Raw genomic sequence first — 142836 nt, 5'->3', positions numbered from 1 at the left:
CACTGTTGTGGCCTCTCCCGTTGCGGAGCACAGGCTCCGGACGCGCAGGCTCAGCGGCCATGGCCCACGGGCCCAGCCGCTCCGCGGCATGTGGGATCTTCCCGGACCCGGGCACGAACCCGTGTCCCTTGCATCGGCAGGCGGACTCCCAACCACTGCGCCACCAGGGAAGCCCTGCTTCCTTCTTTTTAACAAGCATCAGCTGCATTCCTACTGTGGCCTCTCGCCGAGCTAGGGTTGTGCATGACAGCACTAAGAATGCACATGGACAGAGAGCTCACTATGTGCTAGGCACAGTCCTAAGAACTTCACATGCATTGTCTAAGTCCGTAGGACAACCCTGCATAAGGCACAGTCTCTTCTAACGCCCATTTTACAGATGGGGCTCAGAGGCTAAATGACTTGCTAAGGTCGGAAGAATCAGAGCTGGGATTTGGACCTAACTAGGTTGATCCAAAAACCTTTGCTTCTTACCCACTCAGTGAGTAAAAAAACCAGGCACATGTTATCAGGCCGTTAAAAGACAGTGTGACCGCCCAGGCAGAGCGAAAGCCCAGGGCAGGAGCAGCTAACCTCTAGGACAGCAGTTGTAAACTCAGCGGAGAGCACAGGAGCTGGAAAGTGAGGCAGGCAGGGTCAGGAGGAGTCAGGATGGCACAGACTCTGGCAAAGCGGCGAGGCTCTGCCCGTTTTGGTGGGGCAGCATCTATGGATTACTTCTAATGGTTGCCCTCCAGGGATGAGAGCTATGTATTGCTAGGGATCCAGATTTCTATGTGAAATCTCCCAATGTTTAAATGCTACCAATCTCAAAAATAAAAAAAAAAGAAAAAAAGAAAAAGAAAAGAAAAAGCAACAACTCTGTGAGAACCCAAGAAAGCATGTCACAGAGGGTTGGAATTAAAAGAGACTGGGGGGCTTCCCTGGTGGCGCAGTGGTTGAGAGTCCGCCTGCCGATGCAGGGGACACGGGTTCGTGCCCCGGTCCGGGAAGATTCCACATGCCGCGGAGAGGCTGGGCCCGTGAGCCATGGCCACTGAGCCTGCGTGTCTGGAGCCTGTGCTCCGCAACGGGAGAGGCCACAGCAGAGAGAGGCCCGCGTACCGCAAAAAAAAAAAAAGAGACTGGGAATTTCATTGTGTCCGACACTTTTGTTTTCTATATGGGGAAACTGAGGCCCTGGGAGGGTCCAGAGCCAGGTTAGGCAACATGTCCTAGGCAGGTTGTCTCTTTTCTCTGCACCCCATCTGGGAGGCTGCAGAGGGGTCCTTAGGCTCCACCCTGTGACCCTGGTTAACTGGCTCTATTCAGCGTTCTTTTTTTTTTTTTTTGCGGGGCATGTGGGATCTTAGTTCCCCAGCCAGGGATTGAACCCACACCCCCTGCAGTGGAAGCACGGAATCTTAACCACTGGACCACCAGGGAAGTCCCCGGTTAACTGGGTCTAAAGCATTGAAACTCTAGGACTGAGGGGCTGGGGCTGAGCTGGGTGTATATGTCCTCTTAATCCTATGACACCCCCCATGTCAGCCCCCAAGGCATGCACTCACATACTCTCCTCTTAAGCCTTCAGGGCCCTGTGGTCGATTCCTTGGGCAGCAGAAGTTATTAAAGACTCTGCCCGAGGGCTTCCCTGGTGGCGCAGTGGTTGGGAGTCCCCCTGCCGATGCAGGGGACGCGGGTTCGTGCCCCGGTCCGGGAGGATCCCATATGCCGCGGAGCGGCTGGGCCCGTGAGCCATGGCCGCTGAGCCTGCGTGTCCGGAGCCTGTGCTCCGCAATGGGAGAGGCCGCAACAGTGAGAGGCCCGTGTACCGCAAAAAAAAAAAAAAAAAAGACTCTGCCCCCGTGATTCTGGCACAGAAAATTACAAACCCACCGGCTGGGGTGGGGAGATACAGTTTTAATTTGAAAAAAAAGGAAAAAGCACCCATGCTGTGGTCCTGGAGTCTGGGGGATGGGGATGCTCATGGCGGGGGCATGTCCTCTGGGACGTGCAGCGTTGCTGCTGGGGCTTCGTGTTGCTCAGTAAAATCAGTGAGCAGCTTTCGCCCAGACAGACGCGGCCGGGGGAGGGGGGCTGCTTCTCTATTCCAGTCCCCCCTCCCAGTCCCTGGGGGCTCTCTGCCTCTCTCCCGCTGACTAGCACATCCTGCTGGGCCTTGGCGCTCACCTAGTTCCCTGCCACCTCCTCGCTCCAGGACCCCCTCCCACCCTCTGCAGTCTCTGCCCCTCCCCCATCGACCACCTCCTTTCCCTTCTCCCAGCCCTCGCGTCTCACCTGGTTCTCTCTTTTTTTTTTTTTTTTTTTTTTTGTGGTACGCGGGCCTCTCACCGCTGCAGCCTCTCCCGCTGCGGAGCACAGGCTCCGGACGCGCAGGCCCAGCGGCCATGGCTCACGGGCCCAGCTGCTCCGTGGCATATGGGATCCTCCCGGACCTGGGCACGAACCCGCGCCCCCTGCATCGGCAGGCGGACTCCCAACCACTGCGACACCAGGAAAGCCCACCCTGGTTCTCTTTTGAACAAGTACTATTGTTTGGGCTAATCACAAAAGTCATACCTGTGCGTTGCACTCCATGCGCCCCCAATCCAAGCAACACACAGGAAAATCAGTCCCCCTGTAAGTCCTCCCCACCCCCCAACCGAGAGCTACAGGTCCCTCCAGACTTGTTTTCTGTGCCAAAAATATTTTTTCAGCTTGGGCTGTTATTACATACACTGTTTTGTAAGCAGCCTTCTTTGCTTAGCTGTGTACGGCAGACATCTCTTCATGCCAATAAATATAGATCGACAACGTGCTTTTTAATTGCTGCATAGGATTCCATTGTCCAGCTGGAGCCTTGACTCAAGTGAGGGCTCCATATTGATGGACATCTAGGCAACTTCTCTCTTTTCCTCTTGAGCCCCTTCCTGCTTCTACGGCGGCGCGGCGTCTCCCCCACCCCTCCTCTTCCTCTTTCACTCTCCCCTCCTCTCCTGCCTTCATCCCCAGCATCTGGCCCTCCCCATTCCCTCCAAGCCTTCGGCCCCCTGTGGAGGGGTTGGGGGTCACTGGTGTTTAACACCCACTCCCCCCCCGCCCCATGTCAGACATGTGCCATCTCATTAGTGAGCCTGTCCCCTCAAGTGAGGCAGGCAGGAGCCACAGTGGCAGCGAGAGGCCTAATTGAATGTAACTAATTATTCACTCCTTTAAATGGGCCTGGGAGGGACAGAATTACTCACTCTGAACTGGGGAGACAGGGAACTGGCCGGCTGGCTGGCAAACAAATCCTGGGGCCTGTGGAGCCAGCTCTCCTTGGAATACTAATTAGGCAGGAGTGCTGGGATCAAATCAGGAACCCAGCTGCCTCTCCCGTCCCCCTCCCATCCGGGAAGCCGGGGATCCGGAGGTGAAACAAATACCGCAAGTGAATCTAATTGCAGGCCCGATCCATCCTGGACCCTGGAAGGGTTACTATGGGGGCTCGGGGCTGGGGGACATGAAATGCTGAGCCTTCGGCCCTCGAGGAAGGCAGGGGGCTAGAGTTTCATGTGGGGAGAGGCAGGAGGGCCCAGCAGCGCCTGGAGGGATGTGCCGGGGTGAAGGTGGACAGCAAGAAACCTCAGTCCCACCTGGAGCTGTGGGGAGCCAGCTGGCTCCCAGGAGGGTCCCCTTTGCTCCCAGGCTACCAGGGCCAGACCGTGTGCTAAAGACCACAATCCTCACGGCAGCCCTCCTGGGTGGCAGCTGAGGAACACGGAGGCTGGGAGAGGGGAAGTGAGTGATTCATCCCAGATCAGAGCCAGCGGGGCCCAAGCTGGGGCTCAGCCCTCTTTAGCTACCAAGCTTGAGTTCCTAACACTGAGAATGACCCAAACCTCATTCCAGACAAATTAAAATGTCTGTGGGCTGGGGGTGGGATGGTAATAGTTCAGGCGTCGGTATTTTTTTAAGAGCTTCTCAGTGATTCAAAGATTCTACCAGGACTGAAAACCACTCACCCTGTGAGTGTCTGCTCTGGGTGGTAGGGGGATGTGAAGGAAGAAGACCTGAATGTGGCCCTGGGCGGCCCTATTCTGGGCAGTTCCTGCAGGTCAGAGGTGAGGCTATGGGGAGATGCAGAAAGGAGAGTGAAGGGGTGTGTGTGTGTGTGTGTGTGTGTGTGTGTGTGTGTGTGTGTGTGTGTGTGTGTGTGTGTGTAGTCATCATGATTCTTCCATTAATGTGCCAGGCACTTCTCACACATGATCTCATTTGAGCCTCACCACAACCCTTTGAGGGCGTATAGTTATCCTTACAGCTGAACGAAGTGAGGCTCAGAAAGGTTGAGTAAGTGGCCCAAGGAAACACAGCACAGCAGGTATCCCGCATCCCGTGCTCCTTTCTCTTATGTGGCTTTGATTCTGCTATTGCATTTGGGATCTCTTCTCTAGCAGGTGTTAGTGTGGGTGAGCTACTATTCTCTCTCTGTGTGTATGCTTGTTAGATGTGTGTGTATGAGTGAGCTTTTCCCTCCCAAATGGGGCTAGCTGTTCACGAGCCTCCCACTCCCGCCCAGCACAAAGCCTCCTGCTGACCAGTGAGAGGAAGGAGAGGGCACAGCCCCTGCTTCTTGTCCCCTTTCCCCCCAGCCAGCTCCAGTGCCCAATCAGGAGACAGCCTCCCCTCGCGGCTGGGGGCTGGTGAGGGGCAGGGGAAGGTGGGTCATCCTGCCAGCCAAGTGACAATCAGCCTTGTGTGGAACAAATGTGGAGAGAAAACCCTCAATAGTTCTAGGGCAGGGAAATTCCCCCTTCCGGGCTTCCCTGGTGGTGCAGTGGTTGAGAATCTTCCTGCTAATGCAGGGGACACGGGTTCGAGCCCTGGTCTGGGAAGATCCCACATGCCACAGAGCAACTGGGCCCGTGAGCCACAGTTACTGAGCCTGCGCGTCTGGAGCCTGTGCTCCGCAACAAGAGAGGCCGCGATAGTGAGAGGCCCCCGCTCGCCGCAACTGGAGAAAGCCCTCGCACAGAAACGAAGACCCAACACAGCCAAAAAAATAAATAAATAAACAAATGTGGGGTTTAAAAAAAAAAGAAAAGAATTTAAAATTAATCAATACAATCATAAATAGCATGTAGGTCAAATAAGAAAGCATAATTAAAATTAGAAAAATATTTTTTAAAAATTCCCCCTTCCCCATGAATGTGCCGCCCCCTCTCCTGCCCCCAGCGAGGGTGGCAAGGAGAGATGGATGATAGCCAGGCACACTCACTCCTCTCCATCCACCCTCTCTAAGTGCAGGGGACTTCATGGGGGCTTCATAGCGGGGCCGTACATTTATGAGCCCAACCCAGATTCCCCAGTCACCTCACTGGCCGATCCATCTTTCTGGAGTCAGGGATGAAATGAAATTATCGTGAAATAAATCTACAGATGATGAAGGCTCTGGTAGGGTGGAGGCAGCAAGGGTGCGAGGGACAGAGGAAGCTGAGGCTCAGGTGGGAGGGCCGTGGCCACCCCCGCTTGGCTGAGACCCAGAGAGGGGATCCTCCTGACTTTCCTTCCCATTGAGGTCTTTGGCTGGGGTGGGGCAGCTCTGTTCCATCTCTGCTTCCAACTCTCTTTTGAAGCCCCTTGCCCAGCAAGACTCTTACCCACGAGACTGGATGCAGGACCCTACCGCTATGAGGCCCTGAGTCACTGGTACTTCCAGACTCCCAGAGTCAGAGAGATAGGCAGGGCAACCTGAAGAGGGCAGCTGGACTGGCGGAGGGGTTGGGTCCAGGGAGAGGGGTGGAGGCAACAGAATCAGGGCCAGGATCATGGTCCTGGGTGACGCTCCACATCTTCAGTTGTCCACCTGTAATCGTATGCAGGGACCAATGAGAAGGGCCCTCGGAAGACCAGGTCCTTGGAGGCCTCCTGCTGTGCCAGGTGTTAACTCTTTAATTTCTGGGAATGAGGAGAGAGTCAGGGAAGGCATCAGTGCTGAGGGGGACTGCTTGGCGAGCTTGGGGCAGCACCTAGTTACCAATATGTTGGGCAGTACAGTTGACCCTTGAACAATGTGGGGCTTGGGAGCGGCCACCCTCTATGCAGTGGAAAATCCATGTGTAACTAGAGTTGGCCTTCCATACTCACGATTCCGCATCCAACGATTCAACCAGTCTCAGATCGTGTAGTACCATAGTATGCATTGATTGAAAACAAATCTGCGTATCAGCGGACCTATGCGGTTCAAACCCGTGTTGTTCAAGGGTCAAGTGTGGTTCAGTATGTTCGCATCCCCTATAGCAGGATGGTGTGTTCCAGCTGAATGCCAGCCTTGGAGCAGGGCAAGGGTTTGAGGCAACAGCTCCCCAAAGCCCCGTGCCCCCTCTCTCTCCCCCGTGGCTGGCAGTGTCTGGGTCCCCTCCCCAAAGACCCTGCATGACCGCTGGCCTTTAGGCCACTGAGCCAGGGGATGAGCCCAGGGCTGAAGGTCACGCAGGGACTCATCAAGTCCAGACTGCCGGAGCCTTCCTGCCTCCACCCACCCGCACCTCAGCCAGCTCTCAGGGGATTCCCCCCTGCAGCCTGAGCGTTGAGCTGGAAGGGGACGCAGCCAGCTGGCTGGGATGCGACCATCCGGCCTCCTGAGCAAGGCCAGCTCTTGCCATGGGAAACAGTGAGAGTCAAGGCTCTGCAGCAGTCACTGGGCAGGATGCGCCATCCCCTGCTCTCCCTCACCTTGGCCTGGGACTCCCCTCCACCTCCTCTTCCCAGGAAGGGGCACAGTGACTCTGGGGGATGGTAAAGTCCAGACAGCCCGACCATCGTTTCGGGCTGGGTGGGGGCCCTGGTGTGTGAGCGCAGCCCTGGGGCCGCAGGGCGGGGGTGGAACCAGACGCAGCTGGCTCTGGCCATGAGATTTGTGCTGTTATCTATGCTCGCTCAGGCTGAGGGCCTTGGGCAGTAACTAACCTATCCAAGGAGGTAAGAAGTGGGGAGGGGCCTGCAAGCAGAGGGGTAGCGGGAGCTGAAACACAGGCTGGAGTGGATGGAGCACCTGCTGGCGTTTGTGTGTGTGTGTGGGTCCCTGGGGGGTTTGTGCCTGTTTGTCTCCCAAGGTGTGTATGTGTTTTCCTGGCTTATGTGGATGTCCTTTTTTTTTTTTTTTTTTTTAAACATTTTTATTGGAGTATAATTGCTTTACAGTGGTGTGTTAGTTTCTGCTTTATAACAAAGTGACTCAGCTATACATATACCTATATCCCCATATCCCCTCCCTCTTGCAACTCCATCCCTCCCACCCTCCCTATCCCATCCCTCTACGTGGTCACAAAGCACCGAGCGGATCTCCCTGTGCTCTGCGGCTGCTTCCCACTAACTGTCTGTTTTACACTTGGTAGTGTATATATGTCCATGCCACCCTCTCACTTTGTCCTGGATGTCCTTTTAAAATGCGTGCGTGAGTGCTTTGCTTCCCGCTCATGTGTTGATATTCCCTTTTGTGTGTGTGTGTACGTGTGTGTGTACACAAGCACACACTCCCAGTGGTTTTGTCTGTACGTGACCCAGTCATACCCCAGCCCCCTCAGCAGCCTGCAGGTCCAGACACAGCCTAAGAGACAGAGCCAGGGGGGCAGGGCGCCCAGAGGGCGGTCTGGGGAGAGCTGGGCCCTGGAGGTGGCCCTGGCCTGGCAGGGAACAAAGGGGCAATCAGTTGAGAGGCCACGAGAGTGCTGGCTGATTGAGGAAGAGGAATTAGTGAGGAGCCGCCCAGGGCCCTGCAGGGGGGCAGGCGTGGGGGGCCTGGCACCCTGATTAGGGAGCAGGCTTCACCTGAGCCGCAGGCAGCCCGGGGTGGGCGGTGGGTTGGGGGGAGCCCAGGTATGAGCCAGGGACAGACCACAGCAGGGCCTAAGCTGAGGACCTGGACTGATGACCGGGGTCCCGGGGATGGCAAGACAGACTATAAAGAACAGATGTCACCATGACCCTAGCAGCTCCCACCTACCCAGAGCTCTCGGTGGGCCTGGCAATGGACCAGGCATCTGTCAATCAATCCTCACAACATGGAGGCAGGTTCAATCATCAGCCAGGTTCCTGAATGAGGAAACTGGTGCTCAGAGCCGTGAGGGAATGCACAGCTACTAATCCAGGTTGGCTTGATCTCAGAGCCCTCCTGTTACCTTTATGCCACCATCCATGACAGTCCCCAGCCCTCTGCTGTATCACCAGTGGGGAGAAGTTATAGGGAGACAGATTGTAGGGACGGAAAAAGAGGGATTTCTGATCCAACCTGACCAGCAAAGCAGACTGACCTGTGAGGTGGTGAAACTCCCATCGCTGGAGGTATGCAAGGAATGGCTCACTGACGAAGGGCTTCCTTGAGGGATAGGAGGTTGGGTTCCATTTCCTCCATCACTGTAGTATGGACTTGAGTCAGAGCCCCTAGGTTGTAATCCTCACTGTGTGGCCCTGGGCACCTTGCTAGCCCTCTCTGTGCTTCAGTTTTCTCATCTGTGAAATGGAGGGGTTAAATTCTAACACTGTGTGTTAGGAGTGTGGCAGAGTGGGAAAGGATGGGGGTGTGGGGGTGGGGATCAGAGAGAGCTGCGGGAAAGGAGGGCCTTAAGATGAACAGAAAGTAAGGTGGAAATGCAGGGGTTGGTTCTGAGGCTTTTGAGGGGTTAGGCTCAGGTGACGTCACCTGAAGATCCCTAGGCTCCTCCGCTTCAGACCAGACCTCATGTCTCTTTTCAGGGCCGTTACTCCTCCCTCCCTCCCTGCTTTTTCCTGCCCAGTTTCTCCTCCTTTATTCCATTCTCCATCCCCATTAATTTGACCATGTCACCCCCTCATCCACAGCCTTCGATGACTCCCCTTTGCCCACGGAAGTGATTCTCCAAGTGCGCCAGGAGAACCCAGGGAGTTGGGGGATAATCTTAGGTGGTGCATGATCTTGGGTTCCTTTGAGACTTCCCAGTTTTCTTTCAATGCCAAGGAGGACATCTCCGTTGTTGGTGGTTTGTCTCTCACACCTTCTACCAAAGGGAGATCAGGCTCAGACTCAGCCATCAGCAAGCAATTGCCTCTGTTCGAACTCAATATCACCGATGTGTTTTCGAACTAGGTTTCTCCAACCATTTCCTTCTTCTCAAAACGCCTCTCCTCTTGGTCCCTCAACTGCACGCTTTCTTCTTTGTATCCACTTCACTGGCTGCTTCTCCCCAGTGTCCTGGATTGTCCTCTGGGGCTGGGCCTCTAAAGCTCATGTACCATCAGGCCCCTTCTTGTCTGGGGCTCTATCCAGTCCTGTGGACTTCAACACCACCAGTGAGTCCCAAATACTTCTCTTCAGACTCAGAGAAATGTCCAGCTGCCTTCTCGACATCACCACTCAGATGTCCATCTCTACCTAAAAGTCCAAAATGGAGCTCTAGTTACCCCACACCTCTGCCTCCCCTCTTGCCTGCCCTGTTGCAGGAGATGCTTAAACCTCTAGGGGTTTATCCTTGGTTCCTGTCTCTTTCTCACCTGCCACACCCATTCCATCAGCTATACCCGTCAACTTTACCTGCAAAACATATTCTGGGGCTTCCCTGGTGGCGCAGTGGTTGAGAGTCTGCCTGCCGATGCAGGGGACACGGGTTCGTGCCCTGGTCCGGGAGGATCCCACATGCCACTGAGCGGCTGGGCCCATGAGCCATGGCCACTGAGCCTGCACGCCCGGAGCCTGTGCTCCGCAACGGGAGAGGCCACAACAGTGAGAGGCCCGCGCACCGAAAAAAAAAAAAAAACATATTCTGAAACAGCCACTTGCCTCTATGGCTTCTTGCCCTGGCCCAAGCCATGCCCATCCCTCACCTGCATGTTACAGTCATCTCCTCACTGGTCCTGCTGCTTCCACCTTGCACCCCTACAATCCACCTCACAGCAGCCGGAAAGGCTTTTAAAAACATTAATCAGATGATGTCACTCCACTGCTTAAGAGTCTCAAAGGGAATTCCCTTATGCTTAAAAAATCCAAGCTCTTTGCTCTGGTTTACAAGGACCCATGTAACTGGGATCCTTTTCTGTTTGTTTCTCCCTCTTCATCCCCCTGTGACTCTCCCCCCTGCCCACTCTGTTCTGGTCACACGGAGCTCAGTTCCACCTTATTCTCTCTGTCCGGGATCCTCTCAACCTTGATCTTTGCAGGCTCAGTGACTTCTCTTCCTTTAGCTGTCCACTTGAGGGTCACCTCCTCAGAGAGGACTTCCCTGACCATCCAATAGCCAGGTTACCCCCAGACGGGACCACATCTGCCTCTTCAAGCACAGCAGGACATGGCATTTTTATCTGTTTCCTTTGTTTGGTTTTTGCTTTTCCCTATATACTTATAAACCAAGAACTTTAGTTAGTGAAATGTTCAGTAGGAACTTTAGTGGGAACCTGTCTGGTTCATTGCTGTATCCCCAAAGCCAAGAATGGTGCCTGGGTCATTGGAGATGATTATTAAGTATTTGTTTCTTGAATTAATGAATTATATATGTTTTTACAATCACCTTTGATTTATGACAGCTCTCACTGGTTTTTCTGCTTTAGATAGTGATATAAACTTTCCTTTTAAGAATAAAGCCAAAAAAGATCTTATAAGAGACTTGTATCTAGAATATTTAAAGAACTCTTACAACTCAACAATAAAAAGACAACACAATTACAAATGCGCAAGGGATTTGAATAGACATTTCTCCAAAGGTGACATACATATGGCCCATAAGTACATGAAAAAGATGCTTAACATCATTAGTCATTAGGGAAATGCAAATTAAAACCACAATGAGATGCCATTTCAAACCCATTAGAATTTAGCTGCTAGAATGGCTAAAATGAAAAAGACAGACCATCTTTGCAAGTGTTATTTAGCAAAGATGTGGAGAAACTGGAATGTTCATATATTGCTGGTGGGATTGTACAATGGTACAGCCACTTTGGAAATAGTTGGGGTTATCATATAGCCCGGCAATTCCATTCCTATGTATATACCCAAGAGAATCGAAAACATACATCCACACAAGAACTTGTATGTGAGTGTTGACAGTGGCATTATTCAAAATAGCCAAAAAATAGACACAATTCTGATGTCCAACTGATGAATGTGGTATATCTATACAATGGAATATTATTTAGCAATAAAAAGGAAGGAAGTACTGCTACATGTTACAACGTGGATGGATCTTATCACCAGTTTGCTAATTGAAAAAAGCCAGTCACAAAGGTCACATCACATATTGCATGATTCCATTCATCTGAAATGTCCAGAATAGGCAAATCCATAGAAACAGAAAATAGATTAGTGGTTGCCAGGAGTTCTGGGGGGAGGGGAAATGGGAAATGACTGATAATAGGTGGTGAAAATGCTCAGAAATTAGATAGTGGTGATGGTTGTACTACCGTGAATGTGCTAAAAACCACTGAATTGTATACTTTAAAATGGCGGATTTTATGTTATGTGAATTATATCTTGATAAAGCCATTATTGAAAAATACAGTAAAAAAAAGTGATCATCGAAAGAAAAAAGCCAACAGTTGTACAGAAACACATGGACCTCTGGCAAAAACCATGGAAGAGGAACGTGAGTAATTAGAAGTTGGCTTATGGGCTTACAAGGATAAAGTCTAGACATCGTAGTTTAACACTCAAGGCTTAACGCCAGCTTCGTACACTGCTCTTCTCCTGAATCTGGCCACACTGGGCTGCTCTCTGTCTCTGAAGCTCTTGGGACTCTTTCACGCTGCCTTGTCTTTGCAAATCTTGGCTCATGACTGGGATGTCTTTCTCCTTTTTTCTGCCTGGTTTATTTCGGTCCAGTCAATAGCCGTGGGATTGCTAGGTGCTGAGGCATGTGCAAGGCACTGTGCTTGGTGCTGGCGACACAGTGCAGAAGAGCAAGGAAGACACAGCCTGGGCCCTGAGCGGGCTCCCGGGCAGGATGAGGGAGATGGATGAATACCTGGCAACAGCCAAGCTGGAAGAAGAATCTGGGATTCAGGGAGTGCTGGGGCTGCAGAAATACAGTGGAAGAAACTAACGCGGCCTGAGAGACCCAGAGGGGACAGAGGGGACGTTTCAGCTGTGCACCTTAGCTAGGCAAAGAATTGGGGTAAGGGTGTGGCAGGTAGAGGGAACAGACTAGGTGAAAACCTCAGGACAGAGCACAGCAGGTTGGAGAAGTCATCAGAAGGTGGACATGGCTGGAATGTAGACTGAGAGGCGGGGAGAGGCAAGAAATGGTCTTAGAGGGAAAGTGATCAGGTGACTGGTGCTCAGGGCCCTTGTTGGCCATGCCAAGGACTCTGGATTTCTAATGCCAGAGCTCAGTTAGATTCCAAAGAACATTATGCTTATTTTTTCTTCAAATCTCTGGTCACCCCTGGCATTATACATCCATCCGATTATTGCCTGCTCCCCCTACTAGAAAGGACACGAACTTTGTGCTGTTGACTGCTGTGTACTCAACAGCCAGAACAGCTCCATAAATACTTATCAAATGTATGGATTTATGTGCCTGTCTCCTCTGCTTAATAGTTACTTAAAGTCAGGGAATGGTTGGATTCATCACTGTGTCCTCAAGACCCAGCACAGAGCTTGGCACACACATGCTGCTTAATAAATATCTAGAGAATAAGTGAATGAATGAATGTCTTCTCCAATGGGCTGCAAATTCCTGAAGGGACCGGGACTGCCCGTTTTATGTCCCCAGTGCCTGACACGTTGCCTGGCAGAGAGCAGACACTCAGTAAAGATTTGTTGCACTAATCAAGAGTCTCCTCTGGAAGCGGTCCTTGGCAGGCCTGCGGTGGGAGGTCAAACCTGCACACCTTCCATGATACTAGCTTCCAGGCAGGCAGGCAGGGGAGATCCCCAGCTGTCAGAGCGCGTCAGGACCTGGGGCCACAGGTCTTGCAGACAGGATCAGCCTGGATGTGCCGGGTAGCTGGGAGACCAGGAGCATCAAGGAGAGTTTCCTGAGGGTCAGAGGCCCTGCCCCCTCTCTGGCGACTGACAGGCAGCTCCACTAGTGAGGTGTGAGTGCAGCTGGGGGTGGTGCGGTGGTGGTGGTGGTGGCATGGGACAGATGGTGGGAGACAAGGAAACCCCCATGTTCTCTTCCATCTGTTACGTTTAATTGACTTCCCGCAGAAAGAAAAGAATAAACCAGTTGCAAGGATGAAATTGCTAATTAAAAGACCCTCTGATTAGATAGACAAACATTTACCAATTATGCCTAACCCTGTCTGTCCCTCTTGTGTCTGCAAACTCCCCCATCAGTACCATGGCTGCATGACACCCAGCTGGTGGCTCTTCCACCAATCGCTCTCCTGGGGCTCAGACTGGCTACGGGTGAAACAGGGTAGGAGAGAGGCAAATACTGGCAAATAGTCATTCAACAAACAATCACAATGCCTATTGCATGTTCAGGCTCAGTGCTGGGCCTCAGGGAGCCGGATCAGGGTTTCCACACACAGTTCTTCAGGTTATGTGCTGCACAAAGGTTCATCCCCGGGAGAGTGGGGCTCCACTTGTCAACCTGAGACCCCTAGTGGCAGAAGAAGATTTTTCTTTCTTTTTTTTTTTTTTGCACAGTGGGCCATTAGCTTGACAAGCCATGTTCAGGGGATCATGCCTGCTTTTTTCTAATCCACACAGAATGGACTAGTGACAGCTCTATAGAGATAAATATAATTCAGTTCCTGATCCAAGGGCTCTTGGGATAGCGGGGGAGAAAAATATACATATGATGAGTCATTTAAAATTTACCGAGAAAAAAACCATTTATTAAGCACCTAATGTTTGCCAAGCACTGTGTTAAGTGCTGGGGGAGAGATGCACATTTCCTGCCCTCCAGGAGTCCAGTCTATTTGGAAGAGATAGATACACAAACCTGGGTCTGCCCTTCCAGTTTTCTTTTCCTTCCTTCATTCCAAATAATCTTTAGGAATACCTGGGAGATGAGTCATAGCTCTGGACTCACACAGCCTGCATTCAGATCTTGGCTCTCCCTTGTCCTGGCTGTGTGACTTTGGGCAAGTTGCCTCACCTCTCTGTGCCTCAGGTTTCCTCTCTGTAAGTTGGAGATAATAATGGTAGCAGCATCTTGGGGTTATTATAGTGATTAAATGAGTTAATGCATGTAACTCATGTCTGACACACAGTTAAGTGCAATAAAGGTGAGCTGTTGTTATTATTTTTTGAGTCCTATTGTGTGTCCCTTGGGAACACAGAGCTGTACCAGTCCAGTTTCCTCTCCCCTTAGAACTCACAGTGTGGCACACACACAGGGTGGCACACACACAGAGAAACCCATTAACATACACAAGCTCACATACACTTGGGCTGTGCTGAAAGGAAGTTGTGATAGCAGGGTGTGGTTTTAGAATGAATGAGTCTTAGCTTAGAAGTCAGATGAGTTGAGGTTGCCTTACACCCAGGCTGGGGAAAATGGAATGATTGCCTGGTGAGGTCGTGAGCTCTCCATCACTGGAGGAATGCCAGTGTGTGAGGTTGCCACAGAGAAGATCCCAGCTGTGGGAGAAAGGCAGGTCAATTCCATCAGGCAGACACTGGTTTTGGGGTGTGACAGCCCCCTCCTGGGACAGTGGGATAAGTTTTCCAGGACCAGGGAATTCCCTGGCGGTCCAGTGGTTTGGACTCGGCTCTTTCACTGCTGGGGCCTGCGTTCGATCCCTGGTTGGGGAACTAAGATCCTGCAAGCTGTGCGGCGTGGCCAAATTAAAAAAAAAAAAAAAAAAAGAAAGGAAAGAAATACTAAAGTTTTCCAGGACCAGCTGGGCAGGCCTGGAAGCCTGACACTGGGCAATGCCCTGGGAGCCCATTCCACTAACAAAGGGATGGCCAAGCTTCCCTAAAAATGTCCATCCATTCCCTGGGGCACAGCCCTGAATGGGGGGACCACAGACAGAGGCAGAAAAGTGGCAACATTCAGCTCCTTAGGAGGCCCAAGCTGGGGTGGAAGAGAGTTGGGATGGCTCAGTCCTGAAGAGGTGACTTGAAAACCCACTCTGCTGTGTGACCACTGCCTACTTCCCATCTCAGTTTCCCCACCTATAAAATGGGAAGAGAATGGACCATATAAATATCAGCATCCAACCCTTGTTTCCCTTCTCCCATTCCCAAATTACAGACAACACATATTAAGTGCTCACCAGCCATGCGCTGGGCTAAGCCTATTGCATGCAGCATCTCATTTAAATTTCACAACAACCCAGGAGGCAGGCACTATTATCGTTATGCCCACTTCACAGATGAAGAAACTGAGAAGTAAAGGAAGTTGTCCAAGTTCACCCAGCATGGAAATGACAGAGTAAGGTCTCAAATTCAGGCCTGGCTGACACTGGGACCTGGGACATCAGTAACCTTGTCCTCCTGCCTGCCCGTTCTGCTCGGCTCCCCAGCATGGCCACCACCCTGTGCCACATCCTGGGAACACTCCTCCCCTCCCCGTCCCCCTGCTGGGCTCATACCATGAAAGCCCCATGCGGAGCCTTCTACTCTAGAGGGATATATATTATCTAAATTTGATAAGACAACTTAATTTCACTCCGTGTCTGTTACCAGCGATAAAACCAGGAGACTTTTATGACCCAGCATCCTCGGCAAGATTGTCAGGAACTTATTATACAAGGTCTAACTGGATTTCTCTCTGCAGATGGCTGGGAGCCATAGGCTGGAACACAATTTGGCATCACGTTTGGGGGAATAAATGCAAAATGCTTGTTCCAGAGGCTTAGATAAGGAAGCAGGCCTCTGAGCTCCCCAAGAATTGGATCTGCCTTTCCCAGGCCCCGAAGGGTGATTTGGGGAGGATTTACCCTGTTGGCGGGGGAGGAGATGATGGGTTTTCTCTCCCCCTCATCCCTTGATCCTCTTCACCCAGGGAAGGAATGTGGAGGCGCCTGAGTCTTGGGGTTCAGAACAGACGTTTCTGGAGAGTGAGAAGTTCAGGGCAGAGATGGGGGTAAGGGGGGGGATATGAATGGGTAATGGACGGTGAGACCAAAAATCTGAGGATTGTGTGCGCTGATAGAGGGTAAACGATGAGCCACAGGATGGGGAACTGGGTGGGGCTTCACTTGCTGCCCGGGGATCCCCCCAAGACTCATTCCTTCCTCATGCCCTGGGATGCCTGTCTCCTTCCTCAACACACCTCCAGAGCTGGTGTGGACCCTCACACACAGGGCTCCTAAACAGACTGCATCCCTCAGATGTGAAGTTCACACACTTGGGCTCGAAGATACCCCAATATTTTAAGGTTCACTCTCAGCATATCCCACATTCAGAGCTCACTTCAAAATGTGATATCTCCTAGACTTGGGCTCACAGACAGACTTGGAGTTCAGCTCAGTGGTAACACCAAATGCTGATGTACAGCCTCCTAAACCTGGAACTTCACAACCAGGGCCAGCCCCAAGTTCAGAGTTAACTCCCTATACCGACCTCCCCCAAATATGGGTTCAGCACAACCCCAGATTTAGACACCTCCTTGAACTAGACTCTAACCCTTAGCTTGGGCATCCCCAGCCTTGGGCTGCCACCAGAATCCAAGGGATCACCCTCAGATTCAGGCGTCACCCCCAAACTAGCTCACACCAAACCTTGAGGTCACCTTAGGCTCTGGCTCTCCCAGTGCCCACCCAGGGCACTGTTTCACTGGCAATGACTTAGGAAGCAATGACCTGGGAAGTTTCAGGTCTGCCCTGGCCCTTTCTACTGGCCAGGGAGGCAGCCGAGCTATTTTCATCTGTCACTCAGCCCCTGATGCCTCATTTATCTCCCTTTCAGTGGACTTGGGACGCCATTAAGGAAAGTGTTTTCAGCCCTCTCCTGCCTCCTCTTCCATCTAGAATCCCCATCCTAGCTGGGCCTTTCACCTCCCAGTTTTTGGAGGGAAGAGGGTAACATTTATTAAGCATCTTCTGTGTACCAGGGCCTGGCATGACAGTGGTCTCATGGAACACTCGCCATAACCTTTTGAGCTAGATTTTTTTTTTTTTTTTTTTTAATTTTGGCTGCGTTGGGTCTCCGTCGCTGCGCACGGGCTTTCTCTAGTTGCGGTGAGCGGGGGCTACTCTCCCTTGTGGTGCGCGGGCTTCTCATTGTGGTGGCTTCTCTTGTTGCGGAGCACGGGCTCTAGGCGCGCGGGCTTCAGTAGTTGTGGCTCGCAGGCTCTAGAGCGCAGTGAACTAGATTTTTATTATGCCTATTCTGCTGATGAAGATACAGGGGCACAGAGAAGTTAAGTCACTTGTCCAAAGATACACAGCCCTGAAGGGTGGGAACTCTGTCTCTGCCAAAGTCCTGCCCCAGAACTTGTAAGAGAGCTTGGGAGTGCCCTCAGGCTTTGGGGAATTGGGGGTGGGGTGCTGTTGCCTATGTAGAAGACACGGTGGGGGGATTGCTGTTGCTGCTGAGCCTAAGTTTGTATTGTTTCCACATCGGCAAAACAAATTATTTCCAGTAGACAGGAGGATGGTGGGGAACACGGAGTGGAGGACACTGCAGCGAGATCAAGGGCACTGGTTGCCAGAGCCAGTCACTGTGGGGTGGTGGTGGCAGGAGCTGGCCTTTGCCAGGAGACAGTGATGAATGGGTTGGGTCCCCGCTGCGAGGTGCTGAAGGGCAGAGACCCAGTTCCTGTGTCTGTGTGTGTGTGTGTGTGTGTGTGTCAGGGGTCAGAAATCACTGCCCCCCTGGGACTACCCCACCTTGAGTGAAGGTCAGGAAGTCCATGGCACCTCTGGAATACTAATGACCTCTGGCAGGCCCTGCAGGATGCAGAGGACAGGCTGGAACCCACCTGTGTCCCCTCCTCAACTCTGCTGGTTCCTAAAGCAGGATCCAGAGTGGGTCTGAGGCTTGGACCAGGATCTGGGGCTGAACAAGAGCCTGGCTGCAGTGGGGAGCACATGGCTGTTGGAACCAGGCTGTACCACTTCCCAGCTGGGTGACCTGGAGCAAATCATTTCACCTCTCTGAGCCTCAGTTAAACAGGTGCAATGATGCTGATCTGCGGGGTGGTGAGGGTTGGAATGTACACGTGCTAAGGGCTCATTCAGGAAATGGTGTTTTATATTATAAAGGGGTTACCATGCCAGCACTCTAACAGTCTGGCCCTGAAAATTGCCTCCGAGGGGGATAGAGATGGAACCCAAATCCCTCAGCTGACAGTGGCTTTTTTAAAAACAGAAACAAGTAATAAAATCCTCAAAGGATTTTCCCTCTTGGCTCTGAAAAAAAAAACTAATATCTTCATTTCCATCCGCCCCCCCCCCTTTTTTTTTTGCGGTACGCGGGCCTCTCACTGATGTGGGCTCTCCCGTTGCGGAGCACAGGCTCCGGACACGCAGGCTCAGTGGCCATGGCTCACGGGCCCAGCCGCTCCGCGGCATGTGGGATCTTCCCGGACCGGGGCACGAACCCGTGTCCCCTGCATCGGCAGGCGGACTCCTAACCACTGCGCCACCAGGGAAGCCCCCATCCCCCCCCTTTAAGCTAATTTGTGGTAAATTAAAACGGGGAACTCATGGTGGCCGGCATTTTAATTAGCTCTTGTCTGGCATCCTCGCTAGGATTCCCTGATTAGCCCCTTCCAGTAAATCCTTTTAGCTGAGTTTCTGCCCTGGGCAGGGCCTGGGACAGGCAGGGCCACCCAGGGCCCAGGTGACTTCCCATGCCACGAAGAAGGCTTCAAGCTGGTGCCCTGGATGCCCCAGAGGCTTTGGGGTCAGAGTGACCCAGGTTCTAATTTTGGCTCCGCCCCCCTGATGGGTGACCTGTGCAAAGGACTTGCAGGCTGCACCTGTGTCCTCATCTGGGAATGAGACTCACCTGGATGACTTTACCCGGCACAGAGAGACCATCAACACATGGTGTTTCCTTCTTCAGCCCACCTCCAAGATGGGCGGCCGTGGGGTGGGGGCTTTCACAGGGCCGGAAGAAGGGCCACCCCACCCTGCCTCTAAGCCCCAAGGGCAGAGCGTTCTCCTGGCTCCATCAGCCCTGCAGCCACTGGTTAAAAAGACAGTTCAGGACTTCCCTGGTGGCGCAGTGGTTAAGAATCTGCCTGCCAATGCAGGAGACACGGGTTCGATCCCTGGTCTGGGAAGATCCCACATGCCATGGAGCAACTAAGCCCACGAGCCACAACTACCGAGCCCGCATGCCACAACTACTGAAGCCCACGTGCCTAGCACCCGTACTCCACAACAGGAGAAGCCACCACAATGAGAAGCCCAGCCACCACAACAAAGAATGGCCCCTGCTCGCCACAACTAGAGAAAGCTGCGCACAGCAACGAAGAACCAACGCAGCCAAAAATAAATTTTTTTTAAAAATCACTGCTTTTCCCACTTTCAGGGATTCGGGAAATAATAATAATAATAGTAATAATAATGGTATGTTTCTTGAGTGCTTACTTCCTTTCAGACCTTCTTTTGTCCTTATGAAACTCAAGGAGGAAGGGACTATTATTATCTTCGCATTTTGTGGATGAAGAAACCAAGGCTCAGAGAGGTTAACTTCCCACACAGCTAGTTTAAGTGGTAGAGGCAGAATTAGAATTCAGGCATTTTGCGCCCCCCCCCCCCGCCCCGTAGCTTCCTCAACCAGCCTCAGTTCCCCAGTTTTGGAGTAAAGTGTGTTTCCCCAGCCCTGGGTTTCAGGGGGCGTCCCTCCAGGGCTCAGATCATAGCCCCCTGGCCTGGCAAGCAGGTGACCAGGTGGTTGAGAGGAATCCCCAGCACCTCGGCGCCCGTACTCTCCCACCCCCCAGGCCCAGCCCCGGGTGGGGCTCCCTCCTCTGCCCCGCAGGCCGCCCCCCGAAATCAGTGCTAATCAGACCCAGATAATGACTCAGCCCATGGGGAGGTGAGCACAGTGGTGCTAGGAGGGTTCCAGCCCCGGCTTACTCAGTGGGTTGCTGGTACAATGCTCTCTCTTCCTTCCCAGGTCCGGGTTTCCCTGGCTACGCTCAGGTGTAGGTGAAGGCAGTAGGTCTTTAACTCTGAAATACAAGACCCGCCCAGTTCAAAGAAAGCTTTGATGGTTGCATAGCTCCTGACCAGAGGTGTGGGCTCTGCCCAGCTGCCTAGTTTAAAACCGGGCCCTGCCCTGATCTGCTGGGATAACTCATTTAACCTGCTCAACTCTCACTTTCCCCATCGTTAAATGGGGATAAACTTAAAGTACTGATATCTGATTTAAATGATTGTTATGAGAGAGAGCCCCAAATCCTAACCACTAGACCACTGGCGAAAAATGATTGTTGAGAGGATTCAATATGGTACCCGGAACAGTTCCTGAAATATTATAAGCGCTCAATAAATGGCAGCTATGGTTAGGGAGCATTTTCCTTGCATTATCTCATTGAATTCTCAGAACAACTTGGTGAGGGAGGCGTTATTACAGATGGGGAAACTGAGACTCAGAAATAAGAAACCCCTTCGCTTGGGGGAGCTGGCATCCACTCACTCTGAGCATTCGCTGGGCACTTACCATGCTCCACGTCCATGGCTGAAACAGACAGACGCTCCCACCTTCCTGGGGCTCATGCTCCAGCAATTTGAATCCCCCCACCCTGGCTTTCCCTGGGAGGGACACCTCCCCGCCCTCTTGCAGTAGCTGGGGAGGAAATCAGGGAGGGGGTCCCAACTAATGGATATCCTTGGGGTTTGGGTGTTTAATGATCCCCCTCCTCCTCGTAACCATCTTGTGTAAATTTCTTTTATAATTACACTGAAAGCTATCAAACTAGCTCATTTAATTTATTTGCAAAAATAAATAGATAGGGCTTCCCTGGTGGCGCAGTGGTTGGGAGTCCGCCTGCCGATGCAGGGGACACGGGTTCGTGCCCCGGTCCGGGAAGATCCCACATGCCGCGGAGCGGCTGGGTCCGTGAGCCATGGCCGCTGAGCCTGCGCGTCCGGAGCCTGTGCTCCGCAACGGGAGAGGCCACAACAGTGAGAGGCCCGCGTACCGCAAAAAAATAAATAAATAAAAATAAAAATAAATAGATAAGGTGGCCCTAGGTACTGGCATAAATATTTCAGGCAGAACAGTCTGGGGCTGCCGCTTGTGCAAGCCCGATGGGCCGCAGTACACACTTCATAAGTACATATTTATTGGACCTGGCTGCCCTGCTCCCCAGAAGCAGAGGCAAAGATTCTGCTGACTCAGCCAGAAGGAGAGGAAAGTGATTGGGGCCACGGTGGTAATGTGGAGGAGGGGCGGGGGAACAGAGGGAAAATATGCTGGGTAATTAATTATCCATCTTTGTACATCCATAACTTTTTATTAACCAAATATGCAAATACTGCCTATCTGCTGCCTTTGCCTGGGCCTGCCGTGGGGATGACTGTTAATTTGCCGCTGGACCCGTGGGGAGGAGGCCCGTTCGGAAAGTGGGCCAGGGCTAGGCCAGCCTCTCTTCTCTCCCTCATTTGCCATGGCTTCCCTGGTCCACTGGGCCCAGCATCATTACTCCGATTTGCTTGCACAAGGCCAGTGGATTGCGCCTTCTTCATATCACCCCTCGGCGATTCTTCCTTTCTTCCCTGCTACCAGGGCTGGGGGTCAGGTGCAGGCTCTCTTGTTTTGGCTTCTGTCTACTTCTTCAGCCTCATTTCTTGTCCTTTTCCCTCTTGGCTAGTATGCTTCAGCCGTACTGGCCTCCAACCAAACCCACTCCACCTCAGGACCTTTGCACTAGCTGTTTCTCTGCCTGGAATGCTGTGTTCCCATGGCCAGCTCTTTCTTGTCATTCAGGTTTAAGGTCAATGTGGCTTATGTGGTCACTTTTGCTTTTATGCTACTTTGCTTTATGATTATTATTCATAGCACCTATCACCTTAGTAATTTTCATTTTTTATTTATTAGTTTTGTAAGTTTATTATATTCTCCCAGTAGAATGTGACTTCCAAGAGAGAATAGCCTTGTGTTATTGATGGCCGTATCTCCAGTGCCTAGAACCGTATATATACTTGGCCCTTGCTAAATATTCATGACCTGAATGAATGAATAAAGCAAGGAAGAACCTCCTCACGCCTCTCCTTGCCCCCAGCCATCCTCTTCCATTCTCCACACCACTCAAGATAGTCTTTTTAAAACAAAAATCTCAGGGCTTCCCTGGTGGCGCAGTGGTTAAGAATCCACCTGCAAATGCAGGGGACACGGGTTCGAGCCCTGGTTTGGGGAGATCCCACATGCTGCAGAGCAACTAAGTCCGTGCACCACAACTACTGAGCCCGTGTGCCATACTACTGAAGCCCATGCACCTAGAGCCTGTGCTCCACAACAAGAAGCCTGCGCACCGCAGCGAAGAGTAGCCCCCGCTTGCCGCAACTAAAGAAAAGTCCTCGTGCGGCAATGAAGACCCAACACAGCCAAAAATAAATAAATAAATAAAAATTTAAAAAAAATCAGTAGCCCTGAAAAAATTAAAAAAAAATCTTATCGTGGACACCATTCCATGGCTCCCTAGTTCTTTAGAATAATATCCAAGCTCCGTTACCTGCCCCTTTACACCCTGGTCTCTGTTTACCTCTCCAGCTCCTGCTTTCCCAGCCCAGCCCCCTCCTCTTCTTCCCATACACGCATTGGCTTTCACGCAAAGCACCAGTCTTCCACGTAAGCCTTGGCACAAATTGTTCCAGCTGCCAGATTCTTTTCCATACCCCTCTTTGCTTAGCCAACTCCATCTTGATCTTTTTTTAATTAATTAATCAATGAATTTATGGCTGCGTTGGGTCTTCGTTGCTGCGCACGGGCTTTCTCTAGTTGCGGTGAGAGGGGGCTACTCTTCTTTGTGGTGCGCAGGCTTCTCATCGCGGTGGCTTCTCTTGTTGTGGAGCATGGGCTCTAAGCGTGCGGGCTTCAGTAGTTGCAGCACACAGGCTCAGCAGTTGTGGCTTGCGGGTTCTAGAGCACAGGCTCAGTAGTCGTGGCGCGTGGACTCAGTTGCTCTGGGGCATGTGGGATCTTCCCGGACCAGGGCTCAAACCCGTGTCCCCTGCATTGGCAGGCAGATTCTTAACCACTGTGCCACCAGGGAAGCCCTCCATCTTGTCTTTTGCTTCTCAGATCAGGGATCACCTCCTTCAGGAAGGCTTCCTACTTAATCTGCTCTACCCTCCTAGGCTGCTGTACCTTTCATCTCACCCTCTTACTTTTCTGCTTCTCTCTCTAGATGGAGAGCTTCAGGAGGGCAGGGATGGTGTCTCATTTCTCATCTGTCAGGCAACAATTGTGGAGCTGGGATATTAACCGGATTCTGGATTTAGAACAAGGATTCTGGACCCAGCCTTCCTAGATTCATATCCCAGCTCCCCGATTTACTGGCTGCACTGGATACCCACTAAGATGGCCTCCGATGGGGTTGTGGCATCTGGTATTTATGCCTTTGTGGAGTACCTTCCTGTTGAGTGTGGGCTGGGCCTAGTGACTTGCTTCTAATAGATACAATATAGCAGAAGTGATGGAATGTCACCTTTGAGAGTAGGTAATAAAAGGATGAAGGCTTCCATCTTGGGCACCCTATCTTGCTCACTCTCTATGAGGGAAGACAGCTGCCATGTTATGAATTGCCCTATGGTCTATGGAGAGACCCACATGGCAAGGAACTAATACCTCCAGTAAGTAGCAGTGAGGACCTGGGGCACCCAGGTAAACTGTGCCTGTGGAGTCCCGACCTACAGAAACTGTGAGATAATAAATGTTTATTGTTTTAAGCTGTTAAGTTTGGGGCTAATTTGTTACACAGCGATAGATAACTAAATACTGACTAGGTGGTCATGGGCAAGACCTTTCTGTGTCTCAGTTTCTATATCTGTAAAATGGGGATAATAATCACCCTCATCTTGCAGGGTTGTTGTGGGGATTAAATGAGTGACTTAGAACAGTGACTGGCATATAGTGAGTGCTGTGTAAGTGTATCTATTATCATATTCTCAGCACTTTGGAGGTGCTTAATAAACATTGAACAGGGACAGACATGGTAAGAATAATAGTTCTTGTTTATTGTTCTCTGGGCTTGAAGTTCTAGCTTCTCAAGATGGTGTTCAAGGCCTTTTGTAATCCCTTAGACTCCTGCCAGCCTCATGGCCGTGGTGCTGTTCACTGTGTTCAGCTTCCTGCATCTAATCTCATCGTTACAACACACCTGTGAAGTAGGGACTGTCTTACAAATGTGGAGCTTGGGTTCAGAGAGGTTAAGTAACTTGCCCAAGGTCACACAGCCAGAACAAGCTTAAATTAAGTTTTGAATTCAGGAATGTCTGGCTTCGGGTTCAGCTTATCTGTATGGCCTCAGTGCCTCCCACAGGCCTGGCATAAAGTGGGAAGTGGGTACATGGTCACTGAACTGCCTGCCTGCCTGCCTGCCTGCCTGGATGAATATTGCCCCTTCCTCCACCTCGCATTTGTCAGGTAAAAAAGCAACAGAAAAGCTCACCCTGGCCAAGAGACTTTGGAAGCAGTGTTTAACCCAGAGGATTGACTCACCAATGAGGCCCTGGGGCATCAGCCCAGCGACCCTGCTCAGTGGCTCCCTTTAATAAAGGAGGAGAACGCAGTGGGAGCCAGCAGGGAGAGCTGCCCATTAGCCCTAATTAGCAGTCCGTCTGGAGAAAAGCTTGGGCTGAAATTAAGATGCTGTCATTGGGTCCCAGCTGGGTCGTAGCAGAGTGGCAGCTGCAACATTTCCAGAGCCTGAGCTTGAAACACTCAGCTGGGAAGGCCTCTCTGACTCCACCTGTAGCCAGTGGCCCCTGTGAGGCAGCCAAACCCTCTCCCAGCGAGACGATGATCCCTGAGAGCCCCTCATGACTCAGAGCACTCGCAAAGCCTCCACTGCCTTGGTTATCTCCGTGGGTCCTTCCACAGTCCAGGGAGATGGCACCTCTATACCCATTTTGCAGGAAGAAACAGAGAACTTGAGAGTTTTAATGGTGTGCCCAAGGCCACAGAGCTGGAAGTGGCAGAGTTTAGGGGGCTCCTGGGACAGTGCCCTGAGTCCAAGGCCAGGGGTAGGAAGGGGAAATCCTGACTAGGGCTTGGGTGGGGGGAATCACCAGGAGGACAGGGGACAGTGCCTGGGCTCCAAGTCACTATCTTTCACTCCATCCCCTCCTCCCATCTCAGGGCAGGGCAGAGGTCCCGGTGCCACCCCCTTTGGGGGAAGAGACAAGTTATGTAAAAGAGGTGGGCTGGGTTTGGGGGTGAAGTAGGGTGAAAAAGCAGGAAAACCAAGTGGCAGGAAGGATCCAGCCTGCCTTCAAATCTCCACTTCCTCTTTGAAGGTGCTGAGAATAAACCAGGATTTAAAATCAAACTAAAAAAAAAATAAAAATCACAAAATCCCTAAAGCTGCTTTCCAAGAAATCAATGGCAGTGATTTGTGTAGCAGATGTGCTGTGGGAAAGCCCTGCCCGACAGTGGGCGGGGCTGCATGGTGGGAGGTGGGCCAGGAGGTACCTGGAACCAAGGGGGCCCCAACCTGGGTTGCCAATGTTGTTTTTCATAATAATAACAGGCAGCATGTTGAGGGCTTGGAATGAATGCGCGTGGAATATATGGCAGGCAGACTGAGCATTCCCTATCCTGGAATGGCCCTCTGGGAGGTACTGGGCGGCCAGCTCTGCCAGCGGTCATGGCTGTTTCTACACAAAACTGGCATCTCCAGAGAGGCTGAGCTGGTCCCACAGCCTGCACACCTCGGCCTCCCTGCCCACCCGCTGCCGGGCTGAGCTGAGAGTAACTGGCTCCCCAGCCGGCAGGCAGCTACGGATGTTTTTATGGGCAGGTTGCAGGTAATGAGCTTTCCCTCCAGGACCTGGGGACATTCCAGAAAATTGTATTCAGGTTGGAGAGTGGGAGGGGGAGAGGAAGGCCAGGAGGTGAGAGGTTCTTCCTACCTCTGTCCATCTGCATCCCTGCCCCCAGCCCCATAGCAAAGGAGGGAATCAGGTGAAGCCACCATGGGGGGCCCAGAACCACTAGGGGTGGGGCAGCAGGCAGGCTTGTCTTCTCTCTCGGGATTACTTTGTGCTGATCTCTGGTCTTGGAGGCTGATTGCCTGGGGTTACAGACGGCACCGACAGTGCTGCCAAGGTCATCCTTTCTTTCTTCCAAGCATGTATCCACCGTCCATCCGTCCATCCGTCCATCCGTCCATCCGTCCACCCACCCACCCATCTATCCTTTTATCTACCCACCCAGTCATCCATGCAACAGGTAGTTATGGAGCACTCTCCTTGGCTAGGCAGTGGGGTAAGGTCCCGAGGATAGGGTGGTAGGGGGTGAACAGGATAACGAAGCTCCTGTCCTTCCTAAGAACATTCACCCACTTACTCCTGTCTTCAAAGGATGTTTACTGAGTTCCTACTATGCGCCTGGCACTGTGGCTAGTGGAGATACGGTGATGACCAAAAAGGATACAATCCCTGTGCATCAATGAGGATGCCAGCCAAAGGCTTTGGGGATGGATACTGATGGGGACTCCTGAGAATACAGGCGATGGACCTGCAAGGGCCCTGGTGATGAACATCGACGGCGCCCCAGAGTCATCACTGGTGAGCACTGATGGTATCCTCTGGGTGTTGATGCTAAGCACTGATGTACTCCCAAGGATACTGGTAATGGGCATGCATGGTACTCCTTTGGCATCTGGGGTGGGCACTGCTGCTGAGCACTAGTCATTCTCTCAGTGACATCAGTGATGGCATGGGGAGGACCCAGTCTTTGCTTCTCCTGGGATCTCATTCAGTCTCCTTTTCCCCAATTAATTAAAGTTCCTGCCGGCAGACAGAGCCCAGGATGACCCTGCAGCTTGCAGTGTGATGTGATGGTAGCCTGCTCATGGCCTCCCCCCAGCTGCGGAGCCAGCCCCCCAGTTAGTGGCCTATTGATCCCCTTGCCAGGGATTCTCTCTGTGGTTAGAATGTCATTTTCCACCAAAACCCCCTCTTTCTTGCAATTACTGAGAATTACTTATGAAGAGAGAGAGAGAGTGTGTGTGTATTGATTACCACCCCTGAGAAGCTCGGGGGTCATTTAGAGTAGATTAGCTTAACTTTCCTTTGCCTTTTGGGAAGTTGGACTGCAAGTTATTTAAGGAGATTAATCAGCTCATCAGAGAACCAGACCGTCTCCTTACTTCTTCTATCTTTTCTTGGACTAGCTGGGACCATGTCATTTTTACCCTGCCTTCAAAATATCTGTTGTCCACCACTCCGCCTGTATTTTTACCACAACTGCCCAGGTCGCTTAAGCAGGGGCCTCTGCTGGCTCCTCTTTAGGGTACAGGTAGGCACATGGCTGGCTGCCGTTAGTTTACTCGGATAGACTTGTTGCCCCGAGCCCAGTCTGAGCAAAACCTCAGAGAAGGCTGGACCACCCCAGGCCAGTCTCCCCCATCCAATCATCCAAGTCCTGGCTCAATGTAGCTGTCACATAGGAAGGACTCAAACCTTCCATCCACCCAAAGGCAGTGGCTTCCAGAGGCTTTTCTGCGAGGCTTGCTCATTGATTCTGCAGATGTCAATCCCACCCATCCAGTCCTCTGAGTCTCTAGGTGCAGCTCAGACCTGTTCCTCCCTTCCAGGAAGCTGTCCCAGACTGTGCCATCCTTCTGGGAACACTCATTCTGCTTAGAGAGGCAGAGAAGGGATGCAAGAGGAGAGAAAGAAAGCAGAGAGAGGAAGGGGAGGAGAAGGGAAAGAAGAGACAGGGAAAGGCAGTGAGAGGGGCTGGGGAGGATTCAGCATCTGCCTGACTCCACGACACATAAGTTCACCACGCGCAGGTGGGAAAAGGGCAAGTTCTGGAGCCAGACAGACTGGGGTTCAAATCTCAGCTCCAGCCTTTCCTGGCTGTGTGACTTCGGGCAAGTCACTTCACCTCTCTGAGCTTCGGGTCCATCATCATTCAAATGGGATGATGACAGTTCCTACCTCACAAGGTTGTTACGGTTGCAAATGAGGTCATGCATGTAACGTGCTTAGAACACAGCCTGGTGCTTAGTAGGTGCTCTACTGATGACAGGTAGCTATCGCCAGGTCACACTTGATGGGGGGATTCCCGGCAGACCCTCTGTGAAGACGTGCTGGATGGTCTGGAACCTCGTCTCTGCCTTGGGAACCTCCATTCCTCCTCCCATCCCCCTGTCCCCAGGTAGATGCAGATGGGGCAGCCAGTGACCTGGGGTCTCTGGGAGGAGGGGCCGGGAGTCAGCTCCTGGGGTCTGGGCTGGAAAGCAGCTCCTTGGCGGAACACGGCAGGCCCTTGCTGCCCCGTCTCTGCCATTTCTCTCCTCTTCCAGGAAAAAAGTTTGAAGTTGAATGGGTCCCGAGGTGGAATATTTTCCAAATGTCAGTGCAATCTGTAGTACATGACAGCTAGATGCGATCATCACAGTGCCGGGCTCTGAATGTCAGCTCACCGGTCATGATGGAGTGAGAAACAGCGGTTGACAGGTGGGGGCTTCGCTCCCCCTTTCATGGGAAATCAGAGGGACACGCTGTGGGCCAGTGAGGGCTTTGTGTGTTTTGTGTGTGTGTGCACGCATGTGTACACCTACTCCTGTGTTTCCGTGCTGTGTACCTTCTTTTTTTTTTTTTTTTTTTGGCCACACCGCGTGGCATGTGGGATCTTAGTTCCCCCACCAGGGACCGAACCCGTGTCCCCTGCAATGGAAGTGTGGAGTCTTAACTACTGGACTGCCAGGGAAGTCCCTGTGTTGTGTACCTTCTTACTGTCACTGTGTTTCGGTGTGCACATGCTCAGACCCCAGGAGGGTGTTCGCTGAGCACCCATGGAGATCTGTGTATGGCTGTGTATACATGTCCTCCAACTCAAGGTATCACCCTATGTCTATATGTTCACACGCATTAGTAGAACTTTTGCAACGATGTACACACATTCACACCACCGATCAGGAGACCGTGTGTCTTTGTAGATACAGACACCATCTATCTCACCGTGGCTTAATATCTGTTGTGTAATCTATCCTCCTATGCTTCTATGTGTGGTTGTGTGTGTGTATGCAATTGTGTGTTTCTGTGTATACGTGATTGTGTGTGTGGTGTATACAGTCTCAAGACTTCAGCATGCATGTGTGTGTGTGTGTGTGTGTGCGCGTGTGCGCGCGTGCGTCTAGGTTAGTAAATCCCATCTCAACTACAAAGGTGGATGGGGAAACCAGAGTGGGGAGGGGACTCTCTGCCTCGCTGCCTCCATGGTGGGGCATTTTGATCGCTGCCTGCTCTGTGGAGACTGCGATTGGCTGGGCAGGAGGGGGATTAAATTGCTTCCAATTACCAGGGAGTGGGTGGTGAGCTGTGAGGCCAGAGGGATGGTGTGTGCATGCCAGGCTCTGCCAACCACAGTAGGATTAAACAGTCCTGTGTGTGCAGACAGCCCTTGTGTGGGTGTGTGCACGGGAAAGCCTTTGTCCGTATGTTTTGTGTCTGTGTGTGGCTATAATGGCCTGTAAGAATGCACAGGCAGGTCTGCATCGTGTAGTATTGGGAGGCCATAGATATGTCTCTGTGCGTCCATCGATGTGGCGGTCACTGTCCCTGTGTGGGTCTGCTAGCACGCATCTGGAAGATGTGCGTGAGTTGTGGTTTCTGTGTGTCCCCGTGGCTGTGCACATGAGTATATACGCGTGTGATTCTTTGTGTGTGAGGGTTCTGCCTGACTGTCTCTGTGTGTGTGCCTTCATGTGTGTGGGAGGGTCTCAGGGGTTTTCTCTGAGTAGAGAGTCTGTGAGTATGTGTATATATGTGTATGTTTGTGTGTGTGTGTGGTTAAATGTGAAGTTCTGAGTGAATAGACCAGTAAGAAAGAAGAAGAAGGGAGAAAAGTATGCCCCATTCCAGCTTGTGGTCAGGGTCCCAAGGCCTCCTCCCTCAGTCTGTACAAGCTTCCACCAAAGGGTGGAAGTCCCACATAGCCCCAGTTAAAGAGCCCAGTGAGCCTGGTGTCTCTGGTGATGGCTGGTGCTGAGCCTGGCATGGGGGATGAATTGTGTCCCCCTAAAATTCATATGTTGAAGTCCTAAACCGCAGTACTTCAGAATGTGTCCTTATTTGGAAATAGGGTGATTGCAGATGTGATTAGCTAAGACGAGGTCATCCTGGAGTCGGGTGGACCCCTAATCCAATATGATTAGTATCCTTATAAAAAGGGGAAATTTGGGCAGGGAGACAGACATGCATAGAGGGGAGAAGACAGCCATCTACGAGCCAAGGAGAGAGGTCTCCCTCTCACGGATCCTTCCCTCACATAGCCTCACATACATGGGCCTCACCTAGGCCCACATACCCACATGCTAGGAACCAACCCTGTTGGCACCTGCATTTCTGACATCCATCCCCAGCACTGTGAAATAATAAATTTCCGTTGTTTAAACCACCCAGCTTCTAGCGCTTTGTTACAGCAGCCCTAGCAAACAGATCTGGGGATATGAAGCGTTAAAAGCGCTTCTCCTGGGACGTCCCTGGTGGTCCAGTGGCTAAGAGTTTGTGCTCCCAACTCAGGGGGGCCCCCGGTTCGATCCCTGGTCAGGGGACTAGATCCCACATGCCACAACTAAGAGATCGCATGCCACAACTAAAGATCCCACATGCCGCAGGGAAGATCCCACACACGGCACCAAAGATCCCGCGTGCCACAACTAAGACCTGGCACAACCAAATAAATAAATAAATATATCTTTTTAAAAAAGCGCTTCTCCTAGCTCTTCTGTTTCCTGCAGACCCATTTCACAGGCGCCCGTGCTGTAATCAGCAGGCTACCCCACATCTTCGCTCTGCCCGGTGGAATCCACTAGGCTCCCTCTGGTGTTAAGCACACTGCCCTCAAGGCCTCAGGTCATCAGCCCCTCCTCTGGACTAGATAACCTCACTTCTGTCCCTTTCCCAATCCCTCCCTTGTTCCCAGATCTCAGCTTCATCCAAACTCTCCTGGCAAGGCTGGGCTTTATCACCTTTCCGAGAGCAAGCACATCTTTTTCTCCCCATTTTCCCCCTCTCCCCATGTGGCTCTGTGCTCTGCATACAGCAGGTGCCCACTAAAGGTCTCAGTGAGGGGCCCCAGGGTTTCAGCCTCTTTCTCAGCTTGGAGTAGGAAAGAGGACTCATCCCCACCGCTCCTTCACCCAAGCCAAGCCCCCGCGTCTGTGTCCTGCTCTTACCAGGGCTGAGCTAGGCGCTGGTCTGGGTCACTTGGTCCTCCAAACAACCCCATGAGGTAGGTACTATTTTTAGCCCCATTTTCCAAAGGGGAAACTGAATCAAAGGGAGGAGAAATAAGTGGTCTAAGACGACACCTTAATTTTTTTTTAATTTATTTTAATTTATTTATTTTTGGCTGCATTGGGTCCTCGTTGCTGTGTGCGGGCTTTCTCTAGTTGTGGCGAGCGGGGGGTTGCTCAGCAGTTGTGGCACAGGGGCTTAGCTGCTCCGCAGCATGTGGGATCCTCCCGGGCCAGGGCTTGAACCCGTGTCTCCTGCATTGGCAGGCAGACTCCTAACCACTGCGCCACTGGGGAAGTCCCGACACCTTAGTTCTTGAATGTTAGATCAGGAAGGGACTTTGGAACCAGTTAGGTCATCCCTCTCACCTGCTCCCATTTTACAGCTGGAGAAACTGACGTCCAAGTGACTCCTCTCCCTCCACCTGCCTCTGATGTTTCCTCAGAGTTCACCCTTGACCCTCTGATCACTCTACCCTCTCCTGCTCTTACGACTTGAGCGGTTCTGGGGATGAGGGTGACAGCAGAGCTCTTGTGAGCCCCTCCTCTTGCCCAAGCTCCAGTCCTGAATTTCCACATCTTGAGCACATGGCCTGCAGGCCCCTCAAATCAACATGTCCCAAGCCAAACTGACTTTCCGTGATCCCTGATCCAAGGCATCTCCTGGGTTCCCTGGTCCATTACTAGCTTCTCTGTCCTTGTCACTCAAGCCTGAAGCCTTTGACCCGCTCTACCCTCCATCCCTACATCCAGTCAAACGCCGACTCCCGCTGGGTCTTGCTCTTAAATGCTTCTCAAATCCACTGTTGCTGACCCAGTTTAAGCCTCAACTTCTCTGTCTGAGATTCCTGTATTAGCTTCTTGTATCAGCTTAGAATCAAGCTTGGCTGCTTGGGACAGAAAACTAAAATAACAGTAACTTCAGCAAGTTGGAAGTTTTTTTTTTCTCTCATGTAAACAAACCAAGTGTGGATGTGGGCAGTTCAGGGCTGGTACAGTGGCTCCATGAGGTTAAAAGGAACCAGGTCTCCTTCTAGTTCACTCTTTGGCATCCATAGGGTCAGTGTGTCTTCACGGCCCAAGGTGGCTGCTTGAGTGCTAGCCATCTCAGCTATGTTCAGCTAGCAGAAAGGAGAAAGGAGCAGGAAAAAGAGGCTAAAGGCATGAGTCAACAGTCTTTTAAGGAGGTGTTGCCAGAAGCTGCCACTGAACAATTCTGCTTAGATTGTGTTGACTATGACTCAGTCCATGCAGTACATAGTTGTGAGGGAGACGGGGAAATGCGGTCCTTGTGATAGAGGGCCATGTGCCCAGATGAAAACTGGGGGTTTTCTGATTAAAGAAGAAGGTGAGAATGTGAGCTCCTCATCTCTTCACTGGTCTCGTTCTCTTCTCTCACCCTCTACTCTACCCTGGACAGAGCAAGCTAGGGCGATCCTCCTAAAATGCAAATCCATACACAGTGTTGACAGATTTGGCAAATAAAAAGACAGGATTCTCAGTTAAATGTGAATTTCAGATAAACAATGATACATGTTTTATTATAAGTATGGCCTGTGTAATATTTAGGACATACTGATACTAAGACAACTATTTGTTATTTATCTGAAATTCAAATACCACTGGGCACCCTGTAGTTTATCTGTCAACCCTTTCCATACACCTTCCATGGTTCTCCATTGATCTTGGGAAAAGGCCCAAGCCCTTTGGAAGGGTTTACTGGGCCCTTTACAATCTGTCCTCCAACTGACCTGTCCAGGCCCAGTGTTTCCTGGATAAGCCTGGCACTACTACCACGTCTCCCAGCCTTCAAGTCTTTGCTTAAGTTGTTTCATCAGCCTGGAATGCCCTTCTCTATCTGAGAAGCCTCATGCATCCAGGAGGGACCATGGCCTCTGTATCTCTGCATTCCTGGGACGTGGTAGGAGGGAGAAATTATTTGATAAATGAAATGACAAGGGGCTTCCCTGGTGGCGCAGTGGTTGAGAGTCCACCTGCCGATGCAGGGAACACGGGTTCATGCCCCGGTCCGGGAAGATCCCACATGCCGCAGAACGGCTGGGCCCGTGAGCCATGGCCGCTGAGCCTGCGTGTCCGGAGCCTGTGCTCCACAATGGAAGAGGCCACAACAGTGAGGGGCCCGCGTACCGGAAAAAAAAAAAAAAAAAAAAAAAAAAAAAAGATGTGGGCACATGATGCTAAACCAAAAAAAAAGATAAGACCAAGGCTACCTAGCAAATGAGGGGCAAGTTTGCAGCGGCCACCTGGACTCATGACCCCCTCCCAGTGCTCTCTGCACCCAGCTGGCTCATGTGGGCCCAACGCTGGGATCTCTGTCTCCGGGGCCTTCATTTTCCACAAGCCCACGTCGGAGCGCAATGTCCCCAGCACACAGGGGGTTAAGCCAGCCTTGGAGACGGGAGCTGGAGCCCATGGAGTCCTTTCTGACAATAAAGCTAATGAATCCCTCCTTGCCGTTTTCCCTCGCACAATAACATTTAATCATCGTTTGCGCAGCAGATGAGAAGTTTGCGGCAGATGCAGTTCTGCATGAGTGGCGATCTCTGTGAGTGGGCACCATTCCTGCTGTCCCCAGCGCACCTGACAATCTGGGGCTGGGACATGCTGCTTCCCAGAGAGGGTGTGTGTGCTCCCACGTGCCAGGGCGCTGACCCCACACACGTGTGGGGGACGGGCTTCGGAGGCACGTGTCTGTCTGTGTGCATGCTTGGGTGTGGAGTTAGACACACGTGGCATGGCCTTGGGTGAACCATGGTGGGCCAGCCTGAAGGCGCATGTGAACAGAGGTGGTTAGGTACCGGAGCACAGGTGGTGTGAAAGTGGAGGTACACACACGTAGGCAGGCAGACGTGCGGGGGTATATACTGTTGCATGTGTGTGTGTCCTTGGTGTAGATCCAAGCACTTGCTGGAGGATGCCTGTGTGTTTAGATGCTTGTGAGTGATTGTGTATCTTACGTACACACAGACCTATGTGCTCACACGTGCATACACATCTCTGGGCATCATGCAGTTGAATTTAGATTGTAACCAACAGTTCCCGAGGCTATGTACGCATGTTTTCCCGTGCATGCATACAAATGTGCATTTGCATTATGAATGCACGCACGGAGCTATGAGTTCATGTGACCAGGCACATGTGAGGGGATACGCATATGGGTACCTTGTACCTGCCTGGGAGTGTCTGGAGATACACATATGTTCATGAATGTGTATATGTGCATGCCTGAATGAGGAAATGTGTTGGCTCCTGGAAGGGTAACAGTGGACACACACGTACATGCATGTAAGAGAACACAGCTATGGAAGGCTGTGTACAAGTTTTGTGTACAAGTGTCAGTGCCTACGTGAGAGTGTGCCTCTAGTACGTGCATAGAGTGCGGGCACGTGACCACATTTGCAGACCTGCAGGGGTATGCTCTATGTGCATGGCTGCGAGCATGCGTGTGTCTGCAACGCGCACCCAACTAGCAACATGTCTGAAGGTACACACGTGCCTGCGTTGTGTGGTGGCGTGAGTATGTGGGCGTGCTCGTACCCCCTTGTGCACGCACTGAAGCGTGAACCCTCTTGCCTCCGAGTGAGGGCTGACAGGGTTACATTTTCCAGAGGCTCAGCGGCCAGTGACAGAGCTGGCCTGAGAGCGCTGGCTGGCAGGAGGTAAGTGGAGCTGCTGATTCGTGACCCGGGGGGTGGGCAGTCCTGACGGCTGGCTGACAGATGCAGCGCTTGGCCGCCCCGTGACAGCAGCCAGCTCTCTGAGCCGCCTGAAGCAGGAGGTGGGAGGTTAGTGCTTGACCTGTGTGCTCGGCGCTGCCTTCCCACTTCTCCGGTGCGTGCCCACAGCCACGTGCAGACACACACATGTTGGGACATACCAGAGACGCAGACCCGGGCTTGGACTCCACCTTGCTGCCCAGCCCTGCCATCTGTCTCCAGTGCCTCCCCTTCTCACCACCTGCTTCTCGCCCCTCCCCTCCCCACACTCTCCCAGAAACTCCACTCAGAATCCGAGCTGCCCCGGTTCCGCTCAGAATTGTGGTGGGGTGCGTGTGAAATGGTCCCGGCCCTTATAAGCTCTGTATCCCAGAGCTAGCCCCTCCCCAGTTGTGAGCCCTGGGTTCCTCATCTATAAAACGGGGCTAATGATGCACCTGTTTAAAATTAAACAAGGCCACTTAAATAAAGCGCTAAACACAGTAAACAAAGAGTCCACCCTGCATGGGTTTTACCTGTATTAGTAATAATTACATACAGGGCTTAGAACAGTGCCTGGCATGCGGCAAGCGCCATGTATGGGTGCTGTCATCATCCTTACTATCATCATTGTCATTGTCATTAATATCCCTGGTTCTAAAACTCTTGGCCAGGGCTTCCCTGGTGTCGCAGTGGTTGGGAGTCCGCCTGCTGATGCAGGGGACACGGGTTCGTGCCCCGGTCCGGGAGGATCCCATATGCCGTGGAGCGGCTAGGCCCGTGAACCATGGCCACTGAGCCTGCGTGTCCGGAGCCTGTGCTCCGCAACGGGAGAGAGGCCACAACAGTGAGAGGCCCGCGTACCGCAAAAAAAAAAACAAAAAACTCTTGGCCAATTATATATCAATTCTTGCTCATGACCCTGACTGCTCTTTTATCCCGTGCTGACAACAGTGATGGAGATGATGACAATATAAGGGAAATTATTTTCTTTTCATTTTCTCAGATGCCTTGAAAGGGGGGCAGACACGGGAAAGGGAAAGGGAAGGCTCTTTGTTTTCTGAGCTCCATGATAGAGTCGGGTGTGCCCAATTAGGGCCTAGAGCTGGGGTGGCTGTGCGCTCTGTGTAACACAGGGAGAGGAAATGGAGCTCGTGGGGGAAATTGGTGGCAACCAATGAAGGCGATGGTTAAAGTCTGTGTACGCCACAACCAGGCCCTTGTCTGTGACCCCAAACCATCAGAAAAGTGTACAAAGCTCACGAAATGCTTGGCATTAGTGGACACCTTGTGGAACCCAGAGAAGGGGCCGGACTCATGTATTTCACTCCTGGGTTGGCTCAGGGCCCAGTGGAGGAAGCAAATGCAGGTGCAGGAGCTGGAAGCAGAGGGGATTAAGGGAACGTGATCAATCCCTCCATCCCCACCCCAGTATTAGCAGAAATCTCGGGGAGGCTTGAGGACTCCCACAGGCTGTAGAATGTGGCGGTGAGTGAAGTTCTCCCAGGGCACAGACGGGGACACCAGATACTCCCAGGCCACATGTCCAGTGCTTCCTGTGTGCCAGGCACTGTGAGTGCTGCAGACAGCGTAGGTTCTGGGGGCCAGAGCGCTCCCATTAAATCTTGGCATCTCCACGCATTAGCTGTTTGATCTTGGCAAGTTACTTAACCTCTCTGTGCCTCACTTTCTGACCTGTAAAATGAGGGCTACCTCGCTGGGCTGGTGAGGGATTAAAAGAGTTAATTCACGTGAAGTGCTTAGAGCAGTGCCTGGCGTGTGGGAAATGCTCGGTAAGCGTCAGTGGTTATTTCTGCATTTTATCCTCACTGCAACCCTATGGAGTAGGTGTTGTAGTGGGTGCACTTTTTGGATAAGAAAACAGAGGCACAGAGAGGGTAACACACTTGTCCGAAGTCACACAGCTGGAAAACGGAAGAGCCAGAGGCTCAGAAGGTGACTCTGGATGAATAATGTTTTTTATTTCTGTAAGCTCTTTAACCCTGTGTGACCTTGAGAAAGTCATTCCCCATGTATGGGGTTTGGACAAGATGTTCAGGGGTTTTTGTGACTCTGTATTTGTTCGTCCCTCTGGACACATAACCTGCCTGTAATCTCCTTCTCGGCAGGGTCAGAGTCTGTCAAGGCAACGGGCATATGTGGAAGGAACAGAGACTTGGAATCAGAGGTCCTGTGTTATCCCACCTCTGTCCCCTACCAGCTGGGTGAACTTGAGCCCGTCACTTTACTCCTCTGGGTCTGGGTCTCAGTTTCCCTCTCTACAATGGAGATGGCAATAACCAACCTGAGAATAGTTGGAATTCTGTACATGAGAGCTGGGCACACATGGGTGAGAGAGGGGATCACACATCACCCCAGTGGGCCCCACATTACAATACCCATTCATATCATGAGCTACAGGAACCGTGGGTTAAGGCTCCTATATGGATGAGGGTCCTGATATGTCCCCACTTGGGCTAACCACACTAACCCCCATCCCTCAGTGGACTTTAGGAGACATGGTCAAGTTGAACAAAGCATCCTTTCTTAGCCTGGCCTTAAAGGTCTTTGCGCAACCCACCTCCAACCAGCCTTCCCTGCTCACATCTCACTATTCCTCCTCCCAGTGGTCCAGCTCTGGGGACCACACACCACTCCTGAAGCTGCCACATGCTTCCTGCGGCGCCCCTGCCCCCAGCCTTTGAGGATGCTCTTCTTTCTGCCTGGAATGTCTTGCTTGCTTGGCCATCTCGTACATCTCATACTCATTCTTCAAGATCCAGTTGGAGTCACCTCCGCTGGAAATTATTCAATCTTTCTTCGGTGTTTCCAGGATCTTTTTCTGTTAATTCTGCTACAACTCTTACCCAATGCATTGTTATTGGCTGCTTCTGGCCCCCTGCGTCCTGCCCCCACTCAGGTTGGAAGTTACTGGAAGGCAGGAACTACTCATGCTCTGTGTAACCTTGCACGGGTTACTACTCTCTGAACCTCAGTTTCCTCACCTGTGAACTGGGGCAAGGCACTCAGGACATAATGACTACCTCCAGATCTGTCACACTGGACCTTGGCAAATGTGGAGGGAATGAATGAATGCTCCCTGGGAGGGTAAAAGAATAAGGCAAATGAGCATTTATTTATTGAGCACTTTCAATGTGGCAGGAAGGCACTGGGATCGGAGCTTAACATTCTTTATCTCCTTTAAGCCTCTTAACATCTTTTAAGGTAGGGGCTATCATTAGCCCCATTTTACAGATGAGGAAACTGAGGCTTCAGCAGTTGAGAACCTTGATGAAGGATGCTCACCTAGCAGGAGCTGGAATTCACAGCCAATCAATGTAGAATGAATTAATCACTTGGGTGTGGGGTAGGAGGACAAATGACCTATATCTTATAATCAAATGGTTTCAGAGCCGGAGGCTCTTAGAGGTGACTTAGCCCTGGGGTTCTTAACTTGGGTCCATGGATGGGGAAACTGCTGGGTTCCCAGAACAAACAGATAAGGTCCCCATCACACTCAGTGGCTTCTGACCCTTCCATCTCCCATCAACCCTCTCACTTCATCCAAGTCCTGGAGCTGCCCACCTTGTCCTCTCTTGGTATGCAGGTGTCCTATTCCAGTGTCGCCTGAGACACTGGAAGGCTCTTCAATTTCTGGGAACGTCCCTATCCCCGACTCAGAGCAAGAGCAACACTTCCTTGGAGATGTTGGGAAAAGGGGGAGAGAACCCAGATCTGGGAGGCAGACACGCTGGGCTTCTAATAACAACAAAGATAATAACAGTATCAAAGGCTAACATTTATTGAACACCTACTATGTGCCAGGCACTGTCCTAACCACTTGACACATATGGAGCCTTTTTATCCTCAAGACTCTTCGAGGTAGGTTCTGCTATTTGCCTCGTTTGACACAGGAGGAAACTGAGGCCCAGAGAAGAGAGGTAACTTGCCCAAGGCCAGGTAGCCGGTAAGTGCTGTGGCTCCACGGTACACTGGCAAGGTGTCCTTGGACAGGTCCCAGCCACTTCTCTGGGTGGCTTTCTCCAACTGTTACCTGCAGGGCCCCACCTCGAGGTTTGTGTGATGACGAAGATGGTCTTTGTACAGGCCCAGCACACAGTAGGCGCTTAGTAAATGAACAGCCCTTCTTTCTTCTTAACTCTGATGGGGTATTCCGGGGGGAGCACTTCTGCAGCATCCTCCCCCCCAGCTTCTCCCCTAAGCCAGGAGGGATCCACACCACCCTCTCGCCCTGTCTAACCCCAGAGCCACGCAGTGCCCGTTCTCGCTGCAGTTTTAATGATGTTGGTCATAATTCCCGCACTTCTGGGCAAAAGCTGCCCAACCCACCCCCGCCCCCCAGGGGAGGGATGCCGTCGGGGAGTCCGCTGCCCGAACAAGGTCCCCCTCCCGTCCGGCCGCCCTGGGAGGGTTGGGGGAAGGGGGTGAGCAGGGGACGTGCTTTGTCCTGGGGTCCAGCTGGGTCCTGGGCTGCAGGGAGGGCGGGCTAGGAGGCCGGGGCCTCGCCTTCTGGGCGGTGGCCGGCGTAGAGGGCGGCCAGGGGCCGGAAGCGGGGACCCCAGCTGCTGAGATAGGCAAAGTCCTGCTCGGAGCCCGATGAGCCGCTGTGCAGCGAGCTGAGCGAGGCGGCGGGCGAGTCCGCGCCCTCGAAGGCGTAGGTCTGGAAGGCGTCGTAGGGCGGCACCGACAGGTCCCCGTCCGCCAGCGCCACCTTGCGGCTGATGAAGTCCCTGAACACCGAGAAGTCCGGCTCGGGGCTCGGCGGCCCCTGCGGCAGCGAGTGGCGCTCCGAAGGCAGGCAGGCCTGCGGGGGGCTCCCCGCGCCCCCGCCCGGGCCCACTCCGCCGCTGCCGTCGCCGCCGCCCTTGAGCTCGCCGAAGTCGTAGAGGCTTCGCAGCGCCGACATGTCGTAGGCTTCGGTGTCCTGCTCGCCGCCCCCCTCGTCGTTGTATTTGATGACGTTGTCCCGCATGTCCTCGTCCTCGTCCGAGCTCAGGTGGCTCTTGTGGTGGCGCCTGAGGGTGAGGATCAGCAACACCAGCACTGCGCAGGAGATAGAAGGGGGCGCGTGAGGGCAGAGCCCCACCCAGGGCAGTCGGGGACCACCCTTCCCCTCCTCCCCAGCAGAGCTGGCTCAGCCTAAATGCTCATGCAAATTTCCTAGATTTCTGTGCAACAATACCTTTCTCACAGTCAGACCGTAGCTGGCTATCTGGATAGGTAGTGAGCTGCCCATCTTGGGAGGTGTGCAAATCAAGCCTATGCCACCACTGGGGGTGGGGTGGGGACAGAGAGCAGTGTTAAGAGGGTTCATGGGTGTTGAGGGCTGGACCCAAACTCTGAGGTCTCCATCCTTAACTCTATGAAAAGATACATGCCCCTGAGGTCTCTGGGTGCTGGGGTGGGGGGGGCGATGGGAATGGGGCAGCTGAGGTCTGGGGGGAGTGAAATGTCCTTGACCCTGACCTCTCTTTCACCCTTGCCCTCCTCTGTCCACTCCAGAAGCCCTGATCACCCTATTTGCCCTTTGGGTCTGTGGTCCAGATATCTCCTGCAGGAGCCCTTCCCTGAGAGCTCAAGGCCGGGTTCAGGATATCACCTCCAAGCTCCCCTGATGAGGGGTTCCTCTCTATCACCCTGGTTCGGACCCTGGACCAGCATCAGCATCTCCTGGGAACTTGTTAGAAATGCAAATTCTCAGGTCCTGTCCTAGATCTACTGGGTGGGGCCCAGCAGTCTGTTTCAATAAGGCCTGCAGGTAATGCCCAGGCAGCTCAGGTTTGAAAGTCACTGCTCATTCATAGCACAGACCCTGCCATGTTAACATGTCAGTCTCACCCCACCTCAAAATACACACTGTGGGCTTCCCTGGTGGCGCAGTGGTTGAGAGTCCACCTGCCGATGCAGGGGACACGGGTTTGTGCCCCAGTCCAGGAAGATCCCACATGCAGCGGAGCGGCTGGGCCCGTGAGCCATGGCTGCTGGGCCTGCGCGTCCGGAGCCTGTGCTCCGCAACGGGAGAGGTCACAACAGTGAGAGGCCCGCGTACCGCAAAAAAAAAATACACACTGTGAACTGCCCTCCAGGACCTGGGGAACGTTCCCCTAGAGTGGTGCCTGGCATGCAGTAAGCAAGAGAACCATGCTTGTTGAATGAAAGACTGAATGAAGAATTGGATGGAGACCTGGGTGATGCAAGGATGAGCAGATTTTTTTTGGTTTTCTTCACTTGCCTTCTAGGACTCTGCAACTCTTCCTCCTCCCACCTCACTGATAACTCCTTCTCGACCTTATAAGCAAGCTTCTCTTCTCCTCTCCTCTCTGACTTCTTAACATCAGATGTCCCAGGACTCAGTCCTTGGTCTTTTTTCCACACCCCCTCTCTTGTTGCTTTCCTTGTCTCGTGGCTTTAAATTCCATTTAGAGGCTGCCGACTCCCATATTGCAGCCTCCAGCCTGGACTTCTCCCCTGAAGTCTAGATTGTACATCCAGTTTCCTCTCCAGCAAGTCCTCGGGGTTGACCAGGAGAATCGCAAACTTAATGTGTCCAAATCTGAAAGAATAATCTTTCCCCCTTTCCACCCTCAGTCTCCCAGTCTCAGCAATGGCAACCCCAACTTTCCAGTTACTCAGGGCTTTTTGTCTCTTTCATTCACTGATGAATCCCAGTGCCTAGAATAATTTAGCACATGGGTGGGGGTACTCACTGGATGGATAAATTAGGAACCGATGAGCAAATGAGAGAATTAAATGGATAGGTGGGTGGATGGATGGACAGACATGTGTTGGGTATCCTATCAGGCACTGGATTCTTCTTGCAGATCCAAACAGCTCAGGCCAGGCCAGTGGCCAGGACCAGCTGTGAGGGCCATGGGGCAGGGTGCTGGCTCACGACCTAACAAGGTGGATCATGACAGGGAAGGAGGTGGGATCTAGGGACAGGTTGGGAGGGAGGAAAGGTGTCAGGAGAGAAGTGGGAAAGATGGATGGACAGCTTCTGAAGCTGGAGGCCAGGAGCTGCGGAGGGGGATGCCCGTGAGAGCAGATGGTGGGGAGCGCGGGCGGCAGGAGACAGATGTGCCAGGCCTGATCAGTGATTCCGCCCGTCACCTTTAGAGCACTGATGTGCACTTTCTTCGTTCGTGGGCAATTAGGCAGAAATTTGTTTGCACTGCCTTGGAAAATGAAACCGCTGTAAAGTGCATCCTCTGGAAAAAGGGTTTCTGAGCCATGGGCTGGGGAGCGGAGAGGAGGGGCTGCCTACCAGCTAGGAGGGGCCTGCCCAGGACCTCTGCAGGTCCCAGGGGTGGGTGGTGAGGCGTGGGAGGCAGCTGAATCTCCCAGGGAACTGAGCAAACCTGGGATCTGCCATCTGGCCCTTCCTTGAGCTCCTCCAGCTCTGGCTGTTCCGTGAAGTCCAGTAGTCAGGACTGAGGTGAGGCCTCTCTGCTTTAACAGGGAGAGGTGGCATTGTGGCCACCTGAATCCAGTTTAGCTCCTGAAAATTGCCCTCTTTCCTGGGGACACTCTGGGGGCGTTCAACTGGCTGCTGGTGGAACTGATACCCGAGTAGATTTTGCCCCCTCCCCAAGTGTCTTAAGATTTTACTCCAGCTGCCCCAAAGTTTTGCCCCCAGTTTAGATTCCTAGCAGGTAGGGTAGTTAAAGGAGCAGGGAACACAGGGTGAAAAGACCTGATTTCAAGTCAGAATATTAACTGGGTCCCCTTTTGCAAGCCACTTAACGACTCTGAGCCTCAGTTTTGTCATCTCAAAAATGGGGATGATACATCTGGCTGAGGGGTTGTGAGGTTCACAAGAGCCCTTTTTTTACTGAAAGTACTACATAAAGACTAACATAGGACAATAGACATGAGAGAATTTTAAAAAACAGGCTTGGTTTTTAAAAATTAGGGAGCCTTTGGGCCATGTAGAGGGTTGGCCAGCATGAACTTAGTCTCAGCTGGGGGCTGACACCTTCTGGAGTTGGTGGTAGGGCTGCTCTGTACTTAGGAGACTTCTCGTAGGAGCTGCAGGTTAGAACCTGGACATCAATCAAGCCAGCCCTTCCTAGGATGGGGAGGGAAAGTGAGACCCCCATGGGGGCATCTCAGGCAGGAAATCCAGGGCCCAAGGATGGGGGCCAGTCGGGCAGGGGGGTTGGCTCTTGGTGGACTTACCGACCAGGATGAGGACACAGACCAAGAGGGCGATGAGGGCTCCGGGGCTGAGGGAGGTGGCCACGACAAAGGCCGTGGTGTTGCAGGACTGGATGGCGCCGGAGCTGTCGCAGCCACAGATGCGGATGGTGAGCGTCCCCGTGCTGCTCAGCGTGGGCGGCCCACTGTCCACCACCAGGATGGGCAGGAAGAACACGTCCTGCTCCTGCCGGTTGAAGCCCATGTGCTGCGTGTGCACCGCGGCTGTATTGTCTGCTTCGAAGAAACGGAGTGGTGTGTGATTTGGGTTCGGCCTCCCCCGTCCCAGCCACCTCCCAATTCCACCTCGGGATTTGCCTCACTTTGCCCCCAGCTACTGTCTCCCAGCTGACCCATGGGTCTATTCCCTGATCTCCTAAAATTCTGTTACCGGCTCTCCCCAAATTCTGCCCCCAGCTGCCTGAAGGTCCTGTCCCCAGCCATAGAGCCCTCAGTTCTGTCCTTAGCTGTCCTAAGCTTCTATTCCCAGCTGTCTCAAAATTCTGTTTTCAGCTATTCCAAGATTTTGTCCCCGGTGGTGCCAAGGTCCTGTCCCTGGCTATATCAAAATTTTGTTTTTTTTGCCTTTTGTCTCAACAGCCTTTTTTTCTTTCAGATTCAACCCCAGCTGTCCAATGCATCCTGATCCTGGGGTCCTGTGGTCCTTGGGTTGTGGCTTCCTGGGCACTGACAAGTTCTGGGTCATCAGAGAAGACTGGGAACACGGGCTGGCACCTGCCTTTGGCTGAGGCGTCTTTCTGTCAGGAGTCTCTTTAAGAGCTGAGCCTGGAGGGCTGGGGGCATGCCCCTTGGGGCCTGATGAGGACGCCCCGGGGTACCAAGGTCACCTCACCGGTCTCTTTCCTTTTGATGCATAATGGCCAGAGGGGACAGTGAACTCACATGAGTCATACTCATCGCACTGCTTCGGCCTCGTGCTGGGAGTGCCAGTCAGGACTCGGGGGGTGGGTGTAGAGCACGGACTGAGGTGTAGGCGAGCCCACTCCCCCCACCCTCGTGACTCCTCCACAGCTCTCCTGTATGGGCCAGGCCATCACTGACCCTCTGTCATTCTGGTGGCTGCCAATGTGGTAGTCGAGAAGTACTCAGAGCCCAGCTGCCTGCTGCTCCCATCCTGGACAGTGAGCTCCACAAAAGGGGTCCTGCTTCCTGCTGGGGGCCCAGGCCTCCCTCCTGAGTCCTTCTCTCTGCCCTCGCAGGCTTCAGGCCGGTCTCCCTGACCTCAGACTTTGACAGCCCGGATCCCTTCCCCAGTTTTGCAGTCCCAGTTAACTCAGCCTCTTCCCCGCAGCCCCCAATTCAGTGCGCCTGCCTGGCCTTCCCCACCATGAACACAATGCAGGAAAAAGAGCCCTTGGAAGGGCAGACTTGTGACCTTGGGCACACCTGTGAAGTGGACTGGAGGTCCAGCTGAAACAAGACTGGTCATGCGTTAAAGCTCACGTGATGGGCACATATGAGTTCATTGTGTTATTTTATCTACTTTTATACATCTTTGAAAATTTCCGTTCAAATGTTAATAACTAATGCTGAGTTGGTCATTTACTAGCTTGGGAAACTCATTTAGCTTCCCTGGATCTCAGTTTCCTCATCCGGAGGAAAATAGCATCACGTAGGTGTGAGGACTAAACAATGTAATTAGCACATAACCCTTAGAACAGTTCCTAACACGTAGAAATGCTCCATGAATGCTGGTTGTTAATTTTTTCATGCCCCACCCCCACGTGCTACACCCCACGCCCCCTCTCTGTCTAGGCTGCCCTGTCTTTATTCACTAAGTTCCTGCTAGCTGGAACACCCTCTCCACTTTCTTGCCTGGCAAATTCCTCATCCGTCATGCTCCAGCTAAATGTCACCTCTTTTCTGTGGCCTCCTTTCTACGCTTCCCTGGGAAGGAAGGATTTATGGCTTCCCCCTCCCTGCTCTGACTGTGCAGGCGCCACGCACACTTCTGTTACGGCACTTGTCATGCTGTGTTAAGGTAGCGTGTGCCTGTCTCTTCCTTGGCACTGAGCCAGCCTTGAAGAATGATGCTTGAATGAACCACATCTTTTAGGGTAACTGGTGGTCCTGGGTCAGCTCCTCAAGCTCTGGCTTGAACTCTAGCCCTCCTGCCAAAGGGTGAGTCAACCCCAGCTGTGACAACATCCTCCTTCCCCTGGGAAAGAAAGGTTCAAGAGCAAGATGAGGAAAAGAAGGAATGGTGTGGGACTCCTTTGCATTGGCTGCGTACTTCTTATGTATCAAGGACTGGGTAGATACTTTAAAGACATAGAAATGTTTAATCCTCACAACCACCAAGAGTTGTAATGTTATTCCCATTTTATATACGTGGAAGTTGAGGCTCAGAGAGAAGGGACTTGTCTGAATTTATCCTGTGAATTGGTGGCATAGCTACCTTTTCCAACCATCCATTGAATCATCCATCCATCCAATAAATCTTTGTTGAGTAACTACTCTGTGCTTGGCACCATGCTAGTCATGGGGGGGGTGGGGACCAATGGGGAGCTAAATCAACCATAGTCCTGGATCTGGCTTTATATTCTGATGCGAGAGACAAAGGTTAATCAAATAAACTCACAATTTAGTCTACAATTGCAAACGATGGTGAATGCTAAGAAGGAATATTATAGGAAGAGCATCTAACAGAGGATCTGACCAGTCTGGGAGATCAGGGAGAACTTTTTGGAAGAAATGATATTATTGTGAGCCCTGAACAATTAATTCTAGGAGAGGGAATAGTCCATGCAAAGGTCCTGAGGTTAGAAGAGGCATAGGAACTCAGGGAACTGAGAGCAGTCCTTTGCGGCTGGAGGGATGAGGGTGATGACTAGAGTGAGTCAAGAAGAGGCTGGAGGGGGAGGCAGGGGCTCATAATAGAAAGTCTTAGAGGCCATGGTAAGGAATTGGGTTATTTTCTTAAAGGCAATAGGAGGCCATCGATTGATGGGCAAAGAAGCGACCTAGTGACATATCATCCATCTATTCAATAGCAAATACTAATTAAACACCCTCTATAGGTCAGGATTATTCTAGTCCCTGAGGATACAGCAATGAACAAGACAGACATGGTCCTTGCCTTTGCTAAGCCTACCTTCTAAGCAAGGGAGCCTCTAATCTAAAATACAACAGTGGATGTGGAAGACCAGTTAGGAAGCTATTGTGTGTTCTAGATGTGAAATAATAGTGGTAGTGGAGGCACAGAGAAGTGGACAGATTTGAAAAATGAGTGGCTGGCTCTGACTCAGCCTCTAGTTCCCAAGCAAGAACAGAGGAGAGGCGAGGAGAGGACATGTTTGTTTCTCAGGGTTGCTCTCTTTGGTCATGGAACCATATGTTTGGAGAGCTCTGGTCCCTGCTACTCTTTCACCCCATAAGAGGAAATCCCTGAGCATCATCCCTTTACCTCTCAGCTGCCCTCCTGGGCAGCAGCTGGCTTCATCTGGGGAAGCCAGTGGCCACCCCAGGCCCCTACCCCACACTTCTAGGCAGGATCTGCGCCCAGCACTGCATTCATCCATCTGGTCTGACATACATCAGTGTCAATCCTGGCTGCAAAAGCAATATTTATAAATCACGTTTCCAAACTGGCTACAAATTTGTACAAAGAAACAGATGGGTTGAGGTAGCCGTTTGTCAACTGGGATATTTATATGGTGAGGAGGAGGGGGCTTGGCACACCGTGGGAAGGGGCCGGGGGACTGGAGGAGGAGCCCTTTCCTGGCTGTGCCGGCCTCAGCACGCTGCTGCCAGCCTTGCTCCCAGGGCTCGTACGCAGGTGGTCACACTGGATGGGAGCCCTGGTGGCCAACCCAGCCCCCAGCCCCCACCCCCCGTCAAAGAGAGGCAGTTGGGGCAGAACCTCAGGCCCCTTGGGTTGGAAAGATTGTGAACCTGGTGAGGTCAATCCAGGGCTATTTGTGTCTCCTGCGCTCAGCTCGGGGTACCACTGCCATAATGAGCAATCATGGCAGCGCTAGTCGTTAAAGTTGTTAAAATATTGAACTACTTCCAAAAAGGTTTAAATAGCCATGACTCTGGGTCCCCCAAGTCCTTCCCTGCTGCCTCAGCCTCTCCCTCAAGCACACCCCCAACTTTAACACGACCAAGTCACTAAGGGGTTAAAGCCTGGCTCGGCAGAGGCTCCATGGTCCTACTCCAGATTACTTATGATCAGGGTCCTTTCTGATTGATTATCGGAGCTGCACTGGTTGTTAAATATTTTTTATATTACTCCTGGAAATACAGATGGGTCTGGCTTCAGAAGCCACTGAGGGAAGGGGTGTCAAGATCTTGGGGGTGATACCAGACCTGGAACAGGATCAGAAGGAACCCACATGATTTGGCCCCTAGTAGTACCTCTCTGACTACATCTCCTCCAGTCCTGTCACTCACTCACCGCAACGATGCAGGTCTTGAACATCCCAAGCCTGTTCCCACCTCAGGGTCTTTGCACTTGCTGTTTCTTGCACTTGGATCATTCCTCGTCCAGTTATCTGCATGGCTCACCCCCTCACTTCCTTTAGATCCCTACTCACTATTGATTCCTTCAGAGAGGCCTTCCTAGATCACCTTATTTAAAATAGCTTCTGCTCTTGCCTTGCTTTATTTCCTCCTGTTTTGTCTAACACATGTTTTTGTTTTTATGTTTTTCTCTGGCCACGCCGCGTGGCTTGTGGGATCTTAGTTCCCCGATCAGGGATCAAACCCGTGCCCCCTGCAGTGGAAGCTTGGAGTCCTAACTACTGGACTACCAGGGAATTCCCTAACACATATTTTTGAATACCTACTATGTGCCAGGCACCCAGGGTCCAGCACTGAATAGAACAAAGTCCAGACTCGTGAAGATTGCATTATTCCTCCCTGCCAGCCACTTATCAACCCCATCATAATATTCATTTGTTTAATTTCTGTTTCCCCTCTCTAGAATATAAACTCCACGAAGGCAGGGATTTTGTCTTGCATGCTGCTGCATTTTCAGGACCTAGAACAGTGCCTGACATGTAGGGACTGTATTTCAATAAATGGTCAACAAATAATTGCTGAATGAAGGAAATGCCATGTTCTAGGTACTGACAATATACCTCGGTAACCCACATCTCACTGGGACCACCTAGCTGCCTGGCCGGCATCTTCAGCCCCATTTTACAGATGATGAAACTGAGGCAGGCATTAGGGTTGCATAGAAAGCCTTCAACTGAGCCTGGGCTGGGACCCAGGTCCCTCACTCCCAGTCCATTGACCACCCCGTCCCCCAGTCTACTCCTCAAAGGTTCAGACTTCAGCTTCTCACTGAAGGGGAACTTGCAGGGGTGGGTCTCACCATGGGATCAGCTCAGGATGGGAGGGGCAGTATGCTTTCAAGGTAGCGAGCAGGAAGTACATTGGAACGGAGATAGGTGTGGGTTTGAGTCCCAGCCTCACCACTGACTCCCTATATGACCCTGGGTAGGTTCCTTATCCTCTTAGAGTCTCATCACCTGTAAAATGGGGGGAGGGGTAAGAAAACCACCTCCCAAGGTGACCATGAGGATGCAAAGAGAAATGCGAGTGGCATAAAGCACTTTTTAAACGGAGGGGTGGGAGTGTGTGCGTGGGGCTCATTCCAATCTTCACTTAGATCAGGGGCTCTTTCCACCCTGGATGCTGGGCCACCGCCCCACTCCTCATGTATTCCCTCTCTATATCTTTCTATCTGCCATTCTCTATCCTTGGGCAGCCCTCCTCCACTCAGCCAACCCACCTCCTGCTTGTTCTTCAGGGTCTGGCTAGCAGGCTGGGTAACATCTCCAGCTTGGCTCAGACTTTCTGTGTGATCTTGGACCCACCACTGGCCCTCTGGGCACCTCTATAATATGGGAAGGGGTTGGGGAGGCTAAGCCCCTCCCTCCATGGATCCTAGGATTTGGTTGTTCTGAGATAACTCACCTTGGATGTTGAGCAGAGAGAAATGAGGGTTGCTGGGAGCTTCAGGCACCAGGCGGAAGTAGAAGCGGTGCCCACTCTGGGGCTCGTCTCTGTCTACCACACTGATGGTCTGGATGAGCTGAAGGGTGAGGAGGGGGCAGGGAGCTGATGTGAGGCCAAGCCCACTCTGGTCCTGGCCAGTCCTGGCAGCGACCCCCAGTCCCCGACCCTTCAGTGCTACCTGGCCTGGCTCGGCATCCTCACACACGGCTGCCTCGTAGGGTGTGGCCAGCTCTGGGGGATTGTCGTTCACGTCCAGGATTCGGATCCTTAGGGATGCCCGGGATAGCTGGGCATGATTGTCTGTAACAAGAGCACAGCCGTAGGGTGGGAGGCATCAGTGTGAGATTTAGACAAACCCCCCCCCCCATCTACTGCTAGGACAAGAGTAGGCAGTGAGGTCACACTGAGAGATCTGTGGGTTGATCAAGCTCATATTAGGACCAGGACCAAGGATGTTTGGCTAACTGGGTCGTCACCACCACCACCATTAGATCACCACTGTAACCATCGCCATTACTGTCACTCTTGCCACCACCACCACTGCCATTAGCACTGGTACCACCGGCGTCATCACCACCACCTCCATCACCATAATCACCAGTACCGCCCCATCACCACCACCACCGTCATCTCCACCATTACCACCTTCACCATCACCATCGCCATTACTAGTACCACTACCACCATTAAACCGTCACCACCATTAGATTATTGCCACCTCTACCAACATAACTACCAGTACCACCATCACCATCCTCACCACTGTCACCATCACCAATGCCATCACCACTCCTTTGTTACCATCACCATTAGAATTATCGCTGCCGCCACCACCACTGCATTGACTAATACCACCCTCCTCATCTCTACCATCATCACAAACACTGAGGCCATCACTCTCACCACCCTTACCACAACCATCACCCCCCTGTGGCCACCATCATCAACATTACCACCATCGTCATCACCAGTCATTCACTATCCCCACCATCTCCGCCACAACTTCCATTACCAGCCCCACCACTACTACCATGACCCCCGCCATCATCACCCACATCACTATCACATCACCACCCCCCACTCCCACCTCCAACACTACAATCAACATTGCCATCTCCATTCCATCGCTGTGGAGTGCACAGATTGCTCCTGGAGTATCCATATCCATTATTTCAGGTATCCTTGCAGAAATCCTATGGTTTGGTACAATGTCTATCCCCATATTGCATAAGGGAAACTAAAACGTGAAAGTTTAAAGAATTGGTCAGCTGACAACTGAAGTTGTCTCTGCACTTTTAAGACTTGATCATGAGAGGGCAAGACAAGTCCACTGGAGGTGGGTCTTTGCCAAGGTCCTCAGCAAAGCCACAAAGTCCCCACTCCTCCAACTGCAATGTCTTTGAGGTCAAGGCCTCTGTTGTATTAATCCCTGGGTCCCCAGCACTGTGGGATGTGGCATAGAGTTGGTTCTAATAGGTTTGTTGAATGAATGAATGAAGGCTGGAAACATTTAGACAGAAAGAGTCTTGAATTTCAGGCATGGCTCTGTCTCTGACATAGTGCTTGACCTTGGGTAAAACTTTTCCCGCTCTGGTATCAGTTTCCATGCCTGGAAAATGAACAGAGCATAGTGATTAAGAACAAGGACTTGGGAGCCAAGTGGTTCCAATCTCAACTCCGTCACTTAGTAGCTGTGTGATCCATGCCAGGTCACTTGACCTCTCTGTGCCTCCGTTTTCTTACCTACAAAATGGGGCTACTAGTAACCGGTTGGTTAAGAGGACAATTGAGTTAATAGGTGCAAAGCACTTAAAACTGTGTACATAGCACATAAGTGTTACATAAGGATTTGTTAAATCAACAGATATCCTTGAAGGATCCTTTTAGCAATGACATTCAGTGACTCTAGACTGTTGGGATACCTCATCCGAGCCTGTCCTGAGAAGCACCCTGAATGTTGGCCCTTTATAGCCCCCCACCCAGACCCCTGAGTGCCCACTGGTGCCCTGTCCTTGGCTATCTTAGCCATGAGTTCATTAGTGACATGTTCTACCCGCCAGTGAAATCAAGGACATCCCCTGGGAGAGGAAACTACCCCCTTCCAAGCAGTGACTTGATGGCTGGGTCTCTGACCCTGCTGACAGGGAGCTATTTTTGGGACAGCCTGGAAGCTTTCAGGCAGCCAGGAACCCCATGAGTTTTGGGGGCAAGTTGGGGCTGGTCGGCTGCTTCCTTCTCTGAACTCAGGGCCCCACTGGATGCCGACTGCAGCTGCTCCTGTGTTGATAAAAAGAGAAATGGAGATTGGGAGGCAGGTGCAGCCACCTCCTGGGGGGGTCAGGGAAAGGAAGCGGGGGGAGGGGGGGAGTCCTTAATTAACTCAGACCCCGACTCCTCTCTGGAGCTCCCCTTAGGCAGGGGCGCCTTATCTTCTCAGCTCACCCAGATCTGCTGCTTCAGCGATTAGAGGGGGCTTTTCTGGGGGCGGGAGATGGGAGTCGTGACTGGGAATGTCGGGTGAGCTGTTATTTTTAAGAGTGTTTTGCCAGAGAACTTAAACAGCCAGCCGGTGGGTGCTTAGGAGGGGAGGAGGGGAGGAGGGGCGGTTGAGGTCCGCTGCCAGGATAAGGCACCTCTCTCCCCACTGAGGCAGAAGGAGGGTAGGGGGTGGCAAGGACCCCCTCCCCTGCAGTGGGTGCGGTGTACAGGGCTGGAGGGAGAGACAGGGTCCTATGGGGCCATGCAGAAGGGGAACCTCAGAGTAGGATAAGATCCTCAGTGGGCAGACACCCTGCTGGAGGGTTGCGTCCACTGCTGGTAAGACCCCCATTATTGCACCATTCCTCTGGGTTCTGCTGGGCCACTCCTACCTCTTCTTTCCCCCAGCTTTTTTGAGATGTAATTGACATATAACACTGTGTAAGTTTAAGGTGTAAAATAAATGTAGATATTGCAATGTTTGTCACAATAAGATTGGTTAGAACATCCTTACCTTACCGTCCTGTTGTTGTCCTATCTCCTCCTCTCAGATGTCATGGGTCACCTCTTGGGAAGGCCCTGAATCCTTTCTGGCATGAGGATTTGGCAGATCTGAGAGGTAGGGCAGCCAAGAGGTGTGCCTCTACGCCGCCAAAGTTGCCACCTACAGAGCTTATCCCAGAGACCCCTGAATTGGGGGCTGGTCTGGACCCCTCAGAGCTTGTGGTCCAGCCCTAAGTCAGCATCCTGTGCTCTTGACATCGTGGCAGTCTTCAGCTTGGCTATTAGAATCACCTGGGAAGTCTTTAAAAGGTTCTAAGCCCAAGGCTTGGTCATTGATGTTTTTTTTTGTTTGTTTGTTTTTTGCGGTACACGGGCCACTCACTGTTGTGGCCTCTCCCGCTGCGGAGCACAGGCTCTGGACGTGCAGGCTCAGCGGCCATGGCTCACAGGCCCAGCCGCTCCGCGGCATGTGGGATCTTTCCGGACTGGGGCACGAACCTGCGTCCCCTGCATCGGCAGGCGGACTCTCAACCACTGCGCCACCAGGGAAGCCAATTAATGGTTTTTTTAACAGCTCCAGGTGAATCTAATATGTATCAATAGCGAGTGTTGCAAACTACCGCCTGGGGGTGACTGGCAGGTGCTGGGGGAGGTCCAACCTGGCATCGCGCCTCTGATTGGCTTCCTCCAAACCCCTCCCGATCACAGTTAGCATCATTTGTAATAATTGATAATAATGCATAATTTTTACCAACTTAAATGTTTCTGGTATAAAATAAGAAATCCATCAATTAATTAACCTTCCTCTTTGTGCAGGACTTTCCAATTTATAACAAACTTTCTTATCTATGACATCATTGGATCCTCAAAACCACCCATAAAGGAGGTCTTGTTAGACCCATTTTTTAAAATTTAATTTTTGGCCATGCTACACAGCTTGCAGGATCTTAGTTCCCCGACCAGGGATCGAACCTGGGCCCCGGCAGTGAAAGCACAGAGTCCTAACCACTGGACTGCCAGGGAATTCCCTAAACCCATTTTGTAGATGGAGAAACTGAGGCCCAGAAAGGGGCAGTACTTTGTCTAAAGCCACAGGCAAGTCAGTGGCAGAACTGAGGTTGGGTCCTAGGTCTCCCGACTCTAAGTCCAGTGCGTGGTCTAGATGCAATGCCAGTGGGCCCTCCTGCTGCCTGAATATTTGTCCATCCAGATGCAGCTACTGCTCGGACCGAGGCCCAGGTTGACCTCACCCAATGCCCAGTGGCAGATGCTGTCTCCGGGGGCTGGATCCCCCATGGGTCCCATGCCCCTCCCTTGGCATTTCAGTTCAGCTGACTGACATGCAAATTAGTTTAATTATTTCTTCTTCTAAAATAAATTATATTTTGCAGTAGCTGCAATATGTTGTGTCAGGCAAAATTACATTCAATATTTTTAAACTAATTGATGCAGCCTTGAGGAAGGCTGATTGACAATCCAGAGCTGAGCAGGCCTGCAGTCTTAACCGATTCCTAAATTAAAATTAAACGTGCTTCAGCCCGGTGCTTCCTCTCTGAGCTGGCTCACCGTTAATCCGGGGAGGTGGCAGGTATAGCCCTTGGGGGCCGAGGAGCAGAGGAGGGTGGGCAATTCCTTGGGTGCCTTGGGAAGAGAGCAGGCTTGGGCGGGAGAGCTGCTGTGCTGTGTAGGCAGGTCCCTTACCTTCTTTGGGCCTCAGCGTCCCTTATGTATAACAGACGGGGGATTGGACCAGGCAATTTGAAACTGAGACTTCTGGGTTTTGCTATTACAGTTTGAGCGCCTCCTTTGTACCAAGAACACAACATTGAACAAGACCAACACGGCCTCTTGGTCTAGCGGCAGGGACAGAAATCACTCTAGACTGTGATAAAAGTAGAGCGAAAAAAGTCCAGGACCGTGAGAGTATGAGGCAGGGGTGCCTACCCTGATGGGGTGCAGGGATATTTGCCCTGGCGTAGGTGACCTTTAGGCTGAGATCCAACTAGAAAGTAATCAGATGAAGGAGATGGGAAGGAAAATGTGCTCCAGGCAGTAGGAACAGCATGTGCAAAGGTCCTGGGGTGGGAGGGGAGGCTGTAGATAGTAAGATTCTGGATTCCTTCTAAGGAAGATCCCCACCCCCAAGCAGTTCCTAACCTGGTGTCTGGACCAAACTGGACTTGGAGGGCTAGAGGCCAGTAGGAAGTGTAGGGGGGATGGGGCCTGGCCTGGCGACCCTGTTAGGGAACTCCTAGGGATATGCTCCTGCCAGAAGGACACCAGCAAACACATATCGAGCACCTGCCATGGGCCAGGGTCTGTGCTGCCTCATGTCATCCTGTCAACCATCGTGGGAGGTAGGGATTTGAATTATTGCTGTTTTGCTGATGAGGAAACTGGCTCAGAGAGGGTAAAGAACTTGCCCGAAGTCTCACAGGGAACCATCAATGGAACCTGGTTCTGGGTCCAAAAGGGGAGTTTTAACCATCGAATGGTACTGCCTTTCTGACCATCTTCAGCTGCCAGAATCCGACTTGCCTCAAGGCCCCAAATGTCTCTGCCTGCTCCAGGAAGCTTTCCTTGGCTGCCCTAGTCCTGGGCAATCAGACTATAAGCCCAAGACCTACATGCCCATAAGGCCCTTGTGATCTTCCTCCCTGGCCTCATCCCTCACCTGGCTCTCCCCTTCTCTCTGCTCCAGGTTTCCTCCTTTCCCTCCTTCAGATCTTTGCCCAGATGTTTTCCCAGAGAGACCTCCCCTGACGACCTTATTTAAATTTGTTCCTTGTCATCCCACCAGCTACCCACTTCCCTGCTCTACTTTTCTCCACGGCACCTAATCCAACACCTGCTATATTTTTACTCACTTAACTTGCCCATCATCTATCTCCCTCACCAGAAAGTAAGCAGAATTTTGGTCTCTTGTGTTTGCTGCTGTATCCACAGCCCCTCTGTGCATGGCACACAGTAGGTGCTTAATAAAGATTTAGCGAATGAATGGATTTCACTGTCTGTGGCACCCCTATGCTGGGATGCTGTGGAGGTGACAGGGAGAGACTGAGATCTCTGGATGGACTAATTCTGTGAGGGTTTCACGCTCCCGCCCCCCGCCCAGATCCCACCATCTAGGGAGCAGTCAAGCTGTGTGAGCCTCTTCCTGCCTCTCTCTCTGGACCAAGCTTTTCTCATTCGTAAAACAAATGGAGCTGGACTCTGAAGTTCTCCTTGGCTGTCACAGAGAAAGAGAGAAGCCCACAGAGAAAGAGAGAAGTGGGGTCGCAAGAGCAGGAGTGGGAAGGAGATTGAGAAGTGGGGAGAGGGGCGAGGAAGGGGGGCAGAGAGGTGGGGGGCAGCTGGAAGGTACCTCCTTGCCGTGGTGCAAGGGTGGGAGGAGCAAAGCCTGGACCCTCTTCTCCACCGTCCCCTCAGCGCCTCCCTCCTCTCGAGGGAATTAAATTGCATCCAAACACCAGGCTCTGATTAGCGCTGGCCAGCTGGGCAGGAAGATTTATCATCCCAATTACGAGCTGGCCAAGACAAGCAGGCAGGACGGCGAGGGGGGCTGGGTGAGCAGGCGGGAGTGCGCGGGGAGGGGTGTGGGGGGTGTCAGGGCTGCCAGGGGCGGTCGCCTTGCACTCCCTGCCCCGTCCCCACTCACCTCCAGTGGGAGCATGAGGTTAGGGTGCCCTTCTCTGTTTCTTTATCTGTTTGGTGTCCACGTGGAGATTGGAGGTTTGACCTTGTTGGGGTGGGGATGTTTGGTCCTCCGTAGGGTGTGGGAGGACTTCTGGGTAAAACAGGGGCCCTGGAATTGGGGAGTGGGAGAAAGTTTTCTTCCCTAGGGCTAGGCTGGTCCTGATACTCTGGGCTATCTTATGAGACTCCATGGACATCACAAAAATCTTTGTTCCTGGTGGCATCTGTTAGGTACATAGGTGGCACAGGATCCCGGGAGTTACCCAATCCAAGAGGAACCCAGGCCTCATTTACATACCTCTGGTGATGGGGAGCTCACTGCCTTATGAAGCAACCCCTGGTCTGAGAGACCTGCCAGGTCTCTTCCCCAGATGGCACCACAGTCAGCCTCCCTGGCACTTCCTCCTGCCCGTCCCCACCCTGCCCTGTACCCTCAGCACATGTCCAAGCCCGAGCCTTCCTGACAGCCTCCTCCTCTGTTGCCTGCTCCAGGCTGCCCTCCTCCCGTCCACCCTCCCCCACCAACCCAAGTGAATGCTGCGGACTGCACATCTGACCATCTTCCTCTTCTGCTCTAAAACCTGCACTGGCTCCCTGTCGTTTCCAGGAGATGTCCGGCTGCTCCCAGGACATCTGAGGTCCTTCCTGTAGAGGCCCAGTGAGCTTCTGCACGCTCACCTCACCCCACCTACTCCAGCCATTCTCTGGCTCCAGCCTCTAGCCATGCCCAGTCTCTCCATTCTCAGAATGGACAGGGGTCTTTCTGCCGGCCTAGCCTCCAGGCCTGAGCATGTGGGGCTCTTTCTGTTGGGAGCTCCCCAATCCCCTTTCCTTAGCCTTTGAGACCCAACTCAGATGTCCCCTCCTCTGGGAAAGTCTCTTGCCTTCTCCTCTAGGGGGCCAAGTCCCTGGCTACGCCTCCTGAATGCCCACCTCCCCCTTCCTTGCACTCTGCGTTGCCACTGACAGTTGATGTGTCTCTCTCTGCCCACCTGTGAAGTCCTGAGGTCAGTGGCCAAGACTTTTTATCACCAGATCCCAGTGCCCAGAGCAGGTGGGTGACAAGCGGCCCTCAGCAGACACTTTATATAAAGCATTCAGCACAATATCTGGTATATTGTGAGCTTCAAATAAATAAAAGCCACTGTTATTAATAGTTAACAATACAGTTATTATCCTTATAGCTATCCAATACGGTACCATTTAATAGATGAGAAAACTAAGGCAAGAAGAGGGGAAACGACTGCCCAAACTCACAGCTGGGAGCCATGCCACTAGAACCAGTTTTTCTCCATCATGTCGCCCTGCCTTCCTAACTGGGTGGGCAAGCCCATTTACCTATCCATTCAGGAAATACACACCTTATACACACCTACTAAGTGCCAGGCCCGGTGTGAATGCTACAGATACACATGAGACCCTGCCCTCATGGAAGGTATTGTTTCCTGGGGAAGAGAGATTAACTAAGCACGCACACAAATGCATATATAAATCATAAAGTGTGCTTTGCGGTATGAAGGAAAAAATCAGGGGGTTGTAAAACCGTGACTTGGCCTGGGATGACCCAGATGGGGAAGCTCTAGCTAATCTGGTTAACTCTTCGCTGTCCGGGGCGGCTAGAGACCACCCCTCCAGACCAGCTTAGGGCCTGGAAGAGGGGGCCGGATGCAGCCCCCTGGCACCGCCCACTCCAGCACTGGCTTTCCAAGTCTCCCCCTCCACCCCACCATCTCTTTGAAGACTGTCCCTTTACAACTGCCCTTTCCACTGAAGGATTCAGACACAAATTGTACTTTAAATTCAATAACGGTCATTAATATTTCATGATTACAAAACGTTAAAGATAATGTCAGTGGAAGGCGCGTCTGCAAGGGCAAAAAGGATGACTCAGAAGTTTGGGGAGGGGGACCGGGCACACTAAGTGGTTCGGGAGTCTTTGAGGTAATCCGGTGTGACAGGTGGCGGCTCCCGGCTGAGTGCTGCATTCTCCGAGGTGCTGGCAAAGCTCAGCTGCTGTGTATAAATATTTCCCCTCTGATTCTTGTCACCTCACGTTTGTTAGACCCGGAGCAGGCGGGGCACCGTGACCCCACCACCATCCCCTGTTTCTGAGGAAGCCAAATGGATGCTTCAGCAGGAAGGCACGGGTGTTGCACTCGGGGTCCCGGCTGGCTGCTGGGAGCCCTGGCCCTGCATGGACTTGCTCTGTGACTTGGGGGCCATCGCTGTTCCTTCCTGAGCCTCTATTTCCTTGGCTGTAAAGTGGGGATAATAATTTGTCCTTGTCTCACAGAGATGGCAAGAAGCCGGAGTGGGTGGATTATTTGCAACACTCCTGGCTTCGTGCCCGGCACCAAAGATATATGACTTGAGGGGCATCTGGGTGACAGCGGGCTGTGCAGTCAGACAGGCTTGCGCTGGGAATTTGGACAAATGACTTCACCTCTCTTAGTTTCCTCATCCACACACTGGGGATAACAGCAGAATCAACACCTGATAGGTGGGAAGATTCAATGAGCACAGCATTGTAAAGGGCCTGGCACAGAGCTGGTGCTTAAGCCAAGTGCACAGAGTCAAGATCGATAGATGCCACTAACTGAGAGCCAAGTACATGGCTAAGTTCTTTCCATGTATTATCCTATTTAATCCTCCCACCAGCACTGTGAAGTGGGAACCATTCATTTTCCCATTGAGTAATATCCTCGGTGAGGGTTGGGCAGGGGTTGTGAATTGCAGCTCAGAGGGGAGTGATCTCTAGCCCAGCGACCAGTCCCTTCCTCACAGAGTCTCATCTCCTTCCCCAGCTCAGTTGCTGGGGAGGGTTGGGGGTTGGGGTGGAGTCCCGAGAGCAGAGTACCAGGAAAAGGGAGGCCACGTAGCAAAGCTGCGGAGGAAACCAGGAACTCAGGAACTTGGTCCAAATCCCAGTTCTGCCACCGCACGTCCTTGGACAAATCTCCTAATGATCTGAGCCTCCATTTTCCCATCAGTAAAATGGGTGCGGCTCTGTAACAGATCATGATCAATAAAGTACGTGCTAGAAAGCATGCAGCTCAGTAGCTATTAGGTAAACATTGTAAAATGTTTGTGGGGGAGAGTCCCCCAGACACGCTCTCTCCTGTGAAACGGCAGCACTGCAGACTTCGTATGTGGCTCTAGCTGCTTTCTGAAAGAGACTCACTGGGTAGAAGCACAATGCTTAACCCCAGAATGGCCTTGCTAGTGGTGGGCCTTTGGGCGGTGTGACAGCTGGTAGAGGAGATGTATCTGTGGGTAGGGAGAGGAGGCATCTCTGCCCAGCAGCTGGGCCAATCCCCATGGTTGCCCAAGGGGCAGGTTCGGGGAGCTAAGGAGGGAGAGCTGTCTTCCTTCCAGTCCAGCCACCACTTCCTCTCCAGCCACCTTTATTATCTCCCTTTCATGCGGTGGAGAAGTGGATTCAAAGGCTCGGGGCAGCAGGCACTGAGATTTGAGCCAGCTTTGTATTTTCTTTTAAACCGAAGTTGAAAGAGACGAAGGGAACTTCAGCCTAGGGACTTCCTTGGCTGGAATGGGCTGGTGGGGCCTGCGAAGTGGGAGGCACCAGCAGGCGGCGGCGGAGGAGGAGGAAGGCCACCAGGAGGCCTCAAAGGGGCAGGAGGGGCCTGGGGCCGAGGTATGCAGAGGGGAGTTTGAACGGCGCCCACCCCATCCAAGGCTCAGAGACTCTGAGTATTCCTGTTGTCACCACTGCTTCCTGGAGGCTTTGCTGGCTCCTGAGACCTGGTGAGCTGACAGGGCCGGGGAGCTTGCAGAGCAGGTCCAGGCAGCGGCAGCGGCAGCGTTGCTGTGGTTGTGGAGGAGGCCTAGAACTGCCCTCTCCCCACTCCTGGGCGGCCGTGACCCTCCATGCTCTTAGCTCCTCCTCCACGGCCTGACTTGTCTGGCCTCCATGTCCCAGGGCCCCCTCTTTCTCTCTCAGCTCACACTCCTCCCCAGCTGTGCCAAATTGCATCTCTCTCTCTCTCTCTCTCTCTCTCTCTCTCTCTCTCACACACACACACACACACACACACACACACACACACACACACACACACACTCTTCCAGAAACTCAGGCCCAGCACCTTGGAGTCATCCTTGACCCCTCTCTATCTCTCCTCTGTACCATCCCATCAGCAGGTCCTGAGGGCTCTGTCTTCAGCCTGTCTCCCAAAGCTGACCATGTCTCACCATTAACATGACTAATCATCCTGGGCCAGGCCACTGTCTCATCTTCTGGGCACTGTCGCATGTAACTTCTGGCTGAGCCCCTGTTCCCCCGCCACGCCCCCGTCCCCGCCTCGGAGCTCCCAGTCTATTCGCAATGCAGCAGCCAGAGGTATCATGTCAGGCAACCTCCCTCCTCTACTCAACACCCCGCAGTGACTCCCACCTCAGTTGGAGTCAAGTCCAAAAACCCTGCAACGGCTGTGACCACTTTGCCCCTCACCAACCACACTGTCCTCCTTGCTGTTCCTCCAACGCTAGGCAAACTACTACCTCAGGCCCTTTGCACTGGCTGTTCCCTCTCCTTGGAACACTCTTTCCTCTGATGGCGGCATGACTCCCTCACTTTACTGAGCTCTCTGTTGAAGTGTCTGCTTTTCAGAGAGGCCTTCCCCTAAGAGAAACAATCCCCTCCCGATCCCCTTCCTCTGCTTTCTTCTTTCCCAGTTTCTTGTTAGCACTCAGCATCAGCTGACATGCGTACACCCTTTCTCTCAGTTTGTTGATGGTCTAGCTCTACCCCATGGAGAAAGGAGTTCTTCTATCTTGTTCAGGGCTGTATCCCCAGCCTCTAAAAAAGGGATTGGTGTGTACGAGGTGCTCAATAAATGCTGAGGTAAGAAAGCCAGACCCAAGACTGGCCCTGAGTTTTTGGCTTGGGAGCCTTCCCAGATCTTTGTTCCTGCGGGTCAGCTTTTGCTGACCACTCCCCCACCCCAGCTTTGCCCAGTTTCTTACTCTTTGCCCCGCCCCCAGCCTTTGGTCTCTCCTCCCTGGCCTTTGCCCCGCCCCAGCCCCACCCCTCAGCCATCGCCCCTCCCTCCCATATTCGCCCCGCCCCCTGGCTCACCCGCCTCCATGGCCAGCACAGTGATGTTGTGCCAGCCGGCAGTCTCTCGGTCCAGCCCCTTGCCGGTTACGATGGCGCCCGTGTCCGCATCGATATCAAAAATCTGGTCCAAATCGGAGTCGCGGTCAATGGCGTACCTGAGGGAGGCAGGGCGGGGCTGATTGAAGGTGCCCTGGCGCCAGTGGAGCCTGTGCCCATGTCCCTCCACCCTACCCCCAAAGAGGAACCACCTGCCTGGGAGACACAAGAAGCAGAGGAGTGGAAATGGAGCTGAGTTTGCATCTCAGCTGCACTGGGTACCTGCCATGTGACCATGGGCAACCCTCGAGCTTTCTGAGCCTCAGTTTCCTCAGCTGGGTGATGGGGCTAATGGTTTGCGTCCCACGGTCGTTGTGAGGGCTGGAAGAAGGCAAAGGGCCCAGCATAGAGTTAGCGCTCACGGGATATTTGATTCTTATCTTTCCGTAAGAGGTGACCCTAGAGCTGGGCTCGAGAAAGGGACAGGACGGCATTCCAGGCAGGGGGAACAGAAGCTGCAGGCGGGTGAGAGCTGTACGGGTGAGAATTACTTAGGGAATGGCAAATGGTGCAAAAACGACCAGAAATGGGAGTGGGGAGGAGGAGGCATCAGAACAGGCAGAGTGCAGAATTCAGGGGGCTGAGTGTCCTGGGGCGCCAAGGGGGATTTTGAGCAGGAGAGAGTGGGTCGGCTCTGTCGCTCTGAGGCTCTCCGGAGGCCCCAGGCAGGGCACACGGGCTGAGCGGAGGCGGCGGGAAGGGATCTGGGAGGATGGCCGCCGGCCCCTCCCCGCCAGTTGAGCACGCCCGTGCTAATCTGCGGCTTTTTCGTTGCCTCGTGAAAAAGCCCTTTGTTCCGCCTTCTTCCCCGGCCTTTGTGCGGCTGCTCCAGGCCTGAAAGGCCCGTGTCCAACACATGCCTCGGGCGGCGGCGGCGGCCCAGAGAGGCCCCGCCAGCTCTCTCCGCCGCTTCCCGGCGCTGATAACGCTAGAGGGGGCGCCGCCAGGCTGCGCGGCCGACGAAGGCCCCTAATGCCTAGCAAGGGCTCTTTGTGAAGCGGGTACAAAGGAGCGTGGTGGGGCGGGGCTCCGCCCCAGCGGGGCGCCCCTCCCCCCTTCCACCAGCAGAAGGAAAGGGGCCCTTCCCCCATCTTCCAGAGCTGGGAAACTGAGGATACCAGAAACACCCTCGGTGGGAACCCGAAGCCCTGAGATGACCCTTCAGTGGGGCCTTGGCTGCATTACCAAACCTCTCTGGGCCTCAGTTTCCTCATCTGTTGAATGGGGATAATGATGTCCAGTGGGACTGCACAGATCTGGGAGCAGCTGGAGCTGGCTTTGAATCCTCTGCTTCTTATTCCACCTGTGTGACCTTGGACAAGTCACTGGACCTCTTTGGCCTCTGTTTGGTTGTCTGGAAAATAGGGTGATTCATACTCACCTCACACTGGTGTGGGTTAGAGGAGGTAATTCATGGAACTGGGCAGAGGTGACAGCCCTTATTCTTTTCATATTCACTGTTGTAGTGGAAGTGGAGGCTCGTGTCAAACTGAAAAGGCCTGGGCATGTGGGTGTAGTGGGCATTACAGCCCATCTCCTGAGTCCCTAGTTTATTGCCCCTTCCTGTCCCTAAGCTGCTAAGCCTACATTCTCCTTGGCCCTGATCAGCCTGGGTCCTCCTGACCTGGGTCAAAGTGTGTGGGGAGGTTCAGATCCAAGACGACAATTCCTCTCACCGGTATAGCACTTAGCAGTTTGTAGCTTACTTTTCCTCCAGCCATCCCTCCCTTCGTTCCTTTATGCCTAAACATTAACTGAGTGCCTTCTCTGTGCTGCTACGTGCTAAGCCCTGGGGATAAAATGGCAAACAAGACAGGCGACGTCCTTCCCTGCCTGGCATCTTGAGGCTCATGTGATCTCACCCCATTTTGCAGATGGAGACACTGAGGCTCAGAGAGGAAATTTGCCAAGCTTAGGGCTGCCAAGTATGGTTGTGCAGGTTGTGTCCTGCACAGAGTTACCAGCCTGAAGAGGGGAAGTGGGGGTGAAGTCCAGCCAGTGTTCTGCTTGCCCAGCCATGTGTCCTAGCCCAGGGAGCATCTTCTCAAAAGGCGACTTTTTTCTTATTTACGAAAGGTGCCATATGGGCTAGTGATAACCCTGCGCAAGGGTGCACAGGGACTGTCACAGAATTGGAATCTGTACCCCAATATGGGCCTCTACACTTTCTATGGGCTAGAAAGAGTTCTTTCTAGTGCATTGAACCATCCAAAGTGGCAATGCATGGAGTCTCAGGTTGCCTTTGCCCCAAGCCTGGCCTGTCGGATGTTTGGGTCCAAAGGAGGTAGAACCAGACTCTTGAGTAGTGTCAGCTCAGCTGGAAGGAACGTGGAGACCTCCTCCTGATTTTACAGGTGGGAGAAGTGAGTCCAGGAGAGAGCCAGGGGCATGACATAGCCTGGGGCTCCTGGTCACCTGGTCAGGGCTGGGCGTGAGGCCGGGCTGGTGGGAGGATGCCCACCGCCTTCTTGTTTCTCCTCCCCTCTCGGCTCAGACCTGTTTGCTCTCTTCTCCCTCCTCCTTGTCCTCCTCCGCCCAGTTATTCTTTTTTGTTCCCTCCTGGAGGGGAAGGGGGGGGCTGGAATCTAAGTGGAGGCAGCTGTTCCCAAGGCCGTGGGGCGGGAGCCGCGGGGAGCCTCCATTAACCAGCTAAAGACTTGGGGCTGCAGGTCAGTGTGGCTGCTGAGCCCAGGTGGCTTTGTTCCAGCTCAGGGAGCCAGTGAGTGAATGGGAGGGAGGGGTGGAGGGCGGGGTGTGTGGCAAGGAGTGTGGCCTGGCAGACGTGGGGGGCAGCGGGGGACGCTCGTGTACCCCTCACGTGTAGGTGCAAGAGTTGTGTGTGTGTGTTGTGGGTGGAAACTGGTGTGTGACGCTGTGTTGCAGTTGGAAGGTACAAGAGGCAGCTGCTCAGCCCTGGGTCTGGATCCACGATGTCCCCGGACAAGTCACTGCATCTTTGAGCCTTAATTTTCAGCAAAATGGAACCGATTTTACTCCCACCTTGCAAGTGGTTGGGAGGCTTAAGTGCCTAGCTAGGGGATAGGTGCCTAGTTGGGTTCCAGGAAAATGACTCCCTGAGCGAGAACTATTGTTATTCTAATGAGCATTCTGAAATGTCTGGTAAGGGGACACAGGTGACCCTTCAACCCAGTGTGTGGTCTGTGTGCCTGGGGGTGGGAGGCACCATGCATGGACATGGCAGCATTGCCAGCGGTCTGAGAAGGACAGGAGGCATCTGTGGTCTAGAAGGTTCTGCTCAGTTCTCACTGTCCTACTTCTCATTTCGTCAGCCAGGATCTGAAGGGCAGGTAGGGGAACAGCAGCAGGTGCGGGTGGAAGAGTGCAGTGACAGAGTGTGGGTATGTGTCTGCTAGTGTGTGTGTGTGCGTGTGCACACGTGCAAAGAAAGCCTGGGAATGACGGTCAGGAGTGCGGATCTGGTGGCCATCTGGCTAGGTTTGAAACCTAGCTGTGTGACCCTGAGCAAGTCACTTAACCTCTCTGGTCTTTGGTTCCCTCTTAGAAATGGCGCTAATAATAATACCTACCTCACAGGGTGGTTGTGAGGATTAGACAAGTACTACCAATAAAACACCAATAAAACACTTTTAACAGCGCTGGGCACCTATCACATGACGTATGGATTAGCTTTTTTTTTTTTTTTTTTTTTTTGCGGTACACAGGCCTCTCACTGTTGTGGCCTCTCCCATTGCGGAGCACAGGCTCCGGACGTGCAGGCTCAGCAGCTATGGCTCACGGGCCCAGCTGCTCCGCGGCATGTGGGATCTTCCCGGACCGGGGCATGAACCCGTGTCCCCTGCATCGGCAGGCGGACTCTCAACCACTGCGCCACCAGGGAAGCCCAGATTAGCTCTTATTTTTTTTTGCTCAGCAAGACTTTGTGACAGGCCTGTGTAAGGGCTTCACATGCACGAGCTCCTCCAGTCCTTGCAGATAACAGTCATTACTGCTGCTGCCATTTTACACATGAAGAAACTGAGGCTCAGAGATGCCAGGTGCCTTGCCCTGGGTCAAGCCACGTCTGTCTGTCCAGATTCCCAGATCTAACTAAGAGCACCCTCCTCAGGACCAGCCAGGTATACCTGTGGGTGCTCCCACACCCTGGGAACAGCACAAAACACTGCTGTTGTCAAGGTCAGGGTGAGAGAAGTGGGGAGGGTAAATCTTCCTGCCTTGAGTGCGCATGTGGGTTTTCTCCACATAAATATGTGCATATATAGCTCACACAGGCATGATAAATATGAAAGTCTGAAGATTCATGTGTGTCCAGGCTGCCCGGTGCTCCTGTGTCCAGGCTCGTGTACATACACGTGTACATGCAACAGTCTGAATGATGCGGCCCCCACCTGCGCTACTAGTGGGGGAAACTCTTCAGATGCAAAAGGGGCTGCTCCCCTGACCCAGGGATTCTTCTCTGCTCACCCCATTCTGTCTTCGACTCTTTCCCCTCCCCCTAACCCTTTTAAAGCACACACTCAAAGCCTGCACATGACACCTAGAAATTTGTGTGTGGTTAGTTCTGGTTGCAGAATGAAGGGGAGAAACAGGTGTCCAGAGCACCGAGAAAAATGGTGATGTTCATTTCCTGAGGAACTATTATGTACCAAACACTTAATCCTCCCTCCAATCCCGGGACCACCGAGCGTAGAACCTGGTCCATGATAGACATTTAGTGCCTATTTTTTGAATAAGCGAATGAGGCAAGAACTACCATGACACCCATTTTAGAGATGGGAAAACTGAGGCTTGGAGTGGGTGCAGTGATTTTCCCACAATTCTACAACTGAGCTAGGATTCATGATTCTAAAGCACATGTACTTTCTGCTGCACCCCACTGTGGACTGCTGGGAGGAAATGAAGTGTTCACTCTCTCTCTGGTCCGGTGTGGGCTTTCCTGTTTTTGGCATTCAAGGAAGACTCACGAGGGGGCCGGGGCTGGTAGGGCCGGGGCTGGGCTGATAAACAGCCAGTCTATCTGCAAGGCTGCCTAATCCAGACATGGGCCCATCTGAGCCCTCTCCTCCTCCTCTCAAAAGCCTTCCAAGACTTCCCACTGTCTAGGGATAAAGTCCCACACCTTCATCTGACATTCAAGGCCCTTCACAGCTTGTCCCCAAGTGCCCCCGCTGACCTCATCTCCAGCCCACCCCCCTCACGTGAGCTCATCCAGCTGACCTCCCTGCCCCTGAACTTAACCTCCTGGCTCCATGATTCTGTTCCTGCCACCAGGCCCTCACTACCACTCCACCCTGGAGTGCTGTCCTCCCATTCCAACCTCGTCCTCTTCATCCTTGCTCGGGGGCCATCCCTCCTTGGTGCCCAGAGTCCTTGCCCCTGCTTGGAGCTCCTTAGTCCTTAGCCCCTGCCTCAGCCCACTCAGGCTTAGATCTGTCATTAGATTCACTCACACGGGGCCCCAGCCTTCCCATCGCCCCCATCTGACTCTCTGGGCCTCACGCACAGGGAAGGGCACGGTGTAAGGTTGGAAATAGTTCTAACTAAAAAGAGAGTCAGAAGCAGGAGTGAAATGGCAGGAGGCTGGACTCAAGAAGCAGACAATCATGGGTTAAATCTCATTCCTTCCCCTTTCAGGCCGATTGACACTGGGAGAGTCACTTCTCCTCTCAGACCCTCAGTTTCTTCATCTGTAGAATGAGTTAACTACATTCTGAGGGCCAAACGCCACAGTATGAGGCATCTTCCACTCTCTCCAGTGCAGCGACTCAGAAAAATCACTCTGTACATCTGTATTTCTGTATTTCCCAGGTGCCTACTATGCTAGGCAAAATCTCCCAGGATACCACTTCATTTCCAGAACGCACTAAGCTTGTTCCTGCCTCTGGACCTTTGCACTTGCTGTTCCTTCTACCCAGAAAGCGCTTCCACACATCTTTGTTTGGTTGGCTCTCTCTTGATCATTCTGATGTGAACTCATTTGCCAGCTCCTTGACAACTTAAGCCAAAGTAGCCCCCTGTGGCCCCAATCCTCCTTATCCCATTACATAGTTTATTTTCTTCATAGTTCTTATCAGCAATGATCCCTTTCCACCATTTGTTGATGTGTCTCAACAGCTACTTGTTGACTCTCTGCGCCCCCACAATGGCCGGCAAACTCCATGAGGGGAGGGACTGGGTCTTATTGACGTGACATGACTCAGTGCGTAGGTGCTGACTGAGTCTAGGGCCTTTGGAACTGGGGGAGCTGGAATATAAGCTGGGCTCTGGGCCGCACGTGTGGCCTGTGAGGACCCCTTCTCTGGCTTCCCATTTCCATGCCTGTCCCCTATGGACTGGGCACTCCGCTCCAGCTCTGCCCTTGGCTGAGTCATCTCAGGCCTGGCTCAGGGCTGGGCATGGAGGAGGAGTTGGGTAAATGTTTGTCGTATGAAATTGGACCTGTCTCAAGCTTCTCACCGCCTCCACATCTGAGGGGCCCCAGGGAAGAGGCAGCAGAGAGAGATGAAAAGAGGTGAGAGCAGGTTTCCAAGTTGGCCCTTTCAGTGCAGATAAAAGCAGGGGGGGAAGGGAAGTCAACGGAGGGCGGGAGGCAGAGGACTGAGAGGGGGTGTGGAGAGCGGTACTGGAGAGGAGGGGGCCAGGCAGACTGAAGCAGGGACCTGGGAGGCAAGGATGAGGCTCCTACTGCTGGTTCTTAACTCCTCCCCTCCCTGGGCCTGAGTTTCCTGCCAAACATGGGTGGTAATGCCCTCCTGGGAGAGGTCTGGGCTGAGCCAAAGGCTGATGGGGATGTTTAAAGACTGTACCTACCAATAGCAGGCATGGAAGGGCGGTGGAGGAGTTCAGAGGCAGTGGAGGGCAGTTTTGGCCTTGAGAAGGGTGGAGGCAGCCCAGGAGGCATTCTGGACCTCTGGACCAGTCTGAGCCCCTTGGCCTACCTTTGAGGCCCTTCAGACTTCTCTCACTAGCTCATCTCCCTCCACCTCCTGTAGCGATCACAGTCTACTCTTTTCCAGGCACACCTACCACTCCCCTGCCTCCAGACGCCTGCACCCGGGAACGGCCTTCTCTTCATAGTTATACCTGACCAGGCTCAGGTACCCAGCTTAGTTCGATTCCTGCCTCCTCCAAGAAGTCTTTCTAAACCCCTGAGGGTAGCTCCTAGTCTGGAGGTGCATGGGTAGTTAAGCGGGATGGCATCTTTGTGTCCTCACCTCGGGTTGCCATGTAAGGTTGCAGACTGTGCGCTGTACAAATCGGAGCCATTCACACGGATGACGGTGGGAATGTTACGCATCTGGAGTTATGTGATGCAGAGATCCTCAAAGTAACTTCCCTTCCCTCTTTCTCCAATGCTCAGCACAGAGCTAGGCACACAGTTGCCCGAGGGATCATTCACTGACTATATAACAGGGGTTTTAGGGAATAAGCAGGAAGCTCCAGGCTCTTTTTCCCATCCATCCAACAATGGCCATCCGCCCCACCCCGACCTTCTCCTCTGGATCACTTTCTATCTGACATTCTTCCAACCCGGGCCACGGTCAGGGACTCCCTAACCGCTGCAGCTCTCAAACCCTTCCTGGGACACTGACAGTGCCGCAGCATCCCCTCCCCTCCAGCCACCTGCCCCGCTCCCTGCTCTGACTCTCTCTCTCTCTCTGTCTGATTCTATTTCTTCCCCTTGCTGGCTTTCTCTCCAAGTCTCCTCTCTCTGTTCCTACAGTGCCAGGTGGGTCCCTCTGTCCTTTAGTTACTCCTGCCCTCTTTCCACCGGCTCTCCTCCTTCTCTGGTCACTTCCTCTCATTGTTGGTCTCACCACCCCTCCAAGAGTCTCTCTCTTTTCTCAGTCTTTCTCTGATTTTACATGTCATTCATTCACCATGCGTCAGGGAGTGTCCACCGAGCGCAAGTCAGTGGATGAGGTGCTGAGGATACAGCCGTGAACACAGACATGCATCCCTACCCTCCTGGTGTTTATCTTTTAGGGGGGGTACAAACGAAGTCATCAGGAAAATGGGTAGCAGGTTAGCTGGTGATGAAGGACAAAGGAAAATGGATACGAAGTGGGGGGACAGGTTGGGGTGGGGTTGACATTTTAGAAAGAGTGGTTGGGGAAGGTTGCACTGAGAAGGTGATGCTTGAGGAAAGTCCTGGAGGAAGTGAGAGGACCAACCATGGGGATATTAAGGGGGAGAACATTCCAGGCAATCAGGAGCTGCAAAGGCCCTGGGGTAGAGGCGGGCTGGGTGTATCTGTGGAGCTGGGCGGAGGCCAGTGTGGCTGAGCAGAGTGAACCAGGGAAGGAGGGTAGTGGGAGGTGATGTCTCAGAGGTTACAGTGAGGCCACACCGTATAGGGTCTGGGGGGCATTGTGAGGGTCTGGGCTTTTATCCTGGGCCCGAGAGGTGCCTTTGGAAGGCTTTGAGCAGAGGAGGGCCACGCTCTGATTTACATTTGGACGGGATCAGTCTAGCTCCTGTGCCCATTCTAGACTGAAGAGGTGTGAGGACACCAGCAGGGAGTCCAGTGAGGAGGTAATAATCCAGGCAGGAGAAAGAGGTGGCTTGGACCAGGGTGGCGGCAGCGGAGGAGGTGAGAAACGGTCCGATCCTGCTGACGTGTTTAAAGCAGAGATGACAGGGGTTGCTGATGGACTGGAGGGAGATGTGAGAGAAAGACAGAACTCGAGGATGGTTTTCAACATTTTTGACCTGAAAAGCTGAAAGGATGAAATTATCTTTTTTTTTTTTTTGGTGGAGGACTGAGGTTGAGCCCAGGTCACTGTGCTGTGTCTGTCACACCTGGTTCTCTCTCCTTATCCTGGGTCCCTTGTCTCTCTGCGACTGTTCTCTAACCTGTTTCCTTTGTCTCCTTGGCTCCCGGCCTGTTTCTCTCCATCTCTGTGTCCATCTCTCTCTCTCCCCTCCCCCCACACCATCGTTCCCCCCTCCCCTCCCCGCCCTGCCCCCTCCCCCTCTGCCCGCCGTCTGTCCGAGGGCGCTGGCGGGGTAGCAGGCAGCAGGCGTCGGCCCCGGGCGGGGGTCTCACCGGACGGGCCGGTTGGCGGCGTCGGGGTCCCGCGCCGTCACCACGCCGACCAGGGAGCCCACCTGCGCGTCCTCCTGTACCTCCAGGAGGCCGGAGGGCTGCTGGAACTCGGGGGGCTCGTCCACGTCGGTCACGGCCACGCGCACGATCGCCTGGTCGCGGAACGTGCCCAGGTCAGCGAAGCGGGGGTCCACGAACTTGTTGAGCGCCTCCAGGACCACGGTGTGCACGGGCTGGGACTCGAAGTCCAGGCGCTGGTGGGGAGGAAGCAGACGGCCGGTGAGTGGGTTGGGGTCTGCTCTACACCTCCAGGCGGACAGATCCCAAGTCAGGGGGGATGGGCCCCGCGAGGGCGGAGCTGGCCCAAGGTGACAGTTGACTCAGCAGGGCCTCTGGAGTATCAGGCTGCGCCACGGAACCGGCTGTCCAAGACCCAGACCAACCCCCTCTGGTTACAAGTGGAGAAAGTAAGGCCCTGCTGGGGACAGTCTTGTCCAGGGACACAGGGTCAAGTACTGATACCCAGACTTCCTGCTACAGAGCACAGTAGGTTGGGGCATTAATTTATTAACTTACAAAGCACTATGTGCCAGTGTTCTAAACATAGTGGCTCATCTATTTTACAACATCCCAAAGAGGCTTGTATTATTATTATCATCACATTTTACACATAAGGAAATCGAGGCCCAGAAGGCTCTGTAACTTGCCCAAGGTCGGCTCCCAAGTCCCAGGCCCATGAGAAGAAAGGCACTGGATCTGCTGCTGACAGGCTCTGTGTCTGCGGGCAATCTGTTTGGCCTCTCTGGGCCTCAGGTGGGAGGGTTAAATGACACGTTCCTGGTATATACCTGTGGCAGCTGCTAATGTGAGTTGAGCCTGATAAGCCTGGCTGCCTTAGAGCTTCCCTCAGAGATCTGGCTAAAGCCATGCTGAGCCCTGCTTCTCATCAGAGAGTGCTGGTGGGTAACCCTCTGATGGACGAGCTCCATGGCTGCATGGGTGCTGGCCTCCTAAGGACAATGCCTTAGAGCAAAGAGAAATTGCTCTGGTGAAACCACAGGCACCTCTGTTACATGGTGGGGGAGCTATCTGAGCAGCAGGGGCCACCTTCCTGGAGACCTGCCCTGTGTGTAGGACCCTCCTTTCCCGTCAGAACCTCCCACCCCCCGCCCCCTTCTCCAGCAGCAAAAAAAAAAGAAGGGCTACCTCCTACCTCCTTCCTCCATCCTGTTGCCTGGGAAATCAGGATGCAGGGAGGCAGGCGCGGGCCTGGTCTGGGAGTGAGCGATGGGCTCTGGAGCCAGGCCATCAATCAGGCGGGGGTTCTGCTCCCTGAGCCAGCACTGACTCCACAGGGGCACCTCGGGCGCCACTGCTGGAGCAGGCGGGAGGGGGGCCCAAGAGCCAGGGAGGAGAGGGGGGCAGGATAGAGGCAGCACTGTGGATGAGAGCAAATGCTGTGCTGGGGTCCCCAGGCTGGGCTTGGGGCCTGATTCTGTTGCTGTGTGATGCTGGGCTTCTCTGGGCCTCCAGTTCCCCATCTGTGAAATGGGCTCATCTTACAGTGAGAACAAATGGAGGTCAGAAGACTGAAAACCACTTAATGCTTAAAAGGGTGGATCCTGGAGCCAGACTGCCCAGACCCATAGCCCTACAACTGCTCTGTAAGATGCATGACCTTGGATGCAAATGTCTGAAGTTCTCAGGGCCTCAGTTTCTCATCTATAAAATGGGCAATACGGAGATGGAAACAACCTAAGTGTCCATCATCGGATGAATGGGTAAAGAAGATGTGGCACATATATACAATGGAATATTACTCAGCCATAAAAAGAAATGAAATTGAGCTATTTGTAATGAGGTGGATAGACCTAGAGTCTGTCATACAGAGTGAAGTAAGTCAGAAAGAGAAAGACAAATACTGTATGCTGACACATATATATGGAATTTAAGAAAAAAAAATGTTATGAAGAACATAGGGGTAAGACAGGAATAAAGACACAGACCTACTAGAGAATGGACTTGAGGATATGGGGAGGGGGAAGGGTAAGCTGTGACAAAGTGAAAGAGCGGCATGGACATATATACACTACCAAACGTCAGGTAGATAGCTAGTGGGAAGCAGCCGCATAGCACAGGGAGATCAGCTCGGTGCTTTGTGACCGCCTGGAGGGGTGGGATAGGGAGGGTGGGAGGGAGACGCAAAAGGGAGGGGATATGGGAACATATGTATATGTATAACTGATTAAATTTGTTATAAAGCAAAAAAAAATAAATTAATTAATTTAAAAAAAAATAAAAATAAATAAAAATAAAATGGGCAATAATAGTACTTCAGAGGGTCATTGTAGGGATTAAATGAGTTAATACATGGAAAGCAGTGGAAGGACTCCTGGCACACTGTAAACACTCATTGTAAGTATTCGTATTATATTATTATCCTTGTTGAAGAAACTGGGAGTTTTCTCTGTCCTCAAGCCCTCAAGGCCAGGTAGAGAGTTTGCTTATTGAGTGAATGAAGGGCCGTCGGGGGGCAGATGTTTCTGTGGGTCCCAGAGGGCAGAACCTGGGCTGATAGGAGCAGATTTAAGGAGACGGATTCTGGCTGAATGGGAGGAGGAAGAGCTGGGCAATGGCAGGGAGTGAGCATCCCATCCCCGGGCATGTACAAAGGCCTATGACCATTTGTGGGCCAGGGCAGGGGATTTAGACCTCCCTGGGACAGCAGGGTTGGAGCGGACAGGCTCAAAGGCCTGCGCAGCCCTGAGTTGCCAAGCCCGTGACCAAGTCCCAGAAGATGGATTTTTGCTTTTTTATTTGACCTCCGTCCGCTTTCCCTAGGGGTTGCTGACTTTGCTGTTTTAGCTTCTGGTTCCCAGGCTGGCCAGTGGGTGAGGAGGCTGTTAGACTCAGGACGGAAAGCACTTTGGGCTCACCAGACCTGGGTTCAAATCCCACTCTACCCTTTACAGGTGTGCTCTTGGGCAAGCCCTTTTACCTCTCTGAGCCTCTGTTTTCTCGCTTGTAAAAATGGGCATAATGTATTTCCTTCAGAGGGAAACATGAGGATTAAAGGAAACAATGAGTGTGAAGGGCCTGGTATGAACTTGAACTGGCTCAGCATAGTGTTGAAGAGCACAGATTCAAATCTGGATTGAATCCTGGCTGTTGACAACTAGCTGTGCAACCTTGGACAAGTCACTTAACCTCTCTGTGCTTCATTTTCCCATTTGTAAAATGGGAATGACACCATCAGCGTCTTCCCAGGTTGGTCCAGAGTTTCCGGAGAGACTTAATCCCTGGAGTGGAGTGGGGTGGGGATATTTGGCCACTCAACGGCCCCCCTGACCCTGCTGCCCTGGGGCCTGCCTCCCCCATCCCTCCTGGGGCAGCCCCCGCACCTTCTGCACTACGATGATGGCCTCCTGAGTGTCGCTGTCTGTGGTGACCTTGAACACGTGGCCGCCGCTGCCGCTCTCCTCCCTGAGGTGGTAAGTCATGTCTGTGTTTTCGCCCACGTCTGAGTCCTCGGCCTTCACGCGTCCCACAGCTGTGCCGATGGGGGCCGACTCCTGAATGCTGAACTGGTACATCTCTGTAGGGGATACAGCTGTGAGCAGGGATGGAGTGGCAGCCCCTCCCCCAGCTCCCACCAGTGCTAGGGGAGAGGAGGGGGGGTGTCTCAGATGGGCTCCTTGGAGGGCAGTGTCTTAAAGGCGCTCCCTGCTTGGCCAGGACTGATGCTGGGAGAGGTGCGTCCTCTGCAGAAATGTGGGATGCAGTGCAAAGAGGAGGGTTTTAATTCTCACCCTGGCTTTATTCTCTGATTGATTTGGGAAAGTGCCTGCAGCTCTTTGGGACTCAGTGTCCCCATCTGCCCAGTGAAGGGACAGACGAACACAGTGATCAAGGCTAAGGCTCTAGAGTCAGTCCCAGCTGTGTAATCCCAAGCTTTGGTTTTCCTCATCTGTAGAATGGGAATAATAACAGTGCCTTCCTAACAGCACTGTTCATCCTGCCATTAACTCACATGATGATGCATGTCAATTGCTTAGCATAGGGCCTAGCACCTGGTAGCTACCCAATAAATGGAACAAATTGCATTAGAACAGTGGGGCTTCTTGCTGATTTTTTGTTGCTGTTGATGTTAATGATATTGGTTCCTTCATTTCCACATATTTATTGAGTATCTATGATGTCCCAGATGCAGCTCTACGCACTGGGGTTCCAGCAACAAGCAAAACAGACCCAAATCCCAGGGCTCACAGTGCTTTCCTCTTAATGGAAGGAGAAAGACACTAAACAATCACATCAGTAAAACAGTAGGTCAAATGGTACTTCGGAGAAAAATAAAGCTGGGAAGGGAAATGGGAGTGATGATGAAGGTGTGTGGAGTTTTACATAGGGCAATTGAGGAAAACATGACATTTCTGCAAAAGTCTGAGGGAGGTGAGGGAGTGAGTCAAGCAGATATATTTCAGAAGGAGCATTCTAGACAGAGGGAACAGCAGGTGCAAAGGCCCTGAGGTGGGTGCAATGCCTGGCATGTTTGAAGAATGGCAAGATGACCATTGTGGCCAGAGAAGGTGGGGAAGCAGGGGGAAACCGGAAGGAATGAGGGTCAGGTGGGACGCAAACAGCTCCCTGCTCTCCTCCCAGAGCCGAGATGAAGGAGAGGGTGATTTGCTAAATGATGGGCCAGCAGGGGTTGTGGAGATGGGGATGTGTCTCTTGGGACCCCTTCTGGTCTGGATACCCTTGTGTGGAGTGGCTGCCTCTGATTCACTGTCACATAAACAGCCGGGGTTGGGGGTCTTTAACACAAGCTGACCTCGCCGCTCCCCTGTGTTAATCCTTGCCATAGCTCACCGCTGCCCTTGGGATGGAGTTGTACAAGCCCCTTGGCCTGCCCTGCAAGGTGCTTGCTGCCTGGCCCCTGCTGACTTCTGCAGCCTCATGCCCCCAACCGCCTACCCTAACTTAAGCTTCAATCTGGCTGAAGTCCTTGTAATTCCTTAAGGATGACTTGCTCTGTCCTGCCTCTAGACATTCCCTCTCTTTATTTTCCTCTCTGCCTTCACCTCCCCTGTTCCTACTCTTTTTTAATCTCACTGAGTATTACCTCCAACAGGGAAGCTTCCCAGACCTCCAGGCTCTGTTCCTGTGTGTCTAGGGCCCCCAAGCTCATCCCATTGTAAGGATTAGTGCATTTCCCTATCATTTTCTGTTTATTCTCTCTCCCTCTCTCTCTCTCCCCCTCCCTCCCTCAGGGGTGTGAGCTCCGGCAAGGCAGGGACCACATCCCTTATTCATCAGGCATTCACGGTGCCTGGCAGAACACCAGGCTGTCACATAAATGAGATGTGTGAGTGACTAGTGAGTGAATGAATGAAAAGCAACATAGATACTAGTATACACTCACCAGATTAACACAAATGAAGGAATCTGACAGGACCAACTGTCGGTGAGGATATGGTACGATGGACACATGCATTTCTTCGTGGGGGAAAACAATTTGGCTTTACTTAGTAAAATTGAAGATGAGTTTATTCTGCCCCTCTGTACACTAGAGAAATGTATGCAAAATGGCACTAGGACACATGCAACAATGTTCAAGGCAGGATCCTCTATAATAGCCTCAAACTGGAAACAACCCAAATGTCCACTGACAGGAGAATAGATAAATCATGGAATACTATATAGCAGTGAAAATGAATAAATTATAGCTACAAGCAACAACGTGTGATTTCACAAACATAATTTTGAGAGACAAAAAAAGCAAGACACAAATCATTTGTATTGTGTGGCTCCATTTAGATAAGGTTAAAAGACATGAAATTAAACTATGTTAGGTGATGCCTACATGGGTGAATCAACCCTAAAGGAATGGATAAAGGAGATGTGGTATATATATACACAATGAAATACTACTCAGCCATAAAAAAGAATGAAATTTTGCCATTTGCAGCAACATGGATGGACTTACAGTGCATTATGCTAAGTGAAATAAGTCAGACAGAAAAAGAAAAATACTGTATGATATCGCTTATATGTGGAATCTAAAAAATATAACAGGGCTTCCCTGGTGGCGCAGTGGTTGAGAATCTGCCTGCCAATGCAGGGGACATGGGTTCGAGCCCTGGTCTGGGAAGATCCCACATGCCACAGAGCAACTAGGCCCAGGAGCCACAACTACTGAGCCTGCGCATCTGGAGCTTGTGCTCCGCAACAAGAGAGGCCGCGATAGTGAGAGGCCCGCGCACTGCAATGAAGAGAGGCCCCCGCTCGCCGCAACTAGAGAAAGCCCTCACACAGAAACGAAGACCCAACACAGCCAAAAATAAATAAATAAATAAATAATTTAAAAATATAACGAACTAGTGAATATAACAAAAAAGAAGCAGACTCACAGATATAGAGAACAAACCAGTGGTTACCAAGGGGGAGAGGGAAGGAGGAAGGGGCAAGATAGGAGGAGGGGATTAAGAGGTACAAATTATTAGGTTTAAAATAAGCTACACGGATATATTGTACAACACAGGGAATGTAGCAAATAATTTGTAATAACTATAAATGGAGTATAACCTTTAAAACTTGCAAATCACCATATTGTGCACCTATGATTTATATAATATTATACATCAACTATACTTCAAGAAAAAAGAAAAGACAAAAGAAAAGCAAGGAGATGATCACAAAAGCAGATGGAAGTTAACTCCAGAGGAGGGTTTGCGGGGAGAAGTTATGATCAAGAAAGGGCTTGAGAGTGGCATGGACATATATACACTATCAAATGTAAAATAGATAGCTAGTGGGAAGCAGCCGCATAGCACAGGGAGATCAGCTCGGTGTTTTGCGACCACCTAGAGGGGTGGGTTAGGGAAGGTGAGAGGGAAACACAAGAGGGAGGGGATATGGGGATACATGTATACGTATAGCTGATTCACTTTGTGATACAGCAGAAACTAACACACCATTGTAAAGCAATTATACTCCAACACAGATGTTAAAAAAAATAAAATAAAGGAATAGCTGGATGGGAAAAAAAAAGAGAAAGGGCTTTTGGGGGCTTCTGGGGTCCTGGCTGGTGGTTACAGGAGTGTTTGCTTTGTCATTATTTGTCGAACTGGACATTTCTCTTTTACGCACTTCTGTTTGTGTGTGTATTTCACAATAAAGAAAGAAGGAAGGAGTACGTGAATGAATGAACAGGAGTCTTCTGGGGGACCCTGGCCCCTCTGCTGTGCCCCACCCCTTCCGGCTCAGGGCTGGCACAGAGCATCACACAACTGGGCAGAAGACTGGGTGGTCCCCGCCCCTCCACACAGTGCTTTGAAGCTTCCCATCGGTGAGTGGGGCTGGGCTGGAGGAGTGGCTGGGGGCGGCTGCCCTACCAGGCTCCCTGGCAACGACGTGGAGCTGGCTGGCCGGCTCTGCCCACCCCGCTGTGCGTCTGGACTGAGGCGCTTAGGCTGCGATGTGCTCTCAGCTAAGGGATTGGATTCCCTTATCTCTTGGGGGTCAGTCCCCTGTGGCGGGGCCTAATGTGAGAGCAGCAGACCTCAAGTAATGACCTGCCCGATAGGAATCAGCCCAGCTCCCCACGGCATTTAGTCTCTGCCAGCTTCGGCGGCTTCTCACGCGGCTCAGCCTGAACCTGGGACAGAGGGGCTGGCTGGGCTGATGGGGAGGTTGGGGGCTGAGTCAGAGAAGCCGCCTCCACCCTGTTGTGCCTGGGGAGGCAGAGAGTGGAAAGGCCTCCTAGTTCAGGAGCACAGAATCCTGCCCTCCAGGCTCAGAGGAAAAGGATAAGACCTGTCACTCCAGACCTTGGCATCTCCATGCACAATTATAGGTGTCACTCGGCTTGGGCATGGCTGCAGCCTCTGTCTATATCCCTAAGATATCCTTGTATCTGTCCTCCCACCTCCAATGTCCCTTTGCAAGCTTGAGTCAGTAGCAGATCACACGCACAATAAGCAGGACAGGGGTGTGTGCAAGGGCCAGTCGGGGTGGGTGGACAGACAGGGGCTCACTCTTGGCAGGAAGCAAGGTGAGGGGTGGGAAGGTAACCGCGTTACTTCGATGTATGGAAAATCAGACAACTTTGAGGCCATCCCCTGCAAGAAGCGTGGTTGGAGGGGCAGGGGGTAAGTGGGTGACTCGGATGGACGGACACAGACCGATGGGGGAGTCCCTCTATGGCGGGAAGCCTACAAGGCAGCTTGGGGTCTGTGGGTGGCTTGGAGGGATGATCAGACAGACACACGGATCTGCCTCCTCCCTCTGGGAAGGCCTCACTCACTCTGCGGGAACCGGGGCGGGTTGTCGTTGACGTCGGTGACCACGATGGTGACAGTTGTGGAGCCGGAGAGGCCGCCCAGTTGGCCCGCCATGTCTGTGGCCTGGATCACCACCTCGTAGCGCTCCTGGCTCTCGCGGTCAAGGTCAGGCACGGCCGTCCGGATCACGCCTGTGGATGAGGGAGGGTGAGGCCAGGGATGCCTCGCTGCCAGCTGCCAGCTGATATGGAGACCCCTCCCCAGGTAGAGGCCGGGCTCGTTCAAGTTCAGGTGGGAAGTGGCTGATGCAGAAGACACGGATATGGCCGCTGTGCAGGTGTGGGGCCCAGCAGCCACCACATACACACACACACACACACACACACACACGTGCTTCTATAGATATGCTCACAGATGACTCACACAGATTCTATGCTACACACACACTCACACACACACTACTCTTTCACACATACACGTACACACAACTATCAGATTCACAAATACACACAACTATCAGATACACACTTTAAAACACACCCTTGCACACTCGTACACATACACACACATTTATATACACACATACTAACACACACTCTCAAACACACACACACTCACACGCAACACAAAAGCAATAGAATATAGACTATTTGGTTTACTAAAAAGAGGCGTAGGGACTAGAACCAGGCACTGTGTGACCCCCCTGGGCTACCGATCCCACTTTTGGGGCTTCGGTTTTCCCATGTAGGGGGAACCTGCAATAATTCTCTGCATGAGCCTGGCCTGTGTCTGATTTGTCTCTGGGTCAGTGGCGCTCAGCCCAGAGCCAGGCCCGGAGTGGCAGCTCGGTGAGTGTTTAACAAAATGAACTGGACTCACACCCACCCTCAGACACACTCACTATGGAGTCACACTTACGTGCACACAAACACGGATATGTCTCACACACGTACTACATACGTAACACACATGAGGTCACACGCATAGCTACTGCACACACTTATTCCCCCCGGCACACCCCTCCACGATTAAATCATCCCCCTGCCCTGGGGGCCCCAGCCCCTTCCTCTCAGGCCTGGCCCTAGATTCTCTGTCCAGGCACCAGCTAATCGCTGATCAGACAATCCTTCAAGCTGTTAACAGAAGCAGGGGGAGGGGCGGCAGGAGTCGGGGCGGCCACAAGCTTGATTCTGTGCAGGGGAAGGCTGGGCTTCTTGCCTCCCTGCCAGTGGGAGACCAGGGGGGAGGGGGAAGTGGATGAGCCATTCAGAGCCTCCCCCTCCCACCCCCCACCCCCCCGACCCGCTCCAACCTGCGAGCACCAGGTGGTGACAGGTGGTGCCCAGGGCCTGAGCGCCAGGTGGAGTCATGCACCAGCAGCCCCATGATGCGCCCCATAATGCCCAACCTCTCACTCCTGATGTCCCCAGACAGCCTCTAGATGCCAATAAAGGCAACGGAATGGGAGGAGAGGCTGGAGTGTGTGTGTGTCTCTCTCTCTCTATCAGAAGCCTTCAAGACTCCTCAGTAAGCTCCCTCTTGACCCCTCCTCAGCCGGGACTGGTCTTTCCAAGGGCAGGGGAGACTTGGAAGCAGATGAACTTGGGATAAACCCCAGATCTGCCGTTTGTTGACCATGTGATCTTGAGCAAATCCCTTCCCCTCTCTGAACCTCAGTTTCCTTATCTGTAAAATGGGACAATCACAATACCTCCCTAAAGAACAAGATTCTCCAACTTGGTACCATGGACATTTTGGGCAGGATAATTCCATCCACTAGATGCTGGTAGCAGCACCCTCCCTGCCCAACCTTAGTTCCAGACACTGTCCAATGGTCCCTGGGGACAAAATCAGTTGAGAACCACTGGTTCAGAGTTTCATCTCATGAGGATTGCATGTGACAATAACAACAATACCTGACACTGATGTGCATCTGAGTGAACTGCCTCATTTGATCTTCTCAACACCCCTAGGAGGAAGGTGCTGTGATTATACCCAGTTTACAGATGAGGAGATGGAGGCACAGAGAGGTTAAGTACTGGCCCAAGGGCACACATGTAGAAAGCGCAGTCAGGATTCCAGCAGGCACTCTGGGGCCAGAATCCATGCTGTGGACTGCTCTGCTGGACCACTGTAAGGACGGAGGGTCCCTGCCCAGCCTGCCTGGTATCCGCCCCCCGCACCACCACCAGGTACAAGGGGAGAGCCCAGGCCTCTGACAGAGCAATGCTGTTTATGTGGTCCTGTCTCGGCTCATGAGATAGCCCCCGTGCTTGTCTCAGTCCTCATCAGGCAAGACATGCTTCCAATCACGCAGCAGGCCCCTTGTCCTGTCCCCCTGGTGCTGCACCACAACACTGGGATTGTCAGAGGGTTGCCCTTCTAGGGATGAGGGTGGGGCCCAAGGCCTTGGCTGGTCTCTTAGTTGAGTGTTTGCAGTCCTGGACAGCAGGAGCTGTACTGGGAATGCGGGCCTGTCATGTCCTCTCCCCTGGGGGGCTGGAAGGAGAGAAAGAGCAGAAAGGGAAAAGAGAGGAGAGGAAGAAGGCTGAAGGTGGCAGAGAGGGAAGAAGAGAGAGAGAAGCAAGAGACAGACAGAGGGCAATCTAGTGAGCGTTAGAGGGGAAAGAGACAGAGAGCCATGCACTCAGAGGCGAAGAGGAAGGGAAAGGAGGGGAGGAGAGGGAAAGGGAGGCCCACAGAGACAGAGAAAGAGAGAAAGAAAGAGGGGAGCAGTACAGCCAGAGAGAAATACACACACGCAGGAGGAGGCAGTAAGACAGAGATCCACAGAGAGACAGAGACCTGGAGAGAAACAGAAAGAGAGAAAGAGGGGGAGAAAGCAAGACGAAGAACAGCAAGGGCAGCGTGAACAGAGCTTCTCAGGGACACCAGAGAGGCAGACGGACAGCAAGGGGTGGGGAAAGAGGGCGGGAGGGAGGAAGGAGAGGGCAGGCAGATGGACTGACGGGGGAGTGATCACCGGGCCAGAGACTAGAGGGCTCCCGGTGTGAGCCAGGCAGAAAGGCAGGAGGGGTGCGGGCCAGTTGGACACTTACTACGTGCTAAGCTTTGTGCGTGTCATTTACACCTAGGATCTCACTGATGCGGAGGCTGGTGATGGGATCGGGGCCGCTGTACATCTATGAGCTTGTGGACCAAAAGCTCAGCAACCCTCACTCTGAGTGGGGCTCGGAGCAGGGGTCTGGCTGAGGTGTACTCCTGTGGGTGAGAAGCCATGCTTATGTGGCCGGCCTCCTGGCTGCCCTGTCACTTCCAGCTCCAGGGGAACTGGGGACACTGAAGTCTTCTTACCTGGAAACAGGTCATGAAGCCGTATTGAGTGTGTGATTAGAGGCCATCTCTGGGCAACTAGGAGGTTGGTACCCTGAGGCCATGCTGCCTCTGGACCCTGTTCCTGGGGTCACACCCAGTGACAGGTTGCTATGGTGAAAACTCCTGATGAACTATGCCTGCTAGGATCCACTTCCTTGGGTCATCCCCTCCCACACTGACTCTGGCCTTGGCCGTGCGTGGGACTTGCTTTGGCTAATGGGACATTAGCAAGTGTGACAAAAGCAGAGGCTTGATAAGCCCTTGTGCACTGGGGCTTGTCCTCTTGGAACCCTGAGACCACTGTGCTGTGAAGGCCAGGATGAAAGGCCACGTGGCAGGCCCAGCCATGCCAGCTGTCCTAGCTGACCTGCCAGCTGACTGTTGCCATGGGAGTGACCCCAGCAAAAGAATTGCCCATCCACCCCACAGAATTGTGACACTTAATAAATCGGGTGCTGTTTAAGCCACCATGTTTGGGGATGGTTTGTCATATAGCGGTAGATAGGTTAACAGAGAAATCGTCCCTCTTTGGGGCTCACTCACACAGCTGCGTTTCACTGCAGGGTCATCTGGCTGGAAGGTCCAAGAGAGCCTCATGTACCTGCCTGGCAGTTGACCCTGGCTATTGGCCAGACCTCTCTCATCCTCCATTGAGCTGGGCTGGCTTCCTTATATGGTAGTCTCAGGCCCATGTTCCAGGAGAGAGGAGTGAAAGCTGCAAGGTCTCTTAAGGCCTAATCTGGGAATTTGCAGAACATCACTTCTGCTACATGCTTTGGCCCAAAGCAAGTCATATGGCGGCCCAGATTCAAAGGGCAGGGACATAGACCCCTCCTCTCCCCAGCACAGTCACTTTACTAAGAGGCCAGTTCAGGGATGGCAGGAACTGATGGCATAGTTTGCTATCTACTCTGTTCCACTTCCCACTCCTGATGCTGGGAGAAGCATATTGGAGGCTGGTGCCCTCCTGGGGGGCCTGGGGGAAAATTCCCAAATCAGCTGATGAAGTTGTTCTTAAACCATCTGGCTCTGAAAATTCATTCACTGACCCATTTATTAGACCCTTACCGAGGGCTTACTATGTGCCAGGGCTACACAGAGTCAGATAAGAGGCACTTTGGGATTTTGAAGGACTTTGGAGTCAGACAGGTATGGATTCAAGCCTTCTTTCCACCATTTATATGTTATCTGACCTCGGACAAGTTCTTAACTCTCTCTGAGCCTCAGTTTCCTATTCTGTCAAATGGGGAAATCCAGCTGGAAGGGCTGTTAAGAGGGTTAAATGAGACAAAGCTTCCAGCAGCAGGTACCACATTTTGGAGATGCCTTGATGATTCCCCCTCCTCAAGTCCTGGGTTGAGGACCTCATAAATCAGTTCCACAAGGGCTGAGATTCATGCTGGTCTTGTCCATCCATCATCTTATCTATAGGGTCTGGCATATAGTAGGTGTTCGATAAACATTTTGACTTACTGACCTACAACCACAGACCCTCTGCCCGCCTCTTGCAGCCTGGGTGTAGTTGTCTCTTTGTATTTGGCTTCTCTGTTGGAACAAAAGCACCACGAAGGCAGAAACCAGATCTAGTACATCATCCTGATCAGGATCTGGCACTTACAAAGGTTAGTTTCATTCCCTCCCAGGAAAAGCAAACATCTCTGGCTCAATTGAGACTTTTCAGCAGATATCTTGAAGTCTCTGAGAGAGAGAGAGGCTTTCTATTCTTGCTGGGGTGGTGGTGAGCGGGGGCTGGTCATGAGAACCTGGCCCCGGCAACCCACAGCCTTGTCCTCACCGGTCGCCCCAGTTCTAGCTGTTGTCCTCCCCGCCCCCGCCGTCCCCTCCAAATGCTGCAGAAGGGGTCCTGGAGCCCAAGTGACGCCTCATGAGCCCGCAAATGCCATCCCTGTTTTCCCTGTTGGGGGTCTGCGGGCAGGCCTGGCTTTTAAAGCACACAAGGTAATTCTTCCTCTGGCGCGAGCCTCGTGGCGCCCCGCCTTCCCCTCCCTCACACCTTCCTCACAGACCCGGTTCCGGTTCTGCTCCCTGCTATCTGCACAGCGAGAACAGGCTGTACCTCGCAGCAGCTGCTAAATATAGACCCGCATGAGCGGAATATTCCTGGCTGGGGAAATGAAGCTGGGGCTGGAAATGGCACCAGGGTGGCTCCTACCACGGGGCCGAAGGAAAGGGGAGGAAAGATCGGGTCCTTCCTGGGCAACGTCTACAAAGACCCTTCCAAACAGAGAAAGTTGAAGGACCCTAGAAACAAGGACCCTGTTTGTGTTTCTTCACTTACCTTGCCTGGTGCCCACTTTCTGGCTTCTTGAGAACTGTTTCTGCTCTCCCAGGCTCCATGGCCTCCCGCTGGCCACCCTCCTCCCGACTCTCTGCAGTGGGGGATGTTCTTTCTGAGAACTTGGCCATCCTCCTCACTCTGGAGTCTGACGCTTCATCTGCCCACCCCTGTCACCTCCCAGACTCAGTCCTGGCCCTTCCCTTATTTCTGTGTTCTGTCTTTTCCTCCCCACCTTAAAGCTGATCAACTCTAAGGACCTCACCTCCTCAGGTTGAATGGACGAAGGCTTCATCATCATCATCGTCATCATCATTGCCATCATCATCATCCCCATCATCACCCTGGTTTACGTTTATGTACCACGTATTGCACTGAGCATGTCAGTATCTCTCCTAGATACGAAGTGGCTCACACCCTCACTTCATTCAGGACTCAGTCCCAACATCACCTCCCCAGAAAGGCCTGTCCTGATTTCTTCATCTAAGTCTACTCTCTTACCCTGTTTATGTGTTTTCCTAGCACTCATTGCTACTCCACATTATGCTGTATGTTTATGTGCTTATTTTCTGTATTTCCTACTTAAATAAAAGCTCCATGAGGGTAGGGTGTTGGGTTTCCCTGCTGCTGCCTTCCTAGAGCCTACAGCAGAGTTGGGCATGTACAGGACTCAATAAAGAGTTGCTGAATGAACGAATGAACTCTCCCATTGGATCCTCACAACAATCATGTGAGATGAGTATTATTATCTCTGTTGTGTACGTGGGGAAACCAAAGCTTAAAGAGCCTCAACCATTCTTGGAGCTTTAGGCCCATATTTCAGATGGCCCATTCTAGATGTTTCTTTCCTCCTCTTCTCTCATCTTAAAACCAATATAGTTAAAATGGAATTAATTAGCTCTATATCAGATCCTGGAACACATTCAGTAATTCCTCTGTCCCTAGACAGTTTTCTTAATCCACGTTCCTCCTTCTGTTTCTGTAGGTGGTGCCCCTTCCCATCCTAGGTTCCAAAGTTAGGAACCCCCAGATTCCTCCCTGAATATAGTCCTGTACATTCACCCAGGCCTCCAAGGTTTGCCCTTTGCAGAATCTCACTGTCATCCCTCACTCTCCCTCCTCAGTATCTCAACTAACCCTCTCTACCAATCCCGTATCACCTCTGGCTCCCTAACTAGATGAAGCAGGTTACGGAGTCTGGGTGGGTGCTGAGAAAGGGCGCAGGCTTTGGCTTTTGTCTTTCGGGGCTCTCTGCTGGGCACTCCAGGCTCCTGGGTCTCCCTGAATTCAGTTCCTGCCTCTGAGCCATGCTGTACAGTGGCAGCCCGAGGGATCTTGTTAAAATGAAAACCTGAGCATGTCACTTCCCTGCTTAAAAGTCATCAATGAGTCCACAGTGTTGGTGAGGGGGAAGGAAAACAGGCTCTCTCCTAATCGGGTCTTCAGGAGTGTAATCTGGTACATTTCCTCATTATCTATCCAGATTCCAAACACACTATGCTCTTTGACCCAGCTTCTCCACTTCCTGAAAATTATCCTGCAGATACATTCACACAAGCACAAAATGATCTATGTATGAGGTTATGCACTGTAACACTGTTCATGGTAGAAAAAGATTGGGAACAGCGTAAGTGTCCATCAGTAGGGGACTGGCGAAATAAATTTTAGTGTATCCACAACAGCTGTTAAATAAAAGAATGATGAAGCTCTTTATGTACTGATACGGAATAATCTGCAAGATGTATTGTTAAGCGAAAAAGGCAAGCAGTGTGTATAGTGTGTGTTTATAGCTACCATTTGTGTAAAAAAAAAAAAATACATGTACCTATTTTCTTGTACCTGCACAGAATAGCTCTGGAAAGATACACAAGAAAATTACATTGGTTGCCTTGGGGATACAGATTGGGTGGCTGGGGGACTAGAGGGGTGAAGAATTTCCACTAAATACAAATTTGGACTTTTTGAATTTTGAACCTGGAAATGTATTATTAAAAAAAAAGAAGAAACTCGGGGGCTTCCCTGGTGGCGCAGTGGTTGGGAGTCCGCCTGCCGATGAGGGGGACGCGGGTTCGTGCCCCCCGTCCGGGGGATCCCGCGTGCCGCGGAGCGGCTGGGCCCGTGAGCCACGGCCTCTGAGCCTGCACGTCCGGAGCCTTGTGCTCCACAACGGGAGAGGCCACAGCAGTGAGAGACCCGTGTACCGCAAAAAAAAAAAAAAAAAAAAAAAAAAAAACCTCTATATTTTTCAAGTGAATGAGTTCAAGGTCTCATAGGATATATATACCAAGTGGCTACCTTTGGGGTTGCAATTACTGGGGATGAGGGTGGGAAGCCCTTTTTTCCTTCCTTCCTTCGTCTCTTTTAAAAAACATTTCTTTAATGTTTGAATGTTTTCTAAAACGTCTTAGTTTCACAAGGAGAAAAAAAATAATGCGGATATTATGTGTAAGAGAATGCAATTATAGACTGGAATCCTCAACCCCTCCCCCTAAACAAAACAAACACACACAAAACCCCCAAACCCAAATCCATCAAACACCCTCCCACCCCACTACCCTTAGAATAAAATCCAAGTGCTTCAGCCCGCCTTACAGGGGGCAGTCAGGCCCCTGCCAGCCTCACTGCATTACCTCTCAACAAGCCTCTTCTCCAGTCCTGAGTTGCTTACAATTCCCCTCATGCCTCAGGCTGTTCTCCTCCTCCCAGTTTTGCCTGCACCATGCCCTCTGCCTGGAATGCCCTTCTCTGAATCTCGGTCTGGCCAACACTTTATCCTTTAGAGATTGCTGCTCCCTCCTCCAAGAAACTTGCATCCTAATTGCCCACACAGATGCCTGTACCCCTGACCCCCTGGGCTGTGAGCCCCATGAAGGCATTTGATGAACATTCTGTGGTGTCTGATGTCTCATCCCCTGCCTTCTCCAGTCCCTGGGACAGTGAGAGATGCCCTTGTCATCGGCAGCCGCTCCCAGCTGTGGGACCTTGAGTGAACCACTTCATCTCTCTGAGCCTCAGCCTCCTGCCTCTGTTCTCCCTGCCACTCTCACGAGGCCCCTCAGAGATGTACTCAGGTGAGTGACGTGGGGGACGGTGCGTGGGAGCGCTGCACCATTGCTTGGTGCTGGGGGGGAGGGCAAGGAAGTCAAGAAGCCATCCTTCCCTAATGGTCTCAGCCTCGGTCTTCCCACCAGATCCTTAACAACTGCCACCTGAACAGCCTCCGTAACTGCCGAAAAGGTGCCTTTCACGGGCCGACGGCCGTCCCCCCTTACCCCCGGCCCCCAGCGACACTTATGACCATGACCGACCGCGTCTGGGCTGCGGACACGCCTGCTTCAGTTTAGCTCCAATGGCAAGAGGGACCACTGAGTCCAGACCTCCGAAGCCCTTTCAGGGGGCCCATAGTGATAGCCTCCTGCCCTTTTGTTTCCGCACCAGTCTTGCAGGCGCCCCCCACTCTATTTTTTTTTCTGCTCCTCGGTCCTTCTCTCTTCCTACCTGGCCGCCCTCCCTCTCCGCGACCCTGGGGTCTCCTGGAGCCAGAAAGATGCCTCGGTGTCCTCTGTCCTAACCTCAGCACTGTTGGTTGGAACGCTGAGAGACTTCCGCCCGCCCCCTCCGGCCCCGCCCCTTGCACCACGCCTCTGGTTCCGCCCCGGCTCCGCCCCTTCGGCCCGGCCCCGCCCCTCACCGGTCTTGGGGTCCACGGTGAAGTGGCGCTCGCCATCCAGCACGCTGTACACCAGTCGAGCGCTGCTGCCATACGTGGGGTCATCCGCATCCGAGGCCATCACCTGCATCACCGACGTGCCTGGGCCCGGGGGACCAAGCGAGACAGGGGTCAGCTGGGGCCGCTGTGCTTGTTCCCCCCATCGCTCCCCACTCCCAGAGAAGCTGGGAAAGGAGACCTAGGCCGGAGGTCACTGAAGCCAATCCCCTCACAGTCCTCATCCCCACATTAAGCCCCAACCCGCTTCCAGACCTGGGGCCTTCCCAGTGGCACGAGCATGACCATGGAGTCAGATCTGGATTCAAATCTCCCTTTGGTGGTTCCCAGCTGTAAAACTCTGGCAAGGGAAGACAGCCTCTCTGCATCTCAGTTTCCTCACCAGCAAAATGGGGACAGTCCTAGTCCTTGGTTCATGAGGGAACACATTTTAAACTCCCAATGCAGAACTCAGAGCAGTATCTCAGTGGGTGGTGGAAATGGTTATTTTCACCAATTAAGGTCATCACAGAGTTAGAGCTAACACTGGAAACAAGGCACTTTACTCCCAAAGCAGGGGTCCTACTCATCCCAGCTCCTCCTGATTTCTCAAGGGAATTCTGCCTCCTTCCTCCCACATCCTAATCCCCCCCGCCGCCATCCCGCCATGGGGATGTGTGGGCATCCCAGAAGGACAGCCGAGTTCACTGGGTCTCAGGGGCCAGTGTCTCTTGGGCCCCAGGCAGAAGAGCAGCAGGCAGCTTTCCCTTTGGAAGTAGCTGGCTGTGGGTCCTGGGGCCCTCCTTGCCCCTCCTCCCGGGTGCCCAGACAGTTCCCGCCCCCGACACACACACTTCTCCTCATGCTCTGCACGTAGGCTGCTGGGGAGAGTATAAATTGGATAAAAGTCCATCAAACAGCGGCAATTAAGTTATTGATTTTCGACACTGCCTCATTAAACTGGGAGCTCCTCTCGGCCTGTCCCAGAGATGGCTCTAATTTGACATCATGTTCAATTTGACAAAAGCAGGGCTTGGGATGTGAGGCTGCACAGGGTGGGGGTGATGGAAGGGGTGGGGGAGGGGTTGAATGGAAGGATGGGCAAAGCTGTGTGGTCCATCCAAACCTTTCCAGATAGGAGGGTGTGAGATGCAAGACCCAAGAGGGAGTCTTGGGGGCTCAGGATAGGACCCAAGGGGGATGAGACTCAGACCTCACCTCAAGGAGATGCCCTCTTCTGGGTGCCCCGATGGTGAGGCGATGGGGCCCAGGCCTCCTGAGGTTCTGGGTAGGGCCCTCTTGGGGGGTTGGGCTCTCTGGGCCAGCGGGGCGGCGTGCTCGGGGGTGACACCAGTTCACCGCCTGGCTAATGAGTAAGGTTCTGGAAGTGCTACTGCAGCAATTCTGCTAAGCCCAGCCGGCCACCCACCTCTCCCACCTCCAGCCCTCGGTCACTCCAGACAGACACGTGTATTTATTTTTCACTCTTCTGCATTTCTCATTTCCCTCTCCATGTCTCCCACCCCACCCCCGCAGCCTCCTAAACCGGCCCTGCAATGCGCCTCTCTCTTTGGCGGCTCCAGCTCCCCATCAACCATGTCAGAGTTGCCTGGAGAAGCTGGGGAAGAGGTTTGGGCAAGCCCCCTCCTTCCTGATGCTTGGTACTCAGGGGTCTCCTATTCAGGGGCAAGGGCATGATCCTAGGCGCCTCCTCTTAAACAGAGAGAGGAGAAAGAGATAAACCCTATTGAGCACTCACTACATGCCTAGCTTCACCAGCCACTTAAATCCATCACCTCTAATTCTCATAGCATCTCTGAGAGGCAGAGTGGGCCCCTCTAAATTACAGGTGAGGAAAGAGGTCAAACAGGGGAAAAGACTCGACTGAGGGCACAGACTGAGGAAGTGGTGGGATTTGAACCCAGGACTCTCTAAGGCCAAAGTCCTCTGGGAGCCAGAGTCAGCACACACACACACAGTGACTCTGGATGGTGGCCTGGTGTACTGAATCACAATCAGTGACTCTGCCGCTTATTAGCAGTTTGGCCTTGGGCCTGTCATGAACCCCATTTTGGCCTCAATTTCCTCATTTGTGAAATGAGGGTGAGAGTACCACCAAACTCCTGGGATTGGTTTCAGAATTCAAATAGGTTTCTGTATTCAGCACCGAGGACAGTGCCTATCCCATACTAAGAACTCAATAAACAGGTTGTTGTCCTCTCAGCAGACGCTGCATGCCTGTATACAGTGGCACAATCAAGCCTCCCTCACAGACAAACTGAGAGATACATAAAGCATCAGGCTCATGGTGGGTGCTCAATAAATAGCAGCTGTTGTAACAGTTATGAGAGAGGGTCTCCCTGTCACTCTCCTCTGCATGTTCCCCTCACCCCCTGGGCAAGGCACAGTGTCGGGCTGAGTGACTCCCCAGGGACAAGGATGAGCGCGCTCTCTCTCTCTCTCTCTCTCTCTCTCTATCCCTGGCTGCATCCCTGGGACTCCCGCGGGGATGATGGAATCATTTCCCCCATCTGGGATTCTTTATTGCAGCCATTACAGTTAATGCCGACACGTGGGGATGGCAAAGAGTTAGTGATTCACCACTGATTCCCCAAGGCCCCACACGCCCCCCACCTTCTTCACAAGTCAGCAGCTCCCCAGAATCCGCAGACAAAAGGGTGCCAGGCTTGTGGCTGCTGTAGGACCACCTTGTGCCATCCCCCTAAGTTCAGCAGTTTGCATTTTGCAATGTGCCATCACGGCCATTCTCTCCTTCAGTCCTCACACCAATTCTCTGACGTAGATGCAGTGGCATGCTGGCAAATGTTTAACCATTGGCTCTGGGGGATGGAGGGGTAGGGAGGAATTCCCTGCTTCGTAGTGTTTGCTGATTTCTACGGTGTAAATACTCTCACCATGGCCAATTTCAAGCTATGAATGTGGTATCAAGTGGTTCATAAAACTCCTGAAAATCAATATTTGGCTCTCATGAGCTGATATGAGCCGACTCCAGAGCAATCCTGCATCAATTCCATTTTACAGATGAGGAAACTGCTACGCACAGTGAAGGGTGACAATGTAAATTAATAATGAAACCCATTATTATATACCCTTATTCAATGATAATGATAGATTAGGTTTATTAAATAACTTATTTGTGCTACATACTATAATAAACCCTTTATGTATAGTATCTCATGGAATTCATATAATAGAGCCTTGAAGTAAGCTCTATTAAGATTTCTACTTTGCAGACGAGGAAATGGAGGCTGAGTGAAGTTTAGTAATGAACCCCTTTTGCCTCAATTTCATCATTTGTGAAATGGGGGTAATATTACTACCAAGCTCTCAGGATCGCTGTGAGAACTCAAATAGATTTCCTTGTTCAGCAGCAAGGAGGGCCCTTGGCTAAATTCATCTGGCAAGGAAATAGGAGAGGCAGGATTCAAACCCAGGTCAATATGATGTCAAAACACACATGTATCTTGCCTTATAAGGTCGTAGGAGAGGGGATCAGTAGGAGAAGTAGATAGGCAAATGAGAGAAGAGTCAAAGAAAGGAGAGGGAGGGAAGAGCAGAGGAACAGCAAGCAACTGGGCTCAGGATTCTCGCTCTCTGGCAGCTGGTTCAAGTCCAGACTTCCAGAAGCAGGGATGGGATCGGCTAGAATGAGCCATTTGCTGTCCATGGTGCTGCCATCCAGTCCTGCTATGCAGGATCAAGGGCCTAATTCCAGGCTGGCATAGGAAGGGTTGCCCAAAGGATTCTCGGGTAAACAGTATCTCAGAGCCCAGGGCTCCATGTGGAATGTTGGCTATGAAAAGGCTGATCCTTGGAGAGCACAGAAACCAGTGGTTCTCAACCTGGCTGCACATTAGAATCTCTTAGGAGCTTTAAAGTAAAACTGATGCTGAGCCCCCATCCCAGACCAATTTAATAGAGCTCTCTTGGGGTGGAGCAGAGGCAAGGGGATTTTAAAAGCTCCTGCAGTGATTCTAAAGTGCATTCCAGACTGAGAACTGATGCCCTAGACCCAGCCTTTTTTTTTTTTTTTTTTGTGGTACGCGGGCCTCTCACTGTTGTGGCCTCTCTCGTTGCGGAGCACAGGCTCCGGACGCGCAGGCTCAGCGGCCATGGCTCACGGGTCTAGCTGCTCCGCGGAATGTGGGATCTTCCCGGACCGGGGCACGAACCCGCGTCCCCTGCATCGGCAGGCAGACTCTCAACCACTGCACCACCAGGGAAGCCCTAGACCCAGCCTTTGATTGAACTGGTGAGCAAACTTGAGTCACAGAGAGGCTCAGTGACTTTCCCAAGATTAGGTTATTAGTAAATGGTAGGAAAAGATTCAAACCCACAACACTGTAGCCAGCATGTCACCCTCCTGGACTCACTGTGCCTGTACTGAGACTGGCACCCAGAAGGAAGCAGCAAGGATGACACAAGCTACCAAATCAGCATGAGAAGTTGGACACGCCTACAAAGAGATGACCCTCACAACTTCATGGAGACTGGGTGGACTTTGGCATCAGAGAGTCCTGGGTTCAAATCCCGTCACTTCCTCACTCTGTGCCCTCAATCAAGTCTTTCCCCCTGTTTGACCTGTTTCCTCACTGGTAATTTAAAGGAGGCCACTCTGCCTCTCAGAGGTGCTATGGGAATTAGAGATGATGGATTTAAGTGTCTGGTGAAGCCAGGTATGTAGTAGGTGCTAATAAGAGTTCATTCCTCTCTCCTCTCTCTGTATGGTCAGAAGATCTCTGGGTCTGTGTCCTTGGCCTTGCACAGGAGACCCGTGGGTACCAGTATCAGGAAGGAGGGGGCTTGCCCACTCCTCATTTCTAGTTTATCTGGTTTCTGACATGGTTTTTCATGGGGCCAGAACTGGAATGCATGCTCTGGTTCCCAGGCCAGAATTCTTTCCCTTCTTGTCCCTTTAACCCTTGCTGTCTGTGAAATCCAACGGAAGCTCAAAATTGGGCCCCAGGACCTCCAGCTGCTCAGGGAGAAGGTGGTGTCATGTGGAGTGGGTGTCAGGGATTGAAGACAAGTTCTCCTTCCAGCCCTCTCCTTGGCTCTGTGTGTGGCGGTGGGAAAACTACTCGGCCTGACTGGGCCTCAGTTCCCCTTCCGTAAAATGGAGACAACACTTTACCCTTGCTGTCTCCTGGGTGAGGGATACCCCTTAATAAGATGAAGGAGATGAAACGCTCTGGAAAAGAACAGAGTCCTCAACTGAGGTGACCAAGCGTCATCATTATGAAGATGTTGGTAATTATTATCATCCTGCCTCTTCCCTACCTCCCCTTGCCGCCCTGCTGTGCCTGGGGAAACCCTTGACTCCCATCTAGCTTCTCAAACATTTATGAAACATGAGTCCCACCCCCTGCTGCTGCCGGAACTGCATGGAATGCTTTCTATTAAAAATTAAAAACCACAGGAAACAAGCCCCTTCTCAAACTCCCCCCTCACCACACCCCTCCCAACTCCCTCTTTGCTCATCACTTACGATGCCAGCTTCCTGGACTGGCCTCAACCGCACTTCCGGCCGCCCACCCAAGGCAGCCTAATGTAGATGAATGATACACAGGAGATTCAGGAAAGTGGCTGCACGGGAAGGGGAGGTCGGAGGATAGAGGGGGAGGAGGCAGGTCCAGAGACAAGTGACAGAGAAGGAGGCATAGAGAGATGGAGCAAGAAAATGGGTCAGAGACAGAGAAACAAGGGACGGAGGGACAGAGATGCAGAGAGATGGACAGAGAGAAAGTGAGAAAAACAGAGGTACCCAGACCCGTAGGGAGAAACTAGGACAGAGACAGAGAGATCAGGGTAAGAGAGGCAGAGATATATAGAGAGACAAAGAGAGAGAGATAGAATGGGACAGAAAGAGGTAGCCACGGACTCACCCAGGCAGGCAACACTTGAGTGTGTGTGTGGGTCTCATCCGCCCCCCTGAGAGAAGGGACTCCCCTACTATCCCTAATGGAGTCCCATAGGCTCTTCTATCCTCTCCACATTTAAACGGGACCCTCTGTGGAGGAGTCCGGTCACCTTGTTTGTTCGGGACAGCAACATTCCAAGTTTCTGCAGTAGCATTCCTCTGCCAGTTGCAGAAAGCAAACAGTTTTGGCTTATAATTCAGTTCCATTCAGTCACCCAATATCTACGGAGCACCTACTATGGGCTAGACCCTTGAGGGCAGGATGGTAGATTTGTCACCCTTGTACCCACTGCCACGTGGGCACAGGGCTTAGCATAGCAAGGGTGCTCATGTTTGCTAAGTGATTTGTTGATGGAAAAGACAAAGAAAGATATGGGGCCGCCTCCTGAGGGCCAGGGCCTCTGTTCTTCTCTGACACCTCTCTCCGCCAGAAACCTCCTGTCCCATTTCTCCCCATCCTGGGTGGTGAGAGCCAGTGCCGTTGCTAGGCAAGGAGATATTGCACATATAGATCTTCCTGGACTTTAATTAAAAACATCTTTAGAAGTTGTCTCTGCAGAGGCCAGCGATTGATTCCTGGCTTGGGCCTGAGGGCTGTTGAGCCACACGCTCTCCAGCTGCAGATGGGACAATCGGAGGCTCCCAGCCAGCCACTGCCCTCCCCAAATGAGACCCCTGGGGAGCACACTGCCTCCTGCCTTCCTCCTTTCCTCTCTGCCACCATCCTCCAAGCATGGGACCTGGGAATCAGACAGTGTGCCCTCCCGATTTTATTTCCCCTCCTCTCTTGAGCCTCAGTTTCCTCAGCTGTAAAATGGGGGTGTCAACACTTAACCCAAGAGAGTTCCTGGGAGGATGAAATGAGATTAGGGATGTGAAAGTGTTTTGCAAGCTGTAAAGTCCTGTGCACATTAAAGCGATGGTTGTGACTGTCTCCCATGTACACAGAGCCAAGTAGTTTAGGTTCTGATTCCAGGTTCTGGGTCTGGTTCTGGCTCCAGCTCTTAGTATGGAACCTCAGGCAAGTTACTTTATCTCTCTCTGCATTTATCTCCTCATTGGTAAAATGAGGATAGAAATACCTGCCCTGCTTACTCCCCAGGACTGTGAGAATAAAGGGAAATAGCTTTGTGAAAGCAGTGTTGGCCAATAGCTATTATTTAGTGAATGTCCCAAGAAGTGCAGACTGTACTATGAAAGTCTTTTTCCATCTATTAAAGATGCTGCTCACAGAAGGGATTGGAATACATGGGAAAGCAGCTGTGGTAGGGCCCCTGCCCATTTCGACAGTCTGTTGAGCCCCAATCCCATGGTCCAGTAATGCCCATCCTATGGTATATGTGCCACCACATATACGTTCTCCTTCACCACATTCTCCTTCCTTTGCTCCCAGCAGACATCACTAATCGACTGTGGCATTCTTTTCTGCTGAGCCCAAATGAGACCTCAGACTCCTCAACACAGCCCTACAGTCACTACCAGTCGATCCGAGTTGGCACCACAGATGAAACTGATCTGCTACCACTTTGAGGTCAGTGGCAGTATCTTGCTTATCTTTGTATCCCCACATACCTAGCAAAGTGACACGTACAGAAAAAAAAGAAAAAAAAGTGACATGTACACAGTAGGAACTATTATGTATTTACTGAATTAAACCAACTGCTTATTTTTCTATCCCCTTGGGGCTATATATATATATATATATATATATATATATATATAAAGTAGGTGCTAATAAATGTTTGCTTAGTTGGGTGACTCATCTTTGCAACCCCTCCAGAGACAAGTACACTGGAGGCCTTGTAATATAATGGGTGCTAATAAACATTTGTGGATTTAGTTCAATTACTTATCTTTATATCCCCTGCAGTGCCCAGAATAAAGCAGTGGCTAACAGATGTGTGTTGGATTGAACTTCTCATTTTTGTATCCTCAACAGTGCCAAGTATTTTGTCTTATACATAGTTGGCATTAATAAGTAGGTGGAGTTGAACCGGGCACAGGAGCTCTGTGAAATTCTCTTGTGGGGCTTCCCTGGTGGCACAGTGGTTGAGAGTCTGCCTGCCGATGCAGGGGACGCGGGTTCATGCCCCGGTCCAGGAAGATCCCACAGGCTGTGGAGCGGCTAGGCCCGTGAGCCATGGCCACTGAGCCTGTGCCTCCGGAGCCTGTGCTCCGCGGCGGGAGAGGCCACAACAGTGAGAGGCCCGCGTACAGCAAAAAAAAAAAAAAAAAATTCTCTTGTGGTCCACTGGTCGGGTTGTGACAGCCTAGGGAAGGGGTCTAACCCCCTAACATCAAGAGATTATCTAGTCTAACTCTTCTCCACCAAAACTCACTCCCTTGTTGATTTCACCCAGCCTCAAGCTTTAAATTCTCTCTGCTGATGACTTCCAGAGTTGTAACTCCAGTCCTGAACTTGCTCCTGACCTCCAGACTCAGAGATCCAACTGTCGCCTTGAGAACTTCATGTGGATTTCTAGCAGACATCTCAATCGTAACGTGTCCAGTAATGAATTCTTAATTTTGTGCCGCAAACTTGCTCTTCCTGGATCATTCCCCATCTCAGCAATAGCAGCTCCATCCATCTAGTTGCTCAGGTCAAAAACTTCAGCATCATCCTTGTCTTCTCTCTCTCTCACTTCCCACATCCAATCCCTCACAAACCCTGTTGGTTCTACCTTCAGCATACATCCAGAATCCAAGTCACCATCACCTCTTGCCCCCAAGACTGCAGTTGTCTCCTCGTTGATCTCCCTCTTCTATCCTTGACCCCTACAGTCTATGTTCAACATGGCAGCCAGCAAATCATCTTTTAAAAATCTACGTTGGATCATATAACTTCTCTGCTCCCTATCTCACTCACAGTACAACCAAAGCTTTCAATGGCTACAAAGTCCTATGTGGTCCAGCTTCCGGTAGCTCTTCTGACCTCCTTGGATCCTCTCCCCCTCATTTACTCTTCTCTGCAGCCACACTGACGTCCTTGCTATTCCTCAAACATGACCAAACACATTATTCCTCAGGACCTTTGCACTCGCTGTTCCCTCTGCCTGGAACATTCTTCCTCGAGCTTAGTGGTTCTCCAAGTGTGGTCCCTGAACCAGTAACATCAGCATCACCTTTGACAGTATCTTTGTTAAAAATGCAAACATTTCTAGGGCTTCCCTGGTGGCGCAGCGGTTGAGAGTCCGCCTTCCGATACAGGGGACACGGTTCGTGCCCTGGTCCGGGAAGATCCCACATGCCGCGGAGCGGCTGGGCCCGTGAGCCACGGCCGCTGAGCCTGCGCGTCCGGAGCCTGCGCTCCGCAACAGGAGAGGCCACAACAGTGAGAGGCCCGCGTACCGCAAAAAAAAAAAAGCAAACATTTCTAATAGCCCAGACCTACTGAATCAGAAACCCTGGGGCGGAGAGGGGAGCCATCTGTGTTTTAACAAGTCCTCCAGGTAACTTGGATGCACAATAAACTTTGAAAACCACTGTTTCACATAGCTCCTTTGTCCATTCCCTTGGTTCCTTCAGATCTTTGTTTAAGTGTTCTCTTATAAAAAAGAAAGGCTTTCCCTGACCCCTCTAAAATAGCACTCCCCCAATATAACTCCCAATTCCCTTATTCTTCACAGCACATACACCACAGGGTGCATTTATATGTTGACTTGTTTATTTCTTTCCTCTCTCCTTGCTCTAGATGTAGGCTTTCTAAGAATCCCCAATGCCTGGAACAGTGCCTGGCACAGAGTAGGCACTCAGTAAACATCTGGGCATGAATGAGCCCCCTCCGTGCTCAAAAGGGAATTTGGGGCCCAGAGAGGGGCAGGGACTTTCCCAAGGTCACGCAGGGAGCCAGGCCTCCCGGCGGTCAGATGCAGGACCTGCTTCACCGCATTAGGCTCAGCATGGCTGGCATGCCCCTCCTCAGAAGCATGGCTCCTTGGAGGCCCCCGGCACACCTCCCTTCCCTTTTAAGCTGTGAGTGGTTTAATTGGTGAGCGCTGCTGCCTTTCATGTTCCAGGCTGTGTCCCTGCTCCTTCTGATCTCCGAAGCCGCCCAGACCCTGGTGCTGCTTGTCGGCCCCGCCCCGCTCAGCCCAGATCAGGAGGCTCAGTAATTGTGACTGATTTTCAAAGCCGCCTGGAGTCTCTGTAAGCACCCGGGTGTCGGATTTGCTTCCCCTTCAAAAAGTTGCTCAAACGAAACAAACTAATTTAATTTCTGCTTCCTCTTTCCCCCTCCTGGGTTCCCCTGGCTTGTCCTAGTTAAGTCCCCACTTTTTCCTGAGTGGAATGTCAGAGTCAGTGGACCGGGAGAGGAAGGTAAGGCAGGGCTGGGGCTCCTTGGGGCCGTGCTCATGAAGCTGGGGGCTGGTGCTGCCTCCCACTCTCTGGGTGACCTTGAAGGAGTCCTTGCCCTTTTCTCGATCTCACTTTCCCCACGAGTGACACAAGAACCTTGCTGCTCCAACAGCCTGGGAGCCAAGCCCAACTTGCTCAGTCATTGACTTGCTATGTGACTGTGGGTACATCTTCTCCTCTCTCTGAGCCTTGGTGTTCCCATCTGTTCAATGGGGATGTTGACATCAGTCCTGCCACCACTCAGAGTTGAAGTGAGAGTGAAGTGGTGATGGGCAAGCCGACATGGCGCATATGGGGCTGCACCTCCTTCTGGACCCCTCATCCCCATCCACTCTCCACCCCACAGCAGAGGGGGATTTCTAAAATGCAAGTCTGCCCACATTATTTCCTTGCTTAAGCCTTTCCCAGGCTATGTGCTTCCCTCAAGCCCTTCGCATATGATTCCAGCTTCCTTCTCCAGCCTTATCTCTCTCGTCATCTTTCTGGCCTTTTCCATGCAGAAACATGCAGTTCAGTTTTGGGTGAAGAGAGAGACGGCCACGTCTCCTTCAGCCAGAGTTTGAGTCCAGGAGTGAGGGCTGCTGGACCTGGGAAGTGAGGGGTTTAAGCTACTTCTCACTTGCTGTGTGACCTTGGACCCATCACTCCTGCTCTGAGCCTCAGTTTCCCCACTTGCAAAATTGAGTTCTAAGTACTCCCTGGGTCTTTGCCATGGACAACCTCCAAATTTATCTCTCTAGCTCAGACCTTGCTGCTGAACCTGTATACTGAACTGCCTTTTCCAAGATCTCTCCTTGGCTTTCTAATAAATACTTCCAACTTACAGGTCTGAAACCAAACTCCTGATTGCCCTCCGTCCCCCCAAAATCTGTTCCTCCCACTGTTTCTCCCATCTCAGTAAATGGAGATTCCATCTATTTAATTGCCCAGGTCAAAATCTCGATAGTCATCCTTGAATTTTCTTTCTCTCACACCCCACATCCAATCTATTAGCAAATGCTTTCAGCTCTACTTTTTTTTTTTTTTTTTTTTTTTTGCAGTACGCGGGCCTCTCACTGTTGTGGCCTCTCCCGTTGTGGAGCACAGGCTCCAGACGCACAGGCTCAGCGGCCATGGCTCATGGGCCCAGCCGCTCTGTGGCATGTGGGATCTTCCCGTACCAGGGCACGAACCCGTGTCCTCTGCATCGGCAGGTGGACTCTCAACCACTGCGCCACCAGGGAAGCCCTCAGCTCTACTTTTGAAATATATCCAGAAGTTGACCTCTTTTCACTACCCTTACTGGTACCACCTTGTTCCAAGCCACCATCACTTCCTGCCTAGGTAACTGCAATATCCTTCTCAATGGGCGATCTGCTTCTGCCCTTACCCCACCTTCCCATCTAATCTTCATGGAACAGCCACAGGATCCTGTTAAAATTAAGTCACATCATGTCACTCCTCTGAACAAGCCCCTCCACTGACTTCCCAGCTTGCTGAGCTTAAAAGGCAAAACCCTGACCATGACCACGTGGCTGCATGATCTGGTCACTTTTCTGCTTCCCCTCAGAGGGAATTCAACCTTGGGACTTTGCATGTACTGTTCCCACTGCCTGGAATGCTGTTCCCTAGGGCCCATGCCCTCACTTCTTTCAAGTCTTTGCTTCAGTGTCATCTTCCCAGACCCATGATCTGTTAACCTGTTTCCTGCCTGTCTTCCTTGGCCAGAATGTCCCCTCTGTGAGAGAGCAGGGAGGCTGGTCTACCTTCTCCTCACTGTGTCCCCAGTGCCTGTGCATATTTGTTCAATGAATGAATGAATCCGTTCAACAGACACATATCCCGTCACATGCACACACGGGCCTTAATGGCTGTGCAGGGGCACACCTGTGCATGTGTGAGATGCATATGCGCACCAGGCACGCGTGCACTGTGCATGTGTGAATGCCAGCCCACACCCACATTCACACCCTCGCCATTCCCTGTTCTCTCGCCATTCCTTGGTGCTCACCATTTTCTCCAGTCCACTCCCTTCTCTCCCGTCACCGGCTGCCCGCTCACTACCCACCAATCTGCCAGATCTGGTCCAATCTGGGGAAGCCAGGGCTGACTGCACTCTTCCCCAAAAACCCAAATTCCCCCAGCCTCTGACATGTAGCTGCAGAGCGGGAAGGCCAAGTGAGAGGCAGTGCCAGGCCCTTGGCCACAGTATGTCAGCGACAGGACATGTTCTAGGACCTAGGGCCACTGCTCCCTGTCCAGTCTGGCTTGCAGGTGACTTAGCCTAACGCGGTGGGGAAGGTGGCAGCTACTGGCTTGCCCCTCACACCATGACTCCAGCTTCTACCAGGAGCCTTCGGCTAGGTGGGGCCTTGATGGTCATTCCACTACCTGTGGGCCCTACGGTGGGAGAAGGCAGATTCGTCCAACCTTTCCTTTCAGTGTCCCGCTGCTGTGCAGATGTGTTTCTGAGGATGGCTGGGTCTGAAGGCTTCTTGCAGATGTGTGTTTCGGTGTGTGTCCTGCCTTTTCTATTACAACTGTGTGTGTGCAGTGCCCCTGGTGTTTGCAGCCACACCTGGGTAGAGGCGGCTGAATCTGTGTCCGGGGGCTCAGCCACCTCTGTGAGCCTGTGTCCCCAGGTGGCTGGGTCTTGGTGTACTGGGGCTTCCTGTGGGCCGTGGAGGAAGCTGTCTGGAGGTTGTCACGTCTGGCTGTGCCCATGCCTGTCTGCAGCTACGCTCTGGTGAAGCCCGACCCCAGGACGGTAAAAATGTCTGGCTGTGGCTTTTGCCTGTGTCTAGGTAGGTGTCTGTGCATAAGCTGCATCCATGTGAGGGGCTGTTTCCTGGGTGACGTTGCATGTAGCTGTGTCTAGTGTGAGGGCATGTCTGGTTGTGTGGTGGGGTCTTGTTTCAGCTATGCCCACTCTGGTTGATTTAGGTTGTAGGTGTGCCCATGTTCGGTTGTGCCTGCATTTGTGTGGGAGTTGCGGCCAAGGGCTGTGCTGTGTCTGGGTGAGTTGAAGTCTGGGGAAGGGCCGTGTCCAGGTGGACAGCCATGCCCGTGTGTGTGACTGTCCCGATGCTGTCCATGCATGGGGCCGTGCCTGAGCCGGGCTGTGTACAGGTGGACAGCCAAGCTTGTAAGTGGGTCTTGGCCTGTGTGATTGTGAGTGGGTGTATAAGCATGCCCAAGTACGTCTCTGTGTCTGCACGTAGGTCCATGTCCACATACGGACTGTGCCCGTGTATGTGCCTGAGATCACGTGTGTGTCTCTGTCCAGAAGTGCAGCTGCGACTGCCCGGGACTGTGCCTGAGTCCGTGTGGGCACCTGGGCTCACACCTATACCCCGTCTCCCCTGCCCCTCCCCGCAGCAGGCTCCTCCTCACAACCTGGCAGCTCTCCTTCCCCCGTTCCCTGGCTCCCCGTGCCCCTCAGAGCCGGCAACCCACCTGTGGGTGAGAGCTCGGCCACACTGCCAATGTAGGGGCCGTGCAGGAAGCGGGGCTCGCTGTCGTTGATGTCCTGCACCTTGATGATGAACTCCGACTCAGGCTCCAGCAGGCGGTTGGTGGCACGGTCCCGAGCTTGAGCCCGCAGCGTGTAGAAGGTTTTCTGCTCCCGGTCCAGGCGCTCCATGGCGTGGATGTCGCCCGTCAGCTCATCGATCAGGAAGATGGTGCCAGCGCCCTCGCCTGAGATGGTGTACTTGATGGCCCCGTCACCCTCATCTGAGTCCGAGTGGATCTGGGGAGGCAGGGAGGAAGGCAGGGTGGAGGCTGGGGTGGGAGCTCCTCTTGGCGCTCCCCCTGCCCAAGTCCCACTGGGGGCCTGTGCCTAAGCACATCTCTTCTTTGACATACCCATTCTTCAGTGAAGACACTGAGGCTGGGGAAGTCACTCGTCATCCCAGTCCCAGGCCTCCCTGTCTGGTCTGGAGTGTTTCACTAGCCCGCCATGGCTTTTCCTGCTCCAGCCCTGCCCCTGTAATCTACCTTCCCCTCTGCAGCCAGAGCTGTCAGCCTCAGGGGCAGATCTGAACACATCCTCCCCCGCCTGCAACTCTTCCATGGCTCCCTATCGCCCTTACAAAGAAATCAGAACCACCTCCACAGCTCTCTGCTGCTTCTTCGAGCGCCCTGTCCTTATTTCTCTGTCTACTGAAAGTCTACTCATCCTGCGAGGCTCAGTTCAGACGCCACCTCTTCCCAAAAGCGTTTATGGATTCCCTCCCTGCCCCTACCTCCAGCCCCACCATTCCCCTCCAGGATCTTTGCAATACAGCAAGTCATCATTATCATGTTCAGCCTGTAGGATTGCTGTAGCCATGCTTCTCAAATCTTAATGTGCATGCAAATCACCCGAAGATCCTGGTAAAAAGCAGATTCTGACCCAGGAGGTCTGGGGTGGGGCCTCAGAATTTGCATTCCTAACAAATTTCCAAGCTGCTGTCCATGACCTCACTCTGAGTTATAGGTCCAGGATCCCTAGTCTCTGAGCCCCCAGAGGTATTTTCTTACTCATCTGATACCTGGAGAGCCAGCCTCAGGGCTTGGCACATGCTGGGGACAGGGAGTGCAGGGACAGAGGGGGAAAGGGGATGCAAATTGGAGGAGCACCTACTATGTGCCAGGCAGCGTACTAAGCAATTTACATACTTATCTGGTTCAGAGTTCTTTAAAAAAATAAAAATCCCTACTAGGGGACTTCCCTGGTGGTCCAGTGGTAAAGAATCTGCCTTCCAATGCAAGGGATGCGGGTTGGATCCCTGGTGGGGGGAACTAGGTTCCCACATGCTGCAGGGCAGTTAAGCCCGCGCAACTACTGAGCTTGCGCGCCTCAACGAGAGAGCCCGCGGGCCACTAACTACAGAGCCCACGCACTCTGGAACCCGCGTGCCACAGCTAGAGAGAAGCCCGCACGCTGCAACGAAGAGCCCACGTGCCGCAACGAAAGATCCCGCATACTGCAACTAAGACCCGACACGGCCTAAAAAATTAAATAAATAAAAACAAATAAAATAAATATTTTTTTAAAAGTCCCTACTAGAGTAGGTTTTGCTATCTTCACTTTGCAGATTTTTTTTTTTTCACTTTCCCACTGAGGATTAGAGAAATAGGATGATTTGCTCAAGGTCAGACTGCTGGAGGAACCAGCCTGGTCCACAGCCTGGGCTTTCTCACTCCACCCTCAAGCCTCCTGGGAGGAGCCCAGGGCGGCAGAAGAGGCAGCCTGGTCCAGCCTCAGCTCCAGCATCACCTCCCTGAGTCCTTGCACAAGTCACTGTACCTCTCTGGGCCTCAGCTGCCTCCTCTCTAACGTGTGGGTCATAATAGCACCTCCTTCTAGAGGTACTGGAGGGCTAATTGAGTATAAAGTCCACATAAAGCCCTTAGCACCTGCCTGGCACCAGGTGACACAATATGTAACGGCCAGCCCGGCAGAGGCACTGCCCATGGAGTGGTACTGCAGCAGGGCCCCTGCTGGTTCAGATGGGAACCCTTTGGATGCTGGATCAGAGAGGTCAGAGGGGCTGAGGAAGCTGAGGCAAGGGAGAGGAAACAAGACTATTTACCACAGGTAGGGAGCTTTTTCACTATTTTAACAACTGGCACAACTATACCAGTTTGTACTAGCTGAAAATCAGCCCTGCCTGTGACATAATAAGTGTCCCATAAATGGTAGCTATCGTTATTATTATGTTATTACTAAATGTCAGCTATATATAACTGGGATTTAATCCAGGCACTGTTCAGCTGCAGAACCCAGGCTGTTTTCACTGCACTGAGATCTCCTGGGCAAGGAACCAGCAGAAGGACTGTTCTCCCAAATAGAAACACCCAAGTCCTTACCCTTCAACGTCCAAATCTCTGAGGCAGCTCTGAGCAGAGGAAAATGCATCCAATGAAGCTGGTGACCTTGGGCAGGTCCCTGCTCCTCTCTAAGCTTCCACAAAGATGGGGCATGAACAAGAAAATCCCTAAGGCTCTTTTCGGGCCAGGACAGCATGTACCCCAGCCCACTCAGCAGGATAACAGGTGCCAATGAAGTCACCATGAAGAGGGATGAAAGCCCACCCCCTGCCATGCAGGAGGAGCTGAGTATAAATTCTACTGGTGGAACTTTGTGTCTGAAAGGTGGATTATAGAAGTGCCATTTGGAAGATTGAATGGCCCATAAACATTTTCATATTTCATTAGTCGATTAATGGGCATCTCTCTCTTTTTGGCGAGTCTGCTGATTCTCAGCAGAAATTGCAGGGAGTAAATGGAGGCGTTGGGTGGAATCTTTCCGGGTCCCTGTCCTGTTATAGATTGCCCCAATTAATGCCCATCCTGGGCTCCACTGTGAAGCCTTCTTCCTGTCCAGTTACTGTTAATAGATTTCTCATAAGTGGCTGGATTGTAAAAACCTCATAACTCAGTTTAATACCCCCAATAAAATTATCTCAAGACATCAGCCCTGAATCATCGGCAGTGCTGGGGATGAGGAGACCTGTCTCTCCTGTTTGCTGTTTATGCTCTTCCTCCACCTTTGCCCAGGGGAGCTGGGGACAGGAGAGGGCAAACGTGTTCCCTTTTAGGGTGCCTCCACCCACTTCCCAATCAGACCTGTTGTGGGCTTTTACTTAATCAGTAAACATTCCCAAGGAGTGTGGTACAATAGATACCATTTGGGGGAATGCTTAACCCCTGTAATCTTATTAGTCTTCATCACCGCCCTATGAAACATTATTATTATTCCCATTTCTCAGATGAGGAAACTGAGGCACAGGGAGGGGAGGTCATTTGCTTTGTCACCCAGCTAAGTGCAGGAAGCCAATCTCCCGATCCCATGGCTCGCTAATGTTGTGATCAACCTGCATGGCTTGTTAATTTTACCCCTCTGGGTCTGTTTTTCCACCTGAGAAATCAGATCAAGTCCTACCTCGCACAGGTGTGGTGAAGATGAAACGTGAGCGTGTTGGTAATGACCTACACACTCTGTAAGTGGCTGTCTCCTTCCCTTTCTGTCTCTATCATGTCCCTGCTGCCCTTGACATTTTATCTCAGACCCTGGCCAGGGATCACCTACCATTGAGAATGGGGGAGGAGGGAGTGGAACCCAGTAGTCATGTCACTGATGTTCTTCTGTGAAGCATGACACAGAGCTCACGGTGGGGTGCAGTGGCTACTCTCTGGGGACTGCAGAGTCCGAACAGGGCTGGTCGGCCTGCGGAGAAGCTAAGAGCTCAGAGCTGCGGCTTTGGGCTGGGTTGGGGCTGCTCGCCCCACCTGCCTGGGTCCTGGCTCTGGAGTGGAGAAGAAGTGCCTGTGGTTCTACTCCAGGAGGGTATTTCTCAAGAATCTCAGCTCTGAGGCTGAAGGACGGTGCTCTTATTTACCGAACGCCTACTATGTGCCGGATTGCAGGCCTCTGCAGAAATCTAATTTAATTTTGTGGCATACGTAAATATCTCCCCATTTTCCAGGTGAGCAGACCGAGATGGGCTTAGTTCTGTTTGATTCCAAAGCGCAGGTTAGTCCTTCTGCAGCCTTTGGAACCTGGTTAGTCCACTTACAACGTTTCTGGCTAAAGAAGCAGGAGAAAGGAAGATGGAGTAGGCTACAGGGCATTCACTGAGCTTCACGGCTGGGGGAGAGGCCTGTACCACCCTGTACCCTCAGGCCATGGTTATTGGCGGCCTTTTCAATCTGAGCCTCTATTTCATCATTTGGAAAAGGCCTTCACGACACAAATCAGGAGAGGTGATGGGCCTTGTATTCAGGAATGGCCGGGTGCCAGTGTCAGCTTTGTCACCCACTTGTTGCCTGGCCCTGAGCAAGAGGCTACCCTCCTCTGAGCCTCAGTTTTCTCATCTATAAATGAAACTGATAATGCTCCCCCATAGAGTCCAAAGATTCATCAGATAATATGTGGGAGCTCCTGGCACATAGTAAGTGCTCAGTGAAGATGAGTTTTCTCTCCTTTCCTGGCACCTGGTCTCAGAAGAGATTGAGGGTCACCTAGTTCATTCCCCCATCTTCTGACACAAGAACCATAGGCTCAAATCCTGACCCACTGGAGACACAGGGGCCATCATGCAATATCTTCTTGTCCTTTAAACTCAACTTGTTTCCTCCTTCAGGCAGCCCTCCCAGATGCCTTCCCATTTGCCCTCCCGCTGCTCTGTACCCCTGTCCCATGCACACTCCCCTCCGCTCCACACTCCCCTGTAACACCCTCGTGTTGCAATCTGTCTCCTCAGTTGTCATGGGGCTCAGGGGCAGGGACTAACTTTGATTTGTCTTTGTCTGAACTCCCCACGCCTGGCACACACTAGCTGTCCTGACAATGCATGCAGAGAAAACACAGGGGGAGTGGGACAGATGAGTGTGAGTGTGTGTGTGTGTGTGTGTGTGTGTGTGACGGTGAGCTCCCTGAGGATCAAGCATATGGCTGTTCATTGCTCCCTGGTCCCCAGGATAGGCCATAGCACCAAACATTGAATACGTGAATAATGAAATATACAACTGTCATTAGAATTCTCCAACTGTCTGCTGGGATTTCTGAGGATCCAGTCACTCTGTTAAATCCCAGGTGCACATGAGCTAGACTAGGAAGGTCTGTCACTGGGCACACTTCTAGACCCCTTATTGTTACCTCCTTGATAGCTCATAATGATCTTGTGACTCAGAGATTATCCTCTCCCCACTGTACAGATTGGCAAGCTGAGGCTCAGAGAGGGCCCATACCATACTTAAAGCCACACAGCTAACAAGAGGCAGCCGGAGGCCTGTCTGGCTCCACATCTTGGGTTCTTTTATCTGCATCGAGTGTAGACAGCCCCTGAGGGAATTCCCCCTCCCTAAGCCCCAGCCTTGGATCATAAACAACATGAAAAACATCAGAGTGATGGCTTCTCATCCTGGGGGGCTGAAAATGGGATTTACGAGGCCATTAATTACTTCCTCCTAATTAAATCAAAATTAAACGCGAGCAGAGGTACGTTTTCCTTATTAAAGACAATTAAACGGACAGTGCGGCTACACAAATAAAACGAGTCCAGGATTTAAACGGAAAGCAAGTGAAATAAAAAGCCTCCCCTGGAACGAGGGGTTTGTTCACGCCTGTGCTACTCCTAAACCAGGAGTTCATCAATTTCCTTTAAATATTAGCAACTTAATTAAATCTGCTCTCCTCCTCACCTTAATCCTGCCGTATATCTAAAATAGATCTCACCGCCCACAGGAGTTGGTCATAAGTGCTGACCCCATAATTCTCTCTTTTAAAAAAAAAAAAGAAATTAAAAATCCTACAAAATCCACATCCAGCTGACAGAAGCCTCAGGGGAAATTACAGTTCGGAAAAGGGATTAGTCCAAGTACCCAGATTGTATGGAAATGTTGGTAGGTTGCTTTGAGGGTGGGTGTTGTGAGAAGGTGAGGGGAAGAGGTGAGCCAGGCTGCCGGGGGTGGGGAGTAGGGGGGGCAGGACAGCAGAGGGAGCTGTTGGTGTGGGGCCCTGGTGACAACCACGGGGGCCAGTGGTTCCTGCAGGTGCCGACAGGAGCCTGGCGGTGAGTGACGGAGGAAGCAGTTGTAAAATAGGTTACCGTTGGGTGCCCGGGGTTCACTCGGCTGATGGTGCCGTTGCTAAGCTACCTTTGGAATTGGGCAAGGACAGATGCTCCCTATGGCTCCCTGGGGCGGGGGACCGGGAAGCAGTGAATTAACTGAAACCGTGGAGAAGTCCTTTTTCCCTGAAGAGCGAGAGAGAGCATGGTATGAGTGTGTGTGTGCATGCATGCACACGACCACTTGAACAAATGTGGGACTTGGCTGGAAAGGGGACAGGTGGTTTTTTAAAAGGCCGAGCTCATGTTCCTAGAGCGAGGGGTGGGCTGGCAACCACGTCCCCCTACTTTGTGGTGAGAAACGAGGACATCAGGTTGCCCAGAAGGCTTTCGGAATTGGGGGCAGGGGTTCATAATATCTATGCATACTCTAGGTGGTGGAAATAACAGGTGAGACCCATCATAATAAAAGCTAATACTTACTGAGCCCATACCAGGTGCTCTCCAGGTTCCTGACATATGCTAACCCATTGAATCCTCACTGCAACTCTTTGAGGAGGTGCCAGGTATAGCCTCACTCAGCAGATAAAGAAACTAAGGCACAGAGAGGTTAAATAATGTGCCAAGGTCAGAGAGGGAATCAGCAGCAGAGCTGGGATTTGAGCCCTGGCAGTCTGGCTCCGGTTGGCCCCCCTGAACCACACACCATACCATCTTTCACAAGAAAGGGTGCTTTGGGCACATGTTTGCAAAGAGATGGAAACTTCTCTCTCCTTCCTGCATGGAGTGCTTTTCTGGAGGTGGCCTTGAGAGTAAGCAAGGAGGGGCTCTGGGTGAAGATGATGGAGAGGGAAGATAACGTAGTCATGACAGCAGTGGGGATGCTGCGAGAGGCCGCTGTGAGGAGAAGACCCTCAGGGCTGGGCACAGTGCTTGGCTCATAGAAGATGCTTAATATAGGATGGTACTGTACAGCACAGGAAACTCTACTCAATAATCTGTAATGATCTATATGGGAAAAGAATCTAAAAAAGAGTAGATATATGTATATGTATAACTGACTCACTTTGCTGTATAGCTGTACAACATTGTAAATCAACTATACTCCAATAAAAATTAAAAAAAAAAAAATTGCACTGGGCCCAGACCCGGTGTCAGGAGAGCCTTGTCCCTTGGGGTTGGTTCTACCACCGTGCTGGTCTCACCCCATCTCTGTTAATCAAAACTCTCTGGAAAGCTAACTGGCCTTGGCATGATGTTCTGTGCCTCTAGCCTCAGCTTCCCCATCTTCTAAGGCAGGGACTTACTAGGGTCCCCCCATTGCCGACAGACTGTGGTTCAAGGCAATAGGGGTGGCGTTTGACTCATGATGATAATGGCTAGGTGGATGCAGGTTGGAAGTGGTGAATCAGCGGCTGGTTTCTCTCATCTTTTCAGGAGGTGAGCGGCTGAGGAAGCCTTCTCAGAGCCCCAGCTTCCGGGTAGACAAGCGGGCTGAGGTGCCTGAGACCACCACAGCTGACATTCAGGGAGATGTGTCAGAGTCCTTCCCTGACCTTCTGGGGTTTCCTGGACCAAAATCTCTCTCCCAGGCCTGGAGGTCTTGGAGATGTTTGGAGAATCAGAACACAGCTTCCAATCCTGGCTAAGCCACTTGCCCACTGTCTGCCTGCCCTCTCTGCGCCTCGAGTTCCTTGCCCATAAAGGGAACGATTTCTACCTTGCAGTTTAAGGGTTAAGTGCTTCACGTGGGAATAATGAGAAAACAACAATAAACAAACAACCAGGCCACAGGCCGAACACTTTCTGCGCTCAGTTTTCTTCTGTAATCCTTTCAACAACCCTTGGAAGTGGGCTCCCCTAGCCCCACTTTTACAGACGAAGAGACTGAGGTCCAGAGAGGTGAAGTAACTTGTTTCAGGTAATACAGTTCATGGGTTCGTTGGCAGAACCGGGCCTCGAGCTCAGGCGTGTCTGGCTCCAAAGTCTGCATCCCTAGCTACCTCACCATTAGCTATTGCCCAGCTGGCACTGGTTCCTCCTTCCCCCTCCCCTCACCCCATTCTACTAGCCCCACCATCTCACCGCCCTGGCTGGGAGTCAGGAGTCCTAGGCTCTGCCACTAGTTTGCTGGGTGACCTTGAGCAGAGACATGAACCTCTCTGTGCTCTGTCAAATCTGCACTTTGCTCTGTTGTGGGGATCAACTTCAGCCACATGTATGGAGGGGAGAGTAGCTAAGGACCAGGGGTGACTGTATCTAGACCAGTGAGAATCTGGGTTTCCTGCAAGACAAACCCACAAGGTTTACATCAAACTTTCCTCTCCTCCTTGTCGAGGGTCCTGAGCCATGAGCCTTGAACTGAGCAGCTTGGTCAGCCTCCCAATTCTCAGACTCATTTAAGCACACAGGAAATTCCACAGTTGGTCCCCCCTCACCTCTGCTGACCAAAACTTCCTGGAAAGCTGACTGGCCTCGGCAGAAGCCAGAGAACTGTCCCGGGGCACTGCGCTGCTTTTCCTGCCCTATAAACACCCTCCACCTCAACATCTCAACTGCAGACAAGTCTGTGAAAAAGCCAGGTTCCGTCAGGTCTCCATGTCTTTTGATAGGCTATGCCCTCTTCCCCATCAGCCCAAACTCCTATGCATACATCAAAACCCAGCTCAGGCATTTAGAAAACACTTCCATGAAGCCAGCCAACACATAACCACTTATTAAATGCCTACTCAGTGCCAGGTGCTGACCTGTGAAGCTTTTTATGTACCAGAGTGTCTTTGCCACTCTGGGGAGCCCCCAAATGGCAAAGGCTGGATCTCACTTGTCTCTGCCTCTCCAGCATTGCACCCGTGAGGGGCTCAGGGATTAAATGGATGAACAGAAGTCCTTCTCAGCTCCTTATACGCTTAGGGCACAGATCTTCCGCCACGTTAAGCAACATTTACTCAGAGAGTTTGAGAAAGAAGCTTTCATTCATTCATTCATTCATTCAATGAACAGTTTGTGAGCAATGTCTGTGCTAGGCACCAGAGATTTTATGGTGAGCAAAACACACAATCTAATAGGAAAGACATGCATTAATTGCATAATCAAACAAACACACACATAGTTAAGTGTTATGAAGGAAAGATACCAGGACCTAGGAGGGCGCATAACAGGGAGGGATGGCCACATGCAAAGGGGTCTGTCCCAGCCTAGTGTGGTCAGGGGCAGCTTCTTTGAGGAAGTGGCATTTGAGCAGAAGCCTGAGTGTGAGATAAAGTAAGCAGCAGAAGTAGTAGAACGGAGCAGGACAGAGCAGTTGAGGGAGGCAAACAATTTAGATAAGGGGGGACGGGGCTGGCAGGAGCCTGTGGGAGCATCGGAGGGGCCATCAGAAGGGCATCAGAAGGGTGTTGTGGTCGAAAACTCAGAGCGAGCGCGGCAGCAGATGAGGCTGGAGGAGGAGTCGGATCTTGGCAAAGCAGCGGGAGGGAATCTGGATTTGACCTCAAGTGCATGGGAAGCTACTGAAGAATTTTAAACACAGTGGGGACAGTTTGTGTGTGACATGATCAGATTTGCAAACTCGTTTCTCCATTCTAGATGCATCTGGCTACAAGATGGACTGGGTTTCCCTCCCTACTAGTACTCTCTGCTCTAAGATGCAAAAGGAAGAGGGACTAGAGAAGGATGCGGAGTAGGCATGGGAGCAGAGTGATGACCCTATTGTCTGCTCCTGACCAGGCGCAGCTGGGAGGAGGCGGCAGGGACTGGGATTTAGCGGGGGAGGGGAACTGGGGTCCCTTGCGTCTACCAGCGGGCGTCTCCGGGGTCCCGGGCGCGGGACAGCGGGTGCGGGGTCCCACTTTACCTTGCCCACGTACAGTGGCTCGGTGCCCGTGTACTCTTCCACCACGAAGAACTGGTTCCACACCCAGCCGCGCTTGACGCGGCCCGCGCCCGGCGCGCCGTTCTGCGCAGCCCCGGACGCCGAGGGCGCAGGCGTGCCCGCCGCCCACAGGGGTCCCGGCGGCGGCGGCGGCATCAGCAGCAGCAGCAGCAGCATCGCGGGCGACAGCGCCGCTTCCACCCGGAGGCCCCGACCGTCGGGCCGCGGTCTCATGCTTGGCCTGCGAGGGGCCCGGGCCCAGGAGCATGGACGGGAGGTACCAGGGCGTCGCCGCTTGGTGGCAGGACGGAGCGGCGCCGCGTCACATGGTGGCCTTAGCGCGGCCGCCGGGGCGCCGCCCCCGACGGGGCACCCGGACAGGCCTGCGGCCCTGAACGCCGCCCAGCCGTGGAGGCGCCCGGCTGGAGGGGGAGGGGGCGCGGCCGCATCCGGGGCATGGACGGCCCCCCGGGATCCCCGCCCGCGCCCCCCTGGCGCCGCCGCGGCCGGATCACCAGGCAGCGCCTTGGCAGCTCCGGAGTCTGGGGTGCGCCATGGTCCCTGAGCGCAGGGGTCCTTCGGGGACGAGAGGCCGTCCGGGCCAGGAGCCTGCGAGAAAAACAGGAAAACATCAGAGGAGGCTCTCTGCGGGGACAGGGAAGGTTGGGTCTACCTTTTTGTCCTTTAGGTACTAATTAAACACCTACCATGTGCCTGGCACTGTGCAGCGTGGGGCAAACAAGACAGTGGTTCCTGCCTTTTTGGCCCACGGCTTAGTAGCCCTGCCCCTCCCCCTCCCCCTCCCCCAGCCCTGGATGCTTCCTTTCCGCTCCCATCGCACACCTCTCCTCTCCCCCGCTCTCCCAGCACGCCCCCTTTCCTCACAGCCCCCGCATCCAGCCCTTTCTTGGTGGTTCTGGGCCAGCCCGGGTGCCCACAGGGGCAGGGACCTTATGAGCTGCTTTCCCTGCCCCCTGGCTGACAATCTCTCCAGCCCAGCCCACCCCATAGAAAACCCCCATCCTAGAGAGGAAGCTGCCCCTTCCAGAAGGGGTCTTCAAGAGCTCCCAGGGTGGGAGGGAGGGAGACGCAAGAGGGAAGGGATATGGGAACAGATGTATACGTATAACTGATTCACTTTGTTATAAAGCAGAAACTAATTAAAAAAAAAAAAAGCTCCCAGGACCCAGGCCTCCTGGGGTCACAGAGTCCAGCACGCAGCCCACCACCCACCACTCCTGCCTCCCCACAGCAGCACAGTGAGGTCATTCCATCCAAGCCAGGGGCCCAGAGAAGGCCCACTGACCTCATGTGAGTCCTTCCACACTCCCTTTCACGGGTGGGGCACCTGAGTCCCAGAGGGCCTTGGAGGTTCCCTGTGTGGCTTTGGGCAGGGTCACACCCCCTCTGAGCTCGCCTTTGGGGTCTCCACACTCCCCAGAAAAACCTTCCTTTCCCAAAGTCTGAAAGACACTTCCCCTTCCTGGACCAGCACTGCCTCCCCAGATCAGTCCATCTCTCATTCCCTCCCTCCATCAGATTCTGCTTTCAGCAAGAAAGGATCTGAGGGGCTAACTCCTACTCAAGCCATAATGATGAATAATGACTTAATGTGGGTGTTTACAGGGGACAGCAATGCTGCTTTCATGGAGGAGTTTCAGGCACTGAGAAGCATTAGCGGAGGTGAGGGGCTCAGTCTCCACTTTTCCTCTCCCCAAGCTCAGTTCAGTTCAACAACTCCATTCCGCTGAGCTTTGACTCTGTGCCAGGTTTGGGCTGGATGCTAAGATAAAGATTAAATAAGTTCACAGTTTAGTGGGGTGAGAGACAAGACCCCCAGTAACGCAGGACCTAAATGCCAGGTTGTTTGTGATCAGAGCTGTAAAAGGATGTGCAACCTGACACCTGTGGGCCTCAGGGAAGGGAGTGGGCACAGCTGTCTGGAAGTGGCAGGTGGGTGGGAGGGCATCAGGGCTGCTTTTCTTGGAGGAGGGGGCATCTGATCGGTGGGAAGAAAGGGATGGGCATTTTGACAGAGGAGTATGCAGCCAGGCTAAGGGTGATCTGGCTAGTTTGGGGAACCAGGTTGGAAACATGAGGTGTGTGGCTAAGCAGAGAATCTGTGAGGGTCTGACCTGGCCCCAGCCAGGTCCTCCTGTGGACAAAGGAAGTGGCTGGACTCTTTGGGGCAGAAGACATGTTGATTACCTCCTGTGAGCCAGGACCACAGCAGGTAATTCTACCTTTGACTCAGTAACTCACATGAGTCACAACAACTGTGAAAGTTGGTGTCTTATACCCATTTTGCAGATGCTCAACTCCCCAGTGCCCTTTCCACTGTCAGCTCCAGAATTTCTTTATGGAAGGGGTTCCAGGGTAGGGAGTCATCTGTTGGGAGGTGCGGGTGACGGTGAGGGCGTTAAAACTGCATTTCAGGGCAATGAGAATAAGAAAATATCAACGGTCCATAGGGGAAGAGCAGAGGGGAGGAGTCCTGAGCCAGCCCTCTTTCCCTGTAGGACCCACCCTGAATTAATGGACATCAAGAAGGCCCACGACCCTGCTGTGAGCATCCGCAGCTCCCCTGTCCCACCCCCTCCTTGCCCACTCCATGGGATGAAGGCACCGCCTAGGGATGTTGGTGGACCTTCCCCCACCCAAGTGGCCCCCTCTCCGCAATCCCTGAGCTGTGCTGCCGCCTCTGGGGATCCAGTGTTGATTCCCCACGTTATGGCCTGGGCTGGTTGTAACGAGGCTGGAGTCATGGGTGAGAAGGAGGCGCCGCTCCGAAGCCTTCATTTCCTGGAGCTTATGACTTCCATGCGCACTGCAGGAACTGGTCCCCAGGCTCCATCAGGCAGTTTCAGGGCCCATCACAGCCTTGCAGGGACGCAGAGGGGAGGGGCTGGTGGGAGGGAGGATTTGGGGGAGGCTGGGGCCATCTCTGGGGAGGCCTGGCACGGGAAGTGGGAACAAGGGGAGATCCCCCAGTGTTTGCAGGCACCCTGTTGTGGCTCTTTCTCCCTCCCTCTCTCCCTCCTTTCCTTGATTTCTTTCTTTATAACACCTTTTACAAAAGGGGGACATACTAAGATTCAATCATTCATTCGTTCATCATACATTAGCATCTACTGTAACCAGGGAGACAGAGATGCATTTCATTTATTCATTCAACACACTTGAAAAACAGTTTCTCTGTGTAAGACAGCAAGATGCTATCAGCTGCTCAGCTATACAACAGGAGAGAGATGCATTTCTTCTGGTTATTCATTTACTCTTTCTACAAATATTTACCCGTGCCTCCCTGATGCCAGCCCCTGTGCACTGGAGACAAAGCAATAAAAAAGTCCCGGCTCTCATGGAGCTGACCTTCTGGTAACAGAGGAATGAAATCTACAATATAGTTTCGGGGATTGATAAGAAGGAATATAAAGCAGGAAAGAGGGAGGAAGAGGATGATGGAAGGACTGGGGTGTGTGTTATTAGAGACAGGGTATCAGGGAGGATCTCTCAGAGGAAGGGACATTTGGCCGATCTGGAAGAATGAGAAGGAGCAGGGTACAGCAAGGTTCGATGCAGAGGGAACAGCATGTACCAAGGTCCAGAGGCTGGAACAAGCTGAGGAACAGTAAGGAGGCCACTGTAGCTGGTACAGAGCAAGGAGGTGGTCGAAGGTGCATCAGGAGAGGGCGGGTACAGGGCAGACTGGAGGAAGGGAGGCAGTGTCCATTTTATTCTGAGCGTGCAGAGAAATCTTAGGAGGGACGTTATACAATAAAAACCGTGGGAGACTGAAATGGCACATGGCTGTCATCACGAATTTCATGATGTGAGTCCTTCAACTTTGGAGGGCTAGGCATAGTGGGTTGCAGAGTAAGGACAGCATCACAGAGGAGGTGGCACTTGGAGTTAAAGCACAGGAGGGATTTGGATATGTGGAATTTGGGGTGTTGGGGAGGAGGGGGAGTGCTCTGTGGAAGGGCTACAAAGGTCTGAGGTCAAATCCCACTTTAGAACGGGGCAGAGTCCAAGAGTGTTGTCCAAAGTTGCATAGGATACTTGGTGATGGAGCAGGGCCTCAAACCCAGGACTTGGATTCCCCTTGGGGGAGGGCACCTTTGAGGGGATGGGAAAAGACGCCCCTCTGAGTGGATGCAGCCCAGTGCCAGGAGGCACGCTTGGCAAGACAAGGGTGGCTACATCTCAGTCCCCACCTACCCCCTTGTACAGGGCACATCCTGTGCTGTCATTTGAGGGACGAGGCCCTCACAGCCCCATCCCTCCCTCCCTTCCTTTCTCTCCTGCTCCAGCTGCTTTTCCCAAGTGGGTGCCAACTACAGGACCCTGTCTTGGCATTCCTAGTCCTTCAGGGGAGAAGCTGTGGCACCTTGGAGCTGCATCTGGCTCTGCTGGGCCTCCCTGTGAGATCTTGGGCATGTTGGTGGCCTTCTCTGGGCCACACGTCTCAGCCTACTGCACAGTTGTTTAATCCCAAATGGGATGAAAAGCCGAGGCCCAACCTTGCTCAATAAATGTTGGCTTTGCCCTGTCTGCTCTTCAGCCTCACCTCCTATAACCCATGTGCCCTCGGGCCCACGTAAGTGCGTGTGGTTCCTACGTGCGTGCGGGCACAGGTCTGCAATCGTGGATGCCAGCGCATGTGTGTATCTGGTGCCCATTCCTTCATTCCACAGATATTTGTGAGTTTCCACTCTGTTCTGTTCTCAGCACAATGAAAAGAAACAGAGTCCTTGCCCTTGGGCACGTCTAGCAGGTTCAGACGATAAACAAACAAATAGCATGTCAGATGATGGTAAGTGCTATGGAGAAAAACAAAGCAGGGTAAGGGGCACAGGAAGGGCTGGATGGGGATTTTCTTTCTCCCTCTTTCTCTCTCAATCATGTATTATAAATGATAATTTATACAAGGTGGTCAGGGAAGGCCCAGCAGTGAAAATGACATTTGAACAGAGATCTGAAGTGAGGGAAGGAGAGAGCTGTGCACACAGTTGGAAGAAGAGCATTCCAGGCTGAGGGAACAGCAAGGGCAAAGGTCCTGAGGTCAGTGCATATTTGGTGTGCAGGAGAAAAGCAAGGAGCCCAGTGTTGCTGAAATGGAGTGAGTGCGGGGGGTGGGGGAGGGCAGCAGGAGATGAAGCCAGAGAGATGTGGAGCTGGGCATCAGACTCTGCAGGGTCTCCTTTGGGTTTTTCTGAGTGAGATGGGACCCAGTAGGAGGGTTTGAGCAGAGGAATGACATGATCTGATTTATGTTTTAAAAGATCACTCTGGTTGTTTGGCTTCTGTATTCAAAATAGAAGCTGGGGCTGGGAGGGGGCAAGGGATCTATTTCAGTAATCCAGATGAGGAGTAAAGGTGGCTTGGACCAAGTGGGAGCGGTGGGGGTGCTGAGAATAAGGCTGTATCACAAGATATGTTGATGGGTCAGAAATGGGGTGTGAGGGAAAGAGAGGAACCGAGCATGACCACATCTGGAGCCTAGGCGACGGAAATGATGGGGTGTCCTTTCACGGAGCTGCAGACAAGCATGGGCAGAGCAGATTTGGAAGACAATCAGGGACTCATTTGGACATATTACAATCAAGTCTTGGATGTGCTACATCCAATGCCTATTAGACATCCAGCAGAGACGTTGAGCAGGCAACTGTACTTACAGTCAGAAGCTCAGGGGCGAGGTCCTGGCTGCAGATACAGATGAGGGGATTTGGATGATATTTAGAGCTGAGACTGAGTGAGCTTATGAAGGAGTGAGCGTAGATAGGGAAGAGGTCCTGCACCTCAGCACACAGAGATCGGGGAGATGAGGAGGAAATAGCGAAGGAGGCTGAGAAAGAGGGGAGAGAGGGGGAGGGGAGGGGAGGAGAGAGGAGGCACCTTGGAAGCCCATAGAAGAAAGGAAGAAGGAGGCATTAACTGGTGACTGTCTGTCCACCTTTGCCTGTGTCAGTTCCACTTTACATCTGTTGTCCTGGCATAACTATGAATAGTGTCATACCCTCTTTTACACTCAGATTGGATGATAAATTATATGGTCATCCTACCGATAGGTCAAGTCAGATGTGGACTTCGAATTGACCATTGGATTTAGCAACACGGAGGTCATTAGTGGCCCTGATAAAAGCTATTTTGGTTGAGTGGTGGGTGTGCAGGCATGACTGGAGTGGATTCAGGAGAGACTGGGAAGAGAATAGGTGGAGACACATGTGTGAGTGGGCCACAGGCCCTCTAGGGATTTTTGAAGGTTCGTTTTGCCAGCTCCCCCAGCTCCGGCCCCTACCTCAGCAGTCTGGCTGGGTTTTATGGTGTGTAAAGAGAGCGATGGGAAATATAAAAGATGGGCTGGCTGCTAAAGGCTAATTCATTCCCCCATCCTTCTTTCTTGTTTCAATTTTCTTTTGATAGCCACTTTCCCACAGCTTGGCCATGTGTACAGCCCCTCCCCTCTGAACAGTGATTAGTCTAAGCCAATAAGAGCCATTCCCCCATCCCCACCAGTGATTGGTCTAGAAAGTATCATGTGACATAATTCTGGCCAGTGAAATATAACTCCTGAAGAGCGTCTGGATATATATCTTTTACTCTTTTTTTTTTTTTTGCGGTACGCGGGCCTCTCACTGCTGTGGCCTCTCCCGTTGCGTAGCACAGGCTCCAGACGCAGGCTCAGCGGCCATGGCTCATGGGCCCAGCCGCTCCGTGGCATGTGGGATCTTCCGGGGCACGGGGCACGAACCCGTGGCCCCTGCATCGGCAGGCGGACTCTCAACCACTGCGCCACCAGAGAAGCCCTATTTTTTACTCTTTAAAAAGAGATGCCTTGAGGAGAAATTTTTTATTTTCTGCATGTGTGAGAAGGTGATGGCCAGAACAATAGCAGCCATTTTGGGACAATGAGGGGAGCTACTCCAAGAGGCCAAAGGGACCTACTAAGAAATGATGGAACAATCTGTGTCGTTGATGATATTGTTGAACCACCGAAGTTATCCATTCTGGGCTTGGATGATCCAGTTCCAGCCCCACTTCCTCCAGACTCTCATTCTCTCTCTCGCCTGAACCCCCTCAGACCTCTATGGCTGGGTCTTCCTCTGGGGTTTGGTGTCAGCAGTGACGGCAAGCTTCTGGAGGACAGCGATCATGCCTATCCCTTCTTCCATCCCTCCCTGCTCCTTCCCACACACACCTGGCAGAGCCAAACAGGGAGCGCGGGTCTGGGAGGGACTAAGGAGAATTTTGCCTCAGATAGATTTGGGGAGCTGCTTGGGCAACATGGCTTTCCTTCTCACTGAGGAGCTGCTAGACTTGCTGATTTGCTGTGGGCATCACTGCCACTGCCTACATTGTACACTTTCAGAATCTGGGCTGGGTGACCAGCATGTCCTTTCTTGATTTCTCAGTGCCCTAGTACCATCGCTGCCAAGGCTGTATCACTGCAAGCTCAGTGGCGCCAGGCCTTCCTCTGTCATCTGGCTGTCTCCCTGGGGACAGAAGAAGGAATTCTTATCCTACCCATCCCACATTTCTTTCCCAGACCTTCACTCTGCCAAGACCAAGAGGAGGGGCTGGGCTCAGTGACCCCACAGGCAGGACAAAGCAGGGGAGACTTCAGCCTGGGGCTCCTCCCCACTGCCTCCTCCCCCAGATTCCTGATAATCTTCCTAGCCTCTATCTCTGGGGCAGAATTTAACATTCAGGGGACCTAAAGCCATGAGGTCCAAAGTCAGACCAGGGTTTGAGTCCCAATTCCATTGTTTTACTTTATGTATGATCTTGGGAATTTTCTCCATTTCTCTGAGTCTCAGTTTTCTTATCGGAAAAATGGGGATAACAGTGCTTACCTTCTAGTGTGAGGAATAAATGAGATGATGCATGTGAAGGGATCCACGGTGCTCAGCAATACATGTTAGCTAGTGTACTGATGATGGCTAGTTACTATTATTATTTCTGGTCACTTGAAAAATACTACTGGACCCCTATTATGTACAAAGTATCCTGACCAGGTAAAAGGGGTTCATAATTATCTGCCCACTCAGTCATTCATTTATTCACTCATGCATTTATTTAACAACTGTGGATCTCCCTGGTGGTCCAGTGGTTAAGATTCCGCGCTTCCAATACAGGGGGCTCGGGTTTGATCCCTGGTCAGGGACCTAAGATCCCACGTGCCACACGGTGTGGCCAAAAAATAAACAAATAAATAAATATTTAACAACTGCTATGAGCCCACGAGTGCACCTTGTTCCAAGAAGAGTGAAGACTTGTACCGGGTCAGGGTAGTTCCTCTGGCTCCAGGGCTAGGCTGGTGCCTGGGGGATGCAGGAAGGGGCAGCTCATTCATTTGCTCATTCATTCATTCCCTCCCTCCATTCTGCACACTGGTTTGGCATGTGTATGTCCTTTCTCCGTGCCCACCTGGCTCCCCGGTCTGCCAGTGGGAACTGTGTCTGGCAGCCTGGCTCCTGCCTGCCCTGCCCGAGTCCCAAGGGCACCATGCCGGCTGGATCCTGAGCCCAGATCTCTCTGTGCTTGGCTGCTGCCTTCTCCCTGGGGGGAAATTATCTCTACCAGCTCAGTACTCTCCCTCCAGGCCAGAATGCATCCCAGAGTAATGCAGGAGCTGTTGAGGTGTGGAGGGATGCTGGGCAGGGTCACCTGTCTCTGCTCACCTCTCATTGCTCCCCCGCCCCCTGCTCCAAGGAAGGCACGGTGAAACCATAAACAAGAGAGCAGACCAGTTACGGCCTTGGCCTGCCTTGACATCCATGAGCATGTGTGCGCCTGAGCACGTGTGTGCGTTTGCATCAGTAATGATGTGTGCAGGGGAAGCATGTGTGTGCACTGTATCCCAGCACCTAGAACAACTTCCTGCATGTGGTAGGCGCTCAGTAAGTGTGGAGCGAGTGACTGGATGGGGGCCTGTTCTGTGTGGGCCGAGTCCGTGGGCTGTCCCTGGGGTCTTGGGGGTGATGCACGTGTCCTATAATCTCAGCGTTATTTTGCTTGGTGGGGTAGCGACTGCCTCTCTGGGTGTTTTTGTGGGAGGTCAGGATATGCCAAAGCTTCTGGGCTTGGTAGCTGGACAATTATCCAGGGTGGCAAAGGTGGGAGGTCAGGGGAGAGGGATGAGCAGAGCTGGGGCCATATGTACCCCATATACAGGGTCACCCCATCTGCAAAGGCTGGTCCAAGGGCCCCAGTCTCGCCCCCAGTCTATGCTGGGCATGCTGCCAGACGCACCTTCATGAAGCTCAGCTCAGTCTGGAAGGTTCTTTTCAAAATTTTCCCCAGCTCCCTTTCACCTTCAAGATAAAGTCCAGACTTGGGCCTGGCATTCGTTAGTTACCATGCAGAGTAACAAAGAGTTTTTCCTGTTCAATGACTCCACACAGAGTCCTTTGAGGTGGGGACTGTTATTTGCCCTCATTTTTTAGATGAGGACACTGAGACACAAAGAGTTCATGAAACTTGCCCAAGATACAACCGGGAGGATGTGGAGGTGGGATCTGAACTCTGGGCTGTTGGCTCCAAAGCCTGCCCACATAGCCACTCAAGGCCCTGTGAGATCTGGACGCCCCCCTCTACGTTACTGTCACTGCATCTTTTCAGGTACTCATCTCTCTGGGCAGGTGGCAACAACCACTGTTTGCTACTTTTGTGCCTCTAGGCCTTTGCTCCTGCTGTTCCCTCTGCCAGGAATACCCTTCTCTCATGTGGCCCCACATCCAACACTGACCCACCTCTCGGGGCCCACGCCCTCTTCTCCAGGCAGCCTTTCTGCCTCCCCCAATTCACCCACCCCCGACCCCAGTGAGCTCACTTGTCTGAGTGGTGGCTCAGAACCACACTCTCTCTCGTCTCGGTCTCGGCATCCTGCCAGCTGGCCGTGGGCACCTCCCTCACTGCTCTCCGCCCTTCAGCTCACACCTCTGTGCCATGCTCAGAGTGGGTGCTACTGAACGTGTGAATGAACAGCTGAAAGAATGCATGGCTGGATGGATGCATCGATGGATGGATGGATGGATGGAAGGCCAGGTGGTGGGGTTGCCTGGTTACGGCCACACCATCTCCCCTGAGACTGCCCTTCTACGGCATCGTTTCCTTCTGTTTGTTCCATTCATTGATTCATTAAATATTTATTGAGCACCTACTCTATGCCGGACACTGTGCTGGAGGCTGAGGATGTAGCAGTGGACAAATCAAAGTCCCTGCCCCCGTGGCCTTCTGTTGCGTGTGTGTGTGTGTGTGTGTGTGTGTGTGTGTGTGTGTAAGGAGGAGATATTCATCAATCCAATCATCTCACAAGTAAATGTGCAATTACCAACGGGGTCAGGTTCCACAGAGGGAAAGTACAGGGGACTCCCACATTTAACAGGGGTACAACCCCATTAGAGATGGGTGGGGTGGGGGAGGGGCAGTTCCTTGAGAAAGGGGTTTTTTGAGCTGAAACGTAAAGGATGAGAGAGACATACTGGGGCCCAGGTGACAGAATGTGCAAAGCCACATTTGAGGGCCTGAAAATTCAGGGGCCAGAGCACGGCATGTGCTCATTAGGGATGGGTGGGGCCGGGGAGAGGCAACATACAAATGGGCTTAAGAAGTTTGGATTTTTAGCTCAGAGCAATGGGAGGGCATTGAACGGTTTTTAGCAGAGGAGATGTGAGCAAACTTGTGTTTTGAAGGAGATCACGGGTTTGAGGCTTAAAGGACAAACTGCGCATGTGCAGGACCAGAAGCAGGGGCCCCAAGAGGAGATGGTGGCGGTGTCTGGGGGAGAGACGCTGGTGGTGGCTCAGACCGGGGAGGCCGTTGTGGGACGGAGAGAAGGTGACGGATATGAAATACTTAGGAAGTGGACCAGTCTTGCTGATGGGTCTGACGTAGGGGATGAGGGAGAGCGACGTCGGGCATGACCCCTGGTTTTTGTTTTAAGTGACATTTATTGATCACCTACTAAAACCCAGGCACTGTTCTGGCACTTTATGGGTATCACCTTGCTTATTCCTCACAATAGCCCCCGTCACAGTCTCATTTCACTCTGATAAGAATGCAGGGGCTGATGGGACCCAGTGGGGTTTGTCCCAGGCTTTGTTCCTTTGGGGGAACAGCCTTGGCAGATCAAAGGAATAGAGAAGGAAGAAAGGGAGGCAGGTTGCATATACTGAGCTGATTCTGAGTCAGTGAGAATGATGATAGATAACATTTTTAGAGCTTTTACTGTGTGCCGGGCACAGTGCCATCCAATTAGCTAATAATAAGAGGTAACACTAAATTCCATGCAGGACACTTTATATCAAGGATCTGATTGAAGTCTTGCAACAGCTCTCTTTAAAATTTCTACTACAGAAGAAAGGACAGTGGCTCAGAGAGGTTGAGGGACTTGCCCAAGATCACACAGCTAGCTAGTTGGTAGATGTGGAATTCAAATGGGTTGTGGCAGAGGGAGGGGCATGAGGATGGGCAAAGAGGTGTTTAGTGGCTGCTGTGAAGGAAGGAAAGGCCTGCATCTGGCTCTAAGCATGGACTATGTCCCTCCCCCAAAACACCTCTTGACACTGCTTACCTGAGGCCTGACTGTCTACTTAAAGCATGACCTCCTATATGAAAGTTATGAACACACACGTGTATGCACGTTCACAACTACACACACATGCACACACACACACCTTAGCTGCCACTGCTCACCTGCCCTGGGGTGGCCACCTGGACCCTCCACCCCAGGTGCCCGGGGCCTGCACCTGTCTCCCCGCCCTGCCCCCGCCCTGCCCGCCTGCTGGTGCCGCAGGCAGAGCCTGCTGTACATCATGTTGACAGTAGAAATTACATCCGAGCTGCTGTTTTACACCTCGCCCTGTCAGAACTCACTGCAGCCCAGTGATCAGGACAAATTGAATACCATCCTGGCCGTGTCAATATTTATTCCATTTTACAAATGCAGCTGGATGGGGGGCAGGGCCCTGCTGTGGTGCCAGCCAAGCAGAGCCCCGGGAGGTCCTTCTCCCTCTCACGCCTGAGCTGCTCCCTCCTCTCTCTCCTCCTCCTCTTTCTCGACTTTTGTAATCAGTTAAAATTGTGAAATTCGACATTCATACCTAAAAGTGCACAAAACATAAATGCAGAGTTTAACAAATAATTATAAAATAAACCCATGGATCACCCTTTGATCAAAACACTGAAAACTGACCCCCTTCAGAAGCCCCCCAACTGTGTCCCTTTTTTGACCATAACCTACTTTTTCCCTTCCCCCTGGCTTTTACGATAACCAGCCCGTTGCCTTTTTATATGATTTATCATCTAATTATGCCTTCCTAAAGTCTTAGTTTAGTTTGTTTTTAAACTTGAGATAGATGGAATCATGCTGTATACACTCTTTTGCATCTTGTTTGCATTGTGTTTTTGAGATTCATCTTTGTTCTTTCGTGTTTCCTTTTCACTGCTGTATAGTACTCCATCGCATGAGTATACCATGATTTATATCTCCATCCTAGTCATTCTCCTTTTTCCTCTGCTTTCTTCCTTTCTCCTGCTCTTCTTTCTAGTCTGTCTCTTCCTTCCCTTCTATCTTCTTCTTCCCCCATATTGCCTCCTTGTTTGTCTGTCTCCCATTGTTTTGTCTGCTATATCTGTTCATATCACACACACACATACCTGATCCCAGCTCCTCCATCCTAGCAGGGGCCTGGATGTTCCCTCTGGGTCTCTCCCTCCCCCACCCAGTTCCTGGAATACGTGGCTCCAGCCACAGGGAGGTTTCCCCAGACCTGAGTCTATTAAAGTTTATCTGTAGCAGAGGATCGCTAGGGACAGAGACTGGGAGTCCACAGCAGGGTCCTTTGCCCCTGTGCATCAGCTTCTATTCTAGCATCCGTAGGGGAGAAGTCCTCACCCATCACCCTCACTCAGACAGTAAAACACTACCATCTGGGCTGGGGTGAGAACCGAGGTGGTCCCGATCAGGATGCACCTGTAAGATGCACAGATGAGTTGGGAGGGGGGACTGGAACCAGGCCGGCCAAAGGTGAAGCCCCATCCTCAGCTCTGCTCACTCAAGGCCCCTTGGGGCACCCATCCCAGACCTAGCAATGGGTCTCACCCAGGGCATAGCAGAGGAGACCAGCTGGCTTGTGGGGGTCCTCATAGAGTGGAGGGCCCTCCAGGGAGTCATTAAAGAGACTGCTTGGATACCCCAGGAGCATGTGTGACACATCTCATTTCCGTCCCTTATCTGTCTTGGAGCTGCGTTGATGATGCACATATTCAGGGTAGTTAATTTTTATTGCAACCCAAGCAGATGACATTAAGGGATCTGTCCCTTTGCAGCACAGAAGGAAGCTCTCCAGGCTGGAAGGCAAGCAGACTAGGTGGGAGCTTGGCTGTGATCCCATCATGCTGGGTGACCCTGGGCAAGTCCCCGCCCTCTCTGGGCTTCTGTACAATGGAAGGTCAAACTGTGGTTCCCAGGGCTCATCAGAGGACCTGCTGGGAGCAGGGTCATGTTGGAAGCATAACAAGAGTGACTCTTAAAACACATATCCCCGGGCTTCCCTGGTGGCGCAGTGGTTGAGAGTCCGCCTGCCGATTCAGGGGACACGGGTTCGTGCCCCGGTCCAGGAAGATCCCACATGCCACAGAGCAGCTGGGCCTGTGAGCCATGGACACTGAGCCTGCGCATCCGGAGCCTGTGCTCCGCAACGGGAGAGGCCACAACAGTGAGAGGCCTGCGTACCGCAAAAAAAAAAAACAAAACCCCCCCCCACATATCCCCAGGTCCCCGGGGCATCTGATTCAGTAATAGTGATAATAATATTAATAGGCAACATTTATAGGGTCCTTTCTACGTGCCAGGACTTGTGTATTTCATGAAATAAAAATAAGAAGCTGTGCTTGTTAACCGCTGTGTTAAGCACTTTACATGAATTCCCTTGTTTAATCTGTGCCACAGTCTGTTTTATTATTATTATTTTACAGATGAAGACATTGGGGCACAGAGAGGTGAAGTAACTTGCCCAAAGTCATAGCCAGGAAGTGGGGATCCAGGACTTGAACTAGGAAAGTCTGGCCCCAGAGCCTGTCCTAGGTCTGGGACAGCTCCCTAGCAGGTTCTGATGCTGACCCGGGAGCCCCTGGACCAGGTGGTCAGAAAGTTGTGTAACAAAGATCAACCATCATGTACCTACTATGAGCAACATGTTTTCACAGTGATTCATCAAGATGTGTGTGAAGGGCTCATCCAATAAACAACCAGTGCGAGCTCTTATTATTTTAAGCGAGCCTCATCCTCTCCTCCTGAGATGGGCTTTAGTCTCTCCGATTACTGATGAAAAATAGAAGTACTTAAGAAGAGGTGGCTTGCTCAAGACACCATGTGGCTAGGATCCAGCTCCAAGGCTATGAGCTTTCACCCTAGCATACTGCCTCCATGACCCCACTCTCCCCTGTTCCTTGTAATAGATGCTGAATTGCATCCCCCAACTCTCTGGTCCTCAGTCTGCCCATCTGTAAAATGGAGGAGTTGGGCTAATGGGCTGGGAGTCCGGCATCCCAGTTTTTGCCCCTAACACCAAGGGTTCTTGGGTAAGTTTCTTGCTTCTCTGGGCCTCAGTCTCCCCATCTGGAAAAGAAGGTTCTGTGATCCTCTTACAACACTGTACACAAAAGCTGTTTTACAACAAGCCTCCTGGTGATGGAAAGCCTTAGGTCGGCTTCCCTGGAAACAGGCTCCAGGGTAGAGATTTGCTTCTGGGAGGTTTATTGAGGAGAGTTGAAGGGAACAGTGTGGCCGGGGTGAGAGAGGCAAGGCTGTGCAGAGGGAGAACTTGAACTGTGAGGCTGTCACAGCAGAGGCCCCAGCTGCTTCCATGGGGCGCTCTGGAGCTGGGATGCTCCAAGTTGAGGCAAGGGGCCCGGCCTTTGAATCCATGCATCTACCAAATATTGGACGTGAGTTGTCCACCTCTCCAGGGGGTGTGACCTTGAGCTAGACACCTCCCTTTGGCTGAGGGCAATTCTGGTGAAGGGGCTCAGCTGAGGGCTGTCAGCAGCCACTGTCACAGCTGTCTTGGGCGGTACGTTCCACTACATAAAATTGGCTGAAAATCGGGGCCTGACCTTGGCTCTGGAGATGACAGCAGACAAGACGTGGCCTGAGCCCTGGGCTTAGCCAGCTGGGCCGGCCCCGCTTGGAGCCCTGTGCCCCCAGTCTGCTGCCCGCTGTGATCACAGCGGGATCAGCGCCCCAGATCTCGCTTAGACCCTGGCTGCCACCACCTGCCTCACGGCTCGTCTCCCGTGGCTTCCCGAGGTCCCAGTGATTATGCCACTGAAAATTCCGCTTTCATCTTGTCAACCTCGCAGTAAATTACAGGCCCGGGGAGGTGTGGGCCTCCTCCTTAAACAAGATTCAATTCCGCTTAGCTGCTCCCCGTTCCCACCCCACACATGGGTTCCTTCCCTCCTACCACCCCAGGCTCAGGATTTATGGCCTCTCCTTGCAGGCAGCTTGTAGCCATGGCAAGCTCCTTAGGGAGGCCTCAGGCTGGAGACTCGTCAGCCCCAATCTCCAGTGTGGCCACTTCCTCCTAGAATGGGAGAGATGAGAGGCCAAGACAGCAGAATAGGCTTCTGGAGGCCAAGGCGGAGAAACAACAGTAACCTCAGCAATAAAGGAGCACATTGATGCTATTCCATCTAATCCTCACGCTAACCATGATGCAAGACACTACCATCACCCCCATTTTAGAGATGGGCAAACTGGGGCCAGGGAGCATGGGGTCAACTTGCCAAGGTCACAAACCAAAGCAGCAGGGCTGTGGCACTTAATACTATGGCCACCGCCACTTCCCCCAACCACTGTTCCTGGAGGGCTGTAGTCTCCTAGAGGGTTTCAGGCCCTCTTAGACCTTGACCCGCCCATATGACATCTGACGTCTCTTAGATCTCAGCCTCTGCTCGCATTCCTCTGGGGATGGGGAGATGCCTGCCTCTCTGAAGGACCCATGTCTAATGATTAGACACGGTCTCCAAATCATTGATCAAGCCCTGTCACCTCTCAGAAGCATTGTTTTGGCATTTAAGGTTCTCTGTGATCCAGGTGCCAGCTCCCTTCTGGAAACTTACCTTTTGTGGCTCACCAACACAGTAGGCTTCCTGCGGTGGTGGTGGTGGGGGGGGTTGGTCTCCACCCTGCTTAGGGCCCAGCTCTGTCCCTGGGTCTTTCTATTCTCCCAACCCCTCACAATGACTACCCCGCCTTCATTCCTATCCCAGAATATCAGAGCTGGAAATCCACTACTTTCCTCATTTTCCTGTTGGAGAGAGGCTCAGAGAGAGGATGATTTCCCTAGTGCACAGGGGGAGCTGATAATGGGCCCAAATCTTCTGCCAGTGAAAATAATAAATAGTAATAAAATAGCTCACATCCACTGAGTGCTTGATACCACCATCCTAAGCACCCATGTGTAATCCACTTAATTCTCGAACAACCCTACGAGGCAGGCCCTATGTCTATTGCCATTTTGTGGATGGGATGAGGCACAGAGAGGTCAGGTGACTTCCCCAAGGTCGCACAGGTGGTCTGACATCAGAGCCAAGCTCCTCACCAGGTGCTCCCACTGCTGCCCTCCGCCTGGCTTTTTTGTGAACAGTTGAGCAGACAGAAGATGCCAAGAGGAGCCAACATACCAAGGAGAAGGACAGGTGGCTGCTTTGTCAGGGAAACTGACCTGTCACTTGCATTACCGGGCCTGGGGCCAGCACTCCCCCAGCCCCGAGTCTGCCCATTTGGGGCTGTCACTTCCCACCTTCTCTGCAGCTTCCCGACCAAATCCCCAGGGACTTCCAGCCTTGCCACTTCTTCCTACTGGACTGCAATCCTGGACCCCTGGAGACTAGGCCAGGATCTGACGCATCTCTGAGCCTAACGCAGGGACTAGAACATAGTAGGTGCTCAATAAAGGCTCGTTTTCCTTCTCTAAGGAAGTCACATGGGACTCCCTGTAGCAGGTGACATTTGAATTGCTCCTTGAAGGTTAAGTAGCAGTCCACCATGTAGAACAAAGAGGAAAGGGATAACCAGGCAGAGGGAACTACTTGGGTGATGTCTTGGAGGAAGGAATATCCAGAGTGTGGGGCGGGGGTGGGACTGGGAGGTGGGGAAGAGGGTAGAAAGGTAAGGTGTGGCCAGGCTGAGCACCTTGGCAAGGGGCTGGGTCTTAACTTAGAGGTGGAAATACTCATTATGACCTAGCTTTGCCTGGAACAGATGGGAGAAGGGAACAGGGAGAGAATATTTCTCACGGGTCCTACATACCCATGCTGGGACTGCTGGAGCTGAAAGCTGCAAGCCAGTTTGGCCAAATCACTCCCCAGACTCTGAGCAGGGCCTCATCTGGGGTGACAGATAGGCAGCGCCGATGCCAGGCCTGAAGGAGGCTTCGCTTTCCTCTCTCTCCTGACAAGCGATGGAGCTGGCAGATAGGGTATTTTCTTCCCTAATCTCCTGTCTCAGGCTGGAATAAGAAAGCAAGCCGAGCTCGGCACCTTTTTCAAACCTTAATCCTCTCCTTCCTGAGTTTAAAGCTATAGATTTGAGTCATGGATTCCCCAGCCCTTCCTCCAGGGGACACTGACACTGCAACTGTTGAAGAAAACAGAGCTCACACTTAGGGCTATACTGTAGGGGCTGCATGTGGGGAGTGGCGAGACCCTAAGTACGAGTTCTTCTTTGTGGAGAAGGCAGGAACTGGCGTGGGGGCAGTAGGCTTGGGAGTTGGACCTGGACTGGACTCCCAACTCTGCTACTGCCAGCTGTGGGACCTCAGTCAGGCAAGTCACTTCCCCTCTCTGAGCCTCAGCATTCTCTTCTGTAGAACAGGGGAAATAAATCCTCCCAGGTTTGTTGTGAGGCTCACACAGATGAATATCAAAGTAATCCTCTGGAAAGAGTTAAGTGCTATAACCAGCTGAGGTTTGATGATTATTAACTACAAGCGAGAGTGGATCAGAGCTTTGAGAGTGAAAGATAATAATAGTGGCTGCTATCTGTAGAGCTTTTTTTTTTTTTTTTTTTTAATTTAATTTAATTTTATTTTTTTGCTTTATAACAAATTTAATCAGTTATACATATACATATGTTTCCATATCCCCTCCCTTTTGCGTCTCCCTCCCACCCTCCCTATCCCACCCCTCCAGGCGGTCACAAAGTACCGAGCTGATCTCCCTGTGCTATACGGCTGCTTCCCACTAGCTATCTACCTCACGTTTGGTAGTGCTATCTGTAGAGCTTTAACCACCCGCATTACTACCCCAGGCTGAGCCCATTATAAGCATCTATTCGTGGAATCCCCACCCCACCCGTCCCAGAGGTGGGCACCATTATTATCCCCATTTTATAGATGAGAGAACACATCTCCTCTCTCCTCTCTCTTCCTCTTTTCAACAGAGAAAATGTCTCTTGTCTGACGACTGGCCCCTCATCTGGGTTTGGAAGCCCACTCACACCTTCCCGGCATCTGAGAAACCTTACATTACAAATTCTCCCTCCTCCTGCCTTATCTTCACCTGTCTCTGATGGGCTCCTGGCATTTACATGTGCTCAGGAAGATTCCATCTTAAAGCAAACAAAAATAGGCACACACCTCTTGACACCTCTCAGCCCCTTCCCTTAACAGCAGAAGTTCTCTGCAAACTGGGTGTTCTCACGAACTCCTTTACTCACCTCCCACTCTCTTCTCAACCCACTGCCATCTGGCTTTCATCCCCAGCGCTACATCAAGACGGCTCACAGAGGTCACCAATGACCTCCATCTTGCTAAATCCAATGGATGTTCTCCACTCTTCATTTTACTTGACCTCTCAGCAGCATTTGAAACATGAAACTAAACAACTGGGTTCCTTCCCACCTCTCTAACAATGCTTTCTGCATCTCCTTTGCAGGCATATCTGCCTCTATCCCATGTTCAAACTCCTCAATCTCTTCCTGGGCAATCTCAGCCAGGCCAATGGCTCCAATTACCATCAACACTATGATGACCCCCAAGCTTAGTCTCAACCTCCCTTCTGAAGTCCAGAGATAAAAAATACAATTGCTTCTCAATGCTTCCACTTAGATGCCTCTGAGAGACCTCAAACCTAACATGTGAAAAAGCAAACATACATTCTTCTTCTTCCATGCTGGTCCTTCTCCTGGGTGCCCCATCTCAGTGAATGGCATCCTTATATGTCAAGTGGTCCAAGCCAGAAGGCTGGAAGTCATGTTTGACAACTCTCATCCCTGCAGCCCCCATGGGCAATTGTTAAGTCTGGTTCACTTTACTTCCTAAATAACTCTCTAAGTTGACCACTTTGCATCATCTTTATTACCACCCTAATTCAAACCGGGGATTCAAGATGATTCTTAGATTCCTGGCTTAACACTGTATGGTGTGACACTTACCGTGATGGAGCAAATGAGGGAAGGAAGGGTTGGGAGAGGAAGCAAGAGTTCCTATTTAGGTATCTTATGTTTGAAACATTGATGAGATCTGCAAGAGGAGATAAGTAGCAGGCAGTTGGGTGGAACAGTCTGGACTCCAAGGAGAAGGGATATAAATCTGAGATTCATGAGCATGTAGGTGGTATCTAATGCTGAGGAAATGAATGAGATCACTTAGGGAGAGACAGAGAGCAGACCCAGAAGTGATCCCGGAGGCACTCCAACATCAGAGATGAAATAGAGGAGGAGAAGGAAACAGAAAGACTGAGAAGAAGCTTCCAGTGAGGTTGGAGGCCATCCAAGAGACTGTGGTGTCATGGAAACCAAGAGCATTAACTAGAGGTCAGCGTGTTGAAAGCTGCTGAGAGGCAAAGTAAACTGAGGATGAAGAAGTGACTCCACTAGGCAATGCAGAGGTTGTTAGTGGCCTTGATAAGAGTGTTGATATCTGTCTTCCTTGCTGGACTGTAAGCCCTATGAGGCAAGGGGTGTCATTTGTTTGCTCACACTGTACCGCTACTGCTTACTTAGCTCATTAGCATTGCTTACTGGCATGTCTGGTTATTTTTGACTCTGTGTTGGCCATTGTATTTTGGTTGGCCAAAATACAATGGCCAACCAACTTTTTGTTTGGCCAAAAAGTTCGTTCGGGTTTTGGTATGATGGTACAGAAAACCCGAACGAAATTTTTGGCCAGCCTAATACTTGGACTTTTATTGTTTTTTTAGGAAGAATTTCATGCCTAGAATAAAGGTATTTGCTTCTAAAAAGGATTTGCATTTGGCTGTGGTGCTACCATACTGGGATTGCTTTAAACAAAATTCAAGGTATGAAGTTCCCTGGAATGCCCAAATAGTGTGGATGAGGCTGCCAATCCATGATTCAAAGCTGGGTTCCATTTGGTTCACCCTTACTGCAAGGGTGAAGCCCTCCAGAGTCCCAGCTTATTTCAGTGAGGGTCTCCTACTTGATTACCCACTTTGTATGGGCCATGGACTTTGATTTCAATTCCCTTTATGTTGGGAGATCATCAAAAACAAATTCAAAATTTCCGAGATCAGCAAACGCCCTCAGGACAAATACAGATTCTGTGCTCTCAAACTTCTCTGGGTTTCTCTTTTCCCTTCAGTTTTGACCTAATAATTCCTGGTAATTCCTTACAAAGAGCTTACTTGTCAGCTCTTTGATGCTTTAATAAGATGCCTTTCCTATTTTATCCAGTATTCTTAGCTCTTTTCAGCTGAAGGGTTGTTCCAAAAAACCTAGCCTCCTGTTTCTAAACACAGAAATTGCTAATCCCTAGAGCTTGGCAACATGCACGGCACGTTGTAATGACTCGATGAATATGTGTTGACTGAATGGATGCAGTGAACCCAGGTCTCCAACATCTCATTCTTTCTAATGTGTTGGACATCACACTCCCAGGCCAAGATACTAACAGAGGGCTGTGGTCAGAGCAGTGAGCTGTGCAGAAAGGTAGAGCTGTGAGCTCAGAGCGAGGAAGATCCCTGTGGGATGCGGAGGGACAATAGCAGTGGGTTGAGGATAGAGCCAGAAGGAGCACAAAGATGGAAGTTCATCTTGGCAGATGAGCCACTGGGTTGGGGAAGGAGGACTCACAGGAAGTGACACTGTAAGTAAATCCTGGAGTGAAGTCTGGAATGTGCGAGGGATCCAGGAGCTAAGAGTGGGCAGTGGATAGAGAAGCAAGGACCAGCCAGGGAAAAGTTTTGAAGGCCAAGGGAGACTTCTGGGCCCAATGTGAATATGGAACCAGAGTGCCAGCAGAGACAGTTCCCTGCAGCCAGCAGGAGGAGGGAGGAGAAACAGCTTTTGTTGAAATGCACACATGGTAATTGCTAAGAAGAGTATTTCCCCTAGTTTAAAAAGCTTTCTCCTCTGAATTTTCCTTGGTCTCAGTTTCAAAGGAATTTTAATTGCAAAGAAAATGTTGTCATCTCCCTGGGGGGAGAGGGCTCCATAGCTTTGAACAGTCATGCCTGATGCTGATTCTTTTCCATACTGGGGATTTTCACGCTTTGGCTGCATGGAAGTTGTCTGGGGATTGGGTACTGTGGAGGAAGGGGTGGGTGTGAGACAGGCCTCCCTGTACCCTTCTGGAGCTGGGAAGGCTGGGTTTGCAGCCCGGGGTCTCCTGGCCTGGGTCCTCCATGAGGGTCTCTGGTGCCAATCTGATGACTGTCCTAATTCCTTTCTCCTCAGATCCAGTGGGTTTATTTAATTAATTATGTTCATTAAACAACTGGTCTCTCAGCTTCCACCCTTGATCCACTGTAGACTATTCTCCACATAGCAGCCCATTTGGGAAACAGTTTGGGAGTTTCTTAAAAAGTTAAACATAGGGCTTCCCTGGTGTCACAGTGGTTGAGAATCTGCCTGCCGGTGCGGGGGACGTGGGTTCGAGCCCTGGTCTGGGAGGATCCCACATGCCGCGGAGCAGCTGGGCCCGTGAGCCGCAACTACTGAGCCTGCGCGTCTGGAGTCCGTGCTCTGCAACACACACTGCGATAGTGAGAGGCCCGCGCACCACGATGAAGAGTGGCCCCCTCTCGCCGCAACTAGAGAAAGCCCTCGCACAGAAACGAAGACCCAACACAGCCACAAAAAAAAAAAAAAAAAAAAAAAGTTAAACATAAATTTACCATATGATCCAGCAATTCCACTCTTAGGTATCTACCCAAGAGCAGTGAAAACATAGGTCCACATGAAGATCGTAAGCAAATGCTCAGAGCAGCATGATTCAAAATAGCCAAAAAGTGGAAACAATACAAAAGTCTATCAAGGGACTTCCCTGGTGGTCCAGACTCCACGCTTTCACTCCGGGGGGGGGGGGGGGGTGACGCCTGGTGGGGGAACTAAGATTCCACATGCAGTGCAGTGTGGCCAAAACAAACAAACAAACAAACACAAAATCTATCAACTGGTGAATGGAGAAACAAAGTATGGTACAGCAGCATAAAGGAATACTATTAAGCAATAAAAAGGAACACACCGTTGATATGTGCTATCATGTGGAACGCATCTCAAAAATATTACGCTCAATGAAAGAAGCCGGACCCCCCAAAAAAAAAAACATACTGTTTGGTTTTGATTATGTGAAATGTCCAGAAAAGGCAAATCTACAGAGACAGAAAACAGATTAGTGGTTGCCTGAGGCTGGTGGTGAGAATGGGGATTGAGTGCAGGATCTTTCTGGGATAAAACAAATGTTCTAAAACTTGATAGTGACAGTGGTTGCCCAAGTCTGTAATTTACTAAAAATTATCAAATTGTATGCTGACAATGAATGAATATTATACTATGTAAATTATACCTCAATAAAGCTGTCAAAAAAAAAAGACTCTCATTTCTCTCAGCGTAAAAGTCAGAGCTTCTACAAGGCCCTGCCTGGTCTGTGATCACGGCCTCTTTGATTTCATCCTCCCTCCCACCCTGTCCCTCCCTCCCTCTGCTCCAGGCCCGCTGGGCTTCTGGGTTTTCCTTGAACACGCAGACGTGTTCCCACCTGACAGCATTTGCACTGGCTGTTCCCTCTGCCTGTAATAGTCTTCCCCTAAATATCGGCAGGGCTCCCTCCCTTATCAATTTTAATATCTTTGCTCAAATATCTTTTCAGTGGAAAGCAACCCAATCACTCCATCTGAAATTACAGCCCCTCTCCAACCCCCTTTTCCTCCTCCTGATTTTTCAGAGTGTTTATCACCTTTTCATATATGATTTACTTATTTATTATGCTTATTGCTTGTTTCTCTCTCATCCCCAGCATATCTGCTTTGCTGGGATAGGAATTCCTGTCGGTTTGACTCCCTGATGTACCCTTAGGCCATAGAAAAATACCTGACACAAAAAGGAGTTCAACAAATATTTGTTAAGTGGAAGAATTAATAAGTGATTCAACAAACATTTTCTAAACGCCCTCTCTGTGTCAGGAGCTGAGCATACAGCAGTGAATGGGTAAAAAAAATCTCTCACCCCTAAATGGCTTGCGTTTCAGTGGTAGAGAGACCATAGGCAAAAACAAATTTTAAACCAGTAATGGAAGGCAACCCCGAGTCCCATCACCAAGAAACCACCGAGTGTGATAAACTTTACAAAAGGCTGTTACGGGAGCAGGATGAGGGAGCGGCTTCCTGGAGAGTGACCCGTTGGGTAAGTAGGAATTGGCCATGTGGGGAGGAGGGAAGAGGGTTTCAGGCCCAGGGAACAGCATGTGAGAAGGCCCAGAGGTCAGAGACGAAGTGTGTCCTGTTTGGAGACACATAAGATGTTTATTCCAGTTGAAACCTGAACTGAAAGGGGAGTGGCGGGAGAAAGGGGGTTGGCAAGGTTGGCAGGGGGTGGACCGCACAGGACCTGGGGCACATGGAAATATGTAACAGTCAGTTCAGCAGGGCACCAACCAATCAGAAAAGACACTGGTCATACACAGCTGGGACCTGCCGGCTGAATCTCTGCTGTGCCCTAAGCCACGGGAGAGACCGTGGAGTTTACACGTGTTGGTGATCACTGAAGGGTTTAAATAGGGGAGTGGCTGTAATCAGGGTTACAGAGGGGTCACTTAAGAGCAGAGCAGATTGGAGGGGCCCACGATGATTGCGGGGGAGCTAGCAAGGGCCTTTAAGCCAGTCTGGCTGGGAGAATGGACAATCACGGGTGATGGATTGGATGTGGGTGATCGGAAAAGGGAGGGAACATGGATAATATCTATAACCACAACCAGCATTTCTTGGGCAGGTACTGTGTGCCAGGGAAGCCTCTGAGCACCTGGCAGGTCCTATCTCTTAATCCATGGGACACACCAGGAACCTGAAACACACGGTGTTTCCACAACCGAAGTGGTGCATCCAGGATCCAGACACAGACCAGAGGTGACGTTAGGCTTTCAGGGGTGACCCCAGGCTGCTGGCTTGGATGAGTGGTAGAGCCATTTGGGGAGACGGGGGTGGCAGGGCTGGGGGTGAGGGAGGAAGATGCCAAACCCACAAAAAGTGTGAGGTGTCACGCAAGTGGAGATGCCAACTGTACAGTTGAATGTGTGGGTCTGGAAGCCAGAGAAGAAATGAAAGCCGGCAACAAGTGATTTGGGCATCACACCCCCCAAGACACCACCCTGGCTCGAGCAAAGGAAGTGAGAAAAGGCCCAGGTCAGCTCCAAGATTTAAAAGGTAGCCGAAGCACAGAATGGGGTGTTAGGATGATCCCTTTGGGGTAAATAAAAATAATATAAAGACGTATGTGCTGGAGTATGAACAAAACATTTTTCTAGAAGGAATTATGAGACAGGGTGATCAGGGTTTGCCTCTGGAGAGCGGCTGGAGGGCAGGGGAGGGACCCTCTGGACACAGCATATTCCTGGACACGTGCTTCACAGGCCACGTCTATTTCAAAAAACATCAACGAGGAATAACTGGTGAAATTTCAAGTCATTTTGGTTCATTTTTCTCTGTATACTTTTTTGTATTTTTAAACAAATGGAGGAGCAGGGGGAAGAGGAGGTGGCAAAGGTGATGGAGAAGCAGCTCTCAGGGAGGCAGTTAGAAACCAGCAGAGAGAGGGGTCTCGGAGGTCAGAGGAGGGAGATTTCGGAGCATGCCGTGGCCACAGGCATCCAATGTCGATAAAGGACCAAGGTGATGATGGTGATGGCGCAGGGATCGGAGGTGAGGAACCGAAGCATCGCAGTATAGGAGGCCGTGGGGACCCTGGGAGAGTTGTACCGGGGAGGGGGGCCGACGCCAGATTGGAGTGGCTTGAGGAGTGGGAGGGAGTGAAACGGAGGCAACTTGATCAGTGGGGCTGGGAAGGGAAGGAGGGAGCGGGCAATAGCTGCAGAGGAACGTGGCGGGGGAGGGAGGGACTTTTAAAAGAGAGAGAGCTGAGTGTGCTCATGCTGATAGGGCCCGCGCGGCTGACACGCTGAAGACGGAGGGCAGAAGCAGGAGAGCGGGGCCTGGAGCGCAGGCAGAGAGAGGCTGGCTCCTCAAACGGAACCGGAGGGGAAAGGGCGGAGCTGGGAGCAGGGGCGGGGCCTCTGCTCCCTGGGGCCACCTCTCCTGCTCTTTCCCACGTGGTTGTGGCCTTCTGGGGACAGTCATGGCTTTGGATCTCAAGTACCGCTAATCCAGGCCCAGGCTTCCAGGCCCCTTGACTCAGGTGCTTGGTCCATTGGACGGGGCACGGCAGCCTCCCGATCCTGCTCGACCCCTGGCTGCCTGTGTGGCCGTCAGCAAGTCCTCCCTACCCCTGCCCTGGGCCTCAGTTTCTCCGCAAAGGCCCAGCTCCAGGATCCTACAATTTCACGGTTCAATGTCCCTGCCAGTCCCCGCCTCTGCTGCCTCAGCCTCTGATGTCCCCGTTAAGGAAAACTCAGGAGGGGGGAGGGTGGTCCTCCCAGCTGACAAGTTGAGCCTCCTGTCCCAGAAATGGCCTGGACACCTTTCTTATCACCAGAGGACACCTGCCACTTGGAATCTTGTGGATTCTGGGTTCTGGGTGCACACTAGCCCAGTTGGTTTTTCCAAACATTCTTGCCCTTAACCCCCATGAGCAGAGGGGGACACCACTGCTGGGGCAGGGTGTGTGCTGGGCTGAGGAAAACCAGGGCCTGGTGGAGACTCTGCCCCAACCCAGCTGTGTGGCTATGAATAAATTCTGCATGTCTCTGGGCCTCAGTCTTCTCAGCTGAAAACTGGACAAGATCTTCGCTCACACGAGGTTTTAGGTGAGGGTTAAATGAGATGATGCATGTGACACTTCTAGAACACAGCAAAAGCTCAGTATAGGACAACGATCATCATTATTAATAAGCCCCGCCATGACCTATTACAACATCTGTGCTAGAGAAACACCAGCATATGCTCCAGGAGACGCGTACATAGTTACAGAAGCACTGATGGTGATAAGGGAAAAAGAGAAAACATTCTACATGTCTCTTGGTAAAAGGGGGGACACATAAAATAGGCTATTTTCATACCACGGAACACAGCCACTTAAATGGAATGAACCAGATCTATCAACATTGATAGCTTTCAAACACATCGTAGGAGAGAAAAAAGCAAGTCGCGGAGCGATGATATATCTAGTAGGAATCCATTAACATTAAAATAATACAAAATAATGCTACTTATTTTCTGTAGGTACGTGTCATGTATGCTCAAGTATAAAAATGGTATGCAGTGATACAAATCAAACTCATCACAGGAGTGGTTTCTAAGGAAGTGGGGAAGAGACCAGATTGGAAGTGGCGATAAAGGGGACTTTAGTTTCATCAACAGTGTCCTGGTTTTTAAGAGAATGATTCATGTATTTCTTATAAAATTGTTTTTAAAAGAAATTAACTTTAAAAAATTCCTGCCCTGCTTATTTCACAAAATTGTCTGGAGGACCAAATTATATGTGCACAGGGCTTCCCTGGTGGCGCAGTGGTTGCGAATCCGCCTGCCGATGCAGGGGACACGGGTTCGTGCCCCGGTCCAGGAGGATCCCACATGCCGCGGAGCGGCTGGGCCCGTAAGCCATGGCCGCTGAGCCTGCGCGTCCGGAGCCTGTGCTCCGCAGCGGGAGAGGCCACAACAGTGAGAGGCCCGCATACCGCCAAAAAAAAAAAAAAAAAAATTATATGTGCACAGAAAATGTATAATTTATTTTCTAGCTGAGAGAGCATGTTTTTACCCACGTGACCTTACTCCATCCTCTCAATGAGACTTTGAGGGATGGATTATAATTTGTGTTCTAGTGAGGGGGAAACCAGGGCACGGAGAGGTGAAGTGATTTTTCCCAGGTCACATGTGTGTCATGTGGGGACAAAACTGGGATTCCAGACTGCGGCTGTCTGGCTCCATAGCCTGGGCCCAGCTTTTTTTTTTTTTTTTTTTTCCGGCCAGGCCGCACAGCACGTGGGATCTTAGTTCCCTGACCAGGGATGGAAACCATGCTCCCTGCAGTGGAAACGCCGAGTCTAACCACAGGACTGCCAGGAAAGTCACGGGCCCCTCTTTCTACTTCTTCAGGCTCTAGGGTGAAAATGCCTTTTGAACTGTCTCCGGGCCACTGGTGTCTTAGGATAATCATGGTGGAGGCAGAGTCCTGACTCTGAGCCCCCTCTCAAGAGGACCTGCAGTCTCTGCCCAGAAGTGCCACAGCCCCACCTGAGCTGGCCCCAAAGACCTCGGCCACATGGTCTGGGGGCTGCCCTCTATCTTGAGACCCTCACCCACTAGTTTCTGGGAGGTAGTGTTAACATAGACCTTGAATATCAGACTCAGAGAGACCTGGATTTGAATCCCAGGTCTGTCACTTACCAGCCTGCAATCTTTTTTTTTTTTTTTTTTTCTTTTTGCGGTATGCGGGCCTCTCACTGTTGTGGCCTCTCCCGTTGCGGAGCACAGGCTCCGGATGCGCAGGCCCAGCGGCCATGGCTCACGGGCCCAGCCGCTCCGCGGCATATGGGATCCTCCCAGACCGGGGCACGAACCCGTATCCCCTGCATCGGCAGGCGGACTCTCAACCACTGCGCCACCAGGGAGGCCCCAGCCTGCAATCTTGAACAAGCCACTTCCTTGCTCTGCAAGATGTTACCTAGTTTGCAGGTTGCAGTGGGCAAAATGTACATAGGAAGTGCTCCGTGAATGTTGGTTCCTGCTTTTTCCCTTTTCCCACAGCTTTCCTGACGCTAAGCAGGGGCCTGACTCACCCCTGAACCCTGTGCCAGGCACAGTACATGACATAAAGTAGGCACGCAGGGAAGCTGTGGCTTGGCTTCTCATAGGATTAAATTATTGATGACAAAAGAAGAAGTCTCCACCATCTAACTGGGGTGGCAGACCCCACTCACAATCAAGGGCCAACTTCAACTCTACTTTGAGGGCAGTGGGAACCACTGAAGATTTAATCAAGAGAGTGATGGGGTTGGCTAGGTCTCAGAAAGAACGCTCAGTGTGGGGTATGGCTTTGGAAGGGACAAGCCCGGAGGCAGGGAGACCCGTGATGAAGCTCTGAACAGTTCAGGTGACAGATAGGGCCCCGAGGTCCCATCTAATCCTGTGAGATACCTGGCGGACTGGGGAAAGCCAGGGGAGAGTTGGGTGGCTGGATGGATTTTGAAAGATGCTAGAATTTTATAGGAGATAGAGATGAAACACATGATGTATATGAGAATATGTTTCATAAACTTTTTAAAAAATTGCATATCCCCACCCTAATGCCCTGTTGTCAAAATCACAGGCTTTCTTGGGCATACAGCCTCCCAGGCCCTTTGTATTCAGAGAGCATCCACAAGGTCTCAAGTAAATTCCCAGCTCACCTGAATCACTTGGCAGAAACAAGTTTTTATGTCAACTCACAAACCGACTGGTGTAAGCCCTCCGACAAACACAGAACGTTATTGCGGAAGCAGGTAGCCAGCAAAAAAGGGACGGCCCGCTTTTCTTTTTCTTGTTTGTCACAGACACATCTGTTGACCTACACCCGGCATTCAGGATAATATTACAAACGCCCGAAACTCAGCCTCAAGGGACAAACAGGAAGGGCAGGTAGGAATATGGGCAGCGTTGAGAGAGAGAGAGAGAGAGAGACTGAAGTTTATAATAAAAATAGCAGCTGCCAGTTTTTGAATGCTTACTATGTGCTGGGCGCGTGCACTGATTCTTGTATTAATCTCTGACATGGGTGCTATTTTAATGTATGCCTTTTACAGACGGGGGAGTGCAGACCTAGGGAACTGAAGCATTTTACCCCCATTCACACAGAGGGTAAGTGGCAGGGCTGGGTTGTGAGCTTGTCTAGTCCACAGTGACAGCTTATTCTCATCACCAGACTTGATGACTACCAATACTTTCCTTTTTGTCTCCAAAGACACTGCTAATGATGTTGCTTCATTTATTCATTCAAAAAAATAATTATTAGAGGGCTTCCTCTGTGCTTGGTAGCAAAGAAGGCGGATGGCAGGGAATGGCATGGGCTGAGGTCCGGAGACAGAGGTGTGTGTGTATGTGTGTGACATGACCAGACACCCTGGACTTGGCAGGTGAGACCCACAGTAGGTTAGCCTGGGTGGGTGGGGAGAAGATCGGGGGAGAGAGGGGTCCATAAACAGTGGGTGTAGACAGGGGTGGGGCAGGAGTGCAGGGAGAGAGCAGAGACAGAGTCCCGCTTCCTTATTTATTACTTCTGGGCTCTCAAATGCATGACTACTAGGCAGAGGTGACAAAATAAAAAGGGAAAGGAAAAAATGCCAGCTACAGCCAGAATAAAAGCAGGGCAAATAGAATAAAACCTGACAGCCAAGTATAAATAAATATTCGTAAAAGAGTTAAAGGACAGATTAAAATAAAAACACCAAATGCAATTCTTACCCCTTGACAAATGCAGTGCGAATTGGGTTCCTTTAATCAAATGTTTGGCAGGTGTATGAATTATTTATAATTCAATATCAGGTGGTTAAATGGAAAATGGAAGATGTTCCCATCATCTCAGAGCTTATCCGCCTCCCCCAATGAGTCTTCCCCGGAAGAGGGGGTGGGTGATGACCCCTCCCCCATACCAGGTACCAGGCTGGACGCTGAGCCCATAATCCCTGCCTCGCTCTGGGCGTCGCCATTTGTCAGTCTGCCTTCCTGCCGGTCACAGCCTTGTTCCAAAACGAGGCCCCTCAACACTGGGGACAGGAGAGGCAGCAGCTGAGCAGGTGTAGGGGAGCTGGGAGTGCAGACACCTGGGCTCTCGTCCCCAGCTTCCACAGACTCCGAGGATGCCTTTGTGCCAGTCTTTGCCCCTCCCTGAGTCCTCCGCCCTCAAATGAGCTTCGCCGCTGCCATCCTTCACTCGGCCACCTCACGTTTCAGTTCCAACATGTGGGCCTCGCCACATCCTTCTATGGTGGGAAGCATGACAACCATCCCCATTTCACAGAGGAGAAAACTGAGGCTCAGAGAGATGCCTGGAGGTGTTTCTGGTCACACCATTGGTATAAGCTCCATTTGGGGTTGGAGCCCAGGTCTTCAGACTCTGTGTTCTCTGGGAGTGCTATTCTGGGAGCAGATGGAGGTCTGGAGTCCAGGTAGAGTGGACAGGGCCTGAGCTCCCGAATCAGACAGACCCAGGTTCCACCTGCAGCTCTGAACTCGCTGTCTGCGTGACCTGGGGCATGTTCCCTAATGTCTCTGATCATCATCCACTCTCTCCTCTGTACACTGAGCTAATGACAATGGATGCCCTTGGGGCTATAGCCAGGATTAACCGGGTCCCCTGTGCAGTGCCTGGTCTCCATGAAAGCCCGACAATGCTGTTACTGTAGCTATGGGAAATCACCCTCATTTTACTTTTTTTTTTTTTTTCTTTTTTGGCCACACCACGCAGCCTGTGGGATCTTAATTCCCCGTGCAGGGATCGAACCCGGCCCTCCGCTGTGAAAGCTCGGAGTCCTAACCAAGGGACTGCTAGGGAATTCCCTACTCTCGTTTTACCGATGAGAAGATGGGCCCAAAGACACAAAGCGACTTCCCAAAGCCATCCAGTGAGTCAGCGGTGGGGAATCGAGGTCCCTGGGAAGGAGCTTGGGTGTCAGGATCCTGTCTTCACCGCCCCCAGGTACCCGCCCACCCCTGAACCTGAACAGGACCCCACTCTCCCCCCACCCCCATGGGACATTCTGCTCTTGTCTGTGCCCACTTCCCATTTGTCTCTTTCACACACACACACGCACACACACGCACACACACGCGCACGCACGCACCCTGTGAGTAAAAGCAGGAGCGGAGAATCCCATCGCAGCCACATGTTGACGGCCTTCCCTGAGCAGCAGATGAATGAGACCTTGCCACTAACAAACGGCTGTCGGAAAGGTGGGAGAATGAAGGTAATTAGTCCCCTTAATGCCGATTTCAGACTAATCTTTCACACTTAAGGAAATTGTTCCAACGATTTTCTTATTTT

The 142836-nt window shown here is 52.0% G+C and overlaps 1 protein-coding gene across 1 annotated transcript; it reads right to left on the bottom strand.

Moving 5' to 3' along the window:
• Positions 1-39329: 39329 nt before the first annotated feature.
• CDH22 (cadherin 22) lies at positions 39330-111721 on the bottom strand. Its single transcript, XM_082645515.1, has 11 exons — positions 111384-111721; positions 101427-101721; positions 87680-87799; positions 78380-78547; positions 73476-73669; positions 70075-70328; positions 60969-61105; positions 49371-49492; positions 49151-49268; positions 43184-43435; positions 39330-40048 (listed from the first exon to the last, which is right to left on the bottom strand). The coding sequence occupies exons 1-11, from the start codon at positions 111633-111635 to the stop codon at positions 39492-39494; spliced, it is 2469 nt and encodes an 822-aa protein (XP_082501641.1). The 5' UTR covers positions 111636-111721; the 3' UTR covers positions 39330-39491.
• Positions 111722-142836: the final 31115 nt, after the last annotated feature.

The sequence above is a fragment of the Mesoplodon mirus genome, assembly GCF_964341445.2.
Source record: "Mesoplodon mirus genome assembly, chromosome: 15".
NCBI classification, from domain to species: Eukaryota; Metazoa; Chordata; class Mammalia; order Artiodactyla; family Ziphiidae; genus Mesoplodon; species Mesoplodon mirus.
This window is presented reverse-complemented; position numbering and strand designations above follow the sequence as displayed.

Excerpts from the sequence above, each read along its gene's own strand:
- CDH22 (XM_082645515.1), bottom strand. The coding sequence starts at position 111,635 with ATGAGACCGCGGCCCGACGGTCGGGGCCTCCGGGTGGAAGCGGCGCTG. Across the intron at positions 101,722-111,383 it reads AGCCACTGTACGTGGGCAAG|ATCCACTCGGACTCAGATGA; the intron begins GTAAAGTGGGAC and ends CTGCCTCCCCAG. Across the intron at positions 73,670-78,379 it reads CCCGCCCCGGTTCCCGCAGA|AGATGTACCAGTTCAGCATT; the intron begins GTGAGTGAGGCC and ends TATCCCCTACAG.